At 35.4% G+C, this 144,179-nt stretch overlaps 1 pseudogene; it reads right to left on the bottom strand.

The window, feature by feature from the left end:
* Window positions 1-46,524: 46,524 nt before the first annotated feature.
* On the bottom strand, window positions 46,525-48,188 carry LOC132423384 (elongation factor 1-alpha 1 pseudogene; annotated as a pseudogene).
* Between the last annotated feature and the right edge of the window lie 95,991 nt (window positions 48,189-144,179).

Genomic DNA, 144,179 nt, shown 5'->3' with positions numbered 1-144,179 from the left:
CATAATATTTAAATGGTGAAGTGTCACTTGCCATTTATACAAAATGAGAACTCTATTTTCAGCCTACTTTCTCAGAATAATTTTCATAATAGAGCTATGCTTTTTGTTCGGTGTTGTCGAAGGTAGTAGTAGAAGTTGCTGTGTAGTAAAGGTTTTATTTTTGTGATAGGATGGAGGCATGTAATAAAAAAAAACTAGCAATAGGAAAATTTATAACATCCTTTTAGGATAAGTCTATAAAAATATATGTTCTTCCAACTATCACAACTAAAGCAAATGTAATTCCTGCGTTCAAAGATATATTTGTTTTAAAATTCATCTCAAAAAGACAATGTATGTTTGGCAAGGTAAATGCAGTGCAAATATCTGTTCTTGCTATGTGGCAAGAATTGAGATTCTACCTCTTTGCCAGTGGTTGCAACTGTATTCCATCTACCTCTCTAATCTGTACACCTACTTACTATCAATTTATCTATACATATGAATGTCTATGTACATTTAATATTGAAAATATGGACATTTTTCAGCATGCTCTAATTTCTGGCTGTGTAGATTTAACAACAAATTATTTCTTTTGTCCTGACATTTACTCAGAGGGTTATAATAATTTAAACATTTCCTGGTTGAATAAGTGAAATAGATTTTACGCAACTAAAAAAACACTCCCCTGGTACGCATGAGAGTTTCTCATTTATCAGATGTATCACTCAACTATTACATGCTAGCCAATATCTACCTTCTATGATAGCAGATTGATCAATAGAGGCACAGGTTGTCCCTTGTATACTCTATGTTCAGTGGGACATGGCTTTAAAAACAGATTTTTGAGTCAGACAGATCCAAATTCAAATTAGAAACTGGCCAAGGCAGTGCGATTGTAGCTAAGTTACTTCACTTCTTTTTGTAACACCATACTTGTGTTGGCAACATCTGGAAAGGGTTACAGGAACAATCTGTATTTAGGAAGAAAATAATTTTACTCTTAGAGAATTAAAAATTCAGCCAGGGGCCAGAAGTTATTGCAAAAGAGTTCTTCGCTAATACCCCCAAGTCTCACTATAGCCATGCAGAGTTCCTAATGCATGAGCACTACAGAGTTCCTTCTCTTTTTTTTTTTTTTAACTTTTTATTTTATATTGGAGTATAGTTGATTAACAATGTTGAGTTAGTTTCAGGTGTACAACAAAGTGATTCACTTATACATATACATGTATCTATTCTTTCTCAAGTTCTTTTCCCAATGGATAACCAGCAAGGACCTACTGTATAGCACTGGGAACTATGCTCAGAGTTCCTTCTCTTTGAATTCCCTCCCTCAGTCCATCAATCCTGCTCTAGGACTCTCTTCCCAGCCAAGTCTAGGCACTATCTTGGAGATATGTCCAGCCTTGAAATGTCCTGCAGAAGGATACTTCAAATACTTTTGATATCTTCAGTGTAGAGCATCTACAAGGGTAACTATTTTGTTGCTGCTATGGGCCAAGTCCCATAGCCTAACTATGAAGTTTATTTTGCTACTGATGCATTTGTCTCTTGACTTTATCAACAAAGAGGCTCTCTTCCAGGGGTTGGAGTGTAGAATGGTGGGGAAATAAAGCAGGTTTATGAACACAAAATCCTGTATTGTTATGCCTCAATGATATGTAAAATATATGCAATAACAGTACGTTTACTGTTATTGTGAATGGTATTGTGAGAACTGTTTAAAGAGGATCTGTAAAACAGGTGGCATAGTGGAACTATTGGATAAACTATAGTTATCTTTAATCACCAACACTGTCCCCAAATAAGTCTCTAGATCATTATTGAGAGTTAGATTTTTTTTAGTCTTCTCTTTCATTTGTATTGCCAATAGTATATTCTGAAAATTTTTCTTTATCAACTTAGCATACAACTTTCTGTATCTGTAGATATCCATACATTCAACACATAATACATACATGGACAAAAACATATATGCACATATATTCAACACAGTTATGTTCCTAAATACCAGCTTAAGAAATAAAACTTTTAGCCATAGTAACTTGTCGATATTTATTTCCAGCCAAGGACAAGAATTTTCTATCCTGTTCCTCCTCCCCCACCCGATCTTCCTTCTTTTTCACACCCTGAGTCTTCCTGTGAAGAATGGTGGAGTACACACCGGAATCAAAGTAAGACACTGCAGAAGCAGCAAGATACACTGGGAAAATTAGAGTGTAATAAAAATGGCTCTAAGATAGTCTACTGATAAGAGTAAATTTAAGAACAGACATCTTGGACAGGTACAAATATAAGAGAATTTATATAGGGATGTCTCAAAGCCTGTCATCATTGGCAAGAAACCTACAATAGAAGAGATAGAGACTTCTTTCCTTGTTATCTTTACATTTGTATGGGTTACTACCTGCCTAAATCAGTTTGTATGCCTACAGCATATTAAACTGATTAGCTCTGTTTATTGACATAATAGTTGTGGGCCTAGACACATGTTGGGACTCATTAAATCACTTATTAATAGGAATTATTACTTTTAAGCTGTCACAAGTATTTGCAAAGGAAAATCTTCATAAGGTTTTTTTTTCTATTACTTGAGCATTATGATAAATTTCACATTTGTAAAATGATATTTGTGTTGCCTTAAAGCTGTTGCAACATTTAAATCTACTAATAGCTGCTTTGTTCTTTTTTCATAAATTAAAAGGTAATGACAGAGAAAGATAACAAGCTTTAAGAAAACCACATGGTATTTTAAGTTGTCAGAAGCTTTAACCAAAAAAAGGCAGGTGTTTAGATTTGTCTTTAATTTCTTAGGAAAATAAATGTATAGGTTTAAATGTAGTCATCTCTATAGGTATCTTTATTCTTTCCTGGATTAAGCTACTAGTATTGCCAGATTTCAATAGTTTATCATTTACAGTAAAGCATAAAGCAGATTAAAAAAAAATTGTCCTGTTAGTATAGTTTCCATGGTGAAATGTTGAACAATTTGAAAGGGCATTGTTTACTAGTCTGCCCTGTCTGTAGTGCTCTATCTGCAAGATCATAATCCAAGAAATAAATAAAATAATTGAAGAATCTTTTTGCAGTCCAGAAATTCATAAAATCAGGATGAAATTTTCATCCATTTCCTATTAGTGGCCAGTCGCCTCATAATGAGGTTTGGTAAAAGCATATTACTAAAGGGAAAAGAAAATAGTCAGAGTAATGTCCTGACGTAGGAAGGTACTCAAATAGCATTGAGTTCTTATTGCCAGGCTGCTTCTCTACCACATCCAGGACGGCTAAGCCATATGGCATAGAGTAGATTACTTGACATGGTGTCAAGTGCTTACAGGATTCTGGATGACTAAGCATCTTTATTTAACTGCCGTGCTGCTAGCCCCACATGGGAAAGGGCCTGAAAAGGTTAATGTAAACATTGCATGCTTCCTTCAAACCACACCAGAATACCACATCTGGTGGGTCACTTCACCCTGCAGTCAAAACTCAAAGGACATTTGCTTTGTGAATGTCAGGATAATTTTATGAGAACCAGACACCAGGCAACTGATGTGGGGCACAGAGAAAAAGGCAGATTGTTGCCAGTGAACTGTTTGGGTTATAAAAAAAAAGTGTATGAGTGTGAGGCCAGGACCCACTATAATAGTCATTGAAGCTTCCAGACAAATTACATCCATGCTACGCCTAACATCAGATGAGAAGGAAACTGTAGTAATGAGATTTCAGAACACAGTGACTCCACATGAATGAAAGTTATGGATTAGACAATTCAGTCACATCTGGCCAGTTTTGTGATAAGAATAAAGAATACCAGATGCAATATGGGACATATAACAACATGAACAACAACAACAAAAATGCCTTAATTTGTAGGCTAAAATTTCATTGCATGCATGTTTTATTTACTGATTCAAGGTATGGGTACTCAGGTTGCTTTCCACCTTGCCCTCCCTCCACAGCCAAAAATAATACTGCAGTGAGCTTCCTTGAACATTCCCACTAATGAACTAGTGTGGGCAACACACACACACATTCACAGATCATGAAGTATGAGTATACTAAAATTGCATAAGTAGTAGACCAGATTGCTGCACACCTGTTACAAATATTCTACAGTGAAAACACATTACTTTTGTAATTAGACAAAATAAATACCTTTAAACACAGAAAAATATTATTCTTTCCGCTACCAACTCCTTCCCTTATTCATCTGTAGAAGCACAATGTAGGAATCTCTCTAATCCTTGGCTTTTACTTGTTTTCCATTTCCAAAAAGTCACCAAATTTTATAGAATCTACACTATGGATAGTTTTTTTTTTCTTAGCTTCTGCTTTATAACAAAGTGAATCAGCTATACTATACATATATCCCCATATTTCCTCAATCTTGCATCTCCCTCATACCCTCCCAATCCCACCCCTCTAGGTGGTCACAAAGCACCAAGCTTATCTCCCTGTGCTATGCGACTGCTTCCCACAAGCTATCTGTTTTACACTTGGTAGTGTATATATGCCAATGGCACTCTCTCACTTCGTCCCAGCTTACCCCTCCCACTCTCCGTGTCCTCAAGTCCATTCTCTACGTCTGCATCTTTATTCCTCTCCTGCCCCTAGGTTCTCCAGAACCTTTTTTTTTTTATAGATTCCATATATATGTGTTAGCATACAGTATTTGTTTTTTGCTTTCTGACTTACTTCACTCTGTATGACAGACTCTAGGTCCATCCACCTCACCACAAATAACTCAATTTTGTTTCTTTTTATGCCTGAGTTATATTCCATGGTATATATGTGCCACATCTTCTTTATCCATTCATCTGTCGATGGACACTTAGGTTGCTTCCATATCCTGGCTATTGTAAATAGAGCTGCAATGAACATTATGGTATATGACTCTTTCTGAATTATGGTTTTCTCAGGGTATATGCTGGTAGTGGGATTGCTGGGTCGTATGGTAGTTCTATTTTTAGTTTCTTAAGGAACCTCCGTACTATTCTCCACAGTGGCTGTATCAATTTACATTCCCACCAACAGTGCAAGAGGGTTCCCTTTTCTCCACACTCTCTCCAGCATTTATTGTTTGTAGATATTTTGATGATGGCCATTCTGACTGGTGTGAGGTGATACCTCATTGTAGTTTTCATTTGCATTTCTCTAATGATTAACGATGTTGAGCATCCTTTAATGTGTTTGTTGGCAATCTCTATATCTTCTTGGGAGAAATGTCTATTAGGTCTTCTGACCATTTTTGGTTTGGGTAGATTGTTTTATTGATATTGAGCTGCATGAGCACCTGTATGTTTTGGAGATTAATACTTTGTCAGTTGCTTCGTCTGCAAATATGTTCTCCCAATCTGAGGGCTGTCTTTTCGTCTTGTTTATGGTTTCCTTTGCTGTGCAAAAGCTTTGAAGTTTCATTAGGTCCCATCTGCTTATTTTTGTTTTTATTTCCATTTCTCTAGGAGGTGGGTCAAAAAGGATCTTGCTGAGATTTATGTCATAGAATGTTCTGCCTGTGTTTTCCTCTAAGAGTTTTATAGTGTGTGGCCTTACATTAGGTCTTTAATCCATTTTTAGTTTATTTTTGTGTATGGTGTTAGGGAGTGTTCTTATTTCATTCTTTTACATGTAGCTGTCCAGTTTTCCCAGCACCAGTTATTGAAGAAGCTGTCTTTTCTCCATTGTATATTCTTGGCTCCGTTATCAAAACTAAGTTAGCCATATGTGTGTGGTTTTATCTCTGGGCTTTCTATCCTGTTCCATTGATCTATATTTATGTTTTTGTGTCACTACCATACTTTCTTGATTACTGCAGCTTTGTAGTATAGTCTGAAGTCAGGGAGCCTGATTCCTCCAGCTCTGTTTTTCTTTCTCAAGATTTCTTTGGCTCTTCAGGGTCTTTTGTGCTTCCATACAAATTGTGAAATTTTTTTCTAGTTCGGTGAAAAATGCCAGTGGTAGTTGGATAGGGATTGCATTGAATCTGTAGATTGCTTTGGATAATATAGTCATTTTCACAATGTTGATTCTTCCAATCCAAGATGAGATGGAGAGATGATATATCTCTCCATCTGTTTGTATCATCTTTAATTTCATTCATCAGTATCTTATAGTTTTTTGCATACAGGTCTTTTGCCTCCTTAGGTAGGTTTATTCCTAGGTATTTTATTCTTTTTGTTACAGTGGTAAATAGACATGTTTCCTTAATTCCTCTTTCAGATTTTTCATCATTAGTGTATAGGAATGCAAGAGATTTCTGTGCATTCATTTTGTATCCTGCTACTTTACCAAATTCATTTATTAGCTCTAGCAGTTTTCTGGTAGCATTTTTAGGATTCTATATGTATACTACCATGTCATCAGCAAACAGTGAGTTTTACTTCTTCTTTTCTGATTTGGATTCCTTTTGTTTCTTTTTCTTTTCTGATTACTGTGGCTAAAACTTCCAAAACTATGTTGAATAATAGTGGTGAATGTGGTCAACCCTGTCTTGTTCCTGATCTTAGTGGAAATGGTTTCAGTTTTTCACCATTGAGAACGATGTTGGCTGTGAGTTTGTCATATATGACCTATATTATGTTGAGGTAAGTTCCCTCTGTGCCTACTTTCTAGAGGGTTTTTATCATAAATGGGTGTTGAATTTTGTCAAAAGCTTTTTGTGCATCCAATGAGATGATCATATGATTTTTCTCCTCAATTTGTTAATATGGTTTATCACATTGATTGATTTGCATATCTTGAAGAATCCTTTCATTCCTGGGATAAACCATACTTGGTCATGATGTATGATCCTTTTAATGTGCTGTTCGATTCTGTTTTCTAGTATTTTGTTGAGGATTTTTACATCTATGTTCTTTAGTGATATTGGCCTATAGTTTTCTTTCTTTGTGACGTCTTTGTCTGGTTTTGGTTTCAGGGTGATGGTGGCATCGTAGAATGAGTTTGGGAGTGTTCCTCCCTCTGCTATATTTTGGAAGACTTTGAGAAGGATAGGTGTTAGCTGTTCTCTAAATGTTTGATAGAATTAGCCTGTGAAGCTATCTGGTCCTGGGCTTTTGTTTGTTGGAAGATTATTAATCATAGTCCTAGTTTCAGTGCTTGTGATTGGTCTGTTCATATTTTCTGTTTGTGATTGGTCTGTTCATATTTTCTGTTTCTTCCTGGTTCAGTCTCGGAAGGTTGTGCTTTTCTAAGATTTTGTCTGTTTCTTCCAGGTTTCTGTTTATCTTTTCAAAGAACCAGCTTTTAGTTTTATTGCTCTTCACTATTGTTTCCTTCATTTCTTTTTCATTTATTTCTGATCTGCTCTTTATGATTTCTTTCCTTCTGTTAAATTTGGTGTTTTGTTCTTCTTCTTCTGTAATTGCTTTAGGTGTAAGGTTAGGTTGTTTATTTGAGATGTTTCTTGTTTCTTGAGGTAGGATTGTATTGGTATAAACTTCTCTCTTAGAACTACTTTTGCTGCATCCCACAGGTTTTGGGCCATCGTGTTTTCATTGTCATTTGTTTCTAGGTATTTTTGATTTCCTCTTTGATTTCTTCAGTGAACTCTTGGTTATTTAATAGTGTATTGTTTAGCCTCCATGTGTTTGTACTTTTTACAGATTTTTTACTGTAATTGATATCTAGTCTCATAGCATTGTGATCGGAAAAGATACTTGGTACGATTTCCATTTTCTTAAATTTACCAAGGCTTGATTTGTGACCCAAGATATGATCTATCTTGGAGAATGTTCCATGAATACTTAAGAAGAAAGTGTATTCTGTTGTTTTTGGGTGGAATGTCCTATAAATATCAAGTAATTGCATCTTGTTTAATGTATCATTTAAAGCTTGTGTTTCCTTGTTTATTTTCATTTTGGATGATCTGTCCATTGGTGAAATTGTGGTGCTAAAGTTCCCTACTATAATTGTGTTCCTGTCAGTTTCCCCTTTTATGGCTGTTGGCATTTGCCTTATGTATTGAGGTGCTCCTATGTTGGGTGCATAAGTATTTACAATTGTTATATCTTCTTCTTGGATTGATCCCTTGATCATTATGTAGTGTCTTTATTTGTGTCTTGTAATAGTCTTTATTTTAAAGTCTATTTTGTCTGACATGAGAATTGCTACTCCAGCTTTCTTTTGATTTCCATTTGCATGGAATATCCTTTTCCATCCCCTCACTTTCAGTCTGCATGAGTCCCTAGGTCTGAAGTGGGTCTCTTGTAGACGGCATTTATGCAGGTCTTGTTTTTGTATCCATTCAGCAAGTCTGTGTCTTCTGGTTGGAGCATTTAATCCTTTTACACTTAAGGTAGTTATCGATATGTATGTTCCTATTACCATTTTCTTAATTGTTTTGGGTTTGTTATTGTAGGTCTTTTCCTTCTCTTGTGTTTCCTGCCTAGAGAAGTTCCTTTAGCATTTGTTGTAAAGCTGGTTTGGTGGTGCTGAACTCTCTCAGCTTTTGCTTGTCTGTAAAGATTTTAATTTCTCCATCGAATCTGAATGAGATCCTTGCTGGGTAGAGTAATCTTGGTTGTAGGTTTTTCTCTTTCATCACTTAAAATATTTCCTGCTACTCCCTTCTGGCTTGCAGGGTTTCTGCTGAAAAGTCAGCTGTAAGCCTTATGGGGATTCCCTTGTATGTTATTTGTTGTTTTTCCCTTGCTGCTTTTAATATTTTTTCTTTGTATTTAATTTTTGATAGCTTGATTAATATGTGTCTTGGCGTGTTTCTCCTTGGATTTATCCTGTATGGGATTCTCAGTGCTTCCTGGACTTGATTAACTATTTCCTTTCTTGTATTAGGGAAGTTTTCAACTATAATCTCTTCAAATATTTTCTCAGTCCCTTTCTTTTTCTCTTCTTCTTCTGGGACCCCTATATTCGAACGTTGGTGTGTTTACTGTTGTCCCAGAGGTCTGTGAGACTGTCCTCAATTCTTTTCATTCTTTTTTCTTTATTCTGCTCTGCAGTAGTTATTTCCACTATTATCTTCCTGGTCACTTGTCCATTCTTCTGCCTCAGTTATTCTGCTATTGATTTCTTCTAGAGAATTTTTAACTTCATTTATTGGGTCCGTCATCCTTGTTTTTTTGCTCTTTATTTCTTCTAGTTCCTTTTTAAACGTTTCTTGTATTTTCTCCATTCTGTTTCCAAGATTTTGGATCATCTTTACTGTCATGACTCTGAATTCTTTTCAGGTAGACTGCCTATTTCCTCTTCATTTGTTTGGTCTGATGGGTTTTCACTCACCAGCTGTGTGTTTCTCTGTCTTCTCGTTTTGCTTTTCTTACTGTGTTTGGGGTCTCCTTTTCACAGGCTTCTGGTTCGTAGTTCCTGTTGTTTTTGGTGTCTGCCCCCAGTGACTAAAGTTGGTTCAGTGGGTTGTGTAGGCTTCCTGGAGGAGGGGACTGGGACTTGTGTTCTGGTGGATGAGGCTGGATCTTGTCTTTCTGGTGGGCAGGACACGTCCAGTCGTGTGTTTTGGGGTGCCTCTGACCTTATTATGATTTTAGGCAGCCTCTCTGCTAATGGTGGGTTTGTGTTCCTGTCTTGCTAGGTGTTTGCCATAGGGTGTCCAGCACCGTAGCTTGCTGGTGGTTGAGTGGAGCTGGATCTTAGCATTGAGATGGAGATCTCTGGTAGAGCTTTTGCTGTTTGATATTATATGGGGCCAGGAGGTCTCTGGTGGATCAATGTCCTGAACTCGGCTCTCCCACCTCAGAGGCACAGTCCTGACTCCTGGCCGGAGCACCAAGACCCTGTCAGCCACACAGCTCAGAAGAAAATGGAGAAAAAAGGAAAGAAAGAAAAAGAAAATAGAATAATATAAAATAAAGTTATTAAAATAATTTTTTTAATTATTTCAAATTAAAAAGTTAAAAAGTAATTAAACAAAAGAAAGAAAGAAGAGAGCAACCAAACCAAAATACAAATTCACCAATAATAACAAGTACTAAAAAGTATACAAAAAAAAAAAAATGGACAGACAGAACCCTAGGACAAATGGTAAAAGAAAAGCTATACAGACAAAGTCACACAAAGAAGCCTACACATACACACTCAGAAAAAGAGATAAAAAGAAATATATATCTGTATTTTTTTCTTTAAAAAAAGGAGGAAGAGAGCAACCAAATCAATAAAGAAATCTACCAATGATAATAAACTGTAAATACTAAACTAAGATAAACATAAAGCCAGGAACAAATTAGATGCAGAAAGTAAACCCCAAGTCTATAGTTGCTTCCAAAGTCCACCGCCTCAGTTTTAGATTCATTGTCTATTCAGGTATTCCATAGATGCAGGGTACATCAAGTTGATTGTGGAGATTTAATCCACTGCTCCTGAGGCTGCTGGGAGAGATTTCCCTTTCTCTTCTTTGTTCATACAGCTCCTGGGTGTCAGCTTTGGATTTGTCCCAACCTCTGCATGTTGGTCGCCTGAGGGAGTCTCTTCCCCGCCCAGACAGAGGGGGTTAAAGTGGCAGCTGATTAGGGGGTTCTGGCTCACTCAGGCCGGGGAGATGGAGGGGTACAGAATGCGGGGCGAGCCTGCAGTGGCAGAGGCCGCATGATGTTGCAACAGCCTGAGATGCGCCATGTGTTCTCCCAGGGAAGTTGTCCCTGGATCACGGGGCCCTGGCCGTGATGGGCTGCACAGGCTCCCAGGAGGGGAGGTGTGGATAGTGACCTGTGCTTGCACACAGGCTTCTTGGTGGCTGCAGCAGTAGCCTTAGCATTTCATGCCCGCCTCTAGGGTCCGCAGTGATCGCCACGGCTCGCGCCTGTCTCTGGAGCTCGTTTAGGCGGTGCTCTTAATCCAGTCTCCTCGCGCACTGCGAAACAAAGAGGCAAAAAAAGTCTGTTGCCTCTTCGTCAGCTCCAGACTTTTTCCTGGACTCCCTCCCGGCTAATCGTGGCACACTAGCCCCTTCAGGCTGTGTTCACACCATCAGCCCCATCCTCGAGCCTTAACTCCCAGTCCCCACCCATCCCAATGGGTGAGCAGACAAGCCTCTCAGTCTGGTGAGTGCTGGTCGGCACCAATCCTCTATGCGGGAATCTCTCCACTTTGCCCTCTGCACCCCTGTCGCTGCGCTCTCTGCCGTGGCTCCGAAGACCCCCACCCCACCGCCCACCACCTGTCTCCTCCAGTGAAGGGGCTTCGTAGTGTGTGGCAACTTTTCCTCCTTCACAGCTCCCTCCCAGAGGTGCAGGTCCTGTCCCTATTCTTTTGTCTCTGTTTTTTTTGTTTTTTTGGGTTTTTTTTGCGGTACGCAGGCCTCTCACTGTTGTGGCCTCTCCCATTGTGGAGCACAGGTTCCGGACGCGCAGGCTCAGCGGCCATGGCTCATGGGCCTAGCCACTCCGCGGCATGTGGGATCTTCCCAGACCGGGGCACGAAGCCGCGTCCCCTGCATCGGCAGGCGGATTCTCAACCACTGCGCCACCAGGGAAGCCCTTGTCTCTGTTTTTTCTTTTTTCTTTTGCCCTACCCAAGTACGTGGGGAGTTTCTTGCCTTTTGGGAAGTCTGAGGTCTTCTGCCAGCTTTCAGTAGGTGTTCTGTAGGAGTTGTTCTACATGTAGATGTATTTCTGATGTATTTGTGAGGAGGAAAGTGATCTCCATGTCTTACTCCTTCACCATCTTGAAGGTCTCCCCCAGTATAGATAGTTTTGATAGTAACTTGTACAATTTTCTGAATCGTCCCCACTAATCCATTAGTACTCTTCCTAATTCATTAGCCTTAATTCCTTCTTCCTTAATTCTATCTTTCATACTTTATTGATAGTTTGATATCTGCTCTACTTTCACCTCAACAGTATTACCCAGTTGTCTCCCTCGATCTGAAATGTGTCTCATATTATAATGATATCCCAAACATCATTAAAGAATTAAGGAAAATGCCATCTCTCCCATAAACCCACACCAGTTTGCAAAAATCTTTTTTATAATACTTTTTACATTTTATTGCAATTATCTATTAATATCCATTTCTCACAAATCAAAAATTCCTCAAAGAAGGAATTATATTGTATTTGTAATTGTATCCCCAGTGCCTGCAAATGTTAACTGTTCCACAAATGTTTGTTGAATGGGTTTTTATTATTATTCCCTCAGGCTCTTATCTCTTTTCAAATTATACTTAATTATCTGACAAAATAATCCTACATTAAGATGTTAGTATAAAATTGTACACCCATTAATAAGTTAAAAAACAAGCAAAACTTTTCAATATATTTGTTAAGCCTTTTTATGTTTCAGTGATAGAAAATATTAAAGAAAAAGAAGGGAGTGATAAGCATGAACTTCTGGGTATATGATTCTTCTGGGTGAGAAGCCAAAGATAGTATGTGGGGAAATATGCATAGGTAAATATAAATTTTTAGAAATATTTGAGTTCTTGGAATGCATGATACATCAGAGGTGTTAATTAGATTACTAATAAATATGTAAACAAATATAATCAGACAGCCATACATGGACCAAAATGTGAGTAAGCTATGAATAGCAAAACTTGATTGATGCAATTCTGTGACCTGGATTCCAAAAAAAGAAGAAAAAAGAATAAGCAAAAAGTGTGTGTGTGTGTGTGTGTGTGTGTGTGTGTATTTCTGAAATGAGGATCTTGGGTTTTATAATTTTATAACAGGAGAACTCTAGAGAAACAATCTCTCAATTAAAAAATAAATATAATACCAGTGTTATGTGACTGTGGGCAAAACACTGCCTTCCAATTTCTTCAATGAGTTACATGCTGGTTCTAACACTAACTTCAGTAGTGAAGTTTATAATTTCATGGACAGATAACCTTGTATATTTTACAGCCAAGAATGCTTTCAACATGTCTCAACTCATGTCATCCAGACTGCTCCTTGTTCTAGACACACTATACACAGGCTGCTTTAGAAGTGACAGAAAACATAGATTATGATTGTTGAATCCCTGAAGTAAAATACTCAAACCTTGAAAGAAGTCCATAATTTTCAACATTGACAAGAAGTCAGATTATTTGCTTCACAGGTAGTAGAAGTGTCTGAAGCACACATAAAGACCAAAGAGACCAGGATCTTTCTTTTGTACTCCATGAAATAATCTCAACCAAATCATAATCCTTGCCTTTTCCTGGTCTCTTCATTTGAGCATCTCCACACTTTTGTTGATGCAGTTTGCTGAGCCTAGTATGCCTATTTAGGTTCAAATTTGAAATGCCTTTCAGTGTTTAATGTGTAGCCCCAGTGCCTTTTCTTCGAAGCCTATTTTTTTTTTATTTCTCAATTGGAGTCAAGCCCCTTTCCATCTACAATCTGAAAATCCACTTAACTCTAATTTTATTTTAACTGATATTATAGCTAGTTTTTGCGTATCTGTCCCCCTTTCACTCGAAGACCATGGTAGAGCTTAGAAAAAGGAAAGTTTGTTTAGTGAATTACTGAATATTTAATCAGTTGTGCACACATATGGTACAGCATGCTGCAGAACCCAAATCAGGGGGAGATAGCAAATGGCCAGGGCTAAGAATAGCCTGAAGTTGAGATGGGGTGGTAGTAAGTTTCTTGGACTCTCAATGCAGCTCCTCCTGGCTCTTTCCTGGCCAGTCATCATTATCTATTGAAACCTATTTATTGAAGAGTCAAAAGAGATGAGAAAATATCTAATCATGGAAAGAAGCAAGGTATAGGAAAAAGTTCACTCTCTAACTGGTCACTTAAGCTAAGACACTCTCTGGGTCTCAGGTTCATTATTTGTAAAATAAAATATTTAATCTGAATAATTTCTGAACTTTTCCAAGTAGACATACTATGATTCTATACATAAAGAAATTTAACCTGAGACTAAGAGACAGCAAGTGAGCTTCTGTTTTTCTGTATACAGCATAAGTGCATCATCTTTTATGATTTATTTTATTCAGAAATTTTCAGAAATCAGAACATAAGGAAGAAAATCACCAGCTACCTATCATTAGCCAATAAAAAAGTCTAAATAGGTATTAAAAAATCCTATTTTATATGGTAAAGGAAAACTATTGAAAGAACTTTTTCTTTATGATATTGAGTGCAGATGAATGCTATGCTAGGACACATTTTGTGTCAAATGCCTATTGAAGAGTGTGTATAAAATCACCTCTGTGAACACAAGACATTTGAATTTCTGACATGTAAGATCATATTGGGACTAATTCTTAACCAGCTTTTGTATTTAGAACCCTGTCAATATTCTTCTTACAGATTGTAAAACAAAGCTTTTACAGTTACAGCTTTGTGTTCCCTTTTTTATGAGAGAATGAAAGAAATATTTCCAGAAAAGGCATCTCTGTACTTAAACTTCTATAAGTTAAAGTTTTGTGTTAAAATTCTATGTAGTCTAAACAACATTGGAAATCAAGTGACTGTTGGTTAGACAGAAAGAATGCTTAAAATATTCAAAAGTTGAGTACAGTAATACATCATTTCTTCCCCTACATAAAATCCCATCCTAGATTGCATTAAATCAACAAGTACAGTAAGATACAGCCACAAAAACTCTGTTTGTAATTTACGTTTCTACTTATTCAAGTATCCTCTGAGCTAGAAGAGTAACTAAAATGCTTGCTAAGAATCATGCCAAAAAGGAATAAGAAAAGGATACAAGCTTAGCTCTCACATCTAGCAAACACGTGGAAAGAGGTCTTGTTAGATATAAAATGTTCAAGGTAGAAGAAAAAGCCATTACAGTGAGCCCTTAAAAAAGAAAAAGAAAGATCTCGAAAGAAAGCTTATTTTTTCTGTCTTAATAGAAATTATGCAGCCAAATGCAAAGGAGATAAAACAAGAGAATGCGTATCTAACCCACAAGAAATAACAGTTTCTGGAAGTAGAGGTGGCCTTCTCTGGAGATTTATTAGGGATTATTTTCTGATTCACAGCCCAAATTTCTCTGAAACTCACTAATCTCCCTCAGGGCACCCTGTTATAACAATACCTCCTCATTCATTCTGCTTTTGACTGCAATTCCACTTTAAATGTTAATTTTAGAGGAGGTTTTACTTGCAATTAACCATACGATTATATTGTAATCATACTGAATTCCATACTCTGAAATGAATTTAGCATAATCTGGACCTAAAGAGACAATAAAGTTAACACCCACTGAGTTTACTAGGGAGTCAGACATCTAGCACCTTCATTAATTGGAGACACAAAATCAACTAAATTATAGAACGTTTTCAGAAATAGTAAAAGGAAAATCCAACATAAAAACATATTCTCTTGACTGTTTATTCAACCAACTAGGCTGTCTATCAAATAAAGAAGTTAAAAACCAGTATAATATTCCTAGGATTGGTAATGAGAATGCAAAGAGGGTTGTGTGGACTTGGCCCAGTAAAAATATGGCCTGCTGGAGAGGAAGCAAAGCTGCCGGCACTGTCTGTAAGTCCTTTGGAAAAGGCAACAGCACATCTAATGGGATGTTCAGTAATCAAGAACATTTGCATCGTGGCTCATTTAGATACTTGTGAAATTTTTGAGGGCTTTTTTTTTCCAAAAACCCATCATGCACCATGTTTGTTTAGATTATGTTCATAAATCACTAAATTAGAAAAGACATACCATGGGATGAATTGGGAGATTGGGATTGACATATATACACTAATATGTATAATATAGGTAACTAATAAGAACCGTATAAAAAATTAATTAAATTAAATTAAAAAGGCAGAACCAGCAATGAACAAGTGGAATTTGAAATAAAAAACACAATAGCATTTATACTACTACCCCACAAAATGAAATACTTAGGTACAAATGTAAAAAAATATGTACAGGATCTATATGAGTAAAACTACAAAACTCCGATGAATGAATTCAAAGAACAAAACAGAGAGAGAATCTATGTTAATAGATAGGAAGACTCAGTACTGTCAAAATGTCAGTTCTTCCCAACTTGATATATAGATTCAGTACAGTTTCAATAAAAGTCCTAGGCAGTTATTTTGTGGATATTGACATACTGATTCTAAACTTTATATAGAGATGCAGAAGATCCAGAATAGCCAATACAAAATTGAAGGAAAAGAACAAAGTTGGAGGACTGACAGTACCTGACTTCAAGACTTACTAAGACAAGCTGTGGTAATCAAGACAGTGTGATACTGGCAAAAGAATAGACAAATAGATCAATGGAAAAGACTAGAGAACAGATATAAATCCATATACGTATAGACAACTAATATTTGACAAAGGAGCTACGGCAATACCATGGAGCAAAGATAGCCTTTTCAACAAATGGTGCTGGTTCTGGAACACTTGAAAAAAAAAAAGAAGAAGAAGAAAAGACCTACCAAGGCTCAGTGTTTAAGAGGTGATTAAAAGAAAGAGAGAGAAAGCCATCAGTATCCTTCTTTAATATCTGCTTCTATGCTGACAGGCATCTCCTTTTCTAATATATGTATAAGGGTCAAGGCTATCATCAGGAGTCCTAAATCATTACCCAAAGCCTAATAAGCATTGATCTAGTGTGAGTCCATTCCTATGAGGTTCAATTTTCCTTTGCTCAGACAGGGTTTCCCTACCTCAAATAGAGAATAAAATAGAGAGTGTAGTTATTATTAAATTAGGTAATACTGGGAAAGTTCATCACTTAGTTCTCTACTCATCTTCACCTTGCTTTACAATACTTTTCCTTGGGGAAAAAAAGAAAAAGACAGAAAATTAGAAAAATATATAAGTGATTTATTTCCTGATTTCAATTTGGGGAAGAACTTGTTAAAGTGAAAAGGAAATGGAAATAATATAAAAAAGAAAATAGATTTTATTTCATAACATAAACTCCTTGATGTCAAAATTACTGTATAAACATAAATCAAAAATAATTTTTATTTATTTATTTATTTTAGTTTATTTATTTGTTTATTTTTGGCTGCATTGGGTCTTCATTGCTGCTTATGGGCTTTCTCTAGTTGTGGCGAGCAGGGGCTACTCTTCGTTGCAGTGAGTGGGCTTCTCATTGCAGTGGCTTCTCTTGTTGTGGAGCGTGGGCTCTAGGTGCGTGGGCTTCAGTAGTTGTGGCACATGGGCTCAGTAGTTGTGGTTCACGGACTCTAGAGCACAGGCTCAGTAGTTGTGGCAGATGGGCTTAGTTGCTCTGCGGCATGTGGGATCTTCCCGGACCAGGGCTCGAACCCGTGTCCCCTGCATTGGCAGGTGGATTCTTAACCGCGGCACCACCAGGGAAGCCCCAGTTTTTAAAAGAAATGTTAACAATAAATATGATGGTTAAAGAGTAAATAACTTTATGGAATAAAAATACTTACCATATGCTATGTGCCAGGTTCTCAACTAGATTTTTTACTTTAAATTTGTTTAAAATAAACATATTTAAATGGATCCTTATTTATAAATTCAACGTCTCGATTTTGAAGATTTATCCAAACAGAGCCAGAAAGCTTGAAATGGATTTTCCAGGTTTTGAGTCCAAATGAGTGCAGCTCTAAAACTTGTTTTTGTTCCACTTTTCCAGGCTGCTCATTATTAAGAAACATAAACGGCCATAGTATTTGGCATAAAAATTCCACTTCTAGATATGAACCATCATTTATAATGATAATTAGTAAATATATAAATACCAAACAATAGAAGGCTGGTTAAATAATTTATGGAATTACAATATAATGAAGTAGAATATTTAATAACATGCAAACATAGGCAAAATACAGTCTTAATTTTTTTAAAACTTGATACAAAATGAATTTATTTTTGTATAATTTAATTGATGTTTTATTTCCTATTTACATGTATCTTTTTATCATGTCTATCATTCTTCCTATATATGGGTATTATCTTGATATTGGGCTCATGGTTGCTTTTTAACTTTATAGTGTTTACCATTTTCCAAATTTTATTTAATGATCGTGTATTACTTTAATACTTGGGAAAATAAGCCACACACACAAAAGTGAGATATGTTACAGTAACATGCTTTTCAAACATTCAGAAGGATTTAAAATAGGTCCACTAAGCTTCTAGAATCCAGCAATGTGTTATTATTGAAATGGTATTTCTGACCATTTAGCTGTGAAAGCCTACTACAGTGATAAATTTGCAGGTGAAATTAAAATAACAAAAAAATAATTTAACTCATATTCACCAACCTTCCCAAGGAATCTCAGAATTATATAGATCAGAGTGTAATTTGACCTCTAAAACAAAGCTAAACTAAAAAACAATAACAAGAACCTATCACCCTACCATTATCCTTACTACTAAAGGTAGCAAATTATGTATCAAAACGGAGAAATGTATCTCTAATTTTCTTTGCAGAAATAAGCCTTGATGAAGCTCAAACCTTTGCAGCTTGGGCTGTGAGTTAAGCACCTTAGTTAACTGTTTTTGCACAATTTTTCCAAAATGGCAGCCTTAAGGTAGCATCTTAAGCCTTTTTCGTGTCTATTCAGGACATCACTGACTCCATCCCCACCCAGAGACTAAACCCCTGCCCCTGTGACAAAACTCCTAGGAAAAACTGACTTTGTGTTTCTCTGAAATGTAGATAAATTGTGTTTGTCTTTCATATACCCATAGACTTCATATTCAACAATGAATGAAGAGAAAGCAAAGTGAAGTAGAAAATCTTTATATGCCTGTTCTGCTTTCCTATAGTTTCTGGAATTCTCTGGGGAGTTCAGGGTTTTCTGCAGGGACAGGAAAAGTACAAAAAAATTATTGTTCAAAAGACTCATCTCTGTCCATGGCAGTTAAGGAGGAGAGGAACAGGTCAGAAGCAACAGATAATTCCTGTTTTCTTTTGGCACTTTGTTCTACTTCTAAACCTTTTTAATAGATCCATATTTGTGATATTTATCTTGTTCTTCTTTAAAAAATATTGAAAGCAAAAATCTTCTTCTAATTGATCTCTGAAAGCTTTCTGTGACATTGAATATATTGCATTTATATTTATAGGTTACTTTATGTCTATCTGTATCTATCTAAATGTGCACATGTATGCAGTTCTCTCTCACACACACACACACACACACACATACAACATACATGCCTCTTCCATGTCTGTAACGTTCATATTTGCTTGTTTGCTTGTTCATAGGTATGTGCTACCGTGTGCTACATGGCCTTTTTGACCCAAATGTTGAGAAAGATCATGTGACTTTTTAGTATTGAGTGCATCTTTTGTAGGCAGGATGATTGCATTTTTAAAAATACAGTCAGGGACCTTTCTAATTACAAGAGAATTGAAAACAATTGTTCTAAGTATTATACTTTTTCCTTGTGTCATTTAATTTTTATCCCATGATGGTATATTCTCTATTTTTATTTATATGTATTTTCTAGTTTACACTAAATTCTAATTCCCTTAAAATTTATTTGTAATCTAATCTATAAATTTTATGCAATATACTTATAACAATATAATTAACCTGAGATTTACTTTTCATAGTTTTCTAATGATGAAAACAGAATGTAACTTACAGTTAAATGTTCAGTCTTATTCGCTCTTTATTTTTCATCATGACTTATTCTTACTAAATAGACCTTGAATTTACTTATTAAGAACAGAAGTGTCTTTCTCAGGTTAAATTTCTCCTTGTCCTACTCACTTTCTAGTTATATCTTGTAGATGAAAATTCTATGAATTTCAATCTTCTGATTTTCCATTTTTCACATGTTGGTCTAATTTCCTATATCATTTTACTTCATTCCATTAATCTTGCCTCACATAATTTTTTCTAATCAATGTTTACTAAGTATCTTTCATGTGTCCTGAGATACTCATTTTTATTTCTGTTCAACTTTGCTATGATGGGAGTATTTGAATAATTAATTCGGAAAGAAAAGGTCAGCTTGTTGGGACATTGTATTTTGCAGTGATTACTCTTTTGTCCTGGCATTGGGTAGATTGTCTCCAAAGTCAGTAGGGGAATATTTAAAGACATTCTTGTCACTGTATCTCCTGCTTTCTTGGCAGTTTGTAAAATCTTCTCTTTGTTCTTAATGTTTTAAACCTAAAAATTTTAAGTTTTCAAACATGACAAGTAGAGGCTTAGGAATGTTGTGTGTGTGTGTGTGTATGTGTTTCTACTGAAAGAGATTCTGTTATCATTTATATCCATTCCAAGGAAGCACTGCAGTTAAAATAAAAGTTTGCCAACTAATTTATTCAACTCCCTCCCTGCCCCAAAAAATAGGTGGCTGTTATTTGCTAGGCATTTGTTTCAGTGTTTTACACATAAGATCACATTTAATTATTTCAAAAATTCTGTGACAGAGCTATAATGGCCTATTTCTCTTGAGGTATCTGAGCTTTAAAAAGATTAAATAGTGGGATCAGAGAAAGAAGAAATGACAGATTTGGAATTAAAGTGCACATACCTCTAAACTTAAAGCCCAATTTTAATTCCTTACAGATTTGGCCTTCTCCATTTGCACTAATAACAACTATTTCAGATGAATGAACTTCTGTATCTTTATAGGCTTTTAGACTCTCTTGCATTTAATCATACGTTTCTATAAATTACCTTGATTTGAAATATTGGCTTTTTGTGCTAGGATATTAATTCTCTTGTCTTCCATCAATGTTTTCACTTTATCTTGCATTTTCAACTTTAATATTATCTTTATAGTATTACAGCATTTTTTTTATTTCTTATCATTTATATCTTTGGAGAGAGAGTTCATACTGAAAGTCTCATGTGTGTCTATTCTGACTCTTCTTTCTCATTTACTACTACTACATTTGATAAACATTTTTGTTTTGTTTTGTTTCATTTTGTTCTGAGATTTGTTCCTGGCTTCTCAAGCTTAACTTGTTGAGCCTTTATTATTTTGTTAATCTTTGTTTCATTTTATTACATTTTGCATTATTATTTTATTATAAGGCTTTCTAAATATATTAAATTTTAGATTAATAGAATGAATATCATGAATGTTCTTTTGTCAATGGACTCTATGCTTATAACAGTTTGAGGATCACTTTTTATGAATTTCATAATCATAGGAAGGATCATAAATACAAACTCTGAAATAACTGTGCTCATTCAGTCAGGGAGAAAAGGATCTCAGACAAAATCAGTGCTCTTGATTCCCTCTCAAAGGCAATTTCTCCTCCATCATGTTCCATATTGAAATCTTTCATATAGAAGCACTTTGTTAAGGGCTTAGTTTTCCATCAAAATCAACTTTTTAAAAGAATAACTTGTTTCATTCTCATACAGACAGGATAGCAATATATTTCAGGTAATTAATTTTTCCTTCTATTGGGTCATAGATTTTTATTAATTTAAATGGAGACTATATTGCTTGATGTGAGAGTGAGAAATGTATGTTAGACATTAAAGCTAAAAAAATAGAGCAGTATGTTCTATGTTTATGCAAAGACATATCAGCGATGTTTTCTTAGTTAAACAAATTATGAGCATTTAAAAGTGAGGTCTGTATACATTATGTACTCAAAGACAATACCTGTGTTTCAAGATCAATATGAATTTTCTCAATAATAACAAAAAAGGAACTGTTGAGATATGTTGTATCTCTATTTCCTCAAACAGTAAGTTTGAAATTTTCACAGAAGAATCTTAATGAGTTCTTTTTACAATGATTTCCAGGTGCTTATATTGCATAATGAGTGAATTAAAGCAAGAAAAATAGTTTAATATTTCAAAAGCTAATTTTAAAAATCTCTAAAGATTCAAATATTATTGAAATTTATCCTTTCTTTTATTCTATTGCTAAAGACAACAGAATCTTAAGAAATCGAATATTTGAAAATAGGAAACTTATCCCTAATTTAGAATCACATCAAAATTTTTAGTGTTCCAACTTCAATTACATTTTTTTAAAGTTCAAATTTCCTATTTTAAAGAAAATATTGTTATACAGAAATAGCTCAAAATGTTTTTATATTTACCAACATAATCCCTCAAAATTTGCTGTGAGATATTTGATTAAATCATATTATTTTATAAACAAATGATAACCTATTCTTATAAGATTAAGATTAAGTATATATGTGGCACAACTAAGGAGAAGTAAGCCCTCAGTGAAAGAATTCTGTAAGGAAAGATACCAACACATTTATTCATTTTATTATTATTATTTTTTAAACTGGGAATCAGAAACTATGTTATCAAGTGAATATCCACAATTTGAAGTATTTAACAATAACTAAGAAACTTAATAGTGTATATATTATATAAAAAACTAAAGGACTTGTTAAAAATGCTGATCACATATTCTCTAATAAGAACAATTATTTTTATCATATAAGTTTACTTACATGAATTACGAGTACTATACAGTGATTCTAAACTATGTTTCTAGGTTTTCTTCACTAACAAACTTTTGTTTGGATCAATATTCTGGATCAGTCCTGAGTTAGGTTCATGATTCTAGAGTGTTATTGCCTCATACCAAGATTTTTGATTCTCATTTCAGGTTGCTCATTACCATGACCTTAAACTTCTCAGTTTTTACATATTAATTTGGTCAAAATCAGGTAGTAAGCATGGAGTCTTATCAGTACACCCCTCTATTACGTTTGGTAAAATGCTAGCCGCTTGCCTTATTATATAACATAAATGACTATTTGCAGCTGCAACTTTCTATCTTTCACACTCAGCTGTTCAACATCTTATGTCTGCCTCTGCTTATCTCTCTTCCAAGATCACCTTTCCATACAATGAAAGAAGATTCATTTTAAAGTTATCTTTTATTGGGAAATTCATTTCATTCTCAAAGTCATAGCTTAAAATGGATACTACCATTGGACATTACCATAAATAGATATTCGTATGGGACAGTATCATAGTATTTCCTATGTGTCATGTAAGCTTCCACCCATGATGATAACCTCGAAACACAATTCCTCTTTAGTTATTCATCCATATGCAACAGCACGTGTGTTAAAGATACACCAGAGGGGTGTGTGTTATCTATATTCAAATGATTATATGAACGAAGCAATCAGAATTTATTAAATAACCTTTAGTATTCGGCATTGTATCAAATAATCTGATACCTCATTAGTATCTAGACGTTAAGAATACTAGGTCTTATTTATTAAGGTAAGACTGAAATAGGTAACATTTTTCCAATATGTGAAATTCAACACATATTTCTCAAAACCACTCAAAATCTCTATGTATGTTGTCTGTTTCCTTTATTCTGTTCATTACAGGTCAGAGGTAGGCCAAAGATCTTCAGCCTTTTTTTCATGGCAGATTGATAAGTCCATTGATTTTTTTTTAAAGTCTAAATGCTTCTTCTAATTATTTCTAAATCTGAATTTTGTATTCATAAGCATTTCTTTTTACCTAAATAAAATGTCTTGATATGAAAAGCCTGAATCAATAGCTCATGTGTCTCTGATAACGTATAGTAAGGACTATATGCTGCTTTTAATTTTCAGGTTAACATGTAGAAAACTAACTTTTTTCTTCCAGTTCAAGCCTTCAAAAATATACACTTATGCAGAGTAGACAAATATGATTATAGATAATGTATCTTGACTGAAATAAACCCTCTATCAGAGGCTAACCAAAGGATATGTCTAATGACTGACTTTCTGTGCCATTTTGTCTCGGATTATCAGCAAAGACTTAGGTAATAACTAGCAAATATCCTACCTGCATTTGGAAGTGGGGTAGAAGCCCACTAGGGACTTTATTCATCTCCTTTAGTGACAGTCTTCCCTATTAAAGTTATTTGACCAAAGAAAAGATCTGACAAACTTGTGTACTACCTAAGTACTCTAACCAATAATAATTAGGTATGTGAAACATCTGTGCTAAATGTGAGTTCTACAAGGATAGTCTTTCACTTTAGAAAATGGTAGATATGTCCTTATTTCAAATGTACACGTGCAAATTATTATTCCTATCTGAAACTGACCCTGGGATTCCTGTCTGTTTGCTTTAGGAGACTCACCTGGGACTACAGATATATTGATTTAGAGAAAATGCAAACAGCTTTAGTCTGAGTACCAGGAGATCAGAAGTCTCTACTCAGGACTGTCACTGGCATCATTTTTAGGCATTTATTAATCCTTATTGTGACTTCCATATCAGGAAGGGGGGTGAGAGAAAATATACACACATAATATTGTATATGGAAGTACATATATGTATATACATATATATACATACACATATATATGTAGTTCACAGTTACACTGTAAGGGATATGAGAGGATAAAGATGCTATATTAATATGAGCCATTAGCTGTAGTAATCTTAGAAGTAATGACATTTGAATACTTAGTTTCAAAATTTTATAAAAAGTTTCTTTCTTCCTTCAACATACATTTCCAAACTATAAATGCCTTGGAAATTTAGCAAATCATTTACAAATTTCTGAGAAACAAATACATTATCTACATCCATCTATGCTAGAATCTTCCAAATATTCTTTTGCAAAGAAAGACTAATTTGCAGTTTGCCCCACAGTTATTCTTGGTTAGGCAGCAGAAGAGCTATATGCAGGAACATGGTACCATTGAAAGTTAATTATATTCATCATCTTATTTGTCTAGTTTTTCTCCTGTTCAATGTCAACCAGGAACTACAGAGCTTAAAAAAATTAGCATAACTTCTAACTTAATGTATTTTGCAATCTCCCCTTTGCTCTTACCAGCATAAGCTAACTCAAGGATTGGCAAACACTGGCCAAATTTGACTCACCATGCCACCTGTTTTTGTAAATTGAAAGTTATTGAAACTCAGCTGTACCCATTTATTTACATATTGCCCTTGGTTGCTTTTGTGCTACAACTGAGTTGAGTGGTTGTCAAAGATAGAAAATGGACCATGAAGCCCAAAATATTTATTATCTACCCCTGTACAGATAAAATTTGTTCATGCCAGGTCTAAATCATCATTTTCTTTTACAAAGCTATGAAGAGGCAGCATTTTGTAGTGATGAAAAATATGGATTTAATGTCAAAAGCTCTTCTTCATGTCTCAAACCTCAGTTTGTTTACATATCAAAAATGACAGGTTACCCTTGTCCTTTATTTAAGTAAGGAAGATCTTTAGAGTCTGAGAAGTTGAGTCTTAACAGCTCTTGAACATGAAGTATCTAGATATTTAGGCCCCAACTAGCTCTTTCCCAATCCATGAGCTTACTTAAGTGTGAGTTGAAACATGATGCTTGTTTCTTTACCACAGACTGCTATATAGAATCCTGAAGTAGATCATGTGGAAAAGAAAATGATAGGGCAATAAAGCTCTATTTCATTAGCTATATTATCTGGGAGAATGTAAAACTTTTGAAACATGAGTCATATATTGTCACCTCTGCTCAAGATTGCATAGCTCCTCATTTCACTTGACCCTTTGTTCCACAGAAGAGAAAGCCCTGATCACAGGCTCAAAATATATTAAGTCAGTGGTGAACTAAAGCTACAAGAATGCCTATATACAGTTCAGCAATATTTCAGATTGGCTCAGCCTCCAGTTCTAGCAGCCTGAAAGAAAACATCATATAGTATTTTATGGAGGTAAATACTATATAATTCAGTCCTTACTGTTATTTAATATAAAATGTCTGGCAGAAAATTTAAAAGTTGCAAGGCACATGAAATGGCAAAAGAATAATTTTTTAAGTGACTAATAGTAAAAAGAAGAAATAGTAGATAGAAGAAACATACATGGTTGGACGATACAATTACACATGATATTAGTTAGATGATAAAGAAACTGAAGTATTATCTTAGTACCTTTGGACTGCTATAACAAAAATACCATAGACTGATAGCTTATAAAGAGCAGAAATTTATTACTCACACTTCCTGGTTGCTGGAAAATCTAAGATCAAGGTGCTGGCAGATTCAGTGTCTGGTGAAAATCTACTTCCTATTTCATAGATGGAACTTTCCAGCTGTCACCTCACAAGGCAGAAACAAGGGACTACAAGCACTGTGGAGTCTTATTTATAAGAGCACTAACTCTGTTCATGAGGGCTCCACTCTCATGACTTAGTCTCCTCCCCCAGGCTCCACCTTCTAATACCATCACACTGGCATAAAATTTCAGCATTTCAAATTCGTAAATTTTAGGAGAACACAAATATTCAGACTGTAACAAATGTCTATTGGAAATGGTGGATAACATGCACGACAAAATATTGAGACTATATAAAAGAACCAAATGGAATGAAAAAAATCAGTTATCAAAAATGAATTCATTTGTTGGATTTAACAACAGATTGACACAGCAGAATAATGAATCAATACACTTGAAGGCTGATTTATAGAATATATCCAAACTGAAATTAAAACAAAAACAGAAGGAAAGAGAGTATCGTATCTGTGGGGAACTTAAAGGAGAGGAGGGAGATAATAGGTTAGAAGAAATATGTAAAGATAAAATGGCCAGGGTCTTCCAAAATTAATTGAAAGATATCAACCCACAAATCCAGGAATCTCATCAAATGTCTCATCTTGGATATACAATTTTTTAAAAAAATTACTAGGCACATCATAGTCAATCTGCTGAACACTAAAGATAAACAGAAAGTCAAAAGCAGCAAGAGGAAAAAAAAGGCACATTAATATAGCAACAAAAGGTCCTGCTCAACAGAAAAAACTGGGAGGCAAGAGCAAAATACAATAACGTCTTTACAGTGCTGAAAGAAAATAAAATATGAACTTAGAATTTTATACCCAGTGGAAATATGCTCCCCAAATAAAGGTGAAATAAAGACATTTTTCTTTATTTTTTAATTGAAGTACAGTTGATTTTCAATATTATATTAGTTTCAGGTGTACAACATAGTGATTCAATATTTTTGTAGATTATATGCCATTTAAAATTATTATAAAATATTGGCTATGTTCCCTGTGGTGTGCAATATATCCTTGTTGCTTATTTTGTACATAATATTTTATGTCTCTTAATCCCCTACCCCTATCTTGCCCCTCCCCCCATTCCTCATCCCAATGGTAATCACTAGCTTGTTGTCTATATCTGTGAGTCTCTTTCTGTTTTGTTATATATATTTGTTTATTTTTCGGAGTCCACATATAAATGACAACATACATTATTTTTCTTTCTCTGGGTGACTTATATCACTAAGCATAATACCTCCAGGCCCATCAATGTTGCTGCAAATGGCAAATTTTCATTCTTTTTTATGGATGAGTAATATCCCGTGTGTGTGTGTGTGTGTGTGTGTGTGTGTGTGTGTGTGTGTGTGGGTGTGTATTGTTGATGGACACTTAAGTTGCTTCTGTATCTTAGCTGTTGCAAATAATGCTGCTATGAACATTGGAGTGCATATATCTTTTCAAATTACTGTTTTTATTTTCTTGGATATATATCCAGGAGTGGAAATCCTGGCTTATATGATAGTTCTAATTTTAGTTTTTGACAAGCCTACATACTATTTTCCATAATGACCTCACCAGTTTACATTTCACCAACAGCATACTAGAGTTCCCTATTCTTCGTATCCTCACCATTTTTTATTTGTGTTTTTTTTTTTTTCGGTATGCGGACCTCTCACTGTTGTGGTCTCTCCCGTTGCGGAGCACAGGCTCCGGACGCACAGGCTCAGCGGCCATGGTTCACGGACCTAGCCGCTCCACGGCATGTGGGATCTTCCCGGACCGGGGCATGAACCCGTGTCCCCTGCATTGGCAGGCGGACTCTCAACCACTGCGCCACCAGGGAAGCCCCTGTGGTATTTTTGACAATAGCCACTCTGACTATTGGTATGAGGTGATATCTCATTGTGGTTTTGATTTGCATTTCCCTAATGATTAGCAATGTTGTGCATCTTTTCATCTGCCTGTTGGCCAACTGTATGTCCTCTTAGGAAAAATGTTTATTCAGGTCTTCTGCCCAATTTATAATTGGGATGTGTGTTTTTCTTTCTTCTTGTATTGGTCCCTTTATCATTACATTGCCTCCTTTGACTGGTGGTTGCCAGGGGCTGGGGGCATGAGAGGAATAGAGGCTGGTAAAAGAGTACAAACTTTCAGCTATCAGATGAGTAAGATCTGATGACCTAATGTACAAAATGGTGAGTAGAGTTGAAAATACTGTATTGTATCATTGAAATGTGCTTCCTTATAGACTTTATTTAAAAGTCTACTTCGTCTGACATGAGCATAGCTACCCTAGCTTTCTTTTTGTTTCCATTTGCATGGAATACATTTTTTCCATCCTTTCACTTGCAGTATGTGTGTGTCTTTAGTTCTCAAATGAGTCTCTTATAGGCAGCATATGGATGCATCTTTTTTTTTTTTAATCCAATCAGCCACCCTGTGTCTTTTGATTGGAGCTTTTAGTCCAATTGACATTTAAGGTGATTATTGATGTTCTTATTGCCATTTTGTTGCCTGTTTTCTGGTTGTTTTTATAGTTCTTCTCTGTTCTTTTCTTCATCTTTTAGTTTCTTCCCTTGTGGTTTGATGTTTTCCATTAGTGGTATGCTTATGCACCCTTTCTTGTGTTTTTATGTATCTATTGTAGGTTTTCTTTTTTTCAAGACAAATGAAGTTTTAATGCAACATTTTTAAAAATCAAAATAATAGATGATGAACAAAATATTAAAATTTTCAGTAAAGATAGCATCAGCTCTGAGCCATATTGGAGCCTGAAGCAAGAGGAAAAATCAGTGATACTGATCCTAATATTGTAGGTTTTTGATTTCTGATTACTGTGGGGTTCATATATGTTAATCTATAGGTATGTCTATTTGTTTTAAGCTAGTAATCATTGATGTTCAAACATATTCTAAAAGATCTACATTTCTTACTCCTCTCCTCCACATTTTTGATATCATATTTTACATATTCACATCTATCCCTTAACTGTTTATTGTATTTATAGTTGATTTTATAATTTTTGTTCTTTAATCTTCATGCTCATTTATTTAAGTGGTTGATCCACAGCTTCACTATATATTTAGCTTTACTAGTGGGATTTTTCCTTTCCTGTAAATTCTTGTTGTAGCATTTTTTTTCCACTTTAACATTTCTTGTAGGGCTGGTTTATTATTGATGAACTTTTTTTGTTATGTTTTGTTTTGCTTCTCTGAGAAGTTCTTTTTCTCTTCTTCAATTTTGAATGATAACCTTGCTGGGTAGAATATCCTACATTGTAAGTTTTTCACTTTCAGAACTTTAAATATATCATGCCACTCCCTTCTGGACTGCAAAGTTTCCATAGAAAAAAACAGCTGATAACCTCATGAGGATTCCCTTGTATGTGTATGTTTTTCTCTTGCTTCCAATAAAATTCTCCCTTCATCGTTAACTTTTGCCATTTTACTTATGATATGTCTTGGTGTGGGTCTGTTTGGGTTCATCTTGTTTGGGACTTTCTGTGGTTCCTACACCTGGAAATCTGTTTCCTTCTTCAGCTTTAGGAAGCTTTCAACCATAATTTCATCAAATACATTTTCTACACCATTCTCTCTCTTTTCTCTTTCTGGGACCTCCACAGTACAAATATTAGTACACTTGATGTTGTCTCAGAAGTCCCTTAAATGGTCCTAATTTTTTATTTTTTTAAAATTTTTGCTCTTCTGATTGGGTGATTTCCATTATTCTATCTTCCAGATCACTTAGGCATTCTTCTATATCACCTAGTCCGCTTTTTTTCCTTATAGTGAATGTGTTTTTCATTTCAGTTATTGTATTCTTCAGCTCTGACTGTCTCTTTTTATATTTTCTAGTTCCTTGTTAAAATTCTTACTGTATTCATCTATTCTTTGCCCAGTTCAGTGAGCAGTCTTATTACTAATGCTTCGAATTCTTTATGTTGTAAATTATTTATCTCTGTTTCATTAGGAGTTTTTTCAGGATTTTTTTCTTGTTCTTTCTTTTGAAACCAATTCCTCTGTCCTCTCAGTTTGCTTAACTTTATGAAATTAGGTGATATAGTTACCTGTTCAGTTTTTATTGGCATGTCTTTGTGTGAGAACATTTCTATGCAGTCTATGTATGTCCAGTGACTTTGGTGGGAGAGCTGGATCTGAAGTGAGCATGGGTTGTATATTCCCCCAGGGTGTGCTGGCAGCTGCCACCTTGGTGGAAGGTGGGGCTGGAGATGGAGGGGCTAGAGCCAGCACCAGGTGTGATCAGGGGCTTCCCTATGCTCAATGACCATCAACACCTATCATGGCCAGGATCAAGGCCTCAGGTGCTAGATCAGACACCCTGAGGTTCAGGGCTAGCTGGTTTCATTCCCTCTAAGTGTGCACTTTCCTCTCTAGCAAGGGCACTTCTGCCCTAGTGGAGAACAGTGCTAGAGCAAGTAAACTGGAGTGGGTACCCAGGGCAAGCCAGGGTGCGTGCTGAAATAGTCCCAGCAAGCCAGTCAGAACCCCAGGCTGTTTCCAATCCAGTGCCTCTGTGTGCTCATTCACAACAACTACCCTCGCTTTGTTCAGAGTCAGGGCCAGTTCCAAGCTGGTTCTACTTCCTCTGGGTAGACACCCTCTAGCAATGGCAACTTTGCCCCATTGGAGAGCAGCACCAGAGCAAGACGGGCTGGAGCAGGTGCCTGGTGCAGGCCAGGTCACATGATAGTATGATCCCAGCAGGCCAGTCAGAGCCCCAGGCCACTCCCAGTTGCCACCTCTGCATGCATGCTGGCAATGGCCACCCTTGCCCTATTCAGATACAGGGCCAGATTCTAGCTGGCTCTGTCCTCCCTCATGTGCAGACTCTCCTTAGCAACACTCTCCACCAGCCTTTGCCCTAGTGGAGAGTTGTGCTGGAGCAAAAGTGGCTGGAGCACGCACCCAGTGCAAGCTGGGGTGAGTGCTGCAGAAGTTTCAGGAAAACAGCCAGAGTCCCAGGTTTTCAATCTGTTTCCTCCACCTTGTTCCTGGTAGTAAGCAAGCCTGTGTGCTCTTCATGAGCAGAGTCTCGATTTCTTACAGCCCTCTGGTAAGTCTCCATTGGTTTTCAAGCCAGCTAAGGGGACTCATCTTCCCAGTGTCAGACCCCAGGGCTGGGGTGCCCAATATGTGGCTCGAACCTCTCATTCCCCAGGAAGAATCCCTGAGCCTATGATATCCCCAGTCCTGACCTGATCACTTCTCCTCCCTTCCTACTCAAGTCTGTATGGATCTTTCTTTATAGCCTTGGTCATAGAAGAAACTTCCAGCCAGCCTCCAGTTTGTTTTCAGCGAGATGTAGATGTCTTTTTTATGTGTTCATGGGGGGAGGTGAGCACTAAGTCCTCCTACTCTGCCATCTTCTTCTCCCTCCAAGACATTTTTTGAAATGACAAAGATAAAAGAATTTGTCTCCAAAAGACCTGCACTACTATGAGTTCTTCAACCTGAAGGGAAATGATAGTAAATGGAATCCTGGGTACTTTCTCTTAAGAAAGGAATGAAGATAAGTAGAAAGGGTAAATATACAGCAAAATATTATATATATATATATATATATATATATATATTTATATATATATAAAATATATGTATATAAAGATATATATTTAAATTTAAGAGACTATGAACTATTACAAATGAAAAATAATTTATTTGATGGACTGTGGGGTTTATATGTAGCAAAGGAAGGGATATACAATTGTAAAATCTTTATACTGTTGTGAAATGGTATAATATTATTTTAAGAGAAGTTTAAAACTACATGACTAGAGAAACACTAATAATATGACACAAAATGGTGTGACTAAAAAGTTAATGCAGGAGATAAATTTGAAAACTAAGAAAATAAGCAGAAGAAGAAGTTCTTCTTCACACAGAAGAAGTCAGGACAGGAAACACAGGGGCCAAAGAAATGAGGGATAAATACAACAAAAACCCACAGCATGATAAAAGAATTAAACCCAACTCTAACAATAATTATATTTAATGTGCTGGACTAAACACAGGCCGTAGATTCTCATACTGGTTAAAAAGCAAGACCCAACACACTTTAAATATTAAAGCAGAGACCAGTTGAAAATAAACATACTGAGAAAAAAAGATACACCAACTTCCAGTTTCAGTTCCAACAGAGAGAAAGCTTAGAAACCGTCACTCTCATTCTTACAAGAAAAAGTTGGACAAACTGAAAATCAGTTATTTTTTGTGGACCCATTAGAGCACTGAGGTCCCCAGGCAAACCCATCTCAAAATCTGGAGAGTCAAGAGCATCTTGGGAGACACAGTCAAGATCTATTTACCCGGGCAGAGCCATAATACACTGGCTGGGAACATTTAAAGGATAGTTTTGACTAATTGCTAGACAATATGTGTGGAGGATTAAAATAGTATAAAATAAATATCCAGGAGTCCATACTGATATAAATAACTAGAAAAATAGGAGAGAAGAGACAAATCTCCCGTCCAGGAATTTCCAAATAATTTGTGTAGATATTCTGCCATGGGAGGAGGAGAGTAACTCCCCACTGTAGGTATAGGCTGCACATAGTGACTTCTTCCCAAAGAGACCAGATAGGAAGGTGGAGAGGGGAGAAAATGAGGAACTTTATAGTGGAGAAACCTGACAAATATCACATCAGCCAGGTGATGAAGATCAACATTAATAGTGATAAACTGTGTTGATAGTGTGTACTTTCAATATAATGTAATAAAAATGGCACATTTCTTCTGTAGTCTTTCTGCCAAAAACCCATAACCACAGCCTAATCATGAGAAAAACTTCAGACAAATCCCAGCTGAGGGACATTCTACAAAATGACTGACCAGTAATCCTCAAAACCATCAAGACCATCAAGAAAAGTCTGAGAAACTGTCACAACCAAGAGGAGCCTGAGGAGATATGTCTATTAAATGTAATGTGGTTTCCTAGCTGTAATCCTGGAACAGAAAAGGGATATAAAGGAAAAGTTAAAGCAAATTGAAGAAAGCGTAGACTTTAGTTAATAATAATGTACCAACATGAATTCATTTATTATGATAAATGGACCATACTAATAAAAGATAATAGGAAAAACTGGGTGAGGGTTACATGGTAACTCTCTATACTGTCCTTTCAATTTGCCTGTAAATCTAACTCTGTTCTACAATAAAAATCTTATTTAAACAAAACAAACAACAACAAAAAGAAACACAAGGAGACAGTAGATTCCAGAATGTCCTGATCAAGTGGAAGGGGACATGGCTATTTGGAGAGAGAAGACTGAATTCACAGGGCAAAGAATAAGGAAGGTGGCTGTGGTGAGGCCAATTAGAAACATTTTTCCTTCATTTTCCCCAAACTAAAGATGATATAAGAACTACTTTTAGTTTTACACTAGAGTTTTTAATCAAGAGTGAAGCAGGGAGAAGAATGGTTAACGTTTACATTGTACTATATGAAAGCTTGTCCAATCAAACTGAAACACAATTTCTACACATCTGATGTCTAATCTTCATAAAATCGGTGCTCTCGGTGGTATCTAGGAAGCCAGCTGAGGTGTGTGTGGAATGGCGGGCAACCTGCACAGGATAGACATCATGGGTGGAGAGGGTGCTGTTGCAGAGTAGGGAGGTACATGGTGGGAAGAATCATAAACCCAAGAGCTCAGCCTTAGGAAGAGAAAATCTTAACCTTTTGACAAATGGAGGAAACAACTTTTTTTCTTAAACAGAACACCTTCTCTTTTCAAATAGGCCAGGGGACCTATTTCTTATAGCCTTAATGAGAGTGTATAAGAAGCCCAAATCAAATTCCATTGCAACAATAAGCCACAACCCAACTCTATGGAAAGCAAAATCACTTTCAGTATTCCAGTATAATAAAATAGAGTTTAAAAAAAAGAAGATATACCTTGCAAATCCTAAACTCAATGAAAAATGACATGAGATAATTCCACCCCCAAAAAAACCCTTCAAAATAAAGAATTTACTAAAAATAATGTACAGTATTTCCTAATGATAGGAGGATCAATTCACCAATAAGACATTAAAATTCTAAATCGTGTGCCCCTAGTAATTTAGAAGGTTATATTTTTGAGAAAATAGAACACAGAACTTTGGATTATAAATTGCAAAAATTTACAAAACTAAAGGAAGAAATAGACAAATTCACAATTATAGATGCTGCTATTGATATCCCTCTTCCAGTATTTGGTAGAATATGAGATTTTTTTAAAAAAATAGTAAAGACAAAGAGGATTTGAGCAACACTATCGACCAGCTTATCATAATATACATTTAAAAAACATGACATCCAGTAAGTACAAAATATGACTTCTTTTCAAGTGCAAGTAGAACTTTCAACAAGGCACACATAAAGCTGGTCCAAAAAGCAAGTCTCATTAAATATCAAAGGACTGAAATAAACTGAGTATGTTACCTGACTATAATGAATTTAATTAGAAATCAGTAGAATTATGTAATTTAAATAAACCTCCAAATATGTGAAAGAGAGAGAGAGAGAAGAGAGAAAAGAGAAGAGAGAAAGAAGAGATGGAGAGGGGATGGATCACAAGGCCATTTAGAAAGCATTTCAAAATGTATGATAATAAAATAATATTATCAAAATATATTGTAACAAGTTAAAACAGTGCTTAGAGGGAAATATATGGATTTAGATACTTACATTTTTATTTTCTTCTTTTATCATCTCTATACTAAAGGGAGGAAAAGATATTCATAAATATAGCCATATGTGTGAGTTTCTCAAAGAATATACCTGGGTCATAGATTATGTTAATTTTCATCTTTACTTGAAGTTGCCAAAAATGTCCCGTATTTCTTTACTACTGTTCAGAGTGTATGAAGATCCCAAACACCTATTTCTGACCAAGAGTGCTCTCACCAGACAGTTTATTTCCATTATAATGGACGTGAAATAATTATTTTATTGTGTTATTAATTTGCAATTTAATGATTACTAATATATTTGGTATTTCCATGTTTTATTGGCCATTCTGATTTTCTTTTCTGTGAATGCTTCATGCATACCTCTTGCCATTTTTTTCTATTGGTTCCTATGTCTTTTTTTTACTGATTTGTTGGAGTTCATTTATTTTCCAAACATTGCCTGATTATATACCTTGAATATAATTTATTCTAGCGTGAAACTTGTCTTTCCCCAATATTTATGGTATTTTTTTAAAACATAAACATTTAAGTTCAATAAATATTCCTTATATGGGGGCATTTTTGGTTTCTTTTCTAAGAAATCTATTTCTGAACTAAGACTTTATACTTTCTTCTCAAAATTTTAAACAAATTTTTGACATTTGTTTTACTCTACTAGACATTTTATCTTTCTGTTTGAGGAAGGGGTCTAAATTTATGTTCTTCTTATATGAATAACCAGTTTTGTACTACCACTTACTAACTAGTCCATCCTTTTTTATTCATCTGCAATGCACCTCTGTAATATATTATTTCAATATATGTAGAAACTTTATTCTATTGCATTGATCAATTTATCAACCCCAGTCTCTATCAGTACACCCTACAGTAATTACTAAGGCTAAAAATGAATTTGATATCTAGTAGGAAATATCTTTTACACATTTTTTTTCTTCAAAATTGTCTTTTTTGGGGCTTCCCTGGTGGCGCAGTGGTTGAGAGTCCGCCTGCCGATGCAGGGGACACGAATTCGTGCCCCGGTCCAGGAAGATCCAACATGCCACAGAGCGGCTGGGCCCGTGAGCCATGGCCGCTGAGCCTGCGCGTCCGGAGCCTGTGCTCTGCAACAGGAGAGGCCACAACAGTGAGAAGCCCACGTAACGCAAAAAAAAAAAAAAAAAAAAAATTTCTTATTTGGTTATTGTTTCCCAGAGAAATTTTAGGATCATTTTGGAAGATTCCAAAGAACAGTTTCAGTTTTGACTGGTTATGAAATTTATGGATTAATTTCGCGAAGAATGTGTATTTTTGTGATATTTGTGCAAATTGGCCTTTGCATTGTATATCATTTTTTTAAACATCTTTATTGGAGTATTATTGCTTTACAATTGGTGTGTTTTTCTGCTTTATAACAAAGTGAATCAGTGATACATATACATATTTTCCCATATCTCTTCCCTCTTGCGTCTCCCTCCCTCCCCATATATCATTTTTGATATTCATGTCTCCTTATCTATTTTTTATTGAACTATAATTTACATATAATATTGTATTAGTTTCAGGTCTATGAAATAATGATGCAATATTTTTATACATTATGAAATGACCACCACAGTAAGTCTAGTTACCATCTGTCACCATACGAGTTATTATAATATTATTAACTATATTCCCTGTGCTGTACATTACATCCCTGTGACTTATTTACCTTATAGCTGAAAGTTTATACCTCTTACTCCTCTTCGCCAACTTCGTCCATTCCCCTACGAATTTGTTCTCTGTAGCTATGAGTCAGTTTCTGTTTTGTTTCGGTTATTCATTTATTTTTTTTTTTAGATTCCACATTTCAGCAAAATCATACAGTATTTGACATTCTCTGTCTGATTTATTTCACTTAGCACAATATCTCTAGATTCACCAATGTTTTCACAAATAACAAAATTTCATTCCTTTTTATGGCTGAGTAATATTCCATTGTATATGTATACTATATCTTCTTTATACATCCCTCTTATCAATGAACACTTAGGTTGCTTCTTTTCTTAACTATGGTAAATAGTGCTGCATTGAGAATAGCGATGCATATATTTTTTCAAATTGTGTTTTTATTTTTTTCAGATAAATATCCAGAAGTGGAACTGCCAGGTCATATGGTAGTTCTAGTTCTGGTTTTTCAAGGACGTTCCATACTGTTTTCCATAGTGATTCCACAAATTTACATTCCCACCAACAGTGCACAAGGGATCCCTTTTCTCCACATCCTTGCCAGCACTTGTTGTTTCTTATTTTTTAGTAATAGCTCTTCTGACATGTGTGAGATGGTATCTCATTGTGGTTTTGATTTGCATTTCCCTGGTGATTAGTGATGTTGAGAATCTTTTCATGTGCCTGTTGGCCAATTGTATGTCTTCTTTGGAAAAATTTCTATTCAGGTCTTCTGCCCAATTTTAATCAGGTTATTTGTTTTTTTGATATTGAGTAGTATAAGTCTTTTATATATTTTGGATATCAGCCCTTTATTGGATATATCATATGCAAATATCTTTTCCCATTCAGTAAGTTGCTTTTTGCTTTTTTGATCGTTTCCTGCATGGTGAAAAAGCTTTTTAGTTTGATGTAGTCCCATTTGTTTATTTTTGCTTTTGCTGCCCTTGCCTGAGGAGACATATTCAAAAAAATATTTCTAAGATTTATGTCAAAGAGCTTGCTGCCTATGTTTGCTTCTAGGAATTGTTTGGTTTCAGGTCTTACACTTAACTATTTAATCCATTTTCGGTTTATTTTTGTATATGCTGTAAGAAAATGGTCCAGTTTCAACCTTTGCTTGTTGTTCACTTTTCCCAACACAATTTATTGAAGAGGCTTTCTTTTCCCCATTGTATAGTCTTGCCTTTTCTATCTTTGACATAGATTAATTGATTAATCTATAGATTAATTGATAGATTAATTGATCATATAATCATGGGCTTATTTCTGGATTCTCTGTTCTGTTCCATTGCTCTATGTGTCTGTTTTTGTACCAGTACCATACTGTTTTGATTACTGTAGCTTTGTAGTATAGTTTGAAATCAGGGCGTGTGATACCTCCAGTTTTGTTCTTCTTTCTCAAGTTTACTTTGGTATTCAGGATCTCTGTGTTTCCATGCAAATTTTAGGACTGTTTGTTCTAGTCCTGTGAAAAATGCCATTGGTATTCTGATAGGATTTGCATTGAAGTGGTAGATTGTTTGGGGTGGTATAGACATTTTAACAATCTTGATACTTTCAGTCCATGAGCATGGTATATCTTTCCATTTGCTTGTGTTGTTTTCAATTACTTTCATCAATGTCTTATAGTTTTTAGAGTACAGGTCTTTCACTTCCTTAGTTAATCTTATTGCTAGGTACTTTATTCTTCATGATGTAATTGTAAATGAGATAGTTTTCTCCATTTCTCTTTCTCACAGTTTGTTGTTCGTGTATGGAAATGCAACAGATTACTGTATATTAATTTTGTATCCTGCACATTTACTGAATTCATTTATTAGTTCTAATAGTGTTTTGGTTGTGTCTTTGGAATTTTCTATGTATAGTATCATGCTATTTGCCAACAGTGACAGTTTTACATCTTCCTTTCTAATTAGGATGCCTTTTATTTCTTTTACTTGCCTGATTGCTCTGGTCAGGACTTCCAATACTATGTTGAGTAGAAGTAGCAAGAGGAGGTATCCTTGTCTTATTCTGATCTTAGAATAAATGCTTTCAGTTTTTCAGTATTCAGTATGATGTCAGCTATAGGTTTGTCATATATGGCTTTTACTATTTTGAGGTTATGTTCCTTTATATACATTTTGTTTAGAGTTTTATCAAAAATTGATGTTGAATTTTGTCAAAAGATTTTTCTGCATCTATTAAGGTGATCATATGATTTTTATCCTTTGTTTTGTTAATGTAGTGTATCACATTGATTGATTTGCAGATGTTAAACCATCCTTGCATCCCTGGAATGAATCCTACTTGATAATGGCTTGTCATCTTTTTAATGTATTGTTGAATTCAACTTGCTCATATTTCATTGAAGATTTTTACATCTATATTCATTAGGGATGTTAGCCTGTAATTTTCATGTGTGTGTGAGTGTGTCTGTGTGTTTGTGTGATTTTGTTGTTAGGGTAATTCTGGCCTTATAAATTGAGTTTGAAAGTGGTCCTTTCTCTTCAAATTTTTCAAATAATTTATGAAGGCTTGGTATTAAATCTTTGTTAAATGTTTGGAAGAATTCGCCTATGAAGCCATCTGGACCTGGAATTTGTTTGTTGGGAATTTTTAAAATTTTGTTTCAATTTCCTTACTAGTAAATTATCATTCAGATTTTCTATTTCTTCCTGCTTCAGTCATAGAAGATTTTATGTTTCTAGGAATTTATCAATTTCTTCTAGGTTGTCTAATTTATTGGCATATAATTGTCCATAGTATTCTTTTATGAGTCTTTGCATTCCTGTGGTATCGTTTGTAATTTCTCCCCTTTCATTTTGTGATTTTATTTATTTATGCTTTCTCTCTTTTTTCCTTAATGAGTCTGGCTAAAGGTATGTGGATTTTGTTTATCTTTTCAAAGAACTAGCTCTTGGTTTCATTGATCTTCTTTATTTTTTATTTTATTATTTTTTTTAAGTTTCAACTTCATTTATTTCCACTCTGATCATTAATATTTCCTTCCTTTGGGCTTTGTTTGTTCTTTTTTTCCTTGTTCCCTTAAATTTAACGTTAGGTTGTTTATTTGAGATTTTTCTTGTTTCCAAGGGTAGGCTTATGTTGCCATAAATTTCCCCCTTAGAACTGCTTTTGTTGTGTTCCACAGTTTGGGACAAGTGATCTATCTGGTTGAAGGTTCCATGTGCACCTGAAAAGAATGTGCATCCTGCTACTTTGGGATGAAATTTCCTTAAAGAAAACTCTTAAATCAATTAGGTCTAACATGTCATTTAAGACCAGTGTTTCTTTATTGATTTTCTGCCTAGATGATCTATCCTTTGATGTAAGTGAGGTATTAAAGCTCACTATTATTATTGTATTGATGTCTATTTCTTTATTTCTATTAATATTTGCTTTATATATTTAGATGCTCCTATATTGGGTACATAAATGTTTATAAATATTGTATCCTCTGGTTGGATTGACATCTTTGTCATAACGTAATGTTCTTTGTTTTTTGTTAGTCTTTTATAGTCTGTTTTGTCTGATATAAGTATTGCTTACTCAGCTTTCTTTTTATATCCATTTGCATGATATGTATACTTTTTATTCCTTCACTTTCCTTCACAATCCTTCAGTCTGTGAGTGTCTTTAGGTTTGAAATGAGTCTCTTAAAGGCAGCATATAGGGTTTTTTTTAAATCCATTTAGCCACCTTTATCTTTCAATTGGATAGTTTAGTCCATTTACATTTAAAGTAATTATTGATAGGTACGCACTTACTGCCATTTCCTTAATTGTTTTCTGGTTGTTTTTGTAGTGCTCCTGTTTCTTTGTCCCTTGCTCTCTTCCCTTGTGGTTTGATTGTTTTCTTCAGTGTTATGTTTATATATCTTTTCTCTTTTTCTTTTGTGCATTTACTATGTTTTTTCTTTGTGGTTACCATGAGGTTCACATGTAACATCCTATGTATATAACAATCTCTTTTAGGTCTATAGTGACTTAATTTTGAACACAAACCAAAGCTTTATCCTTTAACTCCCCCCACATTTTGTATTTTGATGACATATTTATCTTTTCATTTTGTGTATTCCTTGACTAATTATTGTATTTTTAATTAATTTTATTGTTTTTGTCTTTTACCCTTAGTACTGGCTTTATAAGTGATTTATTCACTCCATTGTTATTTCCCTTTTCTGGTGAGATTTTTACTTTAGTATGTTTTCTTATTCTTAATTAGTACCTTCTTTTAGCTTAGAGAATCCCCTATAACTTTTCTTGTAAGGCCGTATTAGTGGTGATGAACTCCTTTAGCTTTTGCTTGTCTGTAAAACTCTTAATCTCTCCTTTAATTCTGAATGATAACCTTGTGGGTAGAGTATTCTTAGTTGGTAGCCTTTTCCTTTTAGCATTTTGAATATGTCACGTCACTCCCTTATAGCCTGTAAACTTTCTGCTGAAAAATCTGCTTATAGCCTTATGGGGTTTCTCTTATGTATAATAAGTTGCTTTTATCTTGCTGTTTTTAAAATTCTCTCCTTATCTTTAACTTTTACCACTTTAGTTATAATGTGCCTTGGTGTGTTTCTATTTAGGTTCATCTTATTTGGAACTCTTTGGGCTTCCTGGACCTGGTTGTCTTTTTACCTCCTAAGATTAGGAAAGTTTTCAACTATTATTTCTTTAAATAATTTTTGTAGACCTTTTCTCTCTATTCTCCTTCCAGGACCCCTATAATGCAAATGTAATCTGCATGATGTTTTCCCAGAGGTCCCTTAAGGTATCCTTACTTCTTTTAATTCTTTCATTTCGCTGCTCTGTCTGGGCATTTTCCATTGCTTTGTCTTCCAGTTCACTGATTTGTTCTTCTGTTTCATCCATTCTGCTGTAAAAACCCTCTAGTGTATTTTGCATTTCAGTTATAACTCCTGTTTCAGACTTTTTTACATTTTCTATCTCTTTGTTGAAGTTCTTACTGTGTTCAACCATTCTTCTTCTGAGATTGGTGAGCATATTTACAATCTTTATTTTGAATTCTTTATCAGGCAGGTTGCTTTTCTCCATTTCATTAAGGTCTTTTTCTGGGAATTTCCCTTGTTCTTTGATTTAGAACATATTCCTCTGTCTCCTCATTTGCCAGTCTCTCTGTGATTGCCTATATGTGTTAGGTGAAACATCTATCTCCTCCAGTCCTGAGGGAGTGGTCTTGTTTAGGAGCTCTTCTATGTGGCCCAGAAATGTAATCTCCTCTGGCCACTAGAGCCAGGCACTCAATGGATCTTCCTTTTGTGGGCTGCATGTGCCCACCAGCTGTGATAGGGCTGTGGCTGCAAGGAGGGAGCTTACCCACCTGGGTTGCACAGAAAGGGGGAAGTTGCTTGCCCATTCTAGTTGTGTAGTTGTGGCTTGGTCTCTGCATGTGGTGGGTTGGACTCAGGGTGCTCACCTGTTTTGCTTGCAGACCAGTCTTTGTGCAGGGTGGATGTGAATTCATGGGGACTTCAAGTATGAGGCAGCTTTTCTCATGAGGTTATATATTTTGTCTGTTATATATTTACAAAGGGATTCTCCCACACATAATATTGACATTAAGTTTAATTTCATCCCATTATGCCCTTCAAATTTATTTAGTAATTACTCTCTTCATTTGTTATTTATTTGTAGACCATTATTATCTTTTACTTTGTTTTTTAGAACCTGAAAAAATTGTTAACACCTTTAATCTTGCTTTATGTATCCCTCCTTCCATCCTCTTTTTCATAATCTTATCCACTGCTTTTCTATGAAGTTCTTATACATATACATAGCTCTTAGATTATGAGGTGCCAAGATTGGCCATGGCAACCCAGCATCATTCTCAATAGCTATTCTAAGAGGGCCTGTCTCATCCCAGCCCTGTGATGTGGGTTCCTTTACATTCTCTTCTAAGTAATAATAGAATGGATTCTCTTTCCCTGTCTTTCTATGTTATTTTAAATCATTTACTAAATAGGTCTAATGCTACATAGCATTTTTCATTCCTTTTTGTTCAGCTATACTTACTGATATTTATAAGTCAGTGATAAAAATATTTTTATTCTCTCTTCTCATGTCTCCTCACACACTGAGGAAGCCCTATGTATTTAATGTAGTTCACTTACTATAAATGTATTTGTCAGTGTTATGTGGTCTTCTGTGGTATGCCAACCAACTAACAATTCTTATTTTGTTGAGTAAGTTTTACTTCAAGACACCTACCAGACTATGAACAAATAATCTTTCTATAAGATCATAAATGTTAGAAAGAATAATCTTTACTAAAATTTATACTCTGAATTTATGTATTCTTGAATAATTTTGTAACATAATGAAATGGTCAGTTTCAGTTTGTATCTCCAGGGTCTTATTCAAACATTTTAAAGACTGAAATAAACAGCAACTAACTTGAGAAAAGTTTGGATAATTAAATCTTAAATGTATCACATGTTGGAATTAATTTAAATCATATTTTTTCTTTTTAAATAATATTCCAACTGAAAAAAGTCTCCTTCATTATAAATATCATAAAATACTATATGAGACTATGTGAACCTCTGTTAGGTTTATCATACCCTAAAATAATCTGTAAGATATTCCTTTTGAATTCTGGAACATTTAAACACCAAATAAAACTAAAACAGTGATGGTTGGCTTGCAATAACTAAGTGTATTATAATTGATTTTTCTACTTAATATCTAAATCAGGCCACTTAGATTATTTTTATCTCTAATGTAAACACTTTTTAACTTATTATCGTGTGATTCTTGCTTATCTTAGAGGTACTCTCTCTGCCTTTTTGTGAAATTTCTTTATTATTCAGTTTCTTAATTTGTGATTTTCCCTTCCTGATACCTAAGAAATATTTTCAAGGAATCCACAAAAACATTATAGTCAATTTTAATAAATTGTCGAGTGGGTTCAAATTATTTCATGTAAAATCATGTTAAGAAGAAATGACTTCTGTGAAGAATTATGGTGGCTGGGTTTGGGTAGAAGGGCACATCTGAAGTTTATAATGGAAGAAGTAAAATGTACAATCTCTCTGTTACTCCTTACCTCCCAAGCTCAATGGCAAAGGGCACTATCACCAACACATAAAGTAAATTTGGAGAGCAAGATGAAGGGACCAAACCAGCAATGTGTCTTTTCCTGTACCTATTATTTGCTGTCTCTGACATGATTCCATGTTCTCCCAGACACAGACTTCCTAGTTCCTCAACCCCAGTGTGACAGGCACATTTGTTATCAGTGACCTTATTAAACATCAGTCTAGGTCAGAGATTTTTCCTCTTAAGGAACTATAAATTCTACAGGAACACCAGATGGATATTTTTCTTTTCTACTAGAGAATGAGGAAGTGTTTTTCACTAGGGATCACAACAGAATTAATAGAAAACTATTTTTTCTTTTCTTTTGAAATCAACATGAAATTAAAACCTTATAACTTAATATGATTAATTGGTCATTTTATTAGCTAATATTATAAGTTAATTGGCTAATAGAAACATTAACATTATTAATTGGTAAATAACATTTTTTGTAGTGAGCTTGGAATTCTTTTCATAGTCCACCACACTAGCTCTGTGTCTAAATTCCTCCTTCTAAAGATGGAAAAGTTATACTTTCTACCCTAAGGTTCTTTTGAAAATTAAATGAGACAGTGTTTTTAAAGTGCTTAATATAGTGTCTACAGCATCATAATCTTTCAATACATGTTAACTCATTATTTTTGTTATTATTATTTCAGGGTTGTTTTTATATAATAACCCAAGGGTATCTTAGGATTACACTATGATATGTTAGCTATTTGTTTCCATACAGAGTATATTATTTCATATATAATAGTAGTAAATATAAACCAACTACAGGTAAAAATCAGTTACAAATAGGAAAACAAAGTAGTCATATTTCACAATTATTAATGCAGTACTAAAATAGATGACAAAATAGAGCCCAACATATTTTCTTCATAAACATCCAGGATTCCTGGGTCAAAAGGATTCAAAATAACATTTATAGGCTATTTGGGTAGCTAACTCTAAAATCAAAACAGTATGAAGTATCCACAATTCTCATTTCAAGCACACTTCAAGCAAGGTAGACATTGAATGAAACTAAAAGATTTATCAAATGTTCTAAAATGGATTACACATAATAACCAAGAAAGATGCTAGAAAGTGTCACTATTAGGTTGTACCCCTACACTGAAATTCTCCAAACAATGCCTAATCATCACTTGCTAGTTAAAGATTAGTCACCTTGGATGAAAAACATTTGTTAAACTCTGATAGTTACAACTTTCTTATGGAATTATCCTTTATCAGTGAAATATTTTGGAACATTGTTGCAATGTTCAAGGTAAGAAGAAGAAATTGCTCAGACTATGGTTTTTAGACAGACTAAGTCTCTAAAAGGAAGGAAAGAATATCTCAATTTATCACTTTTTAAAGGAACTATAATTTGTTTGAGGTCTGGATAAAAAAGAAGACATTCAGGTTAATAGCAACATTATCCCACGATCATAAAGAGGGACCTGCCATTTATTATGTTAATGTGTACCAACTGATGAAGGAATTGGATATAATGTACATCCCTCTCCAGACAAGTATAACAATAGGAAATTTGAGCATGACATATCTGCAGGGAGAGCAACATGTTAGCATAGGTAAAGGGGTAATACGAGAGGTAATTTGATTTCATGAACTCCAAATGACTTTGGAGACTACACATGAAATTCTGTGAGTGGTCACAGCGAGGTTGGAAAAGCCAAAGATCAAACTCCATACCTTCTGGCTGCCAGTGTTTCTTTGTCTTTTCCTTATGCCATCAAAAGATACATTCAGTCTCAGAAAGAAATTTCTCATTGAAGTGAAACTTAATATAATAAATAATGTAACACCACTGTTTGTAAGCTCATGTTTGTCAACTTAATTTGTCATTCTTCTATATGTAGAAAAGAGATACTCATTATCTCCCTGTTCTTTACTGAACAAATTAGAATTTCTATGAATTCTGCAAGTTGGTAAGAACAAATAATATGAAGTATAGAGATACTCCTTTAAAAAAAACTAATTAAAAGGTTAAGTGAATGATAACTGGACAATTAAATGTAAAGGCAGACAAAGATGAGCCTTTTCAAAACTCTAATCATAGAAGCACGTACTTCAGTTATTTGAGAAAGATATTCATGCTAAAAGAAATAATGCATAAAATATTATTTTATGCAATCAAAATAGTCAGCAATCCCCATCTTTCTCCAGGACCAAATCTAAATTCCTTATAATGGTCTAAATTACCTACTTCTTACAATTTCTCTAATGAAACAGCTTATTCCAAGAAAACTATTTAATGCATTATCCCGGAAAATATTCTTGAGTGTGTCCTAATTTTAGTATTTGCTCATACTTGATGTCTTTTCTCCATGCTCAGCTAAAATCTGCATTTTCTTCACAATACAGGTCAAGACTCATTTCACCTTTAAAATTTCTCTTATCATCTCTTCCCATGGAATTCTATCCCTCTTTTAATTTTCCCCAGTGTTTATTAAGATCTATATCATTAGCCTGGAACCATCCCTAGGATGAGGACCTTGGAGAGCTTGTCTGTGGAGTCTTGACATTTAGTACTGTACTTTGTATAGATAGTTGTATAGTAATTATTTTGTAGGTAAGGATGCTGTTGATGAAATGAAATGTAATACAGTTTTATATCGAGATATACTACTTGCAGAACATTCTACAAGAAATTTTTACTTGACAAACCTAGAGAGTCCTAATGTCAACTATATATGGGTAATCTTTCTATCACTCTAAATTCTATTATAATAAGAGGGGTATGATTCTTTAGAAGATTGAGAGAGATAATTTTAGAAAATAAATTAAAGTTAGTGTATCTACTTATAAAGCATCTAATTAGAGGTTATTTTGTATTAGGTACTAGTTGGGCAAAAAATCAATGACTGCAGAATATTCAACTATCATTCTATTTTTCTTCAAATAGAAGAAAACTTTTGTCCTATTCCATGTTAATAATTCTACAAATAGAAAATAAACAGATTTTAAAAAGGCATTAACTTTCTGACAATAATTTAGGCTATGTTCTTTAGTGGCTGTATCTAGCTTTAGCTCTAAAGGATTTTTTTTTTTTTTTTTTTTTTTTTTTTTTTTTTTTTTTGCGGTACGCAGGCGTCTCACTGTTGTGGCCTCTCCCGTTGTGGAGCACAGGCTCCGGACGCGCAGGCTCAGCGGCCATGGCTCACGGGCCCAGCCGCTCCGCGGCACGTGGGATCCTCCCGGACCGGGGCACGAACCCGTGTCCCCTGCATCGGCAGGCAGACTCTCAACGGCTGTGCCACCAGGGAAGCCCCTCTCATTAAACTTTTTTAATGGGTCTCAAATTCTGTGACAGATTTTTGGTCAAGTTGTTTCCATTAAAAAGTACTGATTTTAAAAACTAATAACTTAAAACTGCCACACATAAAACAAATGGTCCACAACACATTCTCCTTTCCTTCTGAAGGTTTTACGATGCATTGTTATCATTAACCAGTCTTTTGCTATTAAACTTAAATGGGCAATTGAGACAAACAGTTCTGAGACCATTCTTCCACCACTGATTAAGACTGGGGTGGCAGGTATTGGAGATAATATTCATTTAGCCTTCTGAGCTTTCTGGGCAGACTTGGACCTTGCCAGCTCCAGCTGCCTTCTTGTCCACTGCTTTGATGACACCCACAGCAACCGTCTGTCTCATGTCACGAACAGCAAAGCGGCCTAGAGGAGGGTAGTCAGAGAAGCTCTCAACACACATGGGTTTACCAGGAACCATATCAACTATGGCAGCATCAGCAGATTTTAAGAATTTGGGGCTATCTTCCAGCATTTTCCCAGAACGATGATCAATCTTCTCCTTCAGCTCAGCAAACTTGCAGGCAAAGTGAGCTGTGTGACAATCCAGCACAGGTGCATAGCCAGCACTGCTTTGGCCTGGATGGTTCAAGATAATCACCTGAGCTATGAAGCCAGCTGCTTCCACTGGTGGGTCATTTTTGCTGTCACCAGCCACATTGCCACGACAAACATCTTTGACAGACATGTTCTTGACATTGAAGCCCACATTGTCCCCAGGAGGGGCTTCACTCAAAGCTTCATGGTGCATTTCAACAGACTTCACTTCAGTTGTCACATTGACTGGAGCAAAGGTGACCACCATGCCAGGTTTGAGAACACCAGTCTCCACTCGACCCACAGGGACAGTGCCAATACCACCAATTTTGTAGACGTCCTGGAGGGGCAAACACAAGGGCTTGTCAGTTGGGCGAGTTGGTGGCAGGATGCAATACAGAGCTTCAAGCAGTGTGGTTCCACTGGCATTGCCATCTTTATAGGTGACTCTCCATCCCTTGAACCACGGCATGTTAGCACTTGGCTCTAGCATGTTGTCACCATTCCAGCCAGAAATTGGCACAAATGCTACTGTGTCGGGGTTGTAGCCAATTTTCTTAATGTAGGTACTGACTTCCTTTACAATTGCCTCGTATCTCTTCTGGCTGTAGGGTGGCTCGGTGGAATCCATTTTGTTAACTCCAACAATTAGCTGTTTCACACCCAGAGTGTAGGCCAGAAGGCCATGCTCACGGGTCTGCCCATTCTTGGAAATACCTGATTCAAATTCACCAACACCAGCAACAATAATCAGGACAGCACAGTCAGCCTGGGATGTGCCTGTAATCATGTTTTTGATGAATTCTCTGTGTCCTGGGGCATCAATGATGGTCACATAGTACTTGCTGGTCTCGAATTTCCATAGGGAGATATCAATGGTGATACCACGCTCACATTCAGCTTTCAGTTTGTCCAAGACCCAGGCATACTTGAAGGAGCCCTTCCCCATCTCGGCAGCCTCCTTCTCGAACTTTTCAATGGTTCTCTTGTCGATCCCACCACATTTGTAGGTCAGATGGCCAATAGTGGTGGACTTCCCCGAATCTACGTGTCCGATGACAACGATGTTGATGTGGGTCTTCTCCTTTCCCATTTTTGCTTAGGTTTAGCAGTGGTTTTCACGACACCTGTGTCCTGGCAGCAAACCCGTTGCGAAAAAGCAAAAAGTTTTTTTCAGTGTTTAAATGGACACATTTTAAATGAAGTAAACTTTCTGATGATTCAGATTATAAATATAATAATAATATATTGTATATGCAAAGCGTTTGTCGTTAGTATGAACTTGTAAAGTCACTGTAGCTAGGTTTAAGCAAAGGGGGATGGTTTACAATGATTGTAAGTAACTCATAAATTCCTTAAAAGGCAAGAAAATCAGGTTTAGAAAGCTATGCAGCCAGGAGTAAAACCAAGATTACCCTAGGATAACCCATATCATACCCTCCAATGCAGGGCAGTGTTTGCTACATTTAGAATCTGCCACCAATTTCTTTCTTCAGAATACACAGATATGCGTGCATGTGTGTGTGCACACATGCATAGATATTTTTATATATCTATATATAATTATACATGTAGAGAGATTATCAAATTCGTGTAGGTCTCCTTGCACAGTGTGAATTTGGGTTGTTCTCAATACAGCCTTCAATCTTTTCATAAAGTACTGGGTTAAGAAAACACTCTAGATATTGTTTCATATATATATAAAATCAGAGTGGATAAAAATGGGGAAGAAGCAAGTTTATTTGTGATTTGTTTACCTATTACAAGAATCACTTTTGGTATCTTTCATCCCACCCTGCCCTGATGTATCTGGATTGCAGTTGGAAGGAGAGGGTCAGGCAGGTTTAGGTAAATAGAGCTAGTGTAGGTGTATGGGGCCTATTGAGTTCTCTTCTTTCCCTTTATTCTTCTAATTTAGACAAAAATCATTTTGCCATATGTAGAGGAATGTTGTCAAGGATTAAAAAGGAGAAAAACCTGAATTAAGGATATAATGTACTGGCAATCACAAAAATTGAACCTAAAAATAGTAAGGGATCCAACTAATGTCTTTAACGTTCATGAACCATGCCCCTGAGATTACACCCTGATTTCTGGTGTTAAAAATGCATTAACTAAATTCTAATTCAACAAAATGTTTTCCTCCAATTTAAATTTCATTCTATGCAGAAAAGCATTCTTGTCTTACACCCAAAAAGTGTTTATTTGCAGACATTCTCTTTTGCAGTTATGCAAGTGTTAGTAATTTAAGTGGTGGTGTGCCTTTCTCCATTCTTATTCCTTTCTACTATTTCTTTGTCTCCAGTAATTTTTCTCCTTGTGATGTAACTCTCTCTTAAAAGAAGGACATAAGAGAGTTTACTGTGATAGCAAATTGTTTTTCCATTCTTTTTGTTGTTTTATTGTTTGTTTTGTTTTTATTGTCAAAACCTGTTTGTATTTACTATGTGTTTTAAGATGATCGTAGCATTTTTCAGGTGAAGGTGATTAAACTGTATTGTAAACATCAAAAGAAAAAATCTACAGTTTAACAAATCCAACAGTGAATGATATAAAATATCTTTAGCTTTTCTGGTGACAATATTTATATACTGACAATATTCAATTTGGACAGCCTTCTGGTACATCAAAGAGTAAGTGTGGTCTCCATTATTTCAATTACTGCACAACGTATTTGTTTAAAAATGTTTTTCAAAGAGTATAGTTTTAGAAAATGAAGATGATTATTTGGATAATGAAAAACATCTTAACAAAAGAAATTATAATGAAAGATGCACATCTGTAATTAACTTTTTGGCCTCAGTGTGATTTTCACTCTGTTAGGAAAAACATAGAGACTATTTAGACTACAGATATAGATGAGGGAACAAACAACCTCTCTCCCAACTAAAATGCATTTTATTCATATGGATATTGATATACTTGAGGTAAAAAGGTCTGGTAAAGTCTTCTTGGTCTATCTTGGCCAACAACACTATCTAGTAAATAACAAGATAAAACTGATCCTAGGATGTGTCTGACTCACGCTTCCACTGAAACATGATGGTTGTTACCCAATTGTGCTATTTTATTATAGTACCTCCCCTCCTCAAAAACATGCAAAATACAGCAATCACAATATGCCCTTTTGTGATTCAGGCAGGGGGAAACTTGTTTCTTTATTAATGCTTGATTTGAATATTTTGTCTGAGAGCCTCCTGAGGGCTCTCTGAGTTACAAAGTAGTCTGGCAGACCTCTGAGCTATGAGGATGTTCTCCCTGGGGTGCTATTTTTCCATCCTCCAAACTCTAATACAGGGCAACAGGGGCTAGCCATAACTGTAGAAAACCAGTCAACTACCCCCAGCCAAATGCAGGTTAAGGTGGTGCCATAGAGAAGAATATAATATTTTTAGATCCACATAACCCTTTTCTCTACAATTTCAAGTGTCAAAAATATAGTATGTCTTATTTCTAAAGAAATGAAAAAATTGTATCTAAGTGATTCCATAAATGTCAAGCAATTGTAAAGAGTGGCCACATTGCATGATAATTATAAATAATAGCCAAGGGTAACACCAAAGGATGAGCTATCAGAGACCACCTACAGACTAGGAGTGAGTCCTCCCAGTAGATAAGGATCTAAATTTTAAGTCTGGGCTTCCCTGGTGGCGCAGTGGTTGAGAGTCCGCCTGCCGATGCAGGGGACGCGGGGTCGTGCCCCAGTCCGGGAAGATCCCACATGCCGCGGAGCGGCTGGGCCCGTGACCCATGGCCACTGAGCCTAAGCGTCCGGAGCCTGTGCTCCGCAATGGGAGAGGCCACAGCATTGAGAGGCCCGCGTACCGCTAAATAAATAAATAAATAAATAAATAAATAAATAAATAAATAAATAAATAAATTCTAAGTCATATGGCACAAAGGGGACAAATAGATTTCCAGTGAGACACAAACCTCATACATACATATTCCTGTTTGAACATAACTGACATTGCATAATGCCCTGGTAGAATTCAGCTACTTGTTTTCATGGCATCTCTGTTCTCCTCAGCTTGCTGTTAGCTCTGTGAGAGCAGAGATTTTGTCTGTTTTGTTCACTGCTGAACTCTGAGCACCTAGAGAAGTGTCTGACACAAAGTAAGGGCTCAGTAAATATTTATTAAATAAATGAACTCCAGAGAAATGGGTGTCTCCCTAAAGCTGGCTCATAGCCTGTTGCTCAGCAGAATTTCTAACTGGACCTAGTTGTCTTCTGTTTTCTTCCTGTCTCTGTGCATTTTCTCAACTTGTTCTCTCTTTTTGCTATGAAATGAATGTTTGTATCTCCCCAAATTCAATATGTTGAAGCCCTAGTGTTATGGTGTTTGAGCCTTTAGGAGGTAATTAAGTCATGAGTGTAGAGGCCTCATGATGGGGTTAAGAGAGGAAAAGAGTCAGCCCTTTCTGTCTCTTCACCATGTGGAATGAGAAAAGGGCAGCCTATAAATCAGAAAGAGGGCACTTACCAAGAATTTGACCATGCTGGCCCCCTGATCTCAGACTTCCAGCCTCCAAAGCTGTGAGAAATAAATGTTTGTTGTTTAAGCCACCTGGTCTATGGTATTCTGTTATAGCACCGCAAAATTTTCTAACACCCTTTGCCTATCCAAAAATCCTGCCCAGCCTTCAGCTTCTACCTTTATTATATAGAAATATCTGATTATCCCATAAATCATGAATTCCTATAGATTCATATTCAAAAATATATATTGTGACTTAATTGAGCTCTACCTTGCTCAAAAATGTTGCTGCTCTCTCCATTCTTCCACTCAACAAATATTATCGACTGACTACCATTTTGGGGGCACTATTTTAAGGAATTTGGGGTATATCAGAGAACAACAAAGAATCCTGATGTTGAACAAGGAAAAGAGACAACAAATAAGTAAATTACATAGTAGGTTTGAAGGAGCAAAGAAAATTACAGCAGGGTAAAGAGATCAGAACTGCTAGAGTGAGCATCCAAAAATCTGCACTATAAATAGGGTGCAAAGTAGGTCATCAAGATTTTGAGATTGGGGAAAGACATGGAAGCTGTGTAGGAGCTAATCATGTAGATATCTGGGGTGAGGGCCTTCCAGACAAAGGGTATATTTGAAGTTGAATAGCATCCTTGGTAAACTGAAGGAAAAAAACCATGGCAACATAGCTATAGCACAGTGTCCAAAAGAAAGAGTATTAGGAGATGAGGTCAGGGAGAGAATAGGAAGCCAGATTACACAGGACCTGAAGCCCACATTAAGGACATAATCTTTAACTAGAGTAAAGAGAGGAGCTATCCTAGGGTTTGATCTAACTTAGCTTTTAAAACTGAACCTATGAAAGGACCATGACATAAATACCTCTTATATACATGAAGCTCTGATGCAGTATTGTGCTTCCATGTTGACTGGCCAAATGATATATGAGCATTTTCATGCAGCACTGCTGACTTTGCAGAAATCTACAGGAAGAGAGCTATGAGACCAGTCTCACTCTCTTAAGTAAAGCATTATCCATAAAGAAAGGCAGCATTATTTACTGGCTGAGACCACAGGCTCTGGAATCAAGCTGCATGGGTTTGAAAACCACCATATACTAGTTTCAAAGCTTCAGTTTCCTCATTTTTAAAATCCCTACTTCCTAGTGGAGGGGGAGATGATATAAATATTAAATGTGAAATTGTATGAAAGATACATAGTACCATCATCAGGGTACTGTCACATGATAACAAGTCACTTGTATGCATATGATACCATATGGCAGTTGTAAGAATTTCAGGAGATATACCAAGTAAGCACACACAGTAAGCACTCCATAACATATATAATTGCATACCACTATTATTGCCATTGTCAAAACCAACTATCAAAATACATTATTAAACATTATACATTTTCAGGCAGTAATTTAATACACCCCATTGTATTTAGCATGCAGAATGAAAATGACAATTACAATAATTACAATTACCATTTTAATCCAGTGTAGTTCAACAAAAGATTAGATACATGTATGAACACTAATAATGTGTGCAGAAAATTCATGACAAAAGAAATTGCAGGCATCTAGAAACTAAAGGGTCAGAGAAATAACATAAATCAGAACCTTTCATAGTTATTGATATCATTCCATTTAAATTCTGCTTTTGTTTCAATGGACATTTTTCCTGAAGCATACTGTTTACCTCATATTTGTAGATGAAGATATTTCACTAAGGCAATAAAAAAGGAGATAAAATTGTCCTTTTGAAGCCCCCATTTCCCGCCCAGTCATACCCCACGCTCAGGAATCAAGGAAACCTCAATGGGATATTACCTGTAGTCATTTTTCAAGTCAACTAGTAAGTATTTATTTAATCTGTTCCTTAAAAAGATATATACCAGATATTATTTGAGTTTTATCACAATGTTGCAAATTCTGAAATAGATTGGCATCTCGGTAAATTGCAATTTCAATATGGATAATATTATCTTTCCCTTGTAATCAGCTTGCAGTGAGAAACCTACCATTTTATCTTTACCTAGAAGTTCTAGAGATTTTGCCCTTTAATTTAATTCTAAATTGATTCTGTTCTCTTTCCACAACTAATAACTGTATTCGGTTCATTTTCAATAAAGCTTAATGACTAAATTAAAAGGGTTAATCAGGTTTAAATAAAGATGAGGGTGACATTTCTTCCATATTTGTCTGGCTCCCAACCTCCTTTCTGCTAACTTTGAATTCTGCCTTCTGTCAAAATTATGCCCTCTAAAAACAAGTGTTGTGAAAAGGGCCATATGGGGCAAAATTGAGTTTTGGCATCCAAAATGTAAGGATATTTTTAAATAAAAACTTTATAACAAATGAGGTAGTCATTTAATTAACATTTTAGGTAGGGGTCATTGCTTTTCATTTGGATGAAGAAAAGCTAAAAAGAAAATCCCAGGAGAAGATATAACATCAGAACACTTTGCTAAACACTAAAAAATGGGAGAGACAGTAACATGAGGTCTATACTGAATCCCATTGAAGGCTGTAATTAGCCCATACTTCAGTATTTTGTACAATACAATGAAGCACTATTTTACCCAATATATCTTAATTAAAAGCAAAAACACAATACAACACAAAGCTACCATCAAAGAGGCGTTATTGGCACTCACATAATACAGAAGATGGGGAAGGATTTTGTTTTCTTTGTTTGGCAAGAAAATTGGAACTAGGCATTCTATTTTCCACACAGCTCTCAATATAGAAGCATTTGTGAACCAAAAATTGCATTTGCACTGTAAATGATATGGATGAAAGCCACAGAGAAAGAGATAGTTTGTTGTTTTATAATTCAATAGTAGTAATGCTTGGATTTCTTTTATTTCTCTCTTACAAAGAAAATAATTATTGAAAGCTTGGTTTTTACCACAGTAAGAGAGTTAGTTGAAGGTTCTAATGTACATGTTTTATATTCCCTTTTCACTAGAATGCATTAATTATGCAGTAACATTAAAATATACACAGAAAATAATTTTCTTGTCACCTCAATTTAAAATTTTGAATATCAAAGATACCATAACTCTCCACGGTGGTCTATTCTTCGTAATTATCTAATACAGGGGAAGAAAAACAATAAAGTAAATGCTAGCTTATAAAAATTATGGACAAATTGTCTCCCCAGAATCCAGTTATGTCTATACTGAAGTAAGCAGAAAAAAAGGTGAAATGAAGGTGATTCAAGTACCATCAGAGATCTTCAATGTGACCATTCATACAGATTTCTGTCAACTTGAATGAGACAGTTGAAGAGTGAAAATGAAAATAGAATTCTAAATATTTTATATGAAGAAAGACAACCCAATACTTACACTAAAGTCAACCATAAGACAGATCATAATGTCTGAAGATCTAACATATTTTATTTTATATTTGATATCTAAGATGTTATTTCTAGTAAATTCTTCAAGAATTTGTGTTAACAGCAACACCTTACCAACTAGAGAGCAAAATGAACAATGGTATACCAGCTGACTACTTCCACACATAGTGCTGAATGAGTCTAAATTGCTATAAACCTTAAACTAAACTTTGAGGATTGGCTCATTCTAACTGCTCTTGAAAAATGGGAAGAAGGAGAAGAGTCAGGAAAGTACAGGTTATCATTAGTATAGTCTAGAAGCACTAATTACAGATGAGGAAGCACAAAGATGATCTGACTTTTCCCAAACCATATGGGTAATACCAAAGGGAAGACCAGAACCCAGGATATCTATTTCCCAAGCCCTTTTCTTCAACTTTACAATGATGAAATGTTTTTTAATATCCAAATCTATAAAAGACAAGCCTAATAATCAAGTCAATCAGGAACTTGTGAACTACAATCCAGAGCCTATCCTGCACCTGTATATCATGCTGCTAACAATTTCCCTGAGCATTGCCCCATCACACAGTGGAATAGCAGACCCCAAAAATGTGTCAAGGAGCACAGGAAAATAATGCTCTTCAGTGAACAGCTCGTAACTTATTTTATCAGTGTCTGTTGTGAGAATTATGGAAACTAAACTGAGCTAAGCCAAAAGTGAGGAATGTGGGGGCCTGAAATGAGATAAGAAATTTGGATGGACACTGAAGAACTAGAAAACTCAAGTTTAATGGGTCTGCCTGAATCTGTGTGATATATAGGAGAGAAGTCGGAGGCTGAAGTGTAAATAGATGGTACATATAAACCACATAAATCCATGAATTAGTCTCCAGTGCTGCTCACATAAACAAATCTTCCCCCAATCTACAGGAGAAAAGCAAAAGAGAGAGAGGGGTGAAAAGGAGAACGGGAGTTCTGCTTCCCCATTCCTTCTAGCCTCCCTCTGTGTTTATACCTATTAATGAATCCAACAGGAAAAGATCACCTCTAGAGGCAGAGAAGTGTAGCTGATTTGGAAAAGTCCTGCTCTAGTGACTTATACTGTATAGTTTCTGTACTGGTGTTTTTAGGGGGGAAAACGTCTCTCTTCATGAGACGTTCTAAGTTTGATATTGGAGTCAAAAATAATCTATCACATATTATTTTTTCAGTTAAATGAAGTATCTGCTTTCTGATTTTCGTAACAGGCTATATATTTAAAGAACTCAGTTGTGAAAACTACAACAGAATGAATTTCATAGCAATATCTCTGTGGCTCCCTTGAGTCCAAATTTCCAATTTACCGAATCTCAGAGCTATCAGCCATTTTTGTGTATAGAAAATCTTAAAGGCAGGGAAGGATGCCATCTTTGTACCCTTTTCATGTCTAAAACGTGGCAAGGTGACTGGTACGTAGTAGGTACTTAAAATATATGATGAATGAATATGTGTATAAACATGGGAAATAACTCTTAATGTGATGAAACTTAAAAGGGCTTGTTTTTATTTTAAAATAAATTTCTTCTTTTATGTCAGGATTTAAAAGCATATAGTTTTTCTATCATATAGTTTGTACACTTTTTCTCTGTCCATTTGCTGTGATATCTAGGATTGCTTAAAAATACTAATTGGCTTTATTATGAATTTTATGATACCTCCAGAATTTAGTCTGGAAATTAAAAATCTGGTCTTTATTACACTTATCCTGGATGATCTACTAACCTGTATATATATATTTGGATACATTGGTAAATAATAATCTCCTTTTTCCAAATTCTAATTCAAAGAAATCCCTGCCTTTTTCCTTAGAAATATATGCATTCATTTGCGTCCCTTCTAGATCCCACACATATGAAAACAGACATTCCAGGACTTGAGTTGTCAGTTGAATAACTAGAGGATAAAATTCTGTAGGATAAAATTCAAAGATTTCTTGCATCTGTATATTTTGGGCCTAATATTTCCTTAATAACTTAATTTGATTCTCATCTAGATTTTTGAGATTTCAAACAGGGCTTTTATGTTTGCTAGTTTCTTTTTAACCACAGAATCCCTCTGTGCAGGATGGTGAGCAAAAGCAGACTGAATACTGTCTTCAGAAGACCTCTGTGTGTATCTGTCACCATCATGGCTGCTAAAACATTCAAGCATTTTAGGAAATTAAATGAAATGACAGATAATTGTCCTGTCATCTGAGCATAGATTTGCGTTTGGAAAGAATATGTTTCCTATCTTAGTCTGGTCAGACTGCCTTAACAAAATACCATGTATTGGGTGGTTTAAACAACAGAACTTTATTTTCTTATAGTCTGGAGCCTGGAAAGTCCAAGATCAGGGTGCCAGCATGGTTAGTTTATGAGAAGGGCTCTCTTGTTGACTTGCAGACAGCAGTCTTTTCACTGTCTTCTCACATGGTAGAGAAAAAGAAAAATCTCTCTCTCTTCCTCCTCTTATAAGGCCACCAATACCATCTGATTAGGACCCTACCCTTAATTACTTCTTAAAAACTCTTAACTCCTAAATGTAGTCACATTAGGTGTTAGGACATCAACATGTGAATTTCAGGAAATAATTCATCCATAGCACTTTCCCTTTAACTAATTTCACTTGAGCAGACCACATGAGATAAATGCATGAATGCAGACTAAGAAGAAGTGAAAGTCAGAATCCATTTTAGAATAAGGGAAATCTCCTAAACTGAAATTTTCTTGTACCTTGAGTATGGTTTTGCAATAATACAGATATGACAATGGCAGACACTGGAAAAATGTGACCTAGTAGATGTACTTTATTCCATACAGAATTGTTGAAATAAATCAACAGGTATTTTTCTCTGATTTTTTTTTTTTTTTTTTTTTTTGCGGTACACGGGCCTCTCTCCGCTGCGGCCTCTCCCATTGCGGAGCACAGGCTCCGGATGCACAGGCTCAGCGGCCATGGCTCAGGGGCCCAGCCGCTCCGTGGCATGCGGGATCCTCCTGGACCGGGGCACGAACCCGCGTCCCCCGCATCAGCAGGCGAACTCTCAACCACTGCGCCACCAGGGAAGCCTTTCTCTGATTTTAAGTTAGTTTTTTTTGTTTGTTTTTTTTTGTTTTTCCGGTACGCGGGCCTCTCACTGTTGTGGCCTCTCCCGTTGCGCCCGTTGCGGAGCACAGGCTCCGGACGTGCAGGCTCAGCGGCCATGGTTCACGGGCCCAGTTGCTCTGCGGCATGTGGGATCTTCCCGGACCTGGGCACGAACGTGCGTCCCCTGCATTGGCAGGCAGACTCTCAACCACTGTGCCACCAGGGAAGCCCTTAAGTTAGTTTTAATTTAGTCTTCAAGTTATCCCTCCTAGGAGATGCTGAGCATCTGAAAATAGCCATCATATTTTTCCCATTTTAATTTCCTCATCCTACTTCTAGTGCACTCCAGTCCCTTCCTTCAACCTGCTGATTACTGCCCCTAATGCTCTGCACTATAGCACTAATATGATGCTCACTTCAGTGAGAAGCTTACTGCATATCTTGCTTTCATTTCCTGTTATATTTGCTGTAAACATAGTTATTTCCATTCAGTTGCTTTCAGTCACATATGGCATTTTGAAACAGTTAAATAAAGAGATTATCAATATTAGATCTATCTCAGCTGCAAAACCTACATTTATAGAGAAATATGATCTATTCAATTTCATTTCTGAAAGCCCAGCATTCAAGCGATGGTCATAAATTCACATGATTACCCTAAGCATTAGATTTTGCATTTGGATCACTAGTTAACTAGAAAAAGAAATCAAACATTCATGCAAGCAAGGAAGCAGCTCCCTATTAATGACATGTGAAAAGAAACTGCAAAATATAAATGATTCTGGGCTTCCCTGGTGGCGCAGTGGTTGAGAGTCCAACTGCCGATGCAGGGAACAAGGGTTTGTGCCCCAGTCCGGGAAGATCCCACATGCCGCAGAGTGGCTGGGCCCGTGACCCATGGCCGCTGAGCCTGCGCGTCCAGAGCCTGTGCTCCGCAACAGGAGAGGCCACAACAGTGAGAGGCCCGCGTACCACAAAAAAATATATCTATATATGTAAATGATTCTGACTAAGATCATCCATAAAACTTGACGCTCAAACAAAATGACTCCATAGTATCTCCTCTGGGGACAGACAAAATGAAAAGAATTTTAATATTTTGCCAAATTTAACAGTTTTCAGGAAATCTCTTTCTTTTATGAATTTTTCAGAAGAACTGAAATAATAGTAAAAATGATACATGCCATTGTCTATAAAAATGCTGAATATTGACCAACATTTAATTGAAGACTTCCTCAAAAACTTTCAATAACATCAATTACTTTAAATATAATATTGTTATAATATAGTCTGACTCAGATTCTCAGGAATTATGTACTTAAAACAGTCACTTAACAAAATAAACTTTCCCCCCCAAATCACAGTTTTAATGACTGCAGAAAATAAGCTCACTTGGAACAATCTTTCAGTGAAAAGGAATGATGCTTGTATATCTGAAAAATATATAAAAGAAATTAATATGGCATTTAATCTTGTTATTATCTGGGGAAAATTCTGAGAATTATTATTTAAGTGAAAAACTAATGCATTTGATTCATCTATGTTCCTTCAGCCCCTCTCCTAATAATAATCCAACTTATCATGAAGAGAAAAGGAAGTCATCAAAGGGAGTTGTTTTCCTGGCATTTTGACTAACTTCTCCATGGTTATTCTGATAGTATATCCCTTAGAAATATTTGGGGACTAAGACATACAGATGATATAATTGAAAACCAAACAGGGGCTAATGTCCACCACAGGGGAGATAATTAGAAAAATCATATATTAGTCTGCTGTTGTGTATGATAATCAAATAGAGTTCTGTCATTTGATTACAAGCCTCATTCAGTTCAGCCCACGTGTTCTTGAGCATGAAGTGATTAAGCAGTAAACATGCTGAGCTATTGCTGGGGGTTAGAGGGATGGCAGAGATAGGAGGAAAGTTAGAGTGTTGTTTAATAGCATAGCAAGGGAGTGTCATGATGCTAAACGGAAGAAAAGAGAACCAAATTGAAGAACAGGACTGGGAAAAACTCAGAGAGGACACCATGATGTCACATAGACATTCCTGGTACTAAGCAATAAAACAGGCAGCCCATATTCTACAGATCATTTTCCTGCCATTGGAAGCAATTAACACATTTGATAGTTTAAGAACTGAACTTTCAGACAAGCATAAGCCAGTGGTTATCATTACTCCTAGCTCTGCCCATTTTTAACTGCATGCCCACTCCACTAATAAATGAGAATCTCCTTGACTGGCATCTTGCCACTATTAAAATGGTTACTGGTAAATTCTGATTTACTAGGTTTAAGAGCCTCTGGCATACGTAAACATAAACACCTTTGAAAAACCAACATTATCTTCTCTGAAGCAAGAAGAGTTTTGAGCATGACATCTAGGAATAAGAACAATAAGAGTTTTGAGCATGACATCTAGGAATAAGAATAAAATAAGATCCAGAGCAGATCTGACAAAAATAAAACATGATTCCTCTGATATGGGTTTAAGAACAAAATAAAAGTTAGAAAATCTTTGGCCAAATCTCACATATAAAACAAATATCCCTTTAAAACTTGTTCCAGCATATTACAGATCTCTAATATCTGAATATTTATCTAATCACGGATAGGGTAATTTATGCTTATTTCCTTATTTCCTCCATTTCATCTCTTTCTAGGATGCCCTTCTGGTGTAGGTGAACCATAGTCCATACAATGTCATCTATTTGGTGAGTACTTTTGGTTCTGAAGATTTTATAACATACAACCAAGTATGAAACCTGTATCTAATAATCTATGACACTCACATATGTTCACCTTCAGAAACCTCAGGTCTAAATGCCTTAACCAGTCAGTCATTACGTTAGGGGAGCATATACACTCTTTATGGCCACTGTGAATTTTATAAATAAATACAATGAAAATGTAAGGCAACCTAACACTTATGCAAATAATTTGTCCATCAATAGTTATAAAACATAGCATAGGTTCAAGAATATGAAACTTCACAAATCGGTGTGTCTTATGAACACATGTAAGGAAGTGTTCTTTCTTTCAAAGAGCAAGCCTGTGGGGTAATTCTGCTAATTGATAAATGTCTGGTCTGCACAGATCCTTTGAAAAACATACGTTTCTCATATATGCTATGAATAAATGTGTTCCCATAGAGTTAATGGTACGTTAGGTGCTATATTTCACATTGGATATTAAGTTGTAGTTATTCAAGCTATGTTAAAAAGCTACTGTTTATAGTTTTATATATTTATTTAGAATACCGCCAAAGCCTATATTCATAATAGGAACATAAAATCACACGAAACAATAATTTAAAAGATGCATAGTCTTATTATATTTTTAATGATTAAAGTTTAGATATTTTTCTTACGACCCTTGGGATTTTCTGAACCTAGATTTAAATTTAAGCCTGCTCTAATGACCCTGACAAGAATGCCTAACAGATGTATTGAAATCAAGATCTAGAATATATGACATCGCTGTGTATCATATTTAATGTAATTATTTATATCTCTTTGATACATTTTTGGTTACAAGTGCATATTGTAGTTAAAGAATGCCTTATAAAATGATAGGAATGTTCTTGGGTAGGAAAAAAGATTTAGAATGCTTCTGCTTCCATTCAAAGATGACATGAACTCCATCTTCACACTGTGATCTACCAATTATTGGTACCTAAATACATAGTCTTCCCAAATGATAACCCCGTAAAACTTTATTTCCTTGACCTCTCTGCTCTAATACCACTTTTCAAATACTACAGTAAGAATGAAAATAAAATACAGAACTACCCACCATGTTAAGCTACTATTCCCAAAAACTGTCCTATGAAATGGCATGTGTGATAATAAATATACCTTTGAAAACCCTAAAATGTATAAATGCTGAATAAGTACAGTATATTATTAAATGAAATCTCTCTTCAAAACTTCCCTTATATTTGCATTAAATTAGTTATTGAATTTTCATTACAAATATGGCTACCTATATTAGGGTTCCTCAGAGAAGTAGAATGAATATAATGTATGTACATATAGAGAGTGATGTTTATTTTAAGGAAATGGCCCACACAATTGTAGGGGCTGGCAAGTTTGAAATTCTCAGGGTAGTTCAGCAGGCTAGGCATTCCAGCAGGAGCTGATGTTGCTGTCTTGAGTCTAAAGTCTGTCTGAATGCAGAATTCCTTGCTCTTCAGAGAACCTCGGTCTTCTTTTTTTATTGAAGTATAGTTGATTTACAATGTTGTGTTAATTCCTGCTGTACAACAAAGTGTTTCAGTTATACATATATATATTTTTTTAATATTATTTTCCATTAATGGTTTATCATAGGATATTAAATACAGTTCTCTGTGCTATACAGTAGGACCTTGTTGTTTATCCATTCTGTGTATAAAAGCTTACATCTACTAACCCCATCCTCTCACTCCACCCCTCCCCCAACCCCTTCCCCCTTGGCAACCACCAGTCTGTTCTCTATGTCTGTGATTCTGTTTCACAGATAGGTTCATTTGTGTTATATTTTAGATTCCACATATAAGTGATATTATATGGTATTTGTCTTTCTCTTTCTGACTTCACTTAGTATGATAATCTCTAGTTGAATCCATGTTGCTGCAAATGGCATATTTCATTCTTTTTTATTCCATTGTATATATGTACCACATCTTTATCCATTCATCTGTCGATGGACATTTAGATTGTTTCCATGTCTTGGCTATTGTAAATACTGCTGCTATGAACATAGGGGTGCATGTATCTTTTTTAATCAGAGTTTTGTCTGGATATATGCCAGGATTGGGATTGCTAGATCATATAGTAATTCTATGTTTAGTTTTCTGAGGAACCACCATACTGTTTTCCACAGAAGCTGCACCAACTCACATTGCCACCAACAGTGTAGGAGGCAGAGAACCTCAGTCTTTTCTCTTAAGGCTTTCAACGGATTGGATGAGGTCAACCCACATTGTGGAGGGTAATCTGCTTTATTCAAAATCTACTGATTTAAATGCTAATCACATCTAAAAAACAACTTCACAGCAATATCGACAGAATGGTATTTAACCAAACAACAGGGCACCATAGATTAGCCAAGTTTATACATAAAATTAATGATTACACTATCTAAGTCAGGGTGTTTCCCCTGTCTTCCTGAAAATCACACCAAAGCAACAAGGCAAAGAAACACCAGCCTGTAACCTCAATTTTCAGATAAGGATGCAGCTATAATAAGTTGCCTCCATCATACATGTGAAAGCTGCCAAAAGAAGTTTAGATGGTTAGAAGACATGAAGGAAGAAATCAAGGTGAGATGGCCAGGCAGTTCTCTGACAGCATCAACAGCAGGTAAGGGGCTCACTCAGAAGTGCAAAAGCTATATCTCTTGAGAAGGAGAGAACATCACCTCTGAACCAAGCGTGTTAAGAGAAATTGAAGACACGGGAAGTTGTGGGAGTACACAAAGACACACAAAGGAGCCACATTTGTAGGAAGCAGTCTGTCTCTATGGCAGCAGGAGGAGAGACTAAGTCGTGAAGTCTGGAACGCTGCCTAAGATCTTTTCACACCCCACTCCCATAGGAACAATCTACAAATAGCTAGTTTAGGAAAATCCAACTTATTCAGTGATATATACTATAAAAGGATGTGGCACAGAATCAATATATAAATACTTTAAAAATGTAGTAAAGATCACAAAATTAACCAAAAGATTTAACAAACTCAGATTCTTTTATCTTCTACTCCATATACTCCAGGGCTCTCTCTCCAACTCACTCAAGCAAAAGCTAAACTTTAAAAAGCCTCCAAGACCCTATATGATCTCACATCCCATCACTTCTGACTTCCAAACCTCTCTGTCCCCTGACCTTTATTTTCCAAGAAAACTCCAGGTATAGTCGTCTCTCAGACTTTTTTTTTGGCTCTTTTCTCTCCCTAGCATATTCTTCCCCAGATATCCATATAGGTCACTCTCTTAGCTCCTTCAAGTTTTAATCAATTATCACCTCCTGAAAGTGATTGTCACAGGTGACATTATTTAAAACTGACCAACACATGGACATTCCTTATTCCTCTTCTCTGAGTTGTATTTTCCTGCATAACACAATTCACAATCTGATATATTAAATATTTTCACAAATTTTTATTGTATTTTGTTTTACTTGCTGCTGCATCCTCAGTGCCTGCAAATAAAATTCACAATATATTCGTTAAATACTGAATGGCTGAATGAGTAAATGAATGCACACTCTTCAGAAAATGTTTCCACAGAATGGATAGAGAGCATGGCCAAGCATATCACTAAAATTAAGAGAACTGAATTAAATCATCACCCTAGGAAGGAAATTCATAAAGGACAAATTTCAGAACTTAGGGCAGAGATAGGGGAACAACAGAAAAAGATGCAGCAAGGACTTTCTTCAAGGTGGAAGAAAGGAATAAGTAGGAAAAAAAGAAAGGAATAAGTAGGAAAAAAGAAACATCACATATAGAAAAATGAAATTTGAAGAAGCACAAAAATAGATACCTCAGCAAACCCAATAAGGAACATATGAAATAGAAACAAGTAAAGTAAGCACAAAAGTGATGGAAATTAACTATTTACATAGATTAGAATAAAGAAAATGTAATGAAATACCATGCAGTAATACAAGGGAAAAAATTATACACAAAATATAGATGAAAAAAGCCAGATATAAAGCCTACATACTATATGACTTCATTTATACGAAATTCTAGAAAAGATGAAATGCTGGTAACAGCAACATAGTTCAGAGATTGCCTGAGGGCAGGAATTGACTGCAAACAACAGGACAGAAGTTTGGGGGTTCATGGAAGTGTTCTAAAATTGTCATTGCACAACTGTATACATTTGCCAAAACTCATAGAACTCTGTACTTACACTAAAAGATATACCTCAATATATTGTTTTTGTTTTTGTTTAAGGATTAGAGAGAAAATAATTGATTTAGAAAAGAGGCAAAGAGCATCTAATACACACATAATTGAAATTCTCTATGAAGAAAATTGAAATAACATTTAAATACATAAAATCAAGAAAACTTTTTTGAAATTTATTTTTATTTATTAATTTATTAAATAAACAATATCATTTATTGTATACCAATCACAGTATTAAACATGCTTTAAAGATTAATTCAATCTCATAACAACCCTCTAAGGCAAATCCTATTATTTTCCCTATTATGCAGATGAGGAGACTGAAATTCAGATAATTATCTAAAGTCTCAGCTAATAAGTGGCAATGCCCTAGTCATTAACATGTTTAAAGGACACATTATATGCCAAAGCAAACTGAGTAGGATGCTCAACAGCCAGACATAGGTTAGTAAAATTACTAGACCTTAACTATAGAGCAACTAAGAGAAAATAACCAGATATTTATAGGGAGAAAAATAAGGCTGGCTTCAGATTTCTATTTAGAAATACTTAATGCCAGAAGACAGTGGAAAACTTATAAGATAATAAAAAATGAAGAAACCATTTACAAATTTTATAGTAACTGCAAATGTCATAAAGATATTAAACTAAATGTGAAAAACTTCAGAAAATATTATCTACATGAGTTCCTCTTACAACCACAAAATTCAGCGAACAAAATGATAATAGGGAAATTTAGACTAAGATGTTGGGTGGTGTATTAACAGCATTCTCCAGAGAAACAGAAGCAATAAAATATAGGATTTATTATAAGGAATTGACTCAGATGATTTTGGAGGCTGGCAAGTCCAAAATCTGCAGGGTGGGTCAGTAGGCTGGAGAACCAGGAGAGCCAATATTCCATACAAGGCCTCAGTCAGGCTGCTGTAGACAGTCTGAGGGCAGTCTGCGGGAGAATTCTCCCTTGCTTGGGGGAGACCTTCCTGTCCTTTTGTTCTATTCAGGCCTTCAACTGATTGAATTATTGGGTGAGACCCACCCACATTATGGAAGACAATATTCTTTACTCAAAATCTACCCATTTAAATATTAATCTCATCCAAAACACTGCCACAGAAATATCCAGAATAATGTTTGATAAGGTATCTGTGCAGTCCGTGGCCCAGCCAAGTTGATACATAAAATTAACCACCACAGGTGGTAGAAACAATATTCTGTGATAAAAAGGCAATGAATTAGAAATTAACAAAAAAGTAAATGTATATATCTATAAATCTGGTCATGGAAAAACCTCTCTTAATTCCAGTTAAGTGCTAATCAAAATTGTAGAACTTCTAAAAAGCAAAGATAATACAAAATCCATATTTGAGTATATGGAATATAGATAAGCAGCCTTATATACTTTTATCAGCTAAAAAGAAAGAATGCACAGCCTTATATACTTTTATCAGTTAAAAAGAATGTATTAAGTAATATTAGAATAGTAAGAAGTACAGAAATAAATTGAAAGCAAGCATAAGGAAAGAATTAATAAAAACAAACAAAAACAAATTAATAGAAAACAAAATTAGAATTTAATGAGATAAAAATGGTCAAAATCCAAAAACTGCTTCTTTGAAGAAAAAAACAACAATAAAACATAAAAGTCACTAGCTAATCAAGATCAATTGGAAGAAAGCACATAACAGAAAGGCAAATGACAAAATGTCACAAAAGACACAAAAAATAGAAGAAATTAGGTGACTGATAAGTACTGTGTTGATACTATAAAAATAAATTTGAAATATGAATAACATATTTTCCTAAGAAAAATAATTTGTCAAAACTGATGTTGAAAATCAGAAAAGGTTAATTTCGGGCTTCCCAGGTGGTGCAGTGGTTGAGAGTCCACCTGCCAATGCAGGGGACATGGGTTCGTGCCCCAGTCCAGGAGGATCCCACATGCCGCGGAGTGGCTGGGCCCGTGAGCCATGGCCGCTGAGCCTGCGCATACAGAGCCTGTGCGTACAGAGCCTGTGCTCTGCAATGGGAGAGGCCACAACAGTGAGAGGCCCGCATATCACAAAAAAAAAAAGAAGAAAAGGTTAATTTCCATAAAACAATTGAAAGAAAAATGGTCAAAGATTAATCCTCCTAGAGAGCAGTAGAGTCAAAGGTCTTCACAGGAGAATTCCAACAAATGTTCAACAACCAGACTATTGAAATGCTATTAAACTGCTTCAGGCTTAAAAAAGAAAGCAAGCTTATAAAATGAATATGACATTGATACTAAAGTCTCGTTAAGACTGTACTTTAAAAACAAACTATAGAGTACTGAATGTCAAGATGGTGTCAAGGGAGGATGTGGAGTTCACGTCTGCCCAAAATTAGGGCACCTTCTGGACACTGGTGGGAGACCTTGACGCCCAAGGAGACAGGAGGACACCCGAGTGACTGGGTAGGATGAGGGGGGGAGTGAGGAGGGAGGAGAAGTGGAGACCAGACAGGACTGGCACCCCTGAGGGGTGGCTGGGAGAGAAGAGGGGTTCCCATGCCTAGAGGGACCCTTGGGGGCTTGGAGGATTGGGGGGAGCATGCCTAGCATCTCCCCTGCCCAATCGGCCCGGGAAGCCTGCAGCGCTCATGGGCTGGGTCCTTGGCCTTCCAAGGCCCCTTCTGGGCCACATTGGTCCTAGGGGCATAGGATGGAGGTGGGGGGAGAAGAGGAGAGGTGGGAGGGAGGGCTTCTCCGGGACTGGAGGATCAAGGGAGGCTCAGACGGTGTTTCCCCTGCCCATTCAGGCCCCGGAAATCCTTCTGGGCTCCTGGGCCTGGTCCTCCATTCTGCGGGGCCCCCTCTGGCCTCATGGGTCCTAGGGGCATAGGGGGGGTGGAATGAGGAGAGGTGGACAGTCGTAGGGGACCCTCCTGGACTGGAAGATCAGGGGAAGTGTGGCAGGCATTTCCTCCACCCACTCTGGCCCCAGGAAGCCTGCTGGGCTCCTGGGTCTGGTCCTCTGCCCTCCAAGGCCCCGTACGGCTTTGGGGGTCCTAGGGACATAGTAAGGAGGGAGGAGGGGGAAAGAGGAGGAGAGGCAGATGGGGAGATCATCCGTGGCTGGGGTATCAGGGGAGGTGCTGCAGGCGTTCCCCCCATGAACTCGGCTCCAGGAAGCCTGTCGGGCTTACAGGTCTGGCCCCCTGACTTTCAGGGTTCCCTCTGGCCATGTGGGCATAGGAGGGACGTAGGAGAGAAGGAGTAGAAGAAGAGAGCCCAACGGGAAGGGGCCCTCTGGGATCAGACGATCATGGGGGGAACATGCCTAGTGTTTCCCCCACCCACTTGGGCCCATGAGCCTGCTGGGGTCCTGGACCTGGTACTCCACCCTCCAAGGCCAGAGGTATGCCTGGGACCCTCCTGCTGGGCTGAACCTAAGCCCAAACGCCAACCCCCCCAGGGCCTTTTCCAGCCCTGTGGGTCCTAAACATAGGCACTGCCCACCACCTAAACCCCACCTTGCCTAAGCCCCACCCCCCACAGGCAACACCTTTTCTGTCTTTTTTTTTCTCTTTTTCTCCTCTTTTTTTACTATTGTAGTTCTGTTTTACCTTCCAGTTGTTTCATCTAAATTTTTTTTTTACTCTTTCTAACATATCTGTTAGTTTTTAATTTTATTTTTTATTCTTTGTTATTGTTCTGCTCCCTTTCTTCTTTTTCTTTTTCTTTTTTTCTTTTGCTGCCCTGTGCAGCTTACAGGATCTTGCTTCACAAACCAGGGGTCAGGTCAGAGCTCCAAGTCTGAACCACTGGACTAACAGAAAACTTCAGACCCCAGGGAATATTCATTGGAGTGAGGTCTCCCAGAAGTCTTCATCTTGGCCCCAAGACCCAGCTCTACACAACAGCCTACAAACTCCATTGCTGGAAGCCTCAGGCCAAACAACCAGTAAGACAGGAACACAATCCCACCCATCTAAATAATTAAATAAATAAATAAAGACGACAAAATATGTCACAGATGAAGGAGCAAGGTAAAAACCTACAAGACCAAATACATGAAGGGGAAATAGGCAACCTACCTGAAAAAGAATTCAGAGTAATGATAGTAAAGATGATCCAGAATCTCAGAAATAGAATGGAGGCATGGACGGAGAAAATACAAAATGTTTAAAAAAGATCTAGAAGAACTAAAGAACAAACAAACAGAGATGAACAACACAATGACTGAAATGAAAAATACACTAGAAGGAAACAATAACAGAATAACTGAGGCAGAAGAACAAATAAGTGAGCGTGAAGACCGAATGGTGGAAATAACTGCCGAAGAGCCGAATAAAGAAAAAAGAATGAAAAGAATTAAAGACAATCTCAGAGACCTCTGGGACAACACTAAACGCACCAACATTCAAATTATAGGGGTCCCAGAAGAGGAAGAGGAAAACAAAGGGTCTGAGAAAATATTTTAAGAGATTACAGTGGAAAACTTCCCTAACATGAGAAAGGAAATAGTCCCCCAAGTCCAGGAAGTGCAGAGAGTCCCACACAGGATAAACCCTAAGAGAAACACACCAAGAAATATATTAATCAAACTAACAAAAATTAAATTCATAGAAAAAATATTAAAAGCAGCAAGGGAAAAACAAAAACTAACATGCAAAGGAATCCCCATAAGGTTATCAGCTGAGTTTTCAGCAGAAATTCTGCAAGCCAGAAGGGACTGGCAGGATACACTTAAAGTGATGAAAGAGAAAAACCTACAACCAAGATTACTCTAACCGGCAAGGGTCTCATTCAGATTCAGTGGAGAAATCAAAAGCTTTTCAGACAAGCAAAAGCTAAGAGAATTCAGCACCACCAAACCTGCATTACAGCAAATGCTAAAGGAACTTCTCTAGGCAAGAAACACAAGAGAAGAAAAAGACCCACATAAACACACCAAAAACAATTAAGAAAGTGGTAATAGGAACATACATATTGATAATAACCTTGAATGTAAATGTATGAAATGCTCCACCCAAAAGACACAGACTGGCTGAATGGATACAAAAACAAGACCCATATATATGCTGTCTACAAGAGACCCACTTCAGACCTAGGGACACATACGGACTGAAAGTGAGGGGATGGAAAAAGATATTCCATGCAAATGGAAACCAAAAGAAAACTGGAGTAGCAATACTCATATCAGATAAATATTTAGACTTTAAAATAAAAACTATTACAGGAGGCACAGAAGGACATTACATAATGATCAAGGGATCAATCCAAGAAGAAGATGTAACAATTGTAAGTGGAGAAAAGACAGCCTCTTCAATAAGTGGTGCTGGGAAAACTGGACAGGTACATGTAAAAGGATGAAATTAGAACACTCCCTAACACCATATACAAAAATAAACTCAAAATGGATTAAAGACCTAAATGTAATGCCAGACACTATCAAACTCTTAGAGGAAAACATAGACAGAACACTCTGTGACATAAATCACAGCAAGATCCTTTTTGACCCACCTCCTAGAGAAATGGAATTAAAAATAAACAAATGGGACCTAATGAAACACAAAAGCTTTTGCACAGCAAAGGAAACCATAAACAAGACCAAAAGACAGCCCTCAGAATGGGAGAAAATATTTGCAAATGAATCAACTGACAAAGGATTAATCTCCAAAATTTACGAGCAACTCATGCAGCTCAATATCAAAAAAACAAACAACCCAATCCAAAAATGGGCAGAAGACCTAAATAGACATTTCTCCAAAGAAGATATACAGATTGCCAACAAACACATAAATGAATGCTCAACATCATTAATCATTAGAGAAATGCAAATCAAAACTACAATGAGATATCATCTCACACTGGTCAGAATGGCCATCATCAAAAAATCTACAAACAATAAATGCTGGAGCGGGTGTGGAGAAAAGGGAACCCTCTTGCACTTTTGGTGGGAATGTAAATTGATACAGCCCCTATGGAGAACAGTATGGAGATTCTTTAAAAAACTAAAAATAGAACTACCATACGTCCCAGCAGAGAAAACCATAATTCAAAAAGAGTCATGTACCAAAATATTCATTGCAGCTCTATTTACAAGAGCCAGGACATGGAAGCAACCTAAGTGTCCATCAACAGGTGAATGGATAAAGAAGATGTGGCACATATATACAATGGAATATTACTCAGCCATAAAAAGAAATGAAATTGAGTTATTTGTAGTGAGGTGAATGGACCTAGAGTCTGTTATACAGAGTGAAGTAGGTCAGAAAGAGGAAAATAAATACCGTATGCTAACACATGTATATGGACTCTAAGAAAAAATAAATCGTCGTGAAGAACCTAGCAGCAAGACGGGAATAAAGGCACAGACCTAGTAGAGAATGGACTTGAGGACATGGGGAGGGGGAAGGGTAAGCTGGGACAAAGTAAGAGAGTGGCATGGGCATATATACACTATGAAACGTAAAATAGCTAGTGGGAAGCAGCCGCATAGCACAGGGAGATCAGCTCGGTGCTTTGTGACCACCTAGAGGGGTGGGATAGGGAGGTTGGGAGGGAGGGAGATGCAAGAGGGAAGAGATATGGGAACAGATGTATATGTATAACTGATTCACTTTGTTATAAAGCAGAAACTAACACACCATTCTAAAGCAATTATACTCCAATAAAGATGTTAAAAAAAAATATATATATATATATATATATTTATGCACCCAACATAGGAGCACCTCAATACATAAGGCAAATGCTAACAACCGTAAAAGGGGAAATCGACAGGAACACAATAATAGTAGGGGACCTTGACACCCCACTTACACCAATGGACAGATCATCCAAACAGAAAATAAATAAGGAAACACAAGCTTTAAATGGCACAATAGACCAGATAGATTTAATTGATATTTATAGGACATTCCACCTGAAAGTGGCAGAATATACTTTCTTCTCAAGTGCACAGAGAACATTCTCCTAGATAAATCACATCTTGGGTCACAAATCAAGCCTTGGTAAATTTAAGAAAATTGAAATCATATCAAGCATCTTTTCTGACCACAGGCTATGAGATTAGAAATCAACTACAGGAAAACATTGTAAAAAACACAAAGACATGGAGGCTAAACAGTGCACTACTTAATAACCAAGAGATCACTGAAGAAATCAAAGAAGAAATAAAAAAATACCTAGAAACAAATGACAATGAAAACTCAATGACCCAAAACCTATGGGACACAGCAAAAGCATTCCTAAGAGGGAAGTTTATAGCAATTCAAGCTCACCTCAAGAAACAAGAAAAATCTCAAATAAACAATCTAACCTTACACCTAAAGCAACTAGAGAAAGAAGAACAAAGAAAACCCAAAGTCAGTAGAAGGAAACAAATTATAAAGATCAGAGCAGATATAAATGAAATAAAAATGTAGAAAGCAATAGCAAAGATCTATAGAACTAGAAGTTGATTCTTTGAGAAGATAAACAAAACTGATAAACCTTTAGCCAGACTCATCAAGAAAACAAGAGAGAGCATGCAAATCGAAAATTAGAAATGAAAAAGGAGAAATCACAACTGACACCACAGAAATACAAAGGATTATAAGAGACTACTATGAACAAGTCTATGCCAATAAAATGGACAACCATGAAAAAATGGACAAATTCTTGGAAAGGTACAATTTTCCAAGACTGAATCAGGAAGAATTAGAAAATATAAATGGACCTATTACAAGTAATGAAATTGAAACTGTGATTAAAAATCTTCCAACAAACAAAAGTCATGGACCAGATGGCTTCACAGGCGAATTCTATTAAACATTTAGGGAAGAGCTAAGACTGATCCTTCTCAAACTCTTCCAAAAAATTTCAAAGGGAGGAACACTCCCAAATTCGTTCTGTAAAGCCACCATCACCCTGATACCAAAACCAGACAAAGATATCACAAAAAAAGAAAATTACAGACCAATACCACTGATGAACATAGATGCAAAAATTCTCAATGAAATACTAGCAAACAGAATCCAACAACACGTTAAAAGGATCGTACACCATGATCAAGTGGGATTTATCCCAGGAATGCAAGCATTCTTCAATATATGCAAATCAATCAATGTGATAAACCATATTGACAAATTGAGGAATAAAAATCATATGATCGGGCTTCCCTGGTGGTGCAGTGGTTGAGAGTCCACCTGCTGGTGCAGGGGACACGGGTTCGTGCCCCGGTCCGGGAGTATCCCACGTGCCGTGGAGCGGCTGGGCCCGTGAGCCATGGCTGCTGGGCCTGCGCATGTGGAGCCTGTGCTCTGCAACAGGAGAGGCCACAACAAGTGAGAGGCCCGCGTACCGCAAAAAAAAAAAAAATCCTAAATAAAATACTGAAAAAGAAAATACAGCAAAATTAAAAGATAATTTTACCATGACTGACTACATTTTTGTTTGTTTGTTTATTTGTTTCTTTGTTTTGCGTTACGCGGGCCTATCACTGCTGTGACCTCTCCCATTGCAGAGCACAGGCTCCAGACGTGCAGGCTCAGCGGCCATGGCTCACGGGCCCAGCCGCTCTGCGGCGTGTGGGATCTTCCCGTACCGGGGCACGAACCCGTGTCCCCTGCATTAGCAGGCAGACTCAAGCACTGCGCCACCAGGGAAGCCCTGACTACGTTTTATTACACAAATGTAATGATGATTCAAAATTAGGAAATCTATTATCATAAGTAATATAAATCACCACCACAGACAATAAAAAGCATTTGAAAAAAATTTAGCAACCACACTTGATAAACATTTAGTTGAGATATGTGGAATGTAATTTTTTTAGGTGAGAAAAGAAATCAAATATTGTTCAACCTAATAATACCAAATGAGATAGAAGTCAATAGATTCATGGTAAAAGTATATCTGTCTCAGCTCACAAGTCAATGAGTTTAAACTGAGGAAGAAATCAGAGGTAAAGCATTTTGGACGAAGCATGTAAAACTTTTACTATTTTCTAAGATATGATTGTTTATCTGTAGAACCCAAGAGAATAAACTAGAAAATTCTTACAAAAAATTCAGTAAGTTAAAGGGATATTAAACTAATATACAGAAACCAGCAGCTTTCATATATGCAAGTAACAAACAGTTAGAAAATGTAATTCAAGGGAAAAAAAACCTATTTACAATATCAAGGTTAAACAGGAAAGACTAACAATAACAAAGATGAAAAGGATCTCTTTCAAGAAAACTTTAAAGCAGCATCGAAGGACAAGGCATAGACGTAAACAAATGTCACAACATACTATGTCATTGGATAGGAATGCTCAATATTAAAAAGATTTTAATTCTCCTTAATTTACTCTAAATTTGATATAACCTAAATAAAAATAGTAATTATAAATTAGACAAACTAATAATCATAATCACAACTAATCAAAATGTTTAAATAGAAAAATATACAAAGAAAAATTTTGAGCAAAACTCTTAAAAAAGGAAGACAATAAAGAATATGAACCTTATGAGATAACAATTTACTTATGATATGTTTATAATAAATATTAGTAAAACTTCAACATTAAAACAGTGAGGTACTGGCTCATAAATAAACAGAGAGATCAGTGGCCCAGAATAAAGCATCAAGAAATCTGTACAAATATATATAAAAATTTGAAAGATGCTAAAAGTTAGCATATCAAATTGGTGAAGAACGATTAATTCTTCAATAAATGGCATTGGAATAAATGGATAAAAGTAGGCTGTATTCATACCTCATCCCAGACACCAAGATAAATTCCAAACAAAGCTAATATTTAAACAATAGATTAACATACCATTAAAGAAAAGATGGATAGATTTATCTACATAAATGTAAAGAACTTCTGTAAGGCCAAATAATATATATAAATATAGTCAAAAGGAAAACAAAAAAATGAAGAAACTATTTGCTAAATCAGGTCAAAAATGTCTCAAGTCTAACATATAGTTTCCTAAATATTAGTATTAAAGAATATTGTAAGAAATATGAATAAGGAAAAGAACAATAACTCAATAGATCTTTGGTGAAAGGATATGATCATACAGTTTACAGGAAAGAAAATGTTCTTTTAAATGTGAAAAGCAAAGCATAAACTCAATGATAATAAAAGAAACATGCACTAATGACACAGAAATGCCACTTTTTTAGCCTATCGATTTGAAAAAGAGAATAAGATTTCATTTTACACTGTCAGTAAGGTTGTGTAGAAGCCAATCTCATACACTTCTGGAGTGAGTGTGCATTCATAGTTTTTATGATGATCAATTTGATAATACCTGTGAAAACTGTAAATGCATATGTAGTTTGACCTAGTTAATCTTACTTCTGGAAGATTTTTCATGGATATACCCTTGTTTTAAGTAATATAACTACTAGGTTATTAACTGGATAAAAAATTTTAAAAAAGATAAATGCTGATCAACAGGGAGCTGTTTAAATTATGGTGCATTCATATAATACAATAATATGCAACTGATAAAATGAGAAAGCACTTAAAGTATGAATATGGACAGATTTATTGTTAAGTATCATGGTCTAGATAGCAGGTATAGAATACTAAATTTAGAAAAAATAGAAAAATGATACTGCATATTCATATTTACCTGTACATGCATAAAGAACCTGCTGATATTGGCTCTCTGTGGGGCTGAGGTGAGACCTGGGTGGATAGAGAGTAGGGACAGGGAAAGACTTTTTTCTCTATAACTTAAATTTAATATATTTTATAGAGTTTTGGCCATGTAAAAATTTTATTTAGTAAAGTAATTAAATTTTTAAAAATATATTATACATTTTAATGCTTAATGTTGTATGAAAATCCCTGAAACTCAACTTCCTCTTAAGTCTATGTGATAGATCTAGAGTTATGTCTTTACTCTATTTTTACATATTCATGCAACAGTTCCAGTTCTGTGTTTATTTTTGCATTGTTCTCATCTAGTTTAAATTGTAGATATCTCATATTACACAGCTACCCATATGTTTATGTTTAGCATGATGCATGCAATTTGAGTTCATATTGATTAGGAAATATTTTTTAAAATGTTTTAAAACAGTTTAAAAAAACCTTCAACAAAAGCAAATTTATTTTAATGTGAAAAATACAACACCATTTCAATTCCTAAATTTTCAATCCTCCCACCCTCTTCCCCTACCCCACCAAAAAACAAGCAAACAAAAACACATAATATAGGGAATTCATTGAAACGTCTGCCCCAACCAAGCCCCTTCTCTGCTTACCACCTCGACCACCACCATGCACACCCATTTAGAAGTGGAACGACAGGGTAGGGTGATAAAACTTGCACTTAGCTTTGATGCCTTCCCAGACAGGGAACAAGATTGAAATGTCAGTAAGGTGTCCAAAAATATTTGTTGAAACTTCTGTGTTTGATATGTGAAGAACATTTATAGTTTAGACACCGTGTTGAAATTAGGATTAGATGTATCATTGATATCAGCAATCACTAAATTAGTAGCATACCTCAGCTCCAGTGGTGGGTAATCAGTATGTGCTGATATGGCCCTGTGAAGAACCCTGAGACTCCATGGAGAAGGAAAAAGGTACAGCTAGGCCCAAACTTCTGCTTGTCCCCACCAAGGCACCAGCTGTCTTGGACTTCTCTACACCAGACCAACCATCAGCTAAATACCACCAAGTGACCCAGGACAGCACAAGTGGGGAAGAAGAATTACCTAACCAAGTCCTACCCAAGCTCCTGACCCAGAAAAATTTGAGGTATAATACAGTTTTTTGCTATTTTAAGACACTAAGTTTTGGGGTAATTTGTTACATAACGTTATATAACTGGTACAATAAATATAGGAAAAATTTTAACTGAATTAGAGATACACTTGATATATTTTTAAATGAAAAATGTTTAAATTGTTTTGACTTTCCATTTTCAAACAAGCAAAAAACCCTTTCCTAACAAACTGTTACTTAACTAAGATCAATTTTCATCTCCCTATGAGTCTTTTGTGGCTATTCAACCTCCACACAATTAGACTACTATGTCTCACATCAATTAAATGTGTATTTTCATAATTCAAAGAAAACTAAAAATTTTGAAAATTGAGAAATTATGTCCCCAGTGTTTGACTAGTTATTCATATCATGACAATATCAAAGATTCACAATGAGCATATTTTATTATATACCAGCCACCTCAATAATAATGATAATAATTTTTCAATAAGTCTAGTTCATTTTTCAGCCTATAAATTCAATATTCCTAAGACTAAAGATTTGGCAAGCCTCTGGCAGCCTGACAAGGCCCCTTTAATAACTTCTGCTTGCTAAGAACAGCAATGCTGACATGGACCTGCCTAGAGAAGGCCTGTTTAATATTAGCTTTCCATCTCAGTCCAGTGGTGTGACCGAGACTCTGAGCTACATCGCTTTGGCAAGAGAAAACCTGTTTAATTACCTTCTCCAGCTGTACTTACTAAGTGGAATGATTATTAAATCTGTCTCCCTATTTCACAGTTTCAGTATATAATTCAAATATATGCCAAGAGAAACGGAGGACATAGATTCTGTAGGAGTAGACAGGACTAAAATCCTCATCACAACAGGTGTCTTGAGTATTGTTGCCTAGGGCTCGGCCAACCCTCTGTTCTCTAATATGAAACTGGAAGGTTCTTAGATGCTCTGCCAGCTTTGTAACTGAATGTAACCTTTCATCATTTATCCACATTATTTTCTAGTTCATGTTCAAGTGAAGATAATAATTCTTGGTCTTTTCCTTCTTTACCTGCTGGAGGATAATTTGAGTCCTTTACTCTGAAGTCCAAAGACATGATAAAACCACAAACTTGTGTTGATCCAATTTATAAATTTTTTCTATCTGTTTCTCAGAGTTCATTGCTATCCTACTATTAATGACAGAGATGACACGTCCCCAGAGTGACCCACTACCATTATAATTCCTGCTGTATCATAAAAAAGTCATGTAGCATGATGCATGCAATTTGAGTTCATATTGATTAGGAAATATTTTTTTAAATGTTTTAAAACAGTTAAAAAAACCTTCAATAAAAGCAAATTTATTTTAATGTGAAAAATACAACACCATTTCAATTCCTAAATTTTCAATCCTCCCACCCTCTTCCCCTACCCCACCAAAAAACAAGCAAACAAAAACACATAATATAGGGATACATCCTGCTGTATCATAAAAAGTCATGTAAGGTTTATCCATGTCTATAATAACCCTGTACCTTTAAATAGCCTCTGCACACTCCTCAGAGGTAAGCACCAAAGTTTGAGAAGTACCATCTACCTTTTCACTCATGCTTTTCTAAAAACATTTCTTCATTCATAAGAGCCCTTTGTTGTCTAATTTCATAATTTATATCTCGTTTCTATATCACTTAACTGTTTTATAAATCACTGGTGAATTAAGTCTCTTTCTTGCTTGTAGACTTTAATATAGTATTTGTTAAATTCTGCAACTGAAAAGTAAACAAGCTTTTACATTTACTCCACTTGTATCAGTGACTATGGATCTCAACCTAAGTGCCAGTTTAAATAATACAGTTAATCTCCTGTAGCATTTAGTAATTAAAATTCATTTTTGTTTTGAAGTTTTGTTTGGAATTTTGAATCAGGAAGTTAGTTAATGCCATGGTGTGGCAATTTTTAGGTTAAATGAACGTAGTAAGCCATGAGAGAATTGGCCAGAGGAATGCTATATTTCCTTCTAGTCATGAATACTAGTCAGAATTTGGTGTGACAGTGCCAAATATAGCTCTGAATCATAAAGGTAGAGGCCTCATTGATAAGCATTTTGGGGGTTAATGGGGGAAAACTGCACCCTTTTTTCACTCCACTAAACCGTGAGATTTTCAGTACAAATAATGCATTGTCATTTGGGATATCTATAAAACCTGCATGACCAGCCATGTATTCCTGAGTAAACCATAGAGATTATATCAATATTGGATAAAATGTAATGATTTAAGTTATGTCCTTATACTCGTTACTGAGAGGTTTATACCAGTAATTTTCCCCAACTCTGTGAAATGCCACAAAGCCTTCATATAATCTTTGGGACTCAAACCATGGAGCATGAGGAATAGTGTGATGGAGGAAAAACACTCTGGAGTTCATTCTGAGCTTGATTCCTAACTCTGTGACTTATTCTTTATGTCATCTGAATCTCATCATTTAACTTTTTTTTTCTTGTTAACTTACTTATTTTGTCCTTTTTTGTATGCATCTCTGTGATAAATAAAAATGCCTGGGTCTCTTGCTCATAGAATGGTCACTTTTGTCTGTCAGCCTGTCAACATCCTTGTTTTTGGGGGGGTTTCTGTATTTTTTTAAATTGAGGTATAATTGACATATAACATTATATTAGTTTCAGTATATATTATATATTATGTATATAATAAACCCAGTAAACATCCATCACCATACATAATTACAAATATTTCTCCTTGTGATGAGAATTTTTAAGATCTACTCTCTCCCCAGGACTTATTTATTTTATAACTGGAAGTTTGTACCTTTTCATTTCATTCTTCTTGATATCAGTTCTTCATCTGCAAAATAAAGGTTTTGTTCTAGAATAATCTTTTGAACATTCTCTTCCAAGTTTAAAATTCAAAAAGTCAGTAAGCTTATTGTATTATTGGATGGTTATGAGGATTAAATTACTGAATTCTCTTAATACGTACAGGTTTAGCACAGCACCTGGCACAGAGCAAGTTATCACAAACTGAGCGCTCTGAATGTTTCCCTAATGCCGAGCCTATCCTGTTTTATGTGACATAACTTCACACCAGAACAGGTCAGCATTACCTTAGGTTCCGCTGTAATTCGCTAGTTGCCATCAATATTTAGTTCTTCTTTACCTCTGGGAATGCTGAAGATTACATTTATCAGGCTTGTAAGTTGGATGTGTCACTAGTTCTGACCAAAGAAATGTGAGCAGACGAAAGGTGTATTACTTCGTGACTGAGGTGAGACATGTCTCTGTACACTTCTCCAGGCTGTCCTCCCTCTGCTGTTGGGACATGACTCAGCGGCTGCAAGTACCAAATGAATCCCCGAGTGCTTGTGTGGAGCAGAGATCCCTTACAGTCCATGCAGGATATGAGCAAGAAATAAACTTGCTCTTAAGTCACTGAAAGTTTTGGTTGTTTTTACTGCAGCATAACAGCCTGTGCTGAGTAACGTGCTGCATGCCACTCAAATTCACACACTTTCTGCCTTTCTCCATGACACTCAGGTACAGCTATTTATTTCCTCCTCCTCAAGATCATCATTAAACCACAGACCAGTTTGGTTAACAATCCATATATTTACCGCCTAAATCTCTTTCAGATACGCCCCTTGCTCTCCAGTCCTACCATCACTCCTCTGGTCCAGGCCTCTAGCTGTTCTCACCAGATTATTCCTGTAGCCTCCCGGTGGGATCTCACTGCCTACAGATTACCCTCTTAACCTTTGATTAAACGTAAAGTGCAATTTTGCCTTATCAGTCTCCTTTTAAAAAAATAGCTTAAATATCAGGAGTCAGGGCCCAGCAGTGTGACAAACAAGTCTTTCCATGACTTAATCCCTCCATTCCCTACCTTTCTTTGCCTGGAAAGCTAATGTTTAGTAAATGCTGTAGTTCTGTGGTACACCATGCTGATTCACACCTTGCTGACATCTTTTATGCTATTCTGTTTACTTAGAATGACCTCCCACTCATTCTTTAAGATTTGGTCATAAACATTGTCCTTGAAATCCCAGGATTTCTGTGTTGCAACCCACTGTGTTGCTACACTTACTCTGTGTATACTTCTAAGCCTGTTGTTATCCTATTATAATGAAACTGTTGGTGTCTTTTCTGCCTGTGAGATCCAGAGCACCTAAAGGCAAGGCTATGCATGTCATGTATCTTTCTCACCTGCCTCCACAATGCCTGCTAGTGCTCTGTAAATGTTGATGGAATATTCCTAGCTCTGAGGGTCCCTCTTCTTAATGCCTAAAACTCCCATGCTATTCTCTCTGATTCCACCTTTTCTTGTCCCCCCGTCTGCCATCGCTCTGCCTCCTCACACAATCATCCTACTGATTGGGCTTCTGTTTCAGTTTTTCTGATGAGACAGAAGCCATGCCATAGATCAAGCTCTCTGGACATGGATTAGCCCTACCCTGCTTTTGTCATTTCCTCTTTTCAGAGCTACACATTTTTCCACCTGCACCCTGCTAAGAGGAGGAATATCACCAGGAACAAACTAGTCACTTGTGATTCATGATGTAACCTCTTTCCGTCAAGCATACTCTACCTGCTGTATTAAACTTTTCATATCTAGCTGTCACCCAAGTCAGGCCCAAAGGACCATAGAGCTATCTTCTGCTTTTCAAAGGGACTCACTCTCCTGCAACAGAAACAACCATTTTGAGCATCTGCTTTTGTCCCTGCACTTTACAAAATAGTTTAGCACATTGCAGCCCAGTTCTAAAAGAGCTTTCCTTTTTTTTTTTGGTGGTGGTGTGGGGGGGTGTGAGTGGGAGGGAGAAGCAATTAAAGAAAAATATGGCAGTTCCTACTGACGTGGTAGTAGGTGACATAGTGATATGGTCCAGAATAAAAGGAAAGTAGTTTGAAGCAAAAAAATACCAGTGCATAGAGAAACTGAGATCAGCTACAATAGTACCTGCATTGTACCTTTTCAGATTAAAGTCTTTTTAATCTGGAAAGTGTCCATTTTTTTCAGTTATTTCCTGCTAAAAATTTTACAAAGGGGAAATGGAATTTTATAATTAATAAATTTTATAATTAAAATACATTCATAATTAATTTTATAATTATGGTTCAGGTCACAGAAATTACGCCACTGATAGTCACTATTGCCTCTACTCAGAAAGGTCTGGCATGCTCTCAGTAATTGCTGAGTAATGTTATTGATGATCAGTTAAAGTTAATGTTTTAGGGCTCCCCAACCCTTTCAGGAAGCTCACCGATTCCTCATATGCACTTCATCAGCATCCATTCAAAAAAGGGGAAGCACAAGTTAACCCCACTATGTCAATATCAGAATTATAAAAGCAGATAGAAAAGCCCCCACTTCATGAGTGAGGGAACTGTGGGACTCAAAAGGGTTCCACAATTTGTTGAATGCTCTGTTGTCAACCTCCTGAAACTCTTTTAATATTTTTAAACAAGGGATCCACATTTTCATGGTACATTGGGTCCCACAAAGTGTGTATTCAATAGTTGATCCTGGCTGAAGCCGTGGTCATGAATTTCTCATGAGACCTTTCATAAAGATGCCATTGATCATTTGCAAAGAGTCCATAGCATATGAATCCAGGGGTACATGTGGAAAGTGAGTTACTTCTTCCTCGCCTAGATTCCTTGACCTTTCCAAAACTCCTAGGAAATGTATATAAGCTAGACAAAAAGAGAAAATAAAATACATGGTTCAGAAAACATAGCTGGTCTCATCAATATAATCTATGCCAAATATTTAGCTTTATGGGTGTTGGGGAAGCAAAATAATTTTTCCTTTACCCTTCTAGGTTCTTGGCTGAGACTGCCCCCCCCCCATCATGTTATAAAAAACAGTTTAACTGGAGAAAAACAAATAGAAGTTTAATAACATATAACCTCCTGTACACATGGGAGATACCCAGGAAAACCGTGTAACTCCTGGAAATAGCTCAGGCCATTACCTTAAATACCTTCTCCAGCTAAAGACAAAAAATGTTTGTGGGTGGGGAGGAAGGTTATCAGGCAAAGCACAGTAAACAAAGGTATAGTTTTCCACAGATTTACGTCTAAGCCTTCTCCACTGATAGGAGTTTATAGAGTTTCAGTATCTTCCTCTTCCTGGTCCTGAGAGGAAGACATTCTTACAAATGGAGATTTCCCTTATAAAAGTAAATGTCTCTTACAAAGAGCTCTGGTTTTCAGAGCTTTTCCATTGCCTGCTATTTCTTAAAAATGATCAGCCTAAAATAATCCTATACCAAGGCGACATATTTCGGGGAGAAATTCTGCTCCCCTTCATGTGCTATTAACAGAAGATTTGGTTAGGAAAAAAGGTCATTTCTAAGCTCAAAATCTCCTCCTGCTTGGAAAACCTATAGATGAAAAAGTAAACAAATATCTTGACAACAGTTAATGTGCTCCTCTTCCTTTGTACTCTAAATTGGAAGAAGTGTTGTTAAAACTTAAGTTACTATATCAGTATAAAATTAAATTTAAACTATTTTCCATATAGTTCATAAAGCTGCAACCCAGTTAAGAAATGTTGCATTGTGAAGAGCTGTACTTTGTTTACAATTAATTCCTTGAGCCTTCCTTTTAGTAGTCTTCATCATAACAATTTCATTTGTTATTCATTCTGATTTACATACATACTCCACAGCATTTTACTATTAAAGGACACTTAAAATGATGAACAACATTTATTTCTCTCCTCTTCTATGCAATTCTTATTTTTTTATTTATTTATTTTTTGCGCGGTACGCGGGCCTCTCACTGTTGTGACCTCTCCCGTTGCGGAGCACAGGCTCCAGACATGCAGGCCTAGCGGCCATGGCTCACGGGCCCAGCCGCTCGGCGGCATGTGGGATCCTCCCGGACCGGGGCACGAACCCGTGTCCCCTGCATCGGCAGGCGCACTCTCAACCACTGCGCCACCAGGGAAGCCCTGCAATTCTTTATTTCATGTTTTATTTGAAGAGGGTTGTTATGATCAGCAGACAGGAGATAGTAAAAATATAATTTCAAGTCTTAAATGGTGATCATTTCCAATCTTTTAAAAACTGCTAGCATTGATTGATTTGTCTCCAGTGTGAGCTGAACTATTATGTCTGAAGAGAAATATCCTTTAATCTCTCTCATACTCTGAGGATCTAAGCATAATTAATAACTTGCTTTAAAAAAATGATACTACTAACCCAACCATTCATTCATATAGTCACTTACTCAAAAAGTACTAGTTAGATATCTGCTATGTGCAAAGCACTACTATTAGGCATAGGAGATATAAAGATGAAAAAAAAAAAGACATGTTCCGTAACTTAGAACATAAAGTCTAGTGGAAGGGATAACATTTAATAAAGTAAACATAAAAACAAAGGCAAATAACATCTGTGTCAGTATATGAAAAAGAGGTACCCAGAGTGAGGAAATATATGGAGGAAGCCAGAGGGGTTGGAAAGTAGCATATGTGAGTGAAGATCTGAAAAATAAGTAGTAAATAAAGAGCAACTACATTTATTTACAACAGAAAAAAAATTTAGAAAACACCTTTTAAAAGACAGTATGACCTCCAATTGTAATCAAAACTATGAGATACCTAGGAATGTTTCTTTAAAAAACATGTGCAAGAAATTTATGGAGGAAATTAAACAGTGGACTTAAATACATAAAACAAAACTTTTAAAATGTCCATGCACTAAAAACCCCATATCAAAATTAGGTAAATTTTCCACAAATTAATCTCTAGATTCAATGTAATTTCCATCAAAATCCAAATAGAGGTTTTTGCTCTATTTGATAACCTAACTCAAAAATGTTTACAAAAGAATAAAGAGCCAAGAATAGCAAAACTTATTGAATAAGAAGAAAACTTACTCTACCAAATATCAAAACATATTTTATACAGAAATTTCTAATATGTTGAGTATTGATACAGGAATAAATTTTTTGATGGAATCAAGCGTAGAATTCTTGATATAGGACAGATGTGATATTGTAAATAAGTGGGGGAAAGTATAAACTACTTAATAGATGATGCTTAGACACTTGTTTATTTATGAGCATAAAAATATATCCCTATTTCACATAATATAATACATGAACATAAATTTCAGGTCTGAATACAACATTAAAGCACAATAATTATGGAAAACTCTAAAATTTTGAGAATACAGTATATAAGAGTATTCTTATAACCTTAGGTAAGGAGAGATTTCTGGAGAAGAAACAGGAAAAGCAATCTGTAAGTGAAAAACAGCTAAATTCAATTATATTAAAATTTTAAATTTCTCCTCAGAAAAAGATATCATAAAGTAAGTTAAAAGAAAAGTGACATAGAGGGAGAAGTTATTTGAAACCCATGTAATGACAATATTTTAATATCTAGATGTAAAGCATCTCTATAAATTAATGTGAAAAAGAAAAATAGCCCCATATAACTTTGGGTAAAACAGGTGAATAGGCAGTTCACAAAAAAAGAAAATTAATAAAAATACAAAAAATACTCAATCTCATTAATTATCGGGAATGGAAATAAAAACATATAGCATATGTTGATATGACCAAATTTTGGAAAGCAAGTAAAGAATTGTGCATTCCCATGCACTATAAGTGGAGGGTGAATTGGGTAAATCTACATTAGAGAGCAATTTGACAATATCTTGTAAAACTGACAATGTTCAAGCCCTCAACCCAGCCATTGTATTCGTAAGTATGTATCCTAGAAAAACTCTTACACTTAGGCAAAAGTAAAATATGGAAAAATGTTCACTGAACCATTACTTATAATACAAAAAAGGGAAGAGAATGAGAGGATACATAGTTAAATTATGGCATAATCATACAAAAATATAAACCAATTAAAGTGAATAAAATTGGTCAGCATAGATAAGTCTACAGAAAACATAATGTTGCTAAAGTAGCAGAAGTTATGTAAACCATATGAATTCATTCATTCATGTGCATTTCAAAAAAATGCAAATTTACACACACACACACACACACACACACACATTCAAAGATCCCTCACTATCCAAACTCTCACTCTTCAAACATAGGAACTGATGGATTCAGATAAATTTTTCTATAAAACTTTCTCTGTATAAACTCTTACTGCTTGCTATTTGAAATTTCAGAACCAAATATTCAGATAATTTGCTACTCTTTGTTCCCTAAACTTTTATCCAAATTCTTATTATCTATCAAATTCAGATAGAGACTGTAATTGTATAAAGAGGGGAACTCGTTGCTGTAAAATCACTAATGAGAATATATCAGATTGAAAATAGTGGTTGATTTGGAGTTAGGAAGGAAGACAATGAAATAATAGATACACAACTTATACTTTCAATGTTTCTATAATACATTCAATGTTTTAAAAATTCAGAAACATATTTAATCCAAATATTTAATCCAATAAGTAATGTCTAAACAATAATGTTTGCTTTATTACTACATATGTTTCCTAACGTTTAAAATAATTCAGAATGTGAAAACTGTAAAGAAATTGTTAGGAAATGAGATGAGTTAAGAACCTTCTAGATGGAGCATCATATGCAAGGCCTTGTGGCTGGGTGGGACACAGTACATGAAAGAAAGTTAACCAATTTCTAAATATGTTCTAGAGGGACCAAGGCAGGCAGGAATTCCTGAAAGGATCATGTAGGGCTTCCGGGGCCACTAGAATCTGGTGGCTTCATTCAAAGAGCAAGAAGAAAGTAGTAGAGAATCTCAGATATGTGTGTATGGGATTAGGGATGGTAATAAGATTGACATTTTAAAGGATTTAATTTAGTTACAATGTAAGAAATAAATTGAAGTGGAACCAGTGGTTTTAGGTAAGCATATGGAAGGCACTGTAGTTCTCCAAGTGATTAAGAAAAATAGTAATAAATATGACAACATTAGCAAAAAAACTGAATGTGATATAGATGTAAAGCTTGACACATTAATAGGCTCATTGGAAGATGGAGAGAACTATGCAAAAATAAATGGATCTGATCCCTAGAGTTGATGATTCCTGCATCAAAAATTGGAAATTAGGGCTTCCCTGGTAGCACAGTGGTTGAGAGTCCGCCTGCCAATGCAGGGCACACAGGTTCGTGCCCCGGTCCGGGAAGATCCCACATGCCGCGGAGCGGCTGGGCTCATGAGCCATGGCCGCTGAGCCTGCACGTCTGGAGCCTGTGCTCCGCAACAGGAGAGGCCACAACAGTGAGAGGCCCGCGTACCGCAAAAAAAAAAAAAAAAAAATTGGAAATTATTACCAAGAATAACTGCTGGAACACATTTTCAGTTCCTTAATCCTAAAGGAAAAGGTAATAGTATAGGGTAGTACCTCCACATAGAGGATTTAAATCAGACAATGTCAGTTGATAGTTATTACACTGTTTTATTTAGATGTCCATGAGCACCAAAATAAAGATCTGATTTTTACAGGGATTGGATCTCATCATTAGGATCTCAGTTCAAATAGCACCTTCCCATTAAATCATCATGCTGTACACCTTAAGCTTGTACAGTAATGTATGTCAATTATTTCTCAATAAAACTGTGAAAAAAAGAAGACTGGAAAAAATGTATTACTTCCCCTGAGACATCTTCTTTGATCATTCCCCATAACACATCAACTTTGTAGCAGTTATTACTCTATGAAATCATCACATATATTTATCTTGTTGATTGCCTCTTTTAAAGTAAATATTCTATGACAGCAGGAAAATGGTTTTCAAATGTTCTGCCTCATCACCTAGAGCAATACCTAGCACAGAGTAGGTACTCAATAATAGTTAAATATATGTGTGAATGATGTCACAGGCACAAGGGACGAGAGCACAATGGAGAGAAAGTCTTTATGTCTCTATGCCCCAAATTTTGAGAAAAAAGAAAACAAAACAGAGGGAAAAAAGGCTAAGTAATATCTTTCAATATATTTATAGAGTCTTTTCTCAAAAGAGCTTACAGTCATTTTCAGAGATGTCAGCCCTACTAGCCATTACACATCAATGTGTACAGTGGCATTCAGTATGGAAATTCCATGCGCCTGTAGTCCATCTCATAAATTTTGGTGTCATATTTTACAATTAATAAATATTTACTACCACCATTGTCTACTTCAAATGCTGAGGAGCATATTTAAGGCTCCTTTGGAGACATAAATATTTCATGTTAAGCATTCTATGTGACAAGTACAAAATATAACAACAAAATTCAACGGGTGGAGCACATTTCACATAATCAATCATGTCCTAAGACAGGCGTTACAAATAAAATGGATGAGTTCAACATTTCTGGGTCAAATATAATTGCCACCATGCACTTACATATTGATAGCAGTAAAGTGAATAGAAACATTAGGTATAAAGTATATTTTAGATAAATATCTTAATATATATGAAGATAAATTATTAAATTATCATAATATGTACATTGAGATGCACATTTTTTTAAAGGCAGATTCAATCAAAATAGTATCTGAATAGCAATAAGTATAGCACATACATTCATAAACTCCCTACTGGGAAATAAAAGCTGAAGTTGGCAGATTTCTCTATGTATTTGTCAGAAGGTTCTATGCTGAAGTAACAAATAACCTAAAAATCTCAGTAGTTTAAGACAACAAAAGTTTATTCCTCATCCATGTAAAATCCATTTGAGTCCAGGCTACTTCCCAGGGCATCAGTCAACCATGCAGTGACTCATATATCCAGGGGGCTTTAATCCTGTGATTCTGACATCTCAGCTCAGGATCTCCACAACCACCACAGGAAGGAAAGGAAGACAGGAACCACAGGAAGGAAGGGAAGACACGAGCTAATCACTAAGAGGCTTTTAATTTCATTGCCCTGGTAGTGGCACACATCATTTTAACACACTTTTATTGACCAGACCTAATTACATGGTCTCACCTGACTGCAAGGTGTTGGAAGGTGTAATTTTTTTCTGTGCCCAGGGAGAAGTGACAACCACACTTGATTTTTTTTAAAATCTAAAACTTCATAATTAGCATGATAACATATCCAAATCCATCACCGATTAAACAAAATAGATTTCTCATCTAAAACATATATTCTGTATAATCATGGTAAATTATCATTCAAAGAGTTTACAGAATACAGATGGCAAGAAATAGTCCTAACATTTAATTTGATGTATGATAGAATTTAGTTGGCAGATGTGAGAATTAGTTTTTAAAAGAACATTTGGTCAGCATCAAATGTAACCAAATAAGCAGGCTTTTACTTTGTGGCACAACTAAATCAGTCTTCCAACAAAAAAGTTTAATGTCACTCAGACGAAAAGCAAATTACCAGTAAAATGTAGAAAAACGATTGGGAGAAAGATCTTTTAGCTCAGAGAGCATGCAAACTGTCATCTCATTACTCTAAGATACTGAAGATGAGGTATATCTCTGTTTTCAACATTATTCTTTCTTTCTCTGCTACCACCTCCTCTCTCTCTCTCTCTCTCTCTCTCTCTCTCTCTCTCTCTCTCTCTCTCTCTCACTAATGCAAGGATGGTTATCACACTGGTTACAGCTAAGGGTGACTCAGCATTTGCTGCCACCAGAACTTTCTAAGGAGTTTTATAAAATGTACCTTAGAACTATCCACCTAGGGGACAACTGAGAGAAGTGTTTATCAATCCGTTGGCTCCTATTCCCCTTTGATAAAGTGTTGCACTATAGAGTTTTAACTCTCCCACATTTCCAAGCAGTGCATGCAGGGGGATCAAGCAATTTCTGCAGGCTTCCCAGCTGGCTTCCTATACGGTGTATTCAAAAAAGCCCCAGGGCAGGAAGAGAAAGGTCCAGGGGGTGCAAATAACTGACTAGGTGCAGTCAGTTTAACCTGTGCAAAACATTGGCACAGAACTAATGCAGCATGGCTGAAATAGTTGGTAAGGGCAAGAGCTATGAAGCTGACACAAGAGCTCTTCAAATGTTCATTACTCTACAAGAGTTAAGATGGACATGGTGAAAGTGAATTCTTATTATGTAGTTACTCTACCAATATTTCTTTTTCTTCCTCCAAGATGGATCAGGTTGAGCCTTCAATATATCCTGTAAATATCCAGACTTGTATAACTATAATCTAATAAGGCAATGACTAAAATACCACTTTAAGAAAATAAATGGCAATTAAAAGAGATGTCTATAACATGCAGCAATTTTGAATTATTTTCTTAGCCAGTGGGAGAATTTGTTCCACTAAGTTAGTAGATAAACTTCCTTCTTGTAAAAATAATATTAACAAAACCATGAAAATTGATTTATTCTCCCACATAAATATTTGAGTCTCAAAGCAAAGAATAGGAGTTTGGCAATTCATTTAAGGGAAATTCATTTAAATTTTTATTTTTTTAAACTTTGACCCTGTTTATCCATTTCTCCCTCCCCATCCCTGCCTCTGGCAACCACCAATTTGCTCTTTGCATCTATGAGTTCAGTCTGGGGGAGGGAGCATTAGATTCCATATGTAACAGAAGTCATACAGTATTTCTTTTTCTCTAACTTATTTCACTGAGCATAATGCCCTTTAGGTCCATCCATGTTGGAGCAAATTGCAAGATTTCCCTCTTTTTATGGCTGAATAATATTCGTGTGTGTGTGTGTGTGTGTGTGTGTGTGTGTGTGTGTGTGTGTATGTCACATCTTCATCAATTCACCCTTCAGTGGGCACAGGTTGTTTCCATATCTTATCTATTTTAAATGCTGCTGCAGTAACATGGAGTGCATGTATCTTTTCAAGTTATTTTAGGATTTTTGTTTCCTTTAGATAAATACGCAGAAGTGAAATTGCTGGATAATATGGTAGTTCTATTTTTTGAGGAACGTCAAAAGTTCAGAAATAACAGAAGTAAAACCATGAATCACCAAAGTAGTAATTAGTAACAGTTTATTGTGCACACATTAAGAATACAGTTTGCAAACCAGAAACTCTCAAACCAAAACATGGAATGAGGCACAGGGGTATATTGTCATAAAGCAACTTATATAGTGAGAAAGCAGTGACTTTATTCTTCACAGTGACTGGTTGTAATATGAGAATTTTCTTCAATGGTAGAGAATTGGTTAGTGGTTACCTCATATCAATCAACCTTGGGAAACAGTTTAAGTTTTGCTTATGATTTCTAGAGACATAAGCAAGAAATGACCCAGGTCAAGTTAGTCTTACAAAATAAGATAAATTGAGTTTTGCTTGTATAACTAAACCAGTTTTGTCTGCTCAAGGAGTTTTAAAGGCTGGTGTATATTTGTTTTTGATGTTAACAGGAACCTCCGTAGTGTTAAATAAATATGGTACATGGCTGTACCAATGTACATTCCCAGTAACAGTGCACAAGGGTTCCATTTTCCTCACATCTGCACCAACACTTGTCATTTCTTGTCTTTTTGAAAATAATGATTCTAACAGGTGTGAAATGATGTCTCACTGTAGTTTTGATTTCCATTTCCCTGGCGATTAATGATGTTGAGTATCTGTTCCATGTACCTGTTGGCCAACTGTAATGCCTTCTTCAGAAAAATGTCTCTTCAGATATTCTGTCCATTTTTAAGTCAGATTGTTTGCCTTTGTGCTATTGAGTTGATTAAGTTCTTTTACATTTTACATATTAACCCCTTATCATATATATGATTTGTAAATATTTTCTCCCATTCAGTAGGCAGCCTTTTTATTTTGTTCATGGTTTCCTTTGCTGTGTGGAAGCTTTTTAGTCTGACATAGTCTCACCTGTTTATTTTTGCTTTTGTTACTTTTACTTTTGATGTCAGATTCAAAAAAATCATTGCCAAGACCTATGCTAAGGAGCTTACCTCCTATGTTCTTTTCTAGCAGTTTTATGGTTTCAAGTCTGACGTTCAAGTCTTTAATCTATTTTGAGTTAATTTTTGTGAATGGTATAGTTAGTGGTCCAGTTTCATTCTTTTTCATGTGACTGTCCAATTTTCTCAACACCATCTCATTACTCTAAGATACTAAAGATTAAGTATACCACTATATTTCACATTATTCTTTCTTTTAAATATCATTCTCTCTTTATTTTTTTTTCTATCTCTTTAAATATGCTCTGAAACTTTTGAAAATTGGTAAATTTTTCATTCTTTATCAGAAAAAATTGAATCCTCAGCAAATATTTAACGTAACTTTAGAGCAGAAAAATTAAATTGTAGAAGCATATGTAGAAAATAATTCAATTTTTTATTCAACTCTTACATTTTAATTTGGACTTTTGATTTTAATGGATTCCAAAATATAAACACCATTTTAATTATTTCCACTTAGAAACTAATTGTTTTTAGGGCCAAGTATAATGCTATTAATTTTGTAATTTTTCATATTAAATGCATTTTACCTTTCTAATTTTTTCAAAATGCTTGTTTTTTGGACATTTATACTGATTGAATTGATCTCATTTATGTTTTAAGGTTGATGGTATTAATTACAACTTACTATGGCTTTTCTACCTTTCCAACAGTTGTCATCTGAGATTTGCTTTATATTACACTTCCAATAGACATATGAGAATAAACTATGTTCTCTTAGAGGTCAGTAGTTTAAATAATATTACTTTAAAAAAATAATAAATAAATCGTATTACTTTAAAAAAGATATTTAATATTTTCAAAAGCAAATTTTTAAATTATAGCAATTTTTAAACCCATATAATCAGTCAAATAAAGAAGACAAAATATATAGAAAAACACACAAAAACAAATGAAATAATATGGACAATAAATTTAACTGATAATACATGTACATATACATCCTATAAATAGAGAACACACAACTTTTCAATTATATGAAACAATTTTTAAAATTTATGACATTGTTCACAGAGGTAAAACTCAATGAGTACAAAGAATATAAAACATGTGACCACATTTTTATACCATAACACAGTAAGTCCAGAATTTAATAACAAAAATATAAGTGAACAAGGAAATAAAACTTTAAAATTATTTAAGCAACTTAATTCATTTAAACAACTAATTAGTAACAATAAAGCTGTTATATTCATATACCATTCATAAATATAACAATTTAAAATCTTCTTTAAAAAACATATAAAAATAAGAAATGAGATAACAATTGGAGAAACATTCTAAAGTTATGAAATGCTAGTATCCATGAGCTTATGTTGATATATTTTACATCCTAGTCTAATGGATTTTCTGACAAAATTAGAATTCCCATAATTATTTCAAGAATTAGAAAATCTAATTAGGCCAATGACAATAGAACTAGACAATCTAAGAAAGAATTATCCTAAAATAATATCTTTGTTCATATATATTTTCTGGTGAATTCACATGAATATTAAACACTGAATAATTTCCACTCATAATCTCTTTCAGACTATATAGTGGGATTAAATGTTGTGTATTCTCCCTGGTATTAAAAAAAATATACAAGATAGCACAAATAAAATATTATAAAATGAAACATAAATTATATGTAAAAATACCAAATAAAATACTACAAATTGAATTCAGTAATTTGTTAAAACTTAATCCACCACAACCAAATAGGGTTTTCCCCAAAACGCAAAAATATTTTTGTATAAATCATAACATAAATAGACCCTAGATGAAAAAATATGTGATCATCCCGAAAGATCCAAAAGATATTTGATGAAACTTGGGACCACCATCCCAAGAAAGATTCTTAGTAAAATAGCAATAGGTGGGCACTCCCTTAAAATTACCCTATCTACTTTAAATGAACAAACAACTACACATTAATGAGCAAGCATTAGAGGCTTTTCCAATAATATATTTTTAAGCTTTATAATAAGGATGCCTGCTGTTCTAATTACTATTTAACCTCATTCTATCCTATGCAATAAGACAAGAAATAGAAATAGATAGAAATTTTGTAAAGTCAAAATTATTATTTTTTTAAGATTAAAGATCTATATAGAAGACCTAAGAAAACATACTAAAATAAAATTAGATTTAAAAAGTAAGTTTATTAAGGTAATGGACAGAAAAACTAATATGACAAATCCAAGATATAACTAATAAAGTAGCAATAACAATTCATAAAATATAAGTAAAAAGATAACTTAAAATAGAAATTAAATAAAAATATTTGAATAATGTATAGAGAAAAGTATCAAGTTTTGCTAAGAAATATAAAACCAGGTTTGACTGTATAAGAGATACAGAAAGTTCTTGATGGGAATAATGAGTGTTATGAATATGATAATTTCCTCCAATTTAACATAATTCCATTTAACATCCTCATTAAGTCAGTCTGAATTTGATAAAAATCACATTTTTTAAAAATGATTATGTAAAAAAGAATTTTGAAAGAGAAAGTCATAAAGGGAAATAAGAATCAAATTAAATCCCCATGAATTCATCCACATATCTCATAAAAAGAATGTTGTTAAAGTTTTAATTAAAATGTGCCTGGCAAGAAGACCAAAAAATGTTCTAGGTCTTCTCTCAATTCATCATTTTGCAGTAACTTGGTTTACTTCTGGGAAATGTTAGTTGCTTTAAAAGAAGCATGACAAAATAGCATGCAGTGATGAGAAACAGTTTTAGAATTTCATTAATGCCCACATAGATTTTAAGAACCTCCCCTAAGACATGAAATTTTAAATCAAACATAAAAGACAGTTTTAAAGTAAGAGAAATTGTATATTCCTTTATCAAGGAAAGAAAATTTTTTTTCTCTCGACATGAGATTCTTTTAAAGACAATTGCTTAATGGTTTGTCATAGGTGTAACATGATTTTAACCTTTATTGCTCATTTGGAATAAACAACACAAACTTTTATGAAATGTCCATAATTTTAATTATTTTTTTTGTAAAGTCTATATATTTATTTGCAATTTAAACATGAATGAAGAAAAAGTTAACAGATCACTCCACTCAGAGGATGGCATGGATTTTAATACTGTCCAGTGAATATGCAGCATTATCATAAGCAATATTCTCTTATAATTCTCCTGTCATTCTGAGAAGTGATTATTACACAGACATAATTCATATTAATATTTAGGTTTATCAAATGTATAATTATAATTTAAAAATTAAAATAGTACTGAAAGTCATATATCTATATAGCTAAAGTTCTCTCCTATCCTCTCACAAACCCCAGTTCTTCTTAGGAAAGCAGCCACTTTCAACTCTTACCTACTACTTCTGTGTAATGCTGAGATAAAGCTAATAAAATCTTCTAGTATTTTGCAGTTTTTTTAATTTTATGTATTTCTAACTCTTACAATCTAATACTTTTTGTTTTATCTTTAGCTGCTACACTATCTGTTTCAGATATATTTATATCTATTATGTCTTTTTCATTCATATTTTTTAACATGTATGGTGTCACTCTTAATCCTCTTTAGTGCTATTAATTTTAAATCCCACCTTGTTAGACAATAAGTTTACCGTTTTTATTTTCTTTTGGTTTCAGATACTTGGTATCTCTTTGTCTCCACCTTTGTTTTCCCCTTCTTCTTCTTCTCTTCCTCCTCCTCCTCCTTCTTTTTCTTCTTCTTCTTCTTCTTCTTCTTATTATCACGATTTTAAGTGTTTTCTTTGGAAACAGCATATATCTGTGTTTTCTTTCTATTCTAATCTGTGTCTGTCTTTTAATGGATAGTTTCAGTCTGTTCTCATTTAGTGTAATTAATATATCTGATTTTGTTCATTCTACCTGACCTAGAATGATTTTAGCTATTTTATTGATTTCCATTCTAAATTTCTCCCAATTAGTTTGAAGATTTTATATTTTTCCTTCCTTTAGCTATGATCCCTCTCTTTACTTTCTTAAACACACATATTCAAATCTATTATTATTTATTCTATTATATTACCAACTATTCCCTCACTAAAACTCACTGCCTCTCTCACAGTGATTTCTAATTCTCATCTTCTTTTGCTTTACTCCCACCTCCCATAAAATAAAACCTTTAAAATAGGGTTTCTTTTCTTTTTTCCCCATTTTCCCTCCCCATGATGAGTGAAATCTTTGGAACATTTTTATTTCCTTCCTCTCCAACCCCATACTGGTAGGGTTTGTAAGGGAATTGTGTAGTTACACTTTCTCTTACAAAATATCTCTTCTGTTTTAAATGATCTTATTTAGCACTTGTGTTATGTATTGCCAGTCTATCCTTAATCAATATATTTCTATCTCTGTATTGTTATCTATATCTTTACATTACTATCCATTGTTCACTAATATGTCCTTTTGGGGGTTTCTGTTCATTTGCATTTTAGTTGAATCTTTTCTCTGACCTCAGTTGGAGTTGGCAACTTTCATTGTTCATCCATGGGACCTTCTTTCTTCTCTCCAGGCACATGGCAGGATCTATACTTCCCTCCCGCAGCAGTTCAGTAGGATCATGACACTGGTCTAGTCAATGAGCTGTAAGCAGAAATGGTATATGTCACCTGTTTCTGCTCTGAGAATCTTGGGGGCTCTCTTGCCAAGGACATTAAACTGAGTATCAGCAATGATCATATGTACTGATTTGACTCAAACTATTTTTAATCCCAAATCATATTTATAATTTCCTGACAGTATTGCTGGTGGTGCATTTGGGTTTTTCCAAATGGCTATATTAATTCAGCTATCCAGATATCTCCTCAGGCATTCTATTTCATTAGGCTTGTACCTAGGTCTTTCAAACTGATTGTTCTACCTCTGTTAGGCTCCTCAAATGGGTGGCTGCTTTTCCGTGTAAGCTCAATTGGGTTTAGATTTCATTGTTGTAATATCCTAAATGATGGGACTCCTAAAGCTGTTGAAAGGTAAAATGTCATCCATAGCCCTCCCGCATCCGAAAGACACAGGTCTCTATAAGAAACCGTCTGTTTTCCAGTCTCCCCATACTCTCATGGCTTCATGGGTAGAGGAAACTCAGCGCACTGGCTCAGCTGTCTCCCAGCCCTCTGGGAATCTTTGATATCCAGTACACTAACACAGCTCAACATCCAGCTGCCCCTTGGGTCCACAATGGCTTAAGCAAAGATTTTCCTGTGATCTGCTGCCCTCAGCGTATCACCCCTGGTCTCCAACCCCACTGGTCATATCACTATTAGGTTCAAATAGAAGAGAACCTAATACTGCAAACTTCAACAAACCAAAGTTCTCATGCAGAGGTACTTCAGGAATATGGAGTTGCCTGATGAGCTCAGGAAGGCATGTAGGTTGCAAGTGGGGAGTAGGGGGCAAAGAGGGAGAAAAAGAGAAAGCCTACTCCAGACTATCAATTCCAGAATTCTCTCCCCTAATGGCTCCCTGGACAGCTAATCTATTAACTGCCTCTTTGGTATTTATCTTAAATGAATACTTAAAATACTTAAAACTTGTAGGTCTTTATTTTGGGCAGAAACTCTTGACTTCCTATTTTAGTATTTGAGGCTTAAATTCTCTTATTCTGCTACCACCATTCCCAAATTTCTCTCCCACAGCATTCCAACATTGCAGTATTATGTTTGATTAAATCATTAGTCAATTTTTATATAATTACACTATTGTAAAGATTATTTATTCACTGCTATGCCAAGCAGTTTATGTTTCTTTCTCAATACAACATTTTTTCCTTAGAATACATTTCTGTTTTTCAAATTTTTCTTTGGGGTTTATGCATCTATTGTTCGTATTTGTTCAAATGCTCCATCAAAGCTATCAAATGCTTAGTAATAATTTTCCAAAATACCCGAATACTTTAGAAAACTTGAGGTTCTTCCACACAGCCCTCTAACCACCTGCTCTAAAATGAAGGATTACTTATTTCTGGGCATGAAACACAGCTGTTACTTGGAATTTTGGTTTTTCATTCTCCTGTATTGGGTAGCCATTTTCCTGGATAGCATGCTTTTTTTGTGCATGTATAGGTTTATCATTTATTTTTCTTAGGTACATTATCTAGAACCTACCTAAGGCAGAATACATAAGAGCTAAATTATTGAGTCCTTACCTTTTTGAGATTGTGTTTATACTCCTCTCACAATTGATGGACATTTAGCTGGACTATAGTATTATAGGATGAAAACCGTCTTTTCTTAGAATTTAGAGGAATTGTTTCAAGGATTTTTACGGTATGGGTTAGCATTGAGGTATGAATGACATTTTCATTTCCTATCATTTTTAATGAACCAGTTTTCCACTCATACAACATTTTGAATCTTTAAAAAATGCCTCTTTAGTCCTAGTGTACCGAAGTTACACAATAATATGCCTTGGTGTGTTTTCTTCATTTTTTTGGACATTCAAAGGAAACTTGATCTGAGGACTGGTGTCTTTCAGATCTGAGGAATTTCTTTTATTATTTATTTGATACTATTCCCTTATTTTTATTGTTCTCTTTTGACTATAACTCCTATTGTTTGCAAGTATGTAAACTTTCTCTTCTACTTCCCAGAATATTAAATGGTCAATCTGGTGAATATTAGAGGACACTTAAGCTGTAGGATTAGTAACTTTGATTATGGAAAAGGATTAAGGGGCTTCCCTGGTGGCACAGTGGTTGAGAGTCCACCTGCCGATGCAGGGGACACGGGTTTGTGCCCCGGTCCGGGAAGATCCCACATGCCACGGAGCGGCTAGGCCCGTGAGCCATGGCCGCTGAGCCTGCGCGTCTGGAGCCTGTGCTCCGCAACGGGAGAGGCCACAACAGTGACAGACCTGCGTACCGCAAAAAAAAAAGAAAAGGATTTATATTAGAAAGCCTGAGAAAATAATTGAAGTATAAAATTATTAAGCTATGAATGAAATGTAAGATAATTGTACCAATGCTAATTAATTAACTTTAGAATTTAGAGATTAAACAATATAAACCAAAATAATGTATATATGTTATCATAGTTAGGCTTTAAGTTTACATGAAATAGGAAAAATGATTAATAATAACAGATAGCTGTGACATAATAAGAAATATAGATGTGGTGTCTGCCCCCAGTTCCTGAAACAGTGCTCCTAAAACCCTTGTAATTTCCTGAGTAATAGTCATGATAATAGCACCTTAGACTGAACTCTTACATTCCTTGGAATTTCCTGGGTGAAAGAATCATCTTTTGTTCTAATGAAACAACTCTTGCTGGGCTCCTGGATGGGGGCTGTAACCAGAAAGACCAAGCATGATTAGAAGTTTGGAACTTTCAGCCCCTCTCCTAATACTCTGGGGAAGGGAAAAGGATTGGAGATTGGAGATTGACCATGCCTATGTGATGAAGACTTCATTAAAAAATTCCTAAACTATAGGGTTCAGAGAGCTTCCAGGTTGGTGAACACTACCTATACTGGGAGAGTGGTGCACCCCAAATCCATGGGCACAGAAGTTCCTGAGCTCAGACTTAGCCCTATATACCTCTTCATCTGACTGATCATCTGTATCCTTCCTTCATTGTATCCTTTATGATAAACCAGTAGATGTAAACAGGTCTTCTTTGAGTTCTTTGAGCCATTATAGCAAATTATTAAACCTAGGAGGGGGTTATGGGAACCCTTGATTTATAGCCAGTTGATCAGAAGTACAGGTGACAACCTTGGACAACCTTACAACTGGCATCTGAAGTTGGAGATAGTCATATGAGATTGAGCCCTTAACCTGTAGAGTCTGTGCTAACTGTGGGTAGTGTCATAACTGAATTGTCTGACACCTACTTGGTATTGAGAGAGTTGGAGAATTGGTTGGTGTGGGGAAAAAAAAACACACACATATTTGATATCAGAAGTGTTATAAGTAGAAGAAAGAAAAGTTTCCCATCAGTAGCATATAGGACATTTATTATGTCCAGGTACTATGCTAAGTTCCTTACACATATCATTTATTTGCATTCATACAACCATTTTAAAGATGAGATCTTTAGGGCTTCCCTGGTGACACAGTGGTTGAGAGTCCGCCTGCCGATGCAGGGGACACAGGTTCGTGCCCCGGTCCGGGAAGATCCCACATGCTGCGGAGCGGCTGGGCCCGTGAGCCATGGCCGCTGAGCCTGCGCGTCCGGAGCCTGTGCTCTGCAATGGGAGAGGCCACAACAGTGAGAGGCCCGCGTACCGCAAAAAAAAAAAAAAAAAAAAAACATGAGATCTTCAGAGAACAAAGAGTAGAGAACGATGGCATGTGCACACTGAGTAAGCAACAGGGCTGGGACTGTCACCTAGGTCAGATGGTGTAAAAAGTCCACACCCCACATACTCCTGCCTCTAAGGCTTTTGTGTTGGCTGTAGCTCAGTAGTTTCTGTCATATGGGGACAGCCTTATAAATAAATATTTCACATGTCACTACATGACAGAAAGACAGCAGCCCAGTAATATTTTAAACTTGCTCTAGTCATGAAACATTGTGTAAAAAGAAGTACACTTTCAAAATGAGATAATGAAAGGAATTAATTTGAATAGCTTGGTAACTCCCCATCAGCCTGAACCTTCAGACAGGAAAGGTGAAGAACTATTTTTTTGCTCACACAGTTGATATTTCTTCTTTCCTGTCTTCCTTCCTTCTAACAAATTTTCTTGGAATGCATATCCTGTGCATTACAGGGGATGTAAAATGAATCAGATGATGAATTCTGCCCTCAGAGAACTCAAAAGGCTATGAAGTATCAACTTTCATTATGATGATTCAGAGAAGGTGAAATGACTCCTGGCTGAGATTAGTTTGAGAAAGGGTGTAGAGTTGGGCATGGAGAAAAGCAAACAGCTCCTTCCCTGCAGCAGAAGCATACAAAACGTGAGGGAAGAGTAAAGGCAAATTATGACTGAAAAGCAGTTTGGACTCAGATGCCAAAAGCCCGAGTATGAAAAGCAAGGAATTTTTACCTCATTCTATGAGTCAAGAGCCTACACACTTTTTTGACTAAATACCCTCTATCAGTTACAAAATAAATATATAAATTAGAATAAAATCAGGAGCACCAAAAAATTTTAGAAACAAAAAATAAAATAGCACTGTGTGTGTAGTGTGCATAATAGATGGTTATAGAGCTAGCTATAACTATCATTAGCTGATATCTATAGGCAAATATCAGTTTAGAGTAAGGGACATCATTAAAATAGTTATTATAAATCCATATTCCAAATAATCTTGATTATTTTAATAAATACTTGGTAACTTCTCATTGTGCCATATTAGAACACACTTGTTTTTATCTTGTAGCAAGCCTGACAAAATGCCCATGAATAAAATGGAAAGAACCAACATCACTTTTTTCACCAATATTTACATTATTTATGATTGTTCAACCTGCAACTTCTTTTTAGGATTATCTTACTACCTTAATTTGTGAAAGCTCATGTAGTTAAAATGGTAATATAGTCAATAACTCCACAAAGTCTAGCACAAATAAACTGCATTAATAACATTATGCTGACAGCGAAAAATATAAATTAAAAACTGAGATTCTGCTGTTCCCCTCTATCCAATGTGTCACTTTCATTCTTTCTTCAAGATAGCTCTCAAATTGTATATGATGTATGATGTACTGGAAAATTGACCACTTGTATATGAGTGTCGATCCATATGTTTACATTATTAGTAAAGATTTGTTTCCTATTAGTGGATAAAAAACTATAAGTTTTACTAGTTCTTCCCATGCCTCAGTTTATCATTTTGAAAATATCTAGAGTGTACATGTCTCTACTTTGAAGACTTCTATAGGCAGAGGTGAACCAATGAGGAATCTTACACAGAAGACATAGATTGAGCTATGGTTGAAGCAGAGTAAGCTGACAGCAGAGTATGCAAATATACTAAGCAAGAATGTGTGAGTGATACTGGGAAGTGACAAACTAATGTTAGAGTCAGTTCATGAATGTTACGTCCAGATCTAATGATCGTTTTATTGGTGTACAAAGAGATTGCTCATATCAAATTTCATACATTGTTACAACTAATATTTCTCTTTATTCTGATTTTTCCCATTGAGATAAAAAATAATCCTTAAGTAGCAGCAAAGATGTAACTAACAATTTTGAAAATGAGACAAATAATAATATATCAAATCAACTTCATATCTGATGTTGATGATTCTCACAGATGGATGTTACCAGCAAAGTGACAAGCTCTCTTTTTTCAATTGAGGTATAATTGACTTAGAACATCATATTAGTTTCAGGTGTACAGCATAAAGATTCGATATTTGTATACACTGCAAAATGATCTGCACAATAAGTCTCGTTACCATCCCTTACCATATATAGTTACAATTTTTTTTCTTTTTTCTTCTGTGATGAGGACTTTTGAGATTTACTCTCTTAGCAACTTTTAAGTATGCTGTACAGTATTATTAACTAGAGTCACCATGCTGGACATTACATCCACACGACTTATTTATAACTGGAAGTTTGCACCTTTTTTTAAAATTATTACATGGTTTTGTATGTACTTTTATTTATTTATTTATTTATTTATTTATTTATTTATTTATTTATTTATTTATTTATGGCTGCATTGGGTCTTCCTTGCTTTGCGCAGGCTTTCTCTAGCTGCAGTGAGTGAGGGTACTCTTCCTTGCGATGCGCGGGCTTCTCCTTGCAGTGGCTTCTCTTGTTGCGGAGCACGGGTTGCAGGCTTCAGTAGTTGTGGCATGCGGGCACAGTAGTTGTGGCTCGCGGGCTCTAGAGCGCAGGCTCAGTAGTTGTGGCACACAGGCTTAGTTGCTCCGCAGGATGTGGGATCTTCCCAGACCAGGGCTTGAACCCGCAACCCCTGCATTGACAGGCAGATTCTTAACCACTGCACCACCAGGGAAGCCCTGGAAGTTTGCACCTTTTGACACCACTTTACCCACCCCCACTTTCCTCCACTCTGGAACCCACCAATCTATTCTGTATCTATGAGCTTGGTTTGTTTTGTTTTTAAGCTTCTGCAGTACAAGTGAGATCATACAGTGTTTGTGTTTCTCTGTCTGACTTATTTCACTTAGCATAATGCCCTTCAGGTCCATCTGTGTTATTGCAAATGACAAGATTTCATTCTTTTTTTATGACTGAATACTATTTGATTGGATATATATAACACATCATTTTAATCCATTCATCCACTGATGGACACTTAGGTTGTTTCCATATCTTGGCTTTTGTAATTAATGCTATAGTGAACACGGGGCATAAGTTCTTAAACTATTTTTGTTAACTAAATACTAAGTTCAGTTCTAATTGCTGGAATCTGTGTGTTGCCAAAAACTAATATTAGAAGAAAATACAATCTTTTAAAAATAATAATTTTACAGTGTCTCAATCTCTCATCATAAAATTGAGATTATATGCATTACAGTGAAAAGAATAGCTGACAAAATGTCCAGCATGGTGACTCTAGTTAGTAGCTGACAAAATGTAACTTAAAGCAGTAGTTCTTGAACTTTAATGTGCATCAGAATTACCAAGAGGGCTTGTTAAAACAACGAATGCTTGGTCCCATACCCAGTGTTTCTAATTCAGCAAATTTTGGGGGGGTGGGTGCGGGAATTCTCCTTTCTAACAAATTTCCTGGTAATACCGACATTGCTGGTTCAAGGACCACATTTTGAGAACCGCTGGCTTAAATTTATGAGTTCTGGAGGCAGGTGTTTTCTGTGTTGGTTAAGCCAGCAATAACCATGTCCCACGTGCTCCCCATCTTTCCTCTTTTCCATTTTTCTGGTTTTTCCTGCATTGTCACAAGATGTCTGCTGTAGCTCTTTGCACCATGTGTTCATGCAACCATATCCAAAGGCAAGCAGTATGGATGTGTTTCCTCTTTAAAGAAAACCTATCCTCAAAACCTCCAACAGGCCTTTCCCCTCTGCTCCCATTAGCCAGGATTTGACAAATTTTATTGCTTATTTTTAAGAAAATCTGGTGAAGGAGAATATCTGGCATTCAGGGCCTTATATTTAAAGACTAACTTTCTCAGCCTAAAGGCAGAGAGGTAACCTTCCACAAGGTTACTACAGTCTTGCCTACCCAAGCCTCCTTCATATTCACCCAAAGGGAACATTCAGCTTTAAAAAATAAATTAAAAAATAAAGCTGAGGTTTAAGGTAGTCTGTGTTACATTAGCCCATGCCCTAAGAACCCTCATTATGAAAATCAGTTTCCTAGAAAAAGCACAGGACACACACTCATAAAAGAAGGGAAAAGAAGTTTTAATCTAATTAAATAAATGCTAATTTTGTAAATTAACCTCAAGCCTATGGAATAAAGCATCCCTAGCATCCAAAAACTCAGGGCTATAGGATACGGAGTCATTACTGCTATTAAATGGCTTTACACAATATTTGGCATAATGGTTCACACCTGGAAATAAACCTAAGACACTTGATTGACAATACTTCACTATATTTAACTCAAGATTTGGGCTAAATTAAAGAAAATGGAGTGTTGCTCTCCAGGACTGACTACATAATTTGCAGTTCCAATGTTATATAAAAATGCAAGTCCCTTGTTCAAACATTATTTAGGATTTCAAGATAGTGACAGTAGAACATTAAACCAAGCATGGCACCCTTCTGAATGCAGGGCTCTGTGCTACTACTGCACAGATCACTCACCTATGAAGTGGCGTGCTGCTGTTTCCTTCCTTAATTCCTGAAGGGCCTTTGAAAACTCCAGCTTCTTCTCATTTTCTTATGCATTTTCTTCTTATCTGTCCCACTCAAGTAAGGGGAATAAGCACTATAGTACTTCTCTAAACAAAGAATCTTCTCTCAATTATAAATCATCCCACTCAGCAAATGCAGGTGACTTTGGTTTAAATAGCAATATTTTTCCATCCCACTGCATATGGATAGGTAGATGAATAAATAGCTGGATGGACTGAGTGACTCAGCAAGTAAAAAGGTTTTGTCAGTTTGAGACAGCAGGGTGTATGTGTGTAGAAGGTGAAAATTTTGGACCTAGAATCAAAGGGAAAAAAAAAAGAGGTATATCTGCATTTGAAAGGTGCATATCAGCGAGGGTCATCAGTTATGCTGAGAGTTACAGAACAGACTTTTAAAAGTTAAAGCACTCTACCTCCATGTCAAGTTCAATGCAGGAGCAAATTTTATCAGTCTGGTGTCCTTGTAGCATCAAAGGAATATTTGTCTGTTCCCCCTTGTAGCACCCAGGAACAGGGCATGTTTTGCCTTTGTAAGGAGATGAAATGCTCGCCTGATAAATCACCTGTCAATTGAATCAATGTAGACAGCTAATGTAGCTAAATTGAGAGAGGAGGAAGGCCTGAAAGGGAGGGGGTAGGAGAAGAGGGATTTGGCAACTACACAAATAATGCTATCTTAGTAACTTACTTTTTGCTTTAGAAAAAGGATATAGCAATGTGTTCTCTGAAGTGCATTTTCTCACCCTCCCGTCTCTTCCTTGAACCACATCCTTTGAGGTATCTTTTGTATAAATTACAATTTGCATATGCACTTTGAAATGAGGTGGCTCCTATACACCATACCAGCTTTCCACTGTCTGTCTGCTTTTGAAGAATGAATGAGACCACCCTATTCTGGTGCATCTGTTACTTCACAGTACTGAACAAAGCATTTACTATACCATCTGAATAGTTAGATGTTCCTGAAGTGAGTTGTGATTAAATTAATTAAATAATTTGTTAGACTCTAACTCGATTGTAAAAAAAGAAAAATGGATTTCCAATCACTTGGACTGAGTGAATGTTCTTTCATTTCTAATATGGCGAATTATATCTGTTAAAGTTCCTCTGGTGGAGTTGAATTGTGTGTGGCTCCAAATTGGCGGCAGTTGAATTAAAACAGAAGTCATTGTATCTGCTCTGTGGGAAAGTCAAGGCTCCCTAGACAACCAGTGAAACTGGAGAAGTTGTCAGCTAATCAATCTGACAAGGATTAACATCCGCAAACAATTGTTTGGATTTGCTGTTTCTGTCTCTGGTGACAAGGAAATGTGAAGTTTAAAAATTGATCGTCTTTTCCTGTACAAGCTTGTGACAATATTCTATAATTGAGGATAAATACATCGATTCTAAAATTTATTTTAATCTTTGCCATTATAGTTTTAGGTAATCTTAGAATATTCGAGGAGGGGGGCGATCCAGGGTATCTTAAGAATGGCTACAAAAAAAAAAGAATGGCTACAAATTTTACAAATGTAAAATTGGAAAAAGTTTTAAGGTAGATGATGATTTAATGTATTTTCTTAAGGAAAGATTTCAATGCCACTGCACAGAGTGTTCTTTAAGATCAATGCTGTACCATATTACATGAGGAATACATGTGCTGTTCTGCATCATGGAAACCCATTATTTCCCCTGTTTCCCTAGAAAATTCCTTTAAGCCTGAGATCAATCATTGCCTCCCCTTGGAGACGTTCCCAATCCCAGAAGCCAACAGGTGATCCTTCATTGCTACTGTTACACGAGTACAACTTCTTAGAGGTAATGGTTTGTGAATTTTTGAGATAATTTTGGGCATTAGGTCTGGAAAACTAGATTGTTGAGTTTTGTTTTTATCCTGTAACGAATAGCATCAGAAGGAGGAGAGTTATATTTTGCTTTTTGTTGAAAGTGGAGACTTTGGAAGACTTGTCATTCAGTGGTTTGAATGATTCTTTTTAAAGGATATATTCAAGAAACACTCACTGAACACTTACTACATGCAAGAAAATCACATGCATTGTGTGGAAATGAAAAAATTAGTTCTTGTTCTTAAAAAAAGTATGATCTGGCTGGAAAGAGAAACATGAAAAAGTTATGATGCAAGAAAAAGAAGGGGAAGTGTAGCAACTTCGAAGTTAACCAAATTGCACAAGCTGAGAGATGGTTCTACACTAGGACTAAATAGCAGAAACTATGCCAAAATCCTCTTTAGCTCCAGAGTACATATCAAAATTAAGGAAATAAGAGAGAAAAAATTGCCCTTTGAAAGAAATAAAAAGATCAAAGATGAATGAGCAAAAAATAAACTACAGGTTGAGGAAAGCTTTATTACAGTTAAAAATGATTCTGTAGGTTTAAGCTATTGACAAAAAAACAAGTAAAGAAACATTAGTTAACCAATTTAAAGGATGGTTTCAAAATTTCCAAATCAAAGAAAGGAAAAAAAAATGCACATAGATACTTATTATGAGTACTTAAGTCATAAAATAATTTCCAGGCAAATTAAAAAATCTTTAAAGAGATGTATTTCCACAAGCACTTATAAGTACTTGTAGTTTATAATGTAAAAGCATGATCTTAAGATAGTTATGCCATCTAGAATCTTAGAGGCTTTTCTGTATACTAACCCTCTTGACTTCTTGAAACTTTATGAAAGGGCCAATGTGTCTGTTGAGAAAATTACTTGTTTCTTATTCTGTAGACTTAAACTGGATTTAATCATCACTTCATATATAACACATCCCTTTCCCTTTCAGCCCCCCACCACACACACACTCTAAATTTAATTAAAATAACTCAAATGAAACTAGAGATAATTTGTTTTTTAAATAGACTGCCACATGCTCCATTTACATAAAACCCATTAGTTTGCATTAAATACAAATTAGCTGCTGATATGAATTAAATCACGTATAAATAGTTCAGAATAGCCGCAGAACCAGGCATTTTAATTAATATAACTCTTAACCAGATTTATTTGTAAGGTAATCAAGACTCTTACTCATTTATTCTTCAGTACAATAGGCCAGGCGATACTGCCTGCCCTAGAACAGGCCATCATTTCTATAGGAATACAAATCTAGGAGGAAGATTGATTAGATTCCCTGACTTCAAAGTGTGCAAATGCTCAAAGCATGCCAGTTTATAAATTATGGCATCTTGGATGATAAATGCAGAATCCCCTCAAATAATTAACTCATACAATTTATTGATCACCTGAAATATCCCACTTGTTTTATTCCTTCCATACTTGGTCCTGGTTTAATTTAAAGCAAGATTTTTTTAAAGTATGAAATAGTTGTCCTTTGTTGCTATTCTTATTTTGACTAATTCATGCATCACTAATAAGTATTTCATAGTTAATAAGAACTTTCCAGACTAATTAGAATTTGGAATTTAGCAAAAACATCTATGTTAGTCCAGACACTTTTTGTTCCAAGCAACTGAGCCTCAAAGTGACTTGCTGAATATAGATTCACATAGATAGGTGCACAGAAATGAAAACCCACATGCTGACTTTAGGCACAGCTAGATCCAAGGCTCTAATTAGGTCACCAGAATGACTATGGCTCTTACATTCCCAAGGAATGCTTTTCTCTATAGCTTCCATTCTGTTTCAGACTCTGCTGTCATAGTGGAAAGATGGCTGCCAGCTGCTCCAGGCTTAATGCACGCTCTCAACAGCCCCATTTTTTTCCCAATAGTTCCAATGAATGTCCCTCAAAATGAGTCTTATTTGCCTCAATCATTTATGCCTCTGTCTATGACAATCACTGTGCAAAAAAGAACAGAATGCTCTGATTGGCCTGAGTTACACGCTCACCCCAGAATCTGGGGAAAGGACCAATCCCAAGTGAATCATAAGAATTAAGAGTAGGGGGAATATTTTTGACAAAATAGAAGGTTAATTGCTTTCCTACAAAAATGATGGGGGAGGTGCATTGATGTAGTGAATGCCGGAAGGAACAGATATCCATTACAGTATTGTAATCCTTACTTTGAAGCTAAATTGTCAGCCTTCTTCAGTCACCTCATTTAGGAAATGATTTATCAATCAGTAACAAATCAAAGATAGGCAATCAATATTAACCTGCAAAAATCCCTGATGCAAGCAACCACAGACTTGTAAATGGCAGCCATGGATATTCAGCAAATAAAGTACCTATATAGAAAGTCTTCATCAACCTTAAGTCATGCTGTTGGACATACAATGTTAAAATATCAATGCTACATTATGTGTGCATTCTAACTGCAGATTAGAGAGGATTAATGAGACAGGTTTAATTGACTGTAACAGAAAGTCCTGGGCATTTGTAAAAGAAAAATACCACTTAAGTCATAATATTAAAATTTTGACATGAAAAGCAGCATCTCATATTAGCTGCTGAACCTAGGTAATTGCTTATATTTTCTGCCCATTTCAATAACAATATTTCATTCCAATTTTATCCTATTCCTTTCAGTCTTAAGTGTTATATAACATGTGACAAATATTGACACAGCAAAAAACAGGCATGCTTAACTTTTTACATGACATGAATGCCTTTGGTAACTTTATGAAGACTATGAACAGCACAGAACCCTTCTAAAAGTACTTTAAAGTCTTAAAAAAGTTATAGAATACACAGGAAGCCAATTATATTGAAATATAATTATAAAAAAATTGAAATTGCAATGTGTTCTTCTGTAATAACCCATTAAATAAAAAGCAATACCATTGGATTATAATAGATGATACTTTGAGATACTATCTCTAATATGATATGAAAATATCTAATATTTCAATTGGGTAAAATGTTACAAGAACTACTAATACTAACGTGGTTTGTGGCCTATAATCACAATTGAAGGAAATGTAAACTTCAGTTCAAGGTTACTGAAAATAAACATGTAAATTTTCCCATCCTCAAACACGGACTTCTGCCAAAGGACATTTGGCCATGACTTGAGGAAAAAACTGTACAAATCACTGTAATAAGACATGCTATCCATCACCTCTTGGACCCTTATTGCAATTTTCTTATTCATCTGTAGTTGATTCCCTGCCATATTTTCACAGTAGCAATTCCAAACTTTACTACCATTTCTATCCCAACTTTTTATTTCTGTGTGGTTAACTTTGCCTCCTACATTACTTAGAAAGTGAAAGCAAACAGTCATTAGTTTCCTTCCTCTATATCCTAAAATGGTTTGAATCTTTGTTTTCACCCTTTTTCTTAAGAGTCTTACAGATTGCAGAAAACAGGTGCCTGTCAGTTAATTGGTGCTTAATGAGAGAAACCAAGGAATATAAAGATAAGAAGAAACCATTCTAGCCGTACTGTAGTTAGGGCTCAAAAAGAAAGAAAGATGCTATTAGGATAAAATAGGAGCTCTAGTGTTCTCTTACCTGCTTGAAACCCAGTCCTAAGTATGCAGGGCCTCACTTTCTCCTATTAAAGATAGTAAGGGTTGGGCCAGGTTGTGAAACTGTGACAATTCGTTTATTTAAAGATAGAAGATGAGAAATGTGGCATAACCCAACTCTATTTGATACCATGAAAGACGAAAAAGAGAAAAACATTTGGATGGTTTACAGTGAATCCCACGAAGGAAATGGGCTTCTTCCTTCCAACATCCCACTTCTCTCAGGGTGTACCCCCATGTGAAACAGTAATCCTAGGTATATCTCTTCCTCCCTGATGTTGACTTTGAGGAACATTGTTCCACAGTCATGAAGTTTATTTTTTTAAACGGAATATTGATTTTACCATGAAAGAGAATGAATTTGCTTTCTAGCCATTTTCACTGAGATATACTACTTACCAAGCAAAATACCTAGGATCATTTGGGGTCTTTCTTTCCCCTGAAGGGAAAAGGAATTGAATAAGATGATTCCATATTCAGAATTACGATTACCACTTGACCTCATGGGTCCTTTGTTACCCAATTTCTTTGAATCTAAAGACAAGAACACTTAAGAAATCCTGATAATTTGTCAATGTTCTGGCCAAAGATTATTTGTACAAATAGAAGTTTTGCATATGTAATTAATTGTAAAGAAAACTTTATCCTATTTAGGAGACCCATTTTCCCATGTGATGTAACTTTTATTCAAAGATCTGTTTCTCTTAAGTGTTTGGGCCTACTATGGGAGAAAGACTATATGAGGTTTTTATTTCTGTAGAAATACTGATTATGGTAATCACACCTCATGGTTACTTTTTTTTTTAACATCTTTATTTGAGTATAATTGCTTTAGAATGGTGTGTTAGTTTCTGCTTTATAACAAAGTGAATCAGTTATACATATACATATGTTCGCATATCTCTTCCCTCTTCCACCTCCCTCCCTCCCACCCTCCCTATCCCACCCCTCTAGGTGGTCACAAAGCACCGAGCTGATATCCCTGTGCTATGCAGCTGCTTCCCACTAGCTATCTATTTTACTTTTGGTAGTATATATATGTCCATGCCACTCTCTCACTTTGTCCCAGCTTACCCTTCCCCCTCCCCATATCCTCAAGTCCATTCTCTAGTAGGTCTGTATCTTTATCCCTGTCTTAACCCTAGTTCTTCATGACCATTTTTTTTTTTTTTTTTAGATTCCATATATATGTGTTAGCGTACGGTATTTGTTTTCCTCTTTCTGACTTACTTCACTCTGTATGACAGACTCTAGGTCCATCCACCTCACTACAAATAACTCAATTTTGTCTCTTTTTGTGGCTGAGTAATATTCCATTGTATATATGTGCCACATCTTCTTTATCCATTCATCTGTCGATGGACACCTAGGTTGCTTCCATGTCCTGGCTATTGTAAATAGAGCTGCAATGAACATTTTGGTACATGACTCTTTCTAAATTATGGTTTTCTCAGGATATATGCCCAGTAGTGGGATTGCTGGGTCATATGGTAATTCTATTTTTAGTTTTTTAAGGAACCTCCATACTGTTATCCACAGTGGCTGTATCAATTTACATTCCCACCAAGAGTGCAAGAGGGTTCCCTTTTCTCCACACCCTCTCCAGCATTTATTGTTTGTAGATTTTTTGATGATGCCCATTCTGACTGGAGTGAGATGATATCTCATTGTAGTTTTGATTTGCATTTCTCTAATGATTAATGATGTTGAGCATTCTTTCATGTGTTTGTTGGCGATCTGTATGTCTTCTTTGGAGAAATGTCTATTTAAGCCTTCTGTCCATTTTTGTATTGGGTGGTTTGTTTTTTTGATATTGAGCTGCATGAGCTGCTTGTACATTTTGGAGATTAATCCTCTGTCAGTTGCTTCATTTGCAAATATTTTCTCCCATTCTGAGGGTTGTCTTTTCGTCTTGTTTATGATTTCCTTTTCATGCTTACTTCTTAATTAAAGTTGGTACCACCTGCTTTGCCAATGGATGCTTGAGGTTTAGCCTTCAGAGCTCCAGAGTCTTGCAGCTAAGATGATTCAACTATTCTCTGTTTCTGCTGCTAGTGCTCCTGCCTCTACCCAATAACATTAGTCTAACCTCTTTTTCTCTATTTTATGCCTCTTGCTTGCTTATTGCTCTACCACCTGCCAGATTTTATTGCCTTCTGTCTTCTCACCACGTGGATTCCCCTGGCTGGTGGCATACTGCCTTGTTTCAATATAACTCTCGACTTTTGTATTAACCTGCTGTTGCCAGCTGCTGCCTCTATCTTTATATCTCCCATGCAAACCCTCCAAGGGAAATGGGGTGTTGGGTCAGTCAACCACACTCAGTTTAGGGAGCATTTGCTTGTTAGACCTCTCGGGCCAAGCCACCTCACTATCTTCTGTCTAAGATGGTTTTAGAGTCAAATTGCTGATCCAGTCATCAGTTGCCAGAGTGGTGGGGTAATAAGGCACAAAGCATAGCAACCAGACCACAAGAAGCTGCCAGGAATGGATAAGGGATTGAGACAGGTGCTAGATATGTGTATTTTCCAGTGATTTCAAGGGACAAAATATGCTCTGTCTTCCAAGGTTCACAGTTTTTCCATGTCCACAATTGAAGTGTTTATACCTCCCCAAACATTTGTTTTCTATTGAAATTAAAAAGACTTGTTTTCCAAATCTGTTCCTTACATGGTCCCTTCTAAGGACTCACATCACTTGTTCTGTTTTTTCACCTCAGTTCTTTCAATGTTGCTATTGAGCCACCCTGATAAGAAAATATAGGAGTTTTGCAAACTAGTCAGATTAGATATTAAACTGGCAATTTGTTTTTTATTGTTTATTTGTTTGCATATTTTTTTAATCTTGGGACAACTACTCATATCCCATTTAGGTTCTCTAAACATTTCACCTTGGTGCTGTGCTTCTCTGGGTTGTTTTAAACTACATAAAAACATTGAAATCTATTACAACCAAAGACTCTCTTAATCATCATTTTTATCTCCCAATGTCTGATACTGTGTCAGATACAGGGAATATTCACAATAAGTATCCCATGAACAAAAATAAGCCTAAGCAAAATGAATTAGGATGGAAGTCTGTTGGCAGAACAGTAACAAAGCCAAATACAAATAACATACTGTCTACAGTTTGGGATTATCCAACTAAGTAGAATACATCCACTTAGTTGCATATTCTTTGTCTCATCAGAGATAGAACTGCAAGTTCACTTGTGAACATAAACTTTCTTCATCACTACTTCCCATGCAAAGTACATTGGAAATATATTTAATATAAACAGAAGTATTCTTTTTTTAACTGGCTAAAATAAATTCTACCTGTGGGTAAGGTCATTGTATTTTTAGATACAGATGAGGAACATCTAATTATGTGAACATCTAATTATGTGTCTGTCTGTGTATATATACAAGCATAAGTCAAAAAAATGAAAAGATTGGAAATACTAAAAAACATGAATGTAAGACTGGTCCAGAAAAATAAATTAGTTTATTCTCTTTGATGCTTACACAGTGTACTATATAATGCTAGACTAACCTGTTTTCCACTGTGTTTGAGCATTAGTTAGCAGGGCACTGTATCAATAAGGAGATAGACGTAGGTGTCAGTGCCTAGAAAACTCACTCCCTTCACAGCCAGCTGACCTTATGAGTCAGAAGGAAATCAGTCCAGTTAGAGCTCTCGGGCCAAGCCACCTCACTATCTCAGTCTAAGATGCCACTGAAGTGGCACTAATAGTGAAATACAGCAAATGCTCCAAGTCCTTTTAATAGCAAAAGGAGGTCAAGCTTCCAGATGTTTCCACTGATTCATAAATAATTGACTACTGTTACAGTTACACTGCATTGTAATGGAGTTAGACCATGTGGCTAGCATTAGTTTGAGTAGTATAAAAGAGTTCAACCAGTATTTAAGAAAATTTTAAATCAGCTTACATATCATTTATTAATAATGTCCTTAACATCCTTTTTTACACCAATCTCTTTCCAGCCAATGTAGTATTTAGATAGTAAAGGCTTTCAAGTAATAAAATTATTAAATAAGCAGAAAACTACAAGTCATCTCTTGATCCCAAAGATTGTCTCTGAACATTGCAGTTCTTGCTGAAAATGTTTATTCTGTTAGCAATACTCATAAAATCCACACACAATATCTGTACCCCCTCCCTGTGTCCTCCATTTACTTACTGTTTGTCTTCCCCTTTTTTAACCTAGTTGTTGTCCAAAAGTCTCTGAAGACAAAAAAACAGTTCTTTTTTTAATAGACTAACTGCTGTTTACTTTTTAAAATCTGTGCTCCACTAAACTGTCCTGCCCTAGAATTTATCTGTCACACCTCTGACCACATCCTTCTCCAGCCAAGCCTTTATTAGCATTTTGACACTTTCTCCGTAAAGATTCAGTAAAGATTGATAGCAGCTGCCAGGATAGCTATTTTATATTGAGTGGTCAAGAAAAGCTGCATTAAGGTGGAGACATTTAAGCTGGTATCTGCATGATTAGAAGTCATGCAAGAGCAAGGAAGAAGTAGAGGACCCTAAGGCACGAGTAATTTCACCATGGTCAAGGAACAGATAGAAATCCAGTGTGGCTCAAGAGTACCGAGCAAGTGTCATAGTGGAGGGAAATTGGGACAGGGCATGTGCTAGCCAACCATGAAGAGCTTGGAAAGCCAGAGTAAGGCATTCAAAATGTACTTCACATGTGATGGGAAAGCACTGTGAATTTAATGCAGTGGAATGAGATGAAATATTTTATATATATATATATATATATATATATAATATATATATATTTAATATTTTACTGCTCAATAGAGAATAGATTGATAGTGTAAGAATAGAAGTAGGGGCAACTAGGTAGCAGTGTACTGTGGAAAGTCAGGTTGGAGATGAAGGTAGCTTGAACTCAAAAGATAGGACAATAGAAGTAAATTGATTCAGGATATATATATAGGAGATAGAATCAACCAGGCTTGCAGATTAACTAGTTATGAGAACGAGGGAAAGAAGAGCCAGGGATGTCAATATGCAGTATTTGGCTTGAGCAGCTTAGAGGATGATGATGTTTCAGTGGATATCTCTATTTGAGCCCAAAGGCAGGAAGAAAAACCCATGTTCCACATCAAGGCAGTTAGGCAGGAGGAAATTCCCTCATACCCAAAGGCATATCAGACTTCTTGATCTATTCAGGCCTTCAAATGATTGGATGGGGCCTACTCGCATTAGGAAGAGCAATCTGCTTTACTCAGTTTCCCAACTGATATGTTAATTTCATCCGGAAATACTGCCACAGACACACCCAGGATAACATTTGACTAAATATGTCTGGGCACCCTGGTGCCCAGTTAAGTCGACGCGTAAAATTAACCATCACAACTGCTCTATATTCATTTCTTATGCTTTTCATTTTGTTACTATAGATTCAAGGAAGATGCTTCTTTCTGGGGGCATACATTCCATAGATGCACTGGGTACAATTCTGGTTACCTACTCAAGGACAGCCCTTCTGTAAATAAACAGTAAAGATTCCCTCCTTTGGTTATTTTCACAGTAGCTATACGTATAAGGGAGGTGAATATAGCCAGGACTTTAAGGACAATGCTATCCAAGTCTTGCCCAATCAAATGGCCCCATGATAAATCTTGGAGTCCCTGTCTTTTTCTATTAGAGACCTGATTTTGACATGGAGACCTGTTTAGGATGTATATTTGGTGCAGTCTGCGTTTTGGTTACAGAATAAGGGAGTTTCTAAAAAGATGCAATAGAGGCTCTTGGGCTTCAGTAGGCATTTGGTTTTCTTTAGTCTATTATTTTCTTCTGTCACAGATCCCAATGCTGTTAATAAAAGCCAGCCCACTGCACAGTTCTTATGATTATTTTTGCCCCATACCATTAAAGAGCAATGCCATTGTAAAATGCAGCAGCTTACCTTCTATCTGAACTTTACCCTATTTAACTGCAAAACAAATCCTTAGAAATTGCAAAGCTACTATACACTATGACATATCATCATCTAGCTTACCATCAGCAAATGAATCTTTATTGCCAATAGACCTATGAGTTTTGTCTTTGAGGGCTATTCCTGACACCAGTTTTAATCTGAGCTCTCTGGAAAGTGGAGCCTCGAGTTTAATCCCAGGGAAAGGGAGTGAGGGAAATCAGAAGTGAGGCAGGAAGAGAAATTACCAGTAAAATAATGTGTTGTTTAGCTGACAACTGCCATTGTGTCAAGTGCAACCTCTTGATGGATTTCACTGAGACCCTCTTCCAAAAGGCCATATAAACAACTGCTTCTCAGTATGGTCTATATTAAAAAGAGGGAGAAAATGCATTAATCGCCTCCTGTATCCCACAGGTCACTTCACAGACCTCCTGTCTCCTTGGTTCAGCCCACAGGGTTTTAACTCACATACATCCAGCTTGTGCATGTATGGACACTGAGGGGCCCTAAGATGTCTCATGCTTTGGTGTGAATCAAGAAGCTATAGGCATAAGGCTTAAGGCATGCAGCACAAACATGTGGTGAGGCAGTCTTGGGTTATGCCACTGCAAAGTTGGTTGAACCCTAGGCACAGCTGGATTGTCTCAGCAGCAACTAAAACAAGAGAGAGAAGAGACTAGGAAAATATGAAAGATTATATATGAGAAATATTTGGTAGATAGACCAAAATATGGACTGGAGAACCTACTGGTGGCTAAGAATAAGACTTGCACAGTACAGTTTTGACATTCAAGTGATTTGGTGGTTCTTTTTGACTATTTAGTTCCTCAGAACTAAAATCCTGCTGTTTTTATTTGGCTTTTCAATTTTCATATTAGAATTACAATAGAAGTAAAAAGGATTTCTATCTAGATATACGAATATCTTCACAGTGGTGCTAATTTTTCTATTTTAAAATAGATATGAATCTACCCGTCAGTAAGAAAACTAAAGAAAAATAAAGCTTGTGTTTTGCTCTCCATGGTTACCCACATGCACACGTGCGCACACACACACACACGCACACACGGAGGCAAATAACTGTTATTTTCACTAATAAATGAAAAAATGTATTTAAAAAAGAAATAAGGTATGAGCCATTCATAGTTTTCTATAGGCCTCATCCTGGATATCTTGGGAGCATAGACCATAGGAAAAAAAAATTTTAAGGAATTTTTAATTGCAGAAACACCCAAAAATATATAGATACAGAGGTATTCAGCTAAATATGCTCAAAGTTGTGTACGTGGATGTGTGTGTTTGTGTCTGTATGAGCACACATGCATATGTGTAAATGGAAAATCTGTTTTGTTGTCAGACCTTTGTTATTCTCCGACCTCCATGTTTCAAACAACTCTAACAATTCAGATACAGGCTTGAATCAATTCTGATAACCTACAGGAATTGTGAATGATATTTGTAAGTATAGGTAATTATTGATTCTTGAACAAATAAAAATTGATGGCATAAATACAGTGCATGAATGTATAATAAATAATTTCCAAAGTATAATACATGTTAAAAAGTATGGGGTGTGTGTGTGTGTGTGTGTGTGTGTGTGTGTGTGTGTTGAGTTTGTATTGGATTGGATAGTAAAATACTAAGTCTACCTTATTTTACAAATAAACATATCAAGAAATGAATAGATGGTGTTGTGTGTGTGGGGAAAAGCAATTGAAAAACTAGACTCCCAAGTACAAACCAGGTAAGGATCTGAGAGAATTTTTCAACGCTTTTTTAAGATATTTTTTAAATGTTTAGATTGTCTGTTAGAATTTTCAAATCAAACATGCTACACCCCTTGAGAACATATTGAGAATTAAAGAAAAGCTTTATTACAAATGCCCAATAAAGTAGAATTCTGCCCCAAGAGCTACAAAGTTGTTTTGATAAAGATGGAGAAGTGAAAGTGAGCAAGTGTCCAAATGAACAGAACTTGTTGGAGTCCTAACTTCAACGTGGAGAATTAGCAAAGTCTACACAGTTATGTATAGTACATTTAGGATGCACATGGACTTTACAATAAAATTTCAAATTATTGGCTTTAGGGTTTCCTAGTTACTAGTTATAGGAAAATTTAAGGCAAATAAAGTGATACCGAATTATAAATGGTATTATTCAATAGAGATAATTTAACCTGAACATGCAAATAATTTCAAGGTCAATCTAAAATAAAATTTATTTATCACTCTGGGAAAAGTTATTAAGCACTAACATTCTCAAGTTGATATAAAACAAGTCCTCTTCCTAGACGTTCCTTGATGCAGCCATTAGAAGGTCATCCTGGTTGAGGCAAACAATTGACCATATAGAAGCTTCATTCTTGTAACTGTGTGAGAAATTTGCCATTTAACTTCCATGTGGTTATTATGGACATGAAACATGAAACAATGTTCTATATTCTTGTTTTTTTCCAGAGAGTTAGATAGCAATGAACAACTCTTTGCTTTTAGAAAATTTTAATAACTTGTGTTTACAGGTACCCAAGATGTGTTATTGTGTCATGCTATCAGATGTACCAAAATCTGAAACTGGTAGATCTGTTTTGTGTTTAACAAAATTCAAATGCATTTGTCAACAAACAAATGTTTTCACAAGGAAAAGGTTGTGTTTTCAATGTTAAACGACCCTATATAGTTTTTCTATACCAAAAACAAGTAGATTTTTCATAGAATCCTTACTAACTATAATTAAATATTTATTCTTCTTTTAAAATTTTAAAGAACCTATGTTAGGCTGATCATAACCAGTGGATAAAGTAACCATAATTAATTAATTTATGCTGTACTCTGAATTGATAAACCTTTATCCTTTGTGTTCTGTTCCATTCAATATCACATATTAGGTTTGCTGCCACCTCACTCTTCAATGGAAACTCTTCAGGCATCAGTTTTCCCAACAACTACAGTTCATATTTTAATGAAGAATTAAATATTTTAAATAGATTTACATAAACATATTTCTAGTTAGTTAACACTAATGAAGTTTATTTTTTTCTTTACAATTACTGTAAATTAATATATACTGTGAATTAATACATGCCTATATAAGTGGAAACACTAAACTCATTATTTTTAAATAGTCACAATTCTGTACAATACCATATTTCAATATATTTAGAGATAACTAAAAATAGAATGAGGATTAAATATTTCACATGAAATATCAGTGATTTGAGTACCTCTTTGGCTGGAGATAGTGTTGAGTCTTCTTTATCAATTGGTGGTTCCACTCATTGTTGGTGCAACTTTCCCATTAAATATGAATGTTATGGGAGCCTGTAATTTTCTCACATTTCAATATGTTTAGATAAATGGAAGTTCACAAAAATCTTATTTGAAGGGAAATATGAAAACCCTTTCAACAAGTTTAAGTAAAAGTTGAGTTTGTTACAATCCAGAAAATCAGAGCCAAATGTTTAATTACTGATGCTCACCAGCTATTAATCACAGATGCCGGCATTCAGAAAGGGCCCATTCCTGTCAGCAAGCTCACCAACCTTTAAGATTTTTCATTACACTCAAGTCTCCTTGTCTCTTGGCATTAACTCAATAGATCCTAGTCTTTCAACTGATTGTGTCATAAAGACTAGTTGCTAAATTATTGCATGATATACTTGGGCTTTAGCAATAACTCATTTCATTAGAAAATGAGATGAAAGGGCACATAGTTTAAAAGAGAAATATCATTTGAGATTTCTTCTCTTTGTTCTTTTCTTTCTTTCTCTTTTTCATTTGTGTAATATTCCAATAACCCAGAGCTACTGAGACACCATTGTATCTAAGTTATTTTTCTCCATGTTTCCTGTACGTCACCCTTCATGCCAAGTCCCAGGATATATTTTTGAACTAATTTTTATAAGGTGGTTTTTTAAATTATTTTTTAAATTCCTTTTTATTTTTTCCAGTTTTATTGCAAAATAATTGAAATATATCACAGTATAAATTCAAGATGTACAGTATAATGCTATGATTTACATATATTTTGAAATAATTACCATAATAGGTTCAACTAACATACATCATCTCATATACATACAATAAAAAGAAAACATTATTTTCCTTGTGATGAGAACTTCTAGGATTTATTCTCTTAACAACTTTCCTATATATCATACAGCATGGTTAACTCTAGTCATTGTGCTGTATGTTACAACCCTAGCACTTACTTATCTTATAACTGGAAATTTGTACCTTTTGACCACATAAGGTGATTTTTCAGAAATGAAAAAGTAGCGGTGTTCAAATGAAGGAAATATTCAAAGACATATCAGTTTATAAAGATATTTTGATTTTACTTTGATCATCTGACCTCTCCAACAAATATTTGTGATTCCCTGCAAGAATTCTAATTCAGTTGGCCTGTCACCACTCACTCTTAAATACATTATCTGCAAACCGTACTGCTATAGACACTGGAACACTGCCCATTCCCTGTGGTTCCTCTTCAAAAAAAAAAAAAAAAAAATCCTATCTATCTCCCACTCTGGGAAATGCAATCATTTATTCTATACAGGTTCCAGTTTTTTTTTTTCAGCAAGATTTTTGGGGTTAAAAAAAAATGTAATGATTACCAGAAGAACCAGAAGTAGTACAAAAAAAACCCAACCACTCAAGTAATAGAAGTTCACTTTCTTGTGCAATTTTTTCACTCCAAGTTGCTTCATTATTTCTAGCATTTATTCCTCCCTGAGATCTGGCTGAAATGTTTGCCCCCAGCCTTGCTAAATATGGATTATTGTCCTTCTGCATAATACCCGACTTTGTGAATGAAATTTACACTCTCCCCCTCCTTCCTATAGTTTCTTTGGTTTCTTAATGAAATGGTGATTAATTTGCATTCTTTCCTGTTAGAGTTTTACACTTTTCCTCCCTACTCATGTACATATTTTTAAAGTATTTATATTTATATAATCTTAATTAAAGTAGAAAGCTTATTGAGGTGGCAATGGTCCATTACCTACTACTGAATGATGGAAAGAATGAGGAGGGCGTGCCTTTATGAAACATTGGGAAGCCTTTACTATAAACCAGGCACTAAATTAGGCATCTGCACAGACAGTATCTCATTTAATCCTAATGTCACAAATACAGGAGCAGGCATCATTACACATATGTGGTAATTTCAGAGAAGTTAAATACTTTGCCCAGGATCAAAGTAATAAATAGGTAAACTGAAGATTTGAGCCCAGTCTTCCGATTAAATCCTATGCTCTTATATTCAATAACTGGGCCTCTTAGTACCCAAAGTAGTTCCAAGCAGATAAAGCTTATTCATTACATTTCAAAGACTTTCACTGAGTCCATATCAAAAGCTTCTCCTACCATAAGAACCTCAGAATGCCTTGGTTTAATGTCTGTAAGATTTAAAGTAAAGAGTAACTATGGCACCACACACTTTCAGTTACTACATTCCCATATTAGCATCATCCAAGTACCCTTCTGAGCAAATCTTGTTTCATAAAAATGACATTGTAGTTACACTTGCTTGGTTGTTGAACAGCAGTTAAAGTATAATTAGTGCCACTTAATGGAAAGCATTCCTGAAGTGCATATAGTTATTAATCAAACTCCAATATAAAGCTGGCTACAGTAGTAATGAGTGCAATTATGGGCTGATGAACTGTTAAACTTGAAAACTGACCCTAACCGAATTTTCTTTCTTCAGAAAGTAATAAAACTCAAAGGGCTGAAAATCACTTTATTTCTCTGGGCTCTCTTGCCTCAAAAACAACCTAGGAGATATTTTCTCATGCTCCATGCTTTATAATTTCATGCACACTGAAGCTTGTAGAGTGGTGTGAGGATTGGAAAATGTGACCCTAAAGATAGGGTCAACTCTAATCTGAACCTGACAAGATTTGATCCAGTCCAGACTCGTTACCTACCAGACAATGCGGAATTTTATCCAGCTATTTTGCAGTTTCACACACATCAAAATTAAACATAAAAAAAAGTCCAGTGAGCCTGAATTAGCCAGCAGGCAAATTCAAGTTCAGGATAAAATATTCGTTCCTTTAAAAATATTTGACAGAATCCCAGCAGAATTTTGTAAGATGAGAGTCCCAAGTTGGCCTTCTCTGAATCTTGCAATGGCTATTTTACAAACCTTTAATGGCATCTGCATTTCTTAGTATCAGAAAGCGTGTTTAGAGTTTATATAATACTTGACATGTTTAAAGAATCGTTTATTACCTTGCTTTATAGCTCCACAAATCTTTCTACTTAAGCTCCCTTATAAATGAAATAGCCTTGCTTTTCCCCAGTAATGATTAGAATATCTTCTCACTCTTAAGGCTTCCTAAACATTTTTTGCAGATGCATGGGATGGCTGTCTCATATCATTTGATCACTGAAGAGGAAAGTTCCTGCTCTGAACCATGGGCTTGCATTTTATATATACTGTCGGAATTGGCGATTTTATCAAGTTAATAAATACTAATAAGGAGAATTAGGACAGATTTGCTAAAGCAGGCATCCCAGAGCTATGTTCAGTAGTTGACAGATGTAAGCTGGATTTGAAACACATTAAAAACACAGAAGGGGAGGGAACAAGGAGAAAAGAGAATTAGAGCCTAAAAGTAACTGCACAATCTATTGAAAATGGGAATGAAAAAAATCCCCTGAAATTGAAGAAGTGTAGAAGAGGAGCCTTGAGAGTTCTATTATTGTTACTCCCACTCATAGATAAAGAATTAAGCCAACTTCTTTAACATGCACTCACACAGCCTTTTGTGATTTGGCACCATCCTCAAGTTCCAGTCCTTTCTCCCACATCAAGCAAATGCATATTACTGGATTGATAAATGTGCCTTAAGTTATGCTTTCCTTGCCTCGTTATCACACATTATCATAAATGTCTTTTCAGCAACATTCTTGAATTTGGTGCATACCTGTGATCTTGAAGATTCTGCACAGGGAGGGAGTATGGTTAGGGAAGAAAAGTACAGAACCACCGGTGAGAGAATTGAGCTCAATTTCCCTGATTCAGTCTCCTTTTAACAACTCTTACCATGCCTAAGCATAATCAACAATTCCAGATGCATTCACCAATAATTTTCTCTATCCAGTCAGCCCAAATGGGCACCATTTCCTTACTGCATAAAGAAATAGATGAAAAGCCTTTTAAAGATAAAAATATTAGCTGAATTACCACTATCACATGTAGTTATTTTTCTGTGATGTTTCAAAATATGATGTTTTCCACTTTATGTATTGAGTTAGTTTGACTCTGAAAGTTATTCTTAGACAAAAACCTTCGTTTCATTTAAGGCACATTCATTTCATATGCTCAATAATCGTACATAAGTGATGTAGTTAGGAGAATATACTCTGAAAACAAAAAGGTCTATTATGGTTTTATATGTCTGCCCTTTCAGTCATCAAATGGCTCTAAAACCTATCTGTATATTCTTTATAATCAAATCTTAAACAACTAAGATAGTATCATCACTTTCCAATTGCACATTTATTATTTGTATACATTTTTAACAATTTTAATAAATTTTTAATTGGAGTGTTTTCTAAAATTGTAATAATTGCTTCATTCAAAAAAATCAAGTTATATGTGAAGGCCATTAGAAATCCCACCTTTTTGCAGACCTCATTGAATCTTTACTTATTCCAACAGTAGAATGTCCTCAAAGTACTCAATGGAAGATCCATGTAGCTAGGGTTTGTGTGTTTTTTTTTAATCTGAAGTAACACATTGTGCCAAATAAATACATTTTGCTAATGGAGATACTGTCTTCAAGTATGTAGTTAGTATTTTTATTGTCCCCTGAGTAACACATGCTTATGCTTAACTTCCCAAAAACTTTGTTGACTAGATGAAGTAATTTGCCTCTTCATTACATTAGAGGTGTAGTAAAATGAAACTGCTATAGATTACACAGAAACATGAGATTGCTTAGGATGAAAAATAAAGCCCAAAATACCTGTTCAGTTTATCTGAATGTTTGAGGTTTCCAGTCAGTGGTGATTCTTATTTCTCATACAGCAACCTTACTTTTAGATACTTAACTTAATATTTTTCCAATATTTCCTACTAGTTTTAAATAACTGTTCTAGCCTCCCAAGCTGGAGTCTTGTCAAGTGAACACAAGATGAACAACTTTTACAGCTTTCGTTTAAACTATAAAAATGGAAGAACAGTGGTTGAAATGTGTGAAAGAGAAAGTGACAGTATAACATTCGCCAAATTTTAAGTATCCAGAAAAATAACTATAAATACTGAGAGAAGATAAAGAGGGACTTCCCTGGTGGCGCAGTGGTTAAGAATCCACCTGCCCATGCAGGACGTGGGTTCAAGCCCTGGTCCGGGAAGATCCCACATGCCACGGAGAAACTAAGCCCGTGTGCCACAACTACTGGGCCTGAGCTTTAGAGCCTGAGAGCCACAACTACTGAGCCTCTGTGCCACAACTACTGAAGCCCACACGCCTAGAGCCCGTGCTCTCCAACAAGAGAAGCCACTGCAATGAAAAACCCACATGCCACAACGAAGAGTAATTCTCGCTCACCACAACTAGAGAAAGCCCGCGTGCAGCAACAAAGACCCAATGCAGCCAAAATTAAATAAATTAAATAAATAAATTTATTTTAAAAAAAAGAAAAGAAAATGAGGAGATCATTGTACTTCATTGAGTGAGGTAAATCCAAGACAACACATTCATTTGCCTTCCCACAAAGGGTCCTCTCTTAGTCTTTACTAAGCCTGATAAGAAAGGAAGAGGTGAACTGAGCTTACTCCTTTTCTAACTGTATTAAAAACTCAGCACATGTTATTCACATAAATTAAAAGTATGATAAGAAATTTGTGTCTACACTAAAAGGATTAATCATTTCACCTACTCCTAAAACTAAAACAATGTATGTATTTGGTTGGCCAAAATGTTCGTTTGTTTTTTTCCTTAAGATGGCTCTAGTAGCACTTTGTTGTCTTTAACTTCATTCGGAAGTTGCATTTGAAACAATTTTGTTAGACTGTTTGTGACAGCTGTCATATCAGCGTGCATTTTAAAAAAGACACCAAAATTGGTGAATTTTTGTGTAGCCATTTTAATATTGAAGACAGAAGAAAAAGACCAACATTTTCAGCATATTCTGCTTTATTATTTCAAGAAAGGTTAAAACACAACCAAAATGCAAAAAAAGATTTGTGCGGTGTATGGAGAAGGTGCTGTGACTGATCGAACATGTCAAAAGTGGTTTGTGACGCAAGAGGGAAGAGATATGGGAACATATGTATATGTATAACTGATTCACTTTGTTAATAAGCAGAAACTAACACACCATTGTAAAGCAATTATACCCCAATAAAGATGTTTAAAAAAAAAAGTGGTTTGCGAAGTTTCATGTTGGAAATTTCTCTCTGGACGATGCTCCACCATCGGGTAGATCAGTTGAAGTTGACAGCGATCAAATCGAGACATTAACTGAGAACAGTCAACGTTATACCACACGGGAGATAGCTGACATACTCAAAATATCCAAATCAAGCATTGAAAATCATTTGCTTGGGTATGATTAATCGCTTTGGTGTTTGGGTTCCACGTAAGTTAAGCGAAAAAAACCTTCTTGACCATATTTCCGCATCCGATTCTCATTAAACGTAATGAAAACGTTCCATTTTTAAAACAAATTGTGACGGGTGATGAAAAGTGGATACTGTACAATAATGTGGAATGGAAGAGATCGTGGGGCAAGCGAATTGAACCACCAACAACCACACCAAAGGCCGGTCTTCATCCAAAGAAGGTGATGTTGTATATATGGTGGGATTGGAAGGGAGTCATCTATTGAGTTCCTTCCAGAAAACCAAACAATTAATTCCAACAAGTACTGCTCCCGATTAGACCAACTGAAAGCAGCACTCGATGAAAAGCGTCCAGAATTAGTCAACAGAAAATGCATAATCTTCCATCAGAATAATGCAAGACAGCATGTTTCTTTGATGAACAAGCAAAAACTGTTACAGCTTGGCTGGGAAGTTCTGATTCATCCTCTGTACTCACCAGACATTGCACTTTCGGATTTCCATTTGTTCTGGTCTTTACAAAATTCTCTTAATGAAAAAAATTTCAATTCCCTGAAAGACTGTAAAAGGCACCTGGAACAGTTCTTTGCTCAAAAAGATAAAAAGTTTTGGGAAGATGGAATTATGAAGTTGCCTGAAAAATAGCAGAAGGTAGTAGAACAAAAGGGTGAATACGTTGTTCAATAAAGTTCTTGGTGAAAATGAAAAATGTGTCTTTCATTTTTACTTAAAAACCAAAGGCCAACCCAACTTGTGTATAGGTGTGTATGTGTGTTATTTTCACTTTTCCACCTGTAAATATTTATTGCATTTAACTACCGCAAAAATTAAATCATATTCTACTGCAGAACTAAGGTGTGATTCTATATCAGGAGTTTGAGAAGATCCATCTCAGAAATGCTTTGAAATGAAGGCCTTACAAAAAATGGACAGAGCCTTTAGAATAGTCCCTATTAAGGGTTCCAATTTTGTAAATGCTCTTTCATTTTCTTCAGGTAGAAGAGGAGGGGTACTTGTAGATCAAATTAACCCATCAGTCCAGAGCCCAAACCATTATTAGAGTCAGTTGTAATACCTAGAATCACTTTAACTGAACGGTTAGTATGAGAAAGTATCCAAAGAATCATGTGACCCAACCTCTTTATTTGTACAGAAGAAAATAGAGAGAGAATAATTAACAGGAAATGTCCTAAGTCTGCTCCTGTTTATTGCCAAAGTAGGGGGTAGAAACCATGTCTTCTGGAGGCTTCTTCTGAGTATTTTCTACCATTTTAGAAAATAGTATTTAAATTACATAATGTGCTCTTTGCCGTTGAAGGGTTCTTTGTGGGATCCCTTTAAGGAACAAACTACTGCATTTAAAACCCAGTTTGATATATACACTTTCTACTTTCACAAGAGGAATATGATCTGGGCAGTATGGTCAAGGGTAATAGCTTGAGAATTGAAAGAATCAAGATTTCACCCTGACTTTGCCAGTAAATAACTTGGACTTGATCTTCAGTGTGACTTGGCCTCAGTTTTCTTGGATGCAAAATTAGATTGCATTCATATTCACTGTTAGATTGCATTCATATCCAGTCCAGTATGATTTATGTCATTGTTTATCTAAATTTTCAGTCCCTATTTCCTAAAGATAAAACTCTAACTAAAACTAACTCAATCAAAATGTAAAAGTGTATTTGTTAAACTTACATTGATAATTTTTACATAAAGAACACAATTATTCTAATCATTATGATATTTTTGTATTTTCAGTCAAACATGATAATTTTTAGAGCAGTAAAATTTATCTTTTTCAAAAATTTTGATGACATTTCTATGAAACATGGGGACGTTTTCCTCTAATAAAATGTCCACAGACACACACAAAAATTACTCTTAAATGTTTAGTCTTTACACCTTAGAAAGAATGTAAATACTGAAATACCCTCTTAAATATAAGTTTGCAATGCAACAATCCCAATTTCTACAAACTCCTTGCTTATCTTTAAAATATTTTAGATTGTTCACAGTTTAAGCATTATCTCATTAGACTTACAATAACACCTAAATTTTCCATTTCCATGAAGATCGTATGAAATATTTCTTTTTGAATGTCTTAGGAGAGAATACTTTTTTAAATGACTTGAAGGTTTTTGTTTGTTATTTCTTTGTTTTGTTTACTCAGATCTGTTTGGTTAGGTTTTTTTGGCTTTTTTTTTTCTTATTAATGTAGGCATTTTATGGACGATTTGTATGTCACATTTCCATATCATTTAGTTTATATAAAATGATCTTGACTTTTCTACTTGTCTCATGGAAAACAAGCCACAAGCATTTCTTCATTTTTTTAGCTTCAAAATAATTGCCTGAGATGGTTATAAAGATATATTCTGGATAGCTAATGTTGCAGGTTGTCTGATCAATGAAAGCCCTGTTGAGTTGTAAATACACCAGTGCTGTGAGAATCAGATTAAATCATTTGTTCTTTACTCATGTTTCAAATTTTCATTGTTCCAATCAATTCAGGAAGTTGTTGCCATCTGATATAAGCCAAATTCTCTTGAACTATGCTTTTAAAGTTTTTTAACTATTACACCACCAGCTAAGAATATTTTGTCCATTTTAACTTTTGCAGGTTTGAATTTTGGATAATTTATTTCAGTTTTCATATGTAAAAAAAAGGAATTGCACTACAGAATATACTTTTTCAAGCTAAGCATGCACTTCACAGTAATTCCAGTGCAGATTTGTAGCAAAATTGCTACTCTGTAATTTACTTTTCCTAAATATAAAAAAAAACAAACTTTTTTACATTTTCTTCTGTTATGTGAATGCCAGTCTTCTTTAGGGAAAACTTGTTGTTAAATGTCCTTCCTATTTTTAATCAGACAGTGGCTCTGTGCTTTAATTGTGCCGCATTATGGCATGTAGTACTCAGACAGAAAGACTCCCATCTCACTGATTGGAGTCACACAGGTAGATGTGATTCAAGTCCTTTTATGTCACTATAGTTCTTTTAATCAAAGTCTGCCAGTCATGCGTTTATGTATTAACAAAAATGATGAATTTTGGGTTTAAAAATAGATGATTATTTTTAGTTTTTACCAAAAATATTATTTTATCATTGTATTCATATTTATTTACAGAAATTTTTCAAAAGAAAAATATAAATATATATAATGTAAAATATTTATAAAAGTAAATTTTGTATAGAAAATTTTATTGTTTACTGTTTTCTATATAATTATGTCAACACAGGTAAATTGTAAAAGCAATACTCTGTTTGGCATATCTATCAGTTGTCAATCACTAATATTTAGTAACTATCTACTATGCTTCCTGCATAGTAATCATTGTTGATAGGTAATGGTTAATTAAAAGACCAATCTTAATCTTTATAGGATTACAGAAATTACATTAGTTTTACAAATTAGAGATTGATTATACTCACTTTTATTTACTCCAAATTAGATTATTTTAGACTGGTTAAACTGGTAGAAAAAGGGCTTTTAACATAAAGCAACAAGAAACAATATGGCAGGAGGGGGGAACTTAGTAATCAAGAGATAGAAGTTTATTATTAACTTTCTAGCTAATAAATATTACATTGATTTATCAGAGAAAATAATTCTATAATAATGGAAGAAAATCCTGAGCTTAGAAGAGACCAAAACTAAATAATTTCCAATGAGGTATTTCTTGGATACCTAGCAAAGTTTCTTATGAACCATTCACACCCCAGGAACAACAATGCCCTGGTAAGCCCAACTTCTGTTATATTGTGCCATCAATTAGTCCAACATACCTCAGGCATTTCTAAGTAAGCAAAGAACACCATTGAGTTTTATTTCACTTTTTGAGGTTTTCTCACCAAGAGTTATCATTTTCATTTTGCCTTTCATGTTTTCTCAACCTACTTCTGTGTTAAATTCTATTATTTTTTTAAAAATCATATTAATAATAGCATGAGCCAAGAAACTAATTTGTGTCCTCAGAACAAAGTGAGACAGTGTAAACATTATCAGTGGAAGAGGAAAGAAACATACTGTAAAATTAAGTTTCTAATTCTTGTTTTTGAAATTTATTTTTTACAATATAAAAACCATCAGTCAAGAAGATATCACTAACTTAAATTTTTAGTCCTATTTGAAGGCTGCCAAAAATGCAAAAAGGTTGACATCCAAAGTTATAATATGTTTCATACCATGTCACTCAGATAAGTTTTGGGAAGCAGCCTCCTCACACTACCCACTCCCTTTCTTCTATGTCTCATCCTACTTTAATTTTCCAGTTTGGCATTTATTGAGTCATTGTCTACCAAGATAACAGAGATGGCATTGAAATGATTTTGAGGAATTGGCTAAAGGAGTAAAGGATAAATGAACTTTAAATTGGACTGGGGACTCTAATATATATATATAGACATGTATTTTTAAAATTTTCTTCTTTGTTGATCACCACTGCTGCTTAAGTTGAATATTGTGGCTCTGTTAAAAAAAAAAAATCTGCTAACCCCTTACTTCTTCTGCCAATTACTTTTTTATGTATACCTGTAATTAAACCCATTCTGGGATTCGTGTCAACCTTCCAGCACAGCGATCAATACTAAATTGTAACAAAGGGAAAGAGAAGATCTCTGTTGTTAGTAGCTTTTTGCCTGTACTTGTACAAATAAGATTAGAAGCAGCATGTAAAGTGAGCTGTGAGTACATGACACTTTCCCAATAACTGTTTTTCATTATTTTGAAGTGTGCATGAAACTCCTGCCACTCTGGGTCCTCTCAGTCTCTCCCACATGTCACTGAGGATTCAGCTTTGGTTCATCTTCAACCCTTTGACACAAAACAAAGACTCCTTGGCACCCGCCATCCTAACCAACCCAAAGATCACTGTATTCCAAAAAAACACAGATTTCTGGGAACAAAATAACCACTTTCCAGTATGAATAGTTAAAATATGGTGAATTTACAGACATAATTATAACTTTTAAGTCATAAAACAAGACACACTACCAACTTGCTTAAAACTTGAATTCAGAAATCAATACAGATAGACAGATGTCCATAAAATTAAACTGTCTTGTAATACATGAAAAATATCTCCTTCCTTTCATTATATTTTTGTTTTCTGAGAACATTTCATGTCACCAAGTATTTATGTTATTTGGGGGAAAAATAGTATTCACTGAAGGTATTCTAATGTCCTGAATTTTCAGAAAGAAAATGTCTGGTAGCATACTCAAGATAGATTTATTCCCCTTAACATTTCAAAAAAAAAAAAGCAGAAAGTACAATAAAGTAGCTTCGCTTTCCAAATAACAGCTGTGTTAAAATACCAGCTATGGTTATAGCGTAATGCATGAGGTCAGTACTCACTTTACAGTTGTTATCAGAATGCATAGCTCACAATTCAAAAACTTCTTACTATCTATATTACATTATCTTGGGTTAAGAGCATAATGTCAGCTCCCTGAACTTTCCATTTCATTGCTTTTGTTGCTTTTCATAAGGTTAACCCTTAGAGGTACGGGTGCTTACATCTTGAATTACAAAAATTTATGCTCTTTCCTCAGTACCTGAAATTTATATTCATCAGCATTAAAGGATGTCAGATGTATAAATCTCTATGGATCAAGATAAGAACATACACCCAAAAGGAATTCTAAGTGTACTCTTTATATTTACTACTAATGTCCTTGTTACCATGGCTGTGTGATTTGAGTTCATATGCATACATATTAGAAAGGTAAAATATTAGAGCTCACATTTCTCTCATTGCTCTTGAAACAAGACAAAAGAAAAAAATTAAATGAGAGATATGTACCTAGGCAAATGTTTCCATATTTTTTTTTATCTGCCTGCTAGCTTTTAATTATAGATACCATTGACTCAACTCATGGCCAGAAGTTGAACTTCTACCTTCACTCAACTCATGGCCAGAGTTGAACTTCTTACCTGACAAAGAGAATAATGGAGCTATAGATGTAACAATTCTGAGTTCATCATTCAGTGAACAATGTTGCTGAACCTAAAACTCACCCTGTAGCTTTCCAACTAGGAGCAGTATGTTTTACCTATTTGAAAAAATGGAAAACAATTGCTGAACAATTTCTGGGGTTCTGTTTCTGCAAGAGGGACTTAAAAAAGTCCACAATACATCAGATTTTGCTGCATTCTTTTTCATGCTGGCAAAATATAATTCCATTTTCAAGCCAAAAGGGTGGACACTTTTTTCCCTTTCATTCTTCGTAGACTTTCAGTATTGTAATAATGGTTTCAAGACATGACTGTCTCCCACAGAGCATAACGTGGCTGCAGTGGACATCATAACACTTCTGAGCAACTTACATGTCCTTGTTTTTTCAGTTATACAAAATAATTTGAGCTGTCCATTTTTTGTTGTTAGGGTTGTTAGATGAAATATATGACCTATAGTTAAATGAATTTCAAATAAGCAAAGAACGACTTTTTAGTATAAGTATGTTTCATTCAGTATTTGGACCATATGTGTACTAAAGAAATAAATATTCATTTATTTGAAATTCAAATTTCAGAGGGTTTTCTGGGTTTTTATTTGCTAAACCTGACAACCTTTTTCAATTACCTATAATTTTTGACATGAAGCAATATTCTAGGGTGTTATCATATAGTTTAGTTTGATTTGGTTTGATTTTATAAATTTCTGTTGCAGTGGTCTTCAGTTCAACTTTAATAATGTCATGCAAAATCAAAAAACTAAAAGTACAAATCTGTTTAAATTATCAAAAAGTTTTTGGCTTTCTGAAACAAGGGCAGTTTTTAAAGTAATGTCATTTTTCTACTTGAAAAGGGCAGTACCATGTGGGAGAATGGGACTGATAATGAGATACAGGCCTTTCATTGGTTTGAATATAGCCCTAGGTGGTAGTGACTGAAAGTTTTTGCCATCTGGTACCTGATCAGTAGCTGATGTGAAGCTGTTGATTTCACGTAAAAAAAATCAAGGCAAATAACAAGTGTTTAAGAAGAGTAATTTTATTGTCCACAACACCTCTGTAACCTTGACCAAATCATTTCACTTCTCTCTCAATTTCTCCATCTCTGCAAAAGAAAATATAATACTTGTCATATACATATACATATCCATCCTTGTATTAAAATATCATCAGGTATTGTAGGAAAATTTAAAGATAAAACATACTTTAGATAGTACTTCTTTCATTTCAGTTGGGAAATAGCTGCAGCTTTCTAAGTTGTAGTAAATAGGGAAAGCCTATCTGAGTAGTTTTAAGATGTATTCCTTAAGATTTTTCAAGAGCCTGTAGTACCCCCAAAGTTGAATGCTAGAAATTTTGCAACTTGTTATTTGGAGAGGCTTTAGAGAAGCTACTACATGAGAAATATGGAAGTATTTACACCAAGGGGGTCCTAGATACCTACCTTCCTGTCATTTATTTTCTTGTTCCTTTCCCCATTCCCTTGTCTTAAGAGTACTTGCATTCCAGTTATGATGAAAAGAGGAGCACTGTGTTTACATAAGAAGACCTGAATTTAAGACCCAGGCCGGCTATTATTCCATGCTGGTAAAACTTGAGAAATTAATTTAAACTTTGAATCTCTAATATTATTAGTGTAACTCTTGAATCTATTTGTGGCAAGGGTAATTTTTTTCATCAAAACATTAAAAAGAATGCCAACTCCAAGCCTCTCTTTTAAGAAGATAGATTTGGCAACATATGACAAAAGACTTAAAGTTTCACTTCCCACCTCAGGCAGTGTAATGGAGACAGAAACACAATGGAAGAGAAGATACAGAGGTATGACAAGACCGGTGTATTCGGGGATCTGTGGGCAGTTCAGAATAGATAAGGTTTGAACTATGAGGTGCATCAGGGATCAAACTGGAGAGACACCTGTGGGCCAGCTCAAGGAGGGTATTGTATACCATACTAGAAAATTTATACTCTATTTTGTGGATAGTGAGAAAGATATTAAGCAATAGAGTAAGGTGTTCAGATTCGTGTTTTAGGAACTGTCCAAATTGAGGCAGCTAGATTGGAGTAGAGCAAGAATAAAGGAAAAGGAACTTGGAAAGTTACAGCAATAATCGAGGCCAAAATAGATAAAAGCTTGAATTAATGCAATAATGCAGAGAAGGGAGGAGGAGTTGAGTATGAGAGCTATTAATGAGATAGGCTTTGCTAGACAGTAATAAGTTTGAGTTAGGAAGTAAAAAAGGGATGTCCTCCAGGTTCGTACCTTGGGTTACTATGTAGACAAAGGTGTCATTTACAAAGTTTGAGAGTTCAGAAACAGATATAGTTTTGTGGGGGAAGATAGCCGGTTGAGTTTGCTACCTTTCAAGTCTACCAAAGTGAATTACCTAGCAGTAGGGAGTTTAAAGAAGAAGACTGGGCTGCAGACATGGTTTGGAGAGTTAAACTTGTCAAAGTTCTTTGTTGCAGACCACAAAATCTGCATTAGCCAGGATAATCAAAAAGAGATCTTTAAGTGTTATGGAGCACACAGAGAATTAATGTAGATATGCTTCGCCTGTAGTCTAATTTTCCAGAAACAACACCCCAAAGACACCAAAAACCTGGCCCACCAATGAAGTGGCTACATCTGCTAAGATCAGGAAGCAGTAGAATTAGAAAGCTGCTAGCACATCTGCCAGAATCAGAACCACACCAAGTCTAATAATATCCATCCTTTCAAAATAGATGCCTCTTGAACCCTCATACACTGATGGTGGGAATGTAAACTGCTGCAGCCACTATGGAAAACAGTATGGAAATTCCTCAGAAAATTAAGAATAGAACTACCATATGATCCAGCTATCCCATTTCTGGGTATTTATCCAAAGAATACAAAAATACTACTTTAAAAAAATATATGCACTGCTATGTTCATTGCAGCATTATTTACAGTACTCAAGATATGGGAACAATTTAAGTGTCCATTAACAGATGAATGGGTAAAGAAGATATGCCATATATATATAATGGAATACTGCTCAGCCGTAAAAAAGATGAAATCTTGCCATTGTTAATAACGTTGATGGACTTTGAGGGTATTATGCTGAGTGAAATAGTTCAGATGGAGAAAGACAAATACTGTATTATTACACTCATATGTGGAATGTAAAAAGCAAACAAAAAAACAAAATAAGTGAACAAACTAAACAAAAACAAACACGTAGATACAGAGAACAGAGTAGTGGTAACCAAAGGGAAAGGGGTGGAGAAAGGGCAAACTGGGTAATGAGGATCAACTGTATGGTGTTGTACGGAAACTAAATTTTTAATGTGAGCACACTGTAAGATCTATAGAAGTAGAAATATAATGTTATACATATTAAACTTACATAATGTTATAAACCAACATTACTTCAATAAAAACAACAACAACAAATCAAATGTTGGTGAGGATGTGGAAAACAGAAACCTTTGTGTGTTTCTAGTGGGAATGTAAAATAGTGCAGCTACTATTTTGTGGAAAACAATTGGGAAGTTTCAAAAGGTTAAATATAGAAATACCATAGGATCCAGCAGTTCTCTTTCTATATAGTTATATAACCAAATAAATTAAAAACAGAGATTCAGGTATTTGCACATCAATGTTCACAGCAGCATTATTCGCAGTAGCCAAAAGGTGGAGGAAAAAAACCCAAATGTCCATCAACAAATGAATGATTAAGCAAAATGTGATATGCACATATAATTGAATAATATTCAGCCTTAAAGAGGAAGGAAATTCTGACACATACTACAACATGGATGAACTTTGAAAACATTAAGCTAAGTGAAATAAGCCAGTCAGAAAGTGACAAATACTCTATTATACCGCTTATATGAGGTACCTAGAATAGGCAACTTCATAGAGACAGCATGTATAATAGAGGATACCAGGGGCTGGGAGGAGGGAGATGAGAAGTTATCATTTAATGGGTACAGGATTTCTGTTTGGGATGATGAAGTTTTGGAAACGGATATTGCTAGTGTATGTATAACATTGTTAATCTACTTAATGCCAATAAAGAGTACACTTAAAAATAGTTAAAATGTTGTTTGTTTTTTTTAAAGTTTTAAATTGACTTCTGTAAAAACACCAAAAAGCCAAAAGACAGAATAGGTGCCCTTTGCCTTGCCTCTGGACATCCATGAACTTAGGGACCAGATATGAGGACCTCTGCTAGAAAAGTCAAAGGCATGTCAACTTTGCTTGACAGGAAGATCCATGCACACTCCACCTGGAATCTACCTTGAAACTCTTACATAGTATGTTGGCTTCACAGAAGCTAAAGCAAATACCAAGGGTTGCAAGGGTATTTGGGAAATACAGCTTTTAGCTTTCCAGCTTCTAACTAGAACCGTTTAAATAGAGGATTGAAACGGTGTTCAGTGAGTCAATCTGCCACATTTATCAGAGTAGGCATGAAGATAAAAATGATGTTTAAAGAAATTGTGGATATCAATAAAAAACAACATGTGGCATTAGAAGAGAAGCAAGCTAGTGGAGAAGAAGAAGTTGGCCAAGGACAGCAACTAGAAGAATATCAGTATTTAAAAGGTACAGAGGGAGAAAGGAGGTGAAAGACTGAGGTGAATATAAAGAAACTGGAGGAAAAAGAACCATACACAACTGGTGCCTTTTGTGTCAAAAGAAGTGACATTTTCAAGAAGGGAATTTTCAAGATGTATGCTGCATCTTAAAAGAATCATTTTATTTGTCTATTTGCATGCTATCAGTGACTTTTGCTAGAAGAGATTCATTAAAGAGGTGAAAGCAGAAACCAGATGGCAGGGGAATTAAAGAGTGAATTAGAGACAATGATGTAGAGACAACTTAATTCTAAGAGGAGAGAGATAAAGGGATAGATGGAGGAGAGAAGATAAAAGAAGAGACAAGGTCTTTCATGAGTGAAGAAAGAGTTGACCATATGCTTTTCTGCATATATGAAAGATGCAGAGAAGAGAAAAAAATTGAAAATATAGGTTAACAGTATAATAAATGAAGAAGTTAGGTCCTAAAGGCAACAGAGAGTGGTCAGGAATTCAGAAAATGAGTCACTTCTTTCTCTAAAACTAGAAGAAAAAAGGTTCACGTGGGTGCAGATTTACCTAGGTTTGGGAATAAGGGCAGGATATTGAGGGATTTATCATAACATATACAGCTTACTGCTGAGGGACAGGGCATTTACTTAAGTGACTTGAGTAGGGTGGTCATACTCCAGAATAATCCTGAGTGAAACGGAGAGGAGACCCAGGAACATGTAAAGATATTGGCATGGAGCAAAATGGCCCAGAAAACTAAGGATGGGGACCATGGATTTCTGGTCACCCAGTCTCCATAATGACATGATTTCTTCCACATGATACGATGCAGGTGGTTGGACTGACTCAAAATTGAGTTAGTAGAGTAACTGTATAGAAGGTCAAGAGAGTGAGAAAGTGAAGATACTGGCACAAAAGCTTCTATCATTCATTTTTTAAATGCAGGATTTCTTGAGTGAATAATATATGTTAGACATGATGCTGAGTATTTTAAAGTGATTATCTCATTTAACCTTAAGTAATGTTGTTGTTCCCATTTAACGGTAGAGAGAACTGACTTTATTGGATTTTAGAGAGGTACATTTGTTATGATGTCATTTTGGCTAATGTAAATGAGTCACCAAGCTAAAAGGTGGGATGATTGGGAGATTGGGATTGACATATATACACTATTGATACTCTGTGTAAAATAGATAACTAATGAGAACCTGCTGTGTAGCACGGGGAACTCTACTCAGTGCTCTGTGGTGACCTAAATGGGAAGAAAATCCAAAAACAAGGGGATATATGTATAGCTGATTCACTTTGCTGTACAAAAGAAACTAACACAACATTGTAAAGCAACTATACGCCAATAATTTTTTTTTTAAAGTTTTATTTCTCTCTAATACAAGATGGTAGAGAAGTTCTCCTCCACAAATTTGCCAAGAGACCAGCTTCCTTCTACCCTGTTGCTCTACCATCTTCAAAATATGGTTTCCAACTCATGGTGCAAGATGGTTGCTCCTGCCCTCAACATCTTGATCTCGTTCCATTTAACAGGAAGGAGATAGAAGGAAGTCCAGAACACAACTATATGGCTATCCCTAACACCAAACAAAAGCTGGAAAATCTAGTCTTTAGTGGGTAGCCCAACTAAAATTGAGGAATACTATTACTAAAAGAAGAAAATAACAATTTGTTCATATAGGAAAATACCACTCTGAAGGTATTTTTGAGGAAAAGTAGGTCAGAATAAAATATTGAACATTTTTATTTTTTATCCGAATTTCTCTGATTTTATGGAACTTACGTAAGTGTCAACTCCTCTTAAATTTTTTTTTTTTTTTTGCGGTACGCGGGCCTCTTACTGTTGTGGCCTCTCCCATTGCAGAGCACAGGCTCCGGACGCGCAGGCTCAGCGGCCATGGCTCATGGGCCCAGCCGCTCCGCGGCATGTGGGATCTTCCCGGACCGGGGCACAAACCCGTGTCCCCTACATTGGCAGGCGGACTCTCAACCACTGTGCCACCAGGGAAGCCCCCTCTTAAATTTTTTGAGGATGAGGTAACATCTGCAGAATAAAGTAAAGAAACAATGACTAAAACCCAAATTTCTGCCACAACAGATTGTGTCTATTAATTTCTATTAACAGAAGATTAATCTTGTATTGTTGTGGCACTTAATCTTCTATTTTATCTTTTCATCTCTTGTTTGCTAACTTACAGTTAATGCAACCAAAAATGTGAAAATGTCGCCCACTTTTCCAACTTTAAGGTAAATATTTTCTACCATTTCTCCACTCCCTGTCTTCCCACCCCACCACCCAACTGAGAGAGAGAGAGAATGAGAGAGAGAGAGAGAGAGTGAGGCCTCACTTGCAGCTATTGTTTTGTCTTCTGCTTGGGCAGAGAGGGAGGATTCTTCTACTTTCAATTGGCTCATATCCCAGAGCTGTCCCAATTTCCTCAGGAAAATTCCCAGCACCAAATAGTTCTTATAGTCAGGGAGCTGTTCTTGATATCATTAGGGCACATTTATTTTATTTCTGGTGTTATCTTCAGTGCTCAGCTAAATGATTCTGCTACAACATCAGTGTTAGGTAGACAGATGGCCTAGCCTGTTTTTGTGTTCCTCGTTCCTCATCCCTTATAAAATGTATAAATCCATCATCTGTTTCTTTAATCAGCTTTAAGTGCACATCCCTAGACAGTTTATCTGTATGTTTTGGATCCTGGATGACCAAATGAATGGAGCTTTTCTCATTAGTATCATTACAAGAAGAAATATTACCTTTCCTTCCACAAGCATTTTTTTTAGTCACTTCATGGAAGCTTTCAGTTTTATTTAATATTAAAAAATGAGCATTGAAATCTAAGTAAGTGATAATAGATTTGATTCATCTGTATCATTTTTTCCTTGCTGTTATCTGACAGATTGCATCTGTACCAGATAAAAGTATATAAACATTCTGTATTATTTAACTTTGATTTTACTCCACAATTTGACTTATCTACATTATGGTCAGTGATAATAGAGGAAGTCATTCATTTTTTTCTCCTTCTAATGCTATCAGGAAAGAATACTGCCTCTCTTCCCAACCTAGCACCCATGATGTCAAGGCCTCTCCCTGCCTGCCTGCCTGATGGCACATTAAATTATGCTCTGCCAGGTCTAGATTTGATATAAAGTCTCTGACACTTACCCTGATAGCATGACCCAGTACCCACTTAGATAATAGTTTTTATCTAATTAAGAAAGAGAACTAGATGTTTTAAAAAATCACATATCCTAAAAATAATTTTAATTCAACCAGAGAATACCTACGTGCATATAATTTAAAACATCACTGAAGAAACTTGGTACTCAGCAGAACTCTCACTAACTGGAGTTTCAAAGCCTGAAAAGTCAGTATCTGTGACATCATTTCTCTTTAGACATGAACTCTTGACAAATCTTGTTTGCTCAGTCTCTTTAAAGTATACAAAAAGTACTGATGAAATTAATGGTAGCAGTATTGGTAGCTAATACATGTAGTATTTCTATGTGTCAGTCACTTCACATATTTTCACAACAGTAGATATTATGAGTCTCTTACTGTAAATATGAGGAAACTGAGGCACAGAGAAATTAAGTAACCTTGCTGAGTTTGAATTCATATGACTATTTTCACATGAACTCTAAATTTGAACCAATTTAGCAAATAACACTTTTAAAGTATGTCATCAATTTTTCCTATAATCAAAACGTTAAATAGCTGTTGAATTTACTTTAGCCAATATTTACTGGTATATCTTTTAAATTAAAAAAAGAAGACATGAAAAAATGTTTGGTCACTTATTCATAATACTTACTGAGTTCCTACTATTTTTATTGATGCATAGAGCTAGGGGCTAGTGAAAACAATAATGTTATGGTAGTATGAAGAGTATTATAGTATTTTATACTTATGTTCAACTAATAGGGCAATATGTCCCCCAAAATTATGACCACCACACACTTAAAACTGGTCACATAAACAGACAGGAAATAGATTCAACACCAGAAGTATAAAATGGGAAAAACAGCTTATTACAAGTATTTGATACTTAAAATACTAACAATATAAATAAGGCTGGAAGAGCAAAAATATGTGAATTATATGTGATCAAAGTGAACATGATGATAAAAATGTTATCACAATTTTAGCTACCTTAAGTATCAACTACAATTTCCATATAATCTTCTTCCTATATTATTGAAGTTATTGATTCATATGGGTTGTGCATGTCAGTAGTTTTTAAGGCTCTAAGTTCTTATTTCAGCATACCTCTTAATAGGCCCTCATTGCTTTCCTTTTTACTATTGGTTTCATTACAACAAATTATTTGAAGACATTTTGGGAATTACAGTACTTTGCATGTATGATGAAAAAAGGGGCTAATTAGCTGCAATCAAACATATATAAATCTCAATTCCAACAAAATTTCCATCTATCAAAATAATTATGATAATTACACTAAATAAGGATATCTACACTTCCTAGTTGTTCAGAAAGTATATTGTATAATTTTAGAAGTCAAAAGCCAATATGCTAAGTAATCATAGGAGTTAAAGCTCAGAATCAATCCCACTATTCAATACTTTGATAATATCCTGTATTTCTCCTTCACAAAACATACCACTATCATAATGAATATTATTTGTTAAATTATTTGCTTAGTATCTTCTATCCTTAAGGAAAGTATAGGACATTTTAGTGCTGCCCCAATTGTCTAAGAAACGCAGGATATAAATAGACCACAAAAATGGCAAATGTCCATCAAGGACATAGACATTATTTTTAACATGGTAAAAAAAAATCAGACTTCTCCTTACCTTCTTTACATATTTGTTCAGAGACTGAAATCCTCACATATAACACTAGGGAGGTATAGGTAAGAAAGAAGCAATACTGTTCACACCACCCAGGAGGAACTTCTTCGAAACCTTACTCTGCAGGTGCAGGCAGAGGCCTTAACAGCTGGTTTTCACACAATCTGTGGGTTCAGAGGGTCAGGCAGAGAGTAAGAGAAGGTGCCCCCTCAATTCAGCAGAGTCCCAATGGAAAAATATGCCACCTAGCAATTGAGAATTAGAGCTCGGTATATTTCCCTGCCTTTCAGTTAAAGATAGAAAAAAGAGGTCTGACTGAGTAAATAGCATTCAGATTCTGTCTGGTAGCAAATACTCAGCCTGCAGAGTTTTCTCTTTATTACAGGGTGAGAAAACAAGAAACAAAAACATTGAAAAAAAAGAAACCTCAGAATTTCTTTTTTTTTTTTAATTGAAGTATAGTTGATTTACAATGTTGTGTTAGTTTCAGGGGTACAGCAAAGTGATTCAATTTTATATATATATATATATATATATATATATATATATATATATATATATACTTTTTCCTTATAGTTTATTACAAGATGTTGAATATAGTTCCCTGTGATATACAGTAGGTCCTTGTTTATCTATTTTGTATATAGTAGTGTGTGTCTATTAGTCCCAAACTCCTAATTTATCCCTCCCCACCCCCAACTTTGGTAACCATAAGTTCATTTTCTAATATATCTGTGAGTCTATTTCTATTTTATAAATAAGTTCACTTGTATCATTATTTTTAGATTACACATATAAGTAATATCATATGATATTTGTCTTTCTCTGTCTGATTTACTTCACTTAGTGTGATAATCTCTAAGTCCATCCATGTTGCTGCAAATGGTATTATTTCATTCTTTTTTATGACTAATAGTCCATTGTGTGTATGTGTGTGTGTGTGTGTGTGTGTGTGTGTGTGTGTGTATATATATATATATATATATATATGTATCTCCCACATCTTCTTTATCCATTCATCTGTCAATGGATATTTAGGTTGCTTCCATGTCTTAGCTATTGTAAATAGTGCTGCTATGAACATTGGGGTACATGTATCTTTTTGAATTAGAGTTTTCATCTTTTTCTGGATATATGCCCAAGAGTGGGGTTGCTGGATCATATGGTAACTCTATTTTTAGTTTTAATTTCTTAATTTCTTAAAAAGCCCTTTAGCATTTAGGTATTCATATAGTATTAATTCATATTTTAGTAAAATAGGATTCTGATGCCAACAGTAAAAAAAAATGGTTGAATAAATTAATATATGTTTTATCACATATAACATACAAATGTTTAAAATTCTGATTAAAATTATAATAAAATAAAAACAAATGGTAAAACACAATTACAAATTGGGGAAAATAATTTTAACAAATAAAAAATAATTATAGTATATAATATTACTCAAAAAATGGAAAAGAACAAATACTGCACAAAAGAAGAAATATGAATAGTGAAAATGATATAAAAATATTTAACTGCAATATAAGCAATAATGAGTTATATTTTTATCTGTCAAAGCCACACTGGTGATAATACTGAGAGTTAGGTCCCTCATATTCTGATGGTAGGAGAGTTTCTTGAAACAGCATATCTAGAGAGCAATTAGAGGTTGTGTATCACAAAGTCCTTCAAAAAAGGTGGGATATCACAATTTGACCCAATAGTTGCTAATTATAGCAGTGTCATACACAGTATGAATGCACTAATAAATGAATTTTTTAACCTGATTATTTCAGTGATAGGATTCACTACAACAAAAACTCCCAAACCATTAATTAAGCAACCACATAAAATTCATATTCATAATCTGCCACTTCATTAGGAAATTAAATAATTATATATCAATAGCTATGAAATTATCTGGCCACTGAGAGTGAAAATTTATACAAATTTCATGATAATACACCTACATCACATCACAACCAAATTGTTGTTTTGGAAATTGATTTTCAGCTTTATTCACTGAAAAAAAAGTAGAATCTTATAGGGGTGATACCTACTTTTAAACAACCTTTTTGTTCTACATGTTCTGACTCTAGAAAATTAATTCACTGTAAGTGGCATTCTTTTTTGCAGGGAGAAGAGGTGGCAGTATTTTAATAGACACAGTCTTTCAGTTTATATAGCCACAAAAATGTTGTGTTCAAGTACAGTCTTCCAGAGGGCAGGTGTCAGGTGTAACTTGTACCATAGTAAGAAGTTTAGTTAGGATGATCACATTATTTCATGATTAATTTTATTATACTAATTATAAGTTCAAATTCCTATTAGAAATCTTACCCTATAATACATGTTTTAGGGGAAATTTTTCTGAATATGATTGAATAATGTTACTTCTGTGAGCCATCAGTATGGAAGATTCTTTGGGTAACAGCTTTAAAATAAATTCTCCTTAAGTTCATGAGAAACCCCAACTTCACCTTTCTGGAGGAAATCATTATAGAAATTAAAAAGTTAAAATGATGTTAGAAAGCAAATGAAGACATTTGGTTACTTTGAGCAGATAATGAATTTTTAATATGAAATGTTTTGCCTACCCATTACACAAAGTGTTACCTTATCTAAGTTTCTTTGATTAAATGGCAGCATATAGTATTCGAATTGGTTTCTGGACAGTTTCATTATCATTCCTTAGAACATTAGGGAATGTATTAGATATATAATTCTTTGACCTTTTGAGTAACATATTGAATTCTAGAATGAAACGCAGTACAAGCAGCAGTAATTTTCTTTCATATTATCTAAGTTATATTGCATTTCATTTTTTTCCTTTTATCCTGATGAATCCTTAGGAAAGAATGAACATGCTGTGTACAAAAGACATGTAGAAAGCACTTCCCTTTAAGACAGAATACCTACCAATCAATCTTTAAATATCAGGCATAAAGGAGGGCCAGTAACTATATATAAGTGGCCAAAGTAGTAAAAGGGATGTGTGTCCAATGTTTAGATCACTGCTTCTCCAACTTTACAGTGCATGGGAAACACCTAGGATTTGGATAAAATCTGATTCAGTAGGTCTAGGGTGGGGCCCAAGAGTTTCCTCTTCTAACAAGCTCCCAGGTGATGCTAATGCTCTTAATCAATACATCATACTTTGAGAATGACTATTTTCAATCTCCCATTTACTAAATTTCAGCTATGTATGAACACTCTTCAGACTACAGAATATGCTAAAGGCTCTCATCAGCATCCTTGCAAGAAAGAGATGGTTTCCAGGTCAGTGCAAAAGTTTTCCCAAGTCCCTATCAATCCGGGAGAAGCTTTCTATGAATCTTGCTGCAGGCTTTTTAACACACTACAGCTCAGGAAGTCTCTCTTCCAGCCTAAATGCATGAACACTGCCACCAAAGTCACCGTTAACAAGCACATATTCAGTGATCCCTGTGTATGGGGAATAGTAACAAGAACACAATCAGAAAAGGAGCATGAGGAAGCCCCTGCTCTTGGGTTCTTAAATCCAGTTGCAGACATAGGAAATACACAAAAAGGAACAGCTATGAATGTGCCCCTGCCAACTGAAGAGGCATAGAGTACTTGAGGGTAAAGAAGAAAATAATAACTGAGGGGAGATGGTACTAATAAAGAAGAAGAGACACAAAGGAGGTGACTGGATATAGATCTTAAAGAAAGAGGGATACTTGGTAAAAAAAAAAAAAAAAAAAAAA

This window comes from Delphinus delphis, chromosome 3, assembly GCF_949987515.2.
Source record: "Delphinus delphis chromosome 3, mDelDel1.2, whole genome shotgun sequence".
NCBI classification, from domain to species: domain Eukaryota; kingdom Metazoa; phylum Chordata; class Mammalia; order Artiodactyla; family Delphinidae; genus Delphinus; species Delphinus delphis.
This window is presented reverse-complemented; position numbering and strand designations above follow the sequence as displayed.